The sequence below is a fragment of the Ciconia boyciana genome, chromosome 7, assembly GCF_034638445.1.
Source record: "Ciconia boyciana chromosome 7, ASM3463844v1, whole genome shotgun sequence".
In the NCBI taxonomy this organism is placed as follows: Eukaryota; Metazoa; Chordata; class Aves; order Ciconiiformes; family Ciconiidae; genus Ciconia; species Ciconia boyciana.
Genome location: NC_132940.1, coordinates 34,527,362 through 34,671,540, shown reverse-complemented (window position 1 = coordinate 34,671,540; position 144,179 = coordinate 34,527,362). Strand labels below are relative to the sequence as shown.

General features: G+C 39.7%; 1 protein-coding gene across 3 annotated transcripts; it reads right to left on the bottom strand.

Annotated features, from left to right (window-relative positions):
- Window positions 1-52,584: 52,584 nt before the first annotated feature.
- PLA2G4A (phospholipase A2 group IVA) lies at window positions 52,585-137,508 on the bottom strand. 3 transcript variants are annotated; one of them, XM_072867514.1, is made up of 19 exons: window positions 137,318-137,508; window positions 120,644-120,742; window positions 120,338-120,474; window positions 113,249-113,330; window positions 97,191-97,339; window positions 93,460-93,573; window positions 90,173-90,210; window positions 87,834-87,975; window positions 77,328-77,464; window positions 73,219-73,441; window positions 71,662-71,776; window positions 67,276-67,413; window positions 66,875-66,967; window positions 63,877-63,948; window positions 61,622-61,864; window positions 56,489-56,673; window positions 54,289-54,484; window positions 53,921-54,078; window positions 52,585-52,907 (listed from the first exon to the last, which is right to left on the bottom strand). In XM_072867514.1, exons 3-19 carry the CDS (start codon window positions 120,368-120,370, stop codon window positions 52,776-52,778), a joined length of 2,250 nt encoding a protein of 749 aa, XP_072723615.1. In that variant the 5' UTR covers window positions 120,371-120,474; window positions 120,644-120,742; window positions 137,318-137,508; the 3' UTR covers window positions 52,585-52,775. The 3 variants fall into 3 exon arrangements, with proteins under 3 accessions (XP_072723615.1, XP_072723614.1, XP_072723616.1); XM_072867513.1 differs by having other exon boundaries at window positions 120,681-120,742; XM_072867515.1 differs by lacking the exons at window positions 93,460-93,573; window positions 97,191-97,339; window positions 113,249-113,330; ... (1 more) ...; window positions 120,644-120,742; window positions 137,318-137,508 and adding an exon at window positions 93,064-93,173.
- Between the last annotated feature and the right edge of the window lie 6,671 nt (window positions 137,509-144,179).

Below are 144,179 nucleotides of genomic sequence, written 5' to 3'. Positions count from 1 at the left end.
TTATCAAAATATTGTACTCAGGAAGCTTAACTTCAGTTTTGAAGCTGATCTCTCAGAGATTTGTCATGTCACTCAGCCCCTCCCTACTACCTCCTTCCTCCTCTGCAACGCAGGGAATAAAGAAGCTCAATTTTTCCACTCCTTGTACATCTCATCCATTTTGATTTAAACAGTCCCTTACAAGCTGTACAGCTCATTCTTTGTATACCAAAACTTGCAAATGAAGTAAAATATCCAATACCCAAATACAGATGGGTCCCCCGTCTCTCTCAACAAGATTCAGGGTAGCAGACAGTTTTCCAAGGGTGTTATGTGATGGAGCTGCAGAGCTCCTGCTTCTATCTCCAAACACATTGCTCCTGTGCACCCACAGTACTCTCAAGCTGGATATTCAGAAGCCCCAAACTGAAACAGCAGTCCAGTATAATTTCAGTATAGCACTGAAATTAGAGATAACAGACAGTAGGAGTCTTCCTCAGGCATCTTTGAAACTCCCTTTAAGGAACGACAATGGGATATTGTGAATTTATTTTCTCTTAGTAAAGATAAAAGCTGGAGTCATGCTATGGTCATCATAAAAACTTTCTCTCTTTTGGTTTCTGATGTTATTCTGCATTTTTCAAAAAGGAAGTTTCTAACAGTTTCTCATTTCTCAATGAATCTCTTCTTCAGTTTCCTCTCCAAGTTTTATTTATCTAAATTTTATCAGAGAGGGGCATGAATTACATTTCTACCTAACTAGCAATCTTTCTGGATATGTGCTGCCAGATAAATGAACACATAAACGTGCTTTCTGAAGCTGCTGAAAATCAGAGTGAGTTCCTCATGGATCATTTGCACATGTATCATACAGTGACACACTGGAGGTACAGCTACAACAGTATTTAGGAACGAGAAAGGAGTTGGTAGTCCATCTGCACAAACAAACAGTGGCATCTTCTCCAAAGACAAGCAAAGCTTGTTCCTAAATATCCATGTCAACAGCTTGTTGAGGAAAAGTTTGATTAAAACCGAAATAATAAAATGGACATTCTTTATTTCAAGAATAAACAAAACATAGTACCTAGATTTCCAAAGTCCGCTGAGGGACGTAGACCCATGTTTTCTGTTTCTTTCAATAGAAAAGATGTGTCTGTATTTGCCAGCATAATCTCAAAATCTATAGTGGTGTGACAACAGCTCACTATAGGAATATAGATCTAGAAACACTCATAGTTCAGAAGTTCATCCATGAAATGGATAGAAATTTGCATAAAACAACATATAAATTTAAAAACTCTCATATAGAAAATAGTTGAGATACCATGTTTGAAGGCCACCACATGTCTTGCACCAAAACTCTGAAATCCTACCTGCTTTGCAAGTATATTTATTTTGGCTGCAGTGCCTCATTCTCCAATTCTCTCTGCATGGTCTGGAGGGAATCATCCTTCCTGTGCAAGCCAGAGAAAGCTCAAATCAACTCCTATATATAAAGTTATGCTTATAATCACATTTTTTTAAGGAGCTGGAAGTTTGGGGAGCAGAATCTAGTCAAAGACGAACCCGCTTGACAAGATCAAGTGATTTGTGAAGAGAAAATTGTTGCCTGTGTAAATGTAATTAGGTTGCACTAAAGAAAAGTCACAGCACCCTGGGGTAAACCAGAGTAATTAAGCAGTCTTAATGCCTATTTACACCAGCAAAGAATCTGGCTCTAACACTGGCTGTCAAAAACAGAAAGGTCTTGGTGGTGAAATTACGTGATTTCATTAGAAGCTGTTACTAAATAGTGAGGTCCTGGTGCTGAAATATCTAATTATCCATCGGTATATTAACCTCTTTGCTCACAGGTGTCAAAGTGTGAAGTGGAAACAGTGCATTCAGTGCCATCACACGTTCCCTGAGCCCCCACCAACGCATAAAATCATGAGCCACTGCCAGCAGATGCGGTCATGTTTTAATTTGCTGTGAAGGTTCAGATCATGTGTTCTGCTTTGCAAAACCCCCAAAAAGGGTTAGCTAAAGCTTTCTGCAGCAAAAATGTATTGACAAAAAGCCTTTGGAGCAAAGGAAAAGAAGAGCTGCTTTTGGATACAAGTTAGATAACCCAAAACACAAGTTACCCAAGCTGTTGAGTTGAGGAAGCCCTACCTCAGCTCAGCTCTCCCATGTCCAGACTATGATATTCTTGATCTTAAGGACTGTTTCCCTTCTTATATTTCCTAGGAAAAAAATTGCAGTAACGATCTAAATACCATCCACAGGAACCGAAGATAACCTTAACTGGTGAAGAGAGAAGACTTAATAATTTCTTAAGTATTATCAATGTTTCTATAATTTCCATATGTTACTGAGAATTGAGGGGCAGGGGTTGTTTTGCCTTTTTTTTTTTTTTTTAATTAGACTAAGAAGACAATTTGTACTTACTCTGTAATTTTCCCTTCGCCAACAGAAGACCTTTGAACAACAATTTCTTCTTCTGGTTCTTTCCATTCTTTCCATTCCACGTACGAACTCAAAGCTGACTTTCCTCTACTGCTGACAAAGTGAACTTGAGCAGTGGAAAGCCAGTAAATCTCAAACAGCAGTGATGCTTTATGTACCTTAAGCACTGTAAGATTAAAAATGTGGTTTTATCACAGTGTGATACCAACATTAATAACTAGTCCAGAGCAAGAATTCAAAGCTTTCAGTATTCTGTAATTGAAAGTAGCCCAATCGCACATGGACTCATCTAGCAACAGAGGAGCTCAGATCATCTTAGTCAGTATTTCACTCAGATAGGAAAGCCTGAGAAGGGTAGTGAAGCATCACTCAGTCATGTATTATCAACAGTGCCGCACCAAACATGGGGCTTGCATTAGCAAATGAAGCTACATGCAAGTAACAATCTGACACCACCTGATTACAAAGAAGGTCAGGAATGCAGAAAAATTCATTTGTGGCACTTGGTGAAAGGAGAGCGAACATTAAAGTTTTAGATTTTCAGCCCACCAACAATAATTTTACCTGCAGCTACATCTTCAGTTGTCACAGCACCAAGCAATTATTTTTCTTTCAGCTTTTTTATTATTGCTTCTCCTTTTCAATAGCCTTTTGTAAGACAATTATTTCATGAAACTTAATTGTTTCATTGTATATTTTGACTGAACTCAATGTCTAATAACTACATCATGTTACAAACCAGCTGCCCCTCACAAGCATAGAAACAGATACTGCATATCACACTACAGAACTGGCGTTCAGCTGAAGTCATCACATCTCAAAAGGATACAGAGCAACAGGAGCAAGAGATACTTGAGGAATTACAGAGCAGGGTGAAGGGCTGCCTGCCTCGAGTATGTCTACACAGATGCACACAGCATGGGAAGCCAGCAGGAGGAACCACAGCTCCATGTGTGGTCACCAAGCTACAGCATTGTTGGAGTAACAGAGACAAGGTGGGACACTGCACGACTGGAGTGAGGGATGGACACAAGCTCATCAGGAAAGAGGCAGGGAAGATTAGGAGGGCAGTTGGCCTCCACATGAGGGAGCAGATTGGATGTCACAGCTCTGCTGAAGGATGGAGGACAGCTGGGTGAGAGCTGTGGATCAGAGGCAGAGGAGAGGCCAGGGAGGGTGACACCACCTGATCAGGGTCAGGAAATGAAAGAAACTTTCCTTAAATAACTTGAAGAAGTTTTGACCCTGGGTCTTGTAGGGGACTAACTTCCCTGATATCTGCTGGAAAGGCAACATGGTGGGACACAAGGTGTCAAGATTTCTAGAGGGTGTCAGATATAACTTCTTGTTACTGGTCCTGGAGTGGCCAATGGGGCTGGTGTACAACTGGGTTTGCTATTCACCAGCAAGGCAGCTCTGTTTGGGAATGTGATAATCCAAGGCAGCCTTGGCTGTAGCGACCATGAAACAGTGGGGATCACGATCCAGAGGGGAGAGAGAAGAAGGAGAGTACCAGAGCACAGACCTGGGCTTCAGGAGAGCAGACTCTGGGTTATTCAAGGAACTGGTATCTGGGATCCCATGGGAGGCAGCTCTGAAGGGAGAGAGAGAGCTGAAGAAATCTGGCAGAGCTTTAAGGTCAGCTTCCTCCAAGTGTGAGAATGGTGTATCCCAAAACTCAGGAAAATATGTGGATCCGTCAGGAGACTGGTTTGGCTAAACTGGGAATTCACGGTGGGGCTCCTACACTAAAAGACAGCATGCAGGAGCAGGGACAGGCTACAAAGGAGGACATCATGAACATTGCCCAGGCATGCAGGGATGGTGTTAGCAACATCAAAGTTCACCTTGAGCTGGGGCTGCCTGGCTCCCTTGCCATGCTCCCTGGCTGTGATGGTGGACAGGCCGTGGTGAGGCAGCCACATTCTCCCCCTCAGCTCCCTGGGGAGGTGTTGGCCCTCCCTGTGCCCTGAGAGGCACTTGAGGGGAAGACAAGAGGTAAAGGGCTTCAGCAGAAACAAGAGAGGTTCAGGCTGGAAGTAAGGAACAGCTTTTCCTCCATGAGGACAGCCCAGCCATGACACAGGCTACCCAGAGAAGTTGCACCATCTCCCTTCTTGGAGGTTTTCAAATCCCATCTGGATCAAGCCCTGAGCAGCCTGATCTGACCCCAGAGGTGGCCTGCTTTGAGAAGCAGGTCGCACAGGGACCTCCTGAGGTCCCCTCCAGCCTCAGTTATCCTGTGATCTACATTCAAGTTTATCATATCATAGAATATATTCCAGAATACAAGCCTAAACTGAACATATCCTATAAAGCAGAAACTATACAGGTGCTTTTTAAAGTTGATCATAAAGTTTGCTCTGGGCTTTCACACACCAGTAGAAAGTAAATTACATAACACATGAGAAAAGTCTGTGTCATCATCCTAAGACACACACACAGAGCAGCAGAAGTGTCATAACTTTCTCTCTTGTTTTCCCAGGAAAATCACCTCTTGCATAGAAAACCCAAGATGTGGAAATTAACTTTACACATTAAAAAGGTCTTTTTCAAACTTTATCCTGGATTAACCTGTTTTATCTTCCCAGATAGAAGTCTCCCACCAGATCTGTGATAATGCCATGCATACACACCTGGTAAATCTCCTCGCGTGACATGCATATGACTTTGCTTGGCCTGCCTTGACTGTATGCTTGTTTTCATGAACCTTTGGGCTTTGTCACTGTGTTGTTATGCCAGGTCTGATACAGCACTTTGAATTGAGTAGCTCCACTCAAAGTTTGGTCACAATAGTCCACATCACCCCTTCTGCAAATAAGGGCACATCAGTTTGAGATATACATGCTTAATTTTAAACTTTAAGTGAAGATATTTCTTCAACCTTGTAAATAGATATTATATCATCAACGAAAATACCTTCCCTCATGTATGTTCTTTCCAGTGAGATCTACTAGTAGGGTGGGGAGGACAAACCTACCCAGTTTGCTAAGCAGAACAAACATTTGAATTCCAATAATTCCTTTAAAATCCCTACACTGCATATAATTCACTTAAGAACATAGAGATGCTCGACAGGAAAAGAGCAGGAGAAGCCAAACAACCACCAGCAAGAGCAATTCAAAAAATACACAACATTCATCTGGATGGCAACGTTATTTTCACATCTCCTTTTTAGCTGTTGCTACTAGTAGACTTAGCACAAAAGACAGAATCTGAAATGATTTCCAATAAAAGGAATACTTTCATATCTGCTCTAGAGTTCCATTAAATTGGAGCCACTTTCAGTGATGGGACTGCAAGTTAATTTTTTTTATTTTCCTTAATTCCTTAATGGATTGCAGCTAGAAGACAAGCTCTTTTCAGCACACTTCGTGCATCGTGCTCCAGCAGCAGGCAATGCGTCCCACTGTTCACACTGCTGCTCCAAAAATGCTATCTCACTCTGACACATGGTTCTTCCCCAGACTTTTCTGGGACTCGCACTGCTGCTGCATACTTTGCTGCTCCCTTATTCTCTAATTCTTGTACTATATCAGGAGAAGTGCATCTCCTTTTACTTTAAGTATTAACTAAAACATAAAACAATCATCAGAAATGTAAAAGCTGCTCTTTTGCAGCTGCAACCAGCTGGGAGTTGTTGATTCTGTTCATAAAGACCATGTGTTCATGGTTGCCTGGTACAGATAGCAGCTGATTTTCTCTATTAGAAGACAACAGAAAGCAGAAGAGCAATGAACTGTGAATAATACATTATTATATACAGCACACTAATTCTCAGGAGAAATGGATGTATTTGGATCTAATAAAAATGTCAGAATGTCACTTTAACAGATTTTGGTTACTATTTCATCCACCTTTCTCTCAGTACACACATCTGCACCTGACCTTAAAAAAGTCATAAAAATGTCAAGGACACAAAAATGCTCTCTCTGTGTGTTCACAGGTATGGGTCTAAAACAACTCTACAGTTACAATTACCTCTGAACAACAACAACAAAAGTCTCTTGACATGAACTGTCACCATTTTTATTTTCTAAATCAACTTAAATACAATCTAATATATAGGACTCAATGCTACCCATAAGCCTGTGCAAATGGCTCTCTGTGTGCATACATTGCTCATTTCCCGGATGGATTTTCTGCTACTTCATTTCATTCGTGCAAAGCAGACCAAGCATGTGTTTCTGTTCCAGATCAGTCTGCAGAGGAGCAGGATGAAGCAAGGAGAGCTTCAGCACACAGGAAAAAAGAGCAATTCACTCCTCCCTCATAAATCATAATGAAGCTAGGTAGGTATAATGCAACATAAACTTGGGCAAATTCCAAAATTTCTAATGAAAGAAACCTAAGGATATAAGCCAGAAACTTGCCAGAGACCCACAGTAATTAAAAAAAAAAAATCAACTTATGCAGACAATTATACTTTTTTTAAAAGTAAGAATATTTAAATGAAGTGGGTAAATGTCCTGAGGTGGAATTGCAGGAGTATTATTCAGCCATAATTTCACTTGAAAAGTCTAATAACACCTCTTGATTTAAATTCTATACTTCATTCTGCTTTTGTTTTGCAGTTGCTGGAAATCGTAGACTCATAGAATAGTTTGGGTTGGAAGGGACCTTTAAAGATCATCTAGTCCAACCCCCCATGCAATGAGCAGGGACATCTTCAGCTACATCAGGTTGCTCAGAGCCCCATCCAACCTGATCTGGAACGTTTCCAGGGATGGGACATCTACCACCTCTCTGGGAAATCTGTTCCAGTGTTTCACCACCCTCATCGTAAAAAATGTCTTCCTTATATCTAGTCTAAATCTACCCTCTTTTAGTTTAGAACCATTACCCCTTGTCCTATGGCAACAGGCCCTGCTAAAAAGTCTGTCCCCATCTTTCTTCTAAGCCCCCTTTAAGTACTGGAAGGCTGCTATAAGGTCTCCCTGCAGCCTTCTCTTCTCCAGGCTGAATAACCCCAACTCTCTCAGCATTTCTTCATAGGAGAGGTGTTCCATTCCTCTGATCATTTTTGTGGCCTTCCTCTGGACCTGCTCCAACAAGCCCATGTCTTTCCTGTGCTGAGGGCTCCAGAGCTGGACGCAGTACTCCAGGTGAGGTCTCACCAGAGCAGAGCAGAGTGGCAGAATCACCTCCCTCGACCTGCTGGCCATGCTTCTTTTGATGTAGCCCAGGATATGGTTGGCCTTCTGGGCTGCAAGTGCACTTTGCTGGCTCATGTCCAGTTTTTCATCCACCAGTACCCCCAAGTCCTTCTCTGCAGGGCTGCTCTCAACCCCTTCATCCCCCAGCCTGTATTGATACCAGGGGTTGCCCCGACCCAGGTACGGGACCCTGCACTTGGCCTTGTTGGACCTCATGACTTTCACATAGGCCCACTTCTTGAGCTTCTCCAGGTCCCTCTGGATGGCATCCCATCCCTCAGGTGTGTCAACAGCACCACGCAGCTTGGTGTCATCTGCAAACTTGCTGAGGGTGAACTTGATCCCAGTCTATGTCATTGATGAAGATATTAAACAGTACTGGTCCCAATATGGACCCCTGAGGGACACCACTTGTCACCAATCTCCATCTGGACATTGAGCCATTGACCGCTACCCTCTGGATGAGAACATCCAACCAATTTCTCATCCACCGAATAGTCCATCCATCAAGTCCATATCTCTCCAATTTAGAGAGAAGGATGTTGTGGGGGGACTATGTCAAAGGCCTTACAGAAGTCCAGATAGATGACATCCGTAGCTCTTCCCTTATCCACTGGTGTAGTCACTCCATCATAAGAAAACAGTACATACTATTTGTAGTAATGCATGTTTATGGTTTATGGTTTCTTTATCCCAACGAATTGCCCTGTATGTAAAGAACATCAGTCTTTTCGATTTCCAAACCGTTTAAGAATTTACGTTCATTTTCTATTATAAGCATTTGACTTGGTCTATAAAAAGTCAGAAGGAAAAGTTTCTACCTTTTACAGTCAGGAAAAATATGTTCTTGAGTATTTTTAGATTCTGCAATATACAAGTTTTAAAGCCCAAGATATCTCTTCACATTTTCTTTTATGATGCTTAATATCTTTTCTGTTGCCCATTTGTGATAACAATTCCTGTGGGGGATAATGAGGAAAAGCAAACATTTGTTCTGCATAAATTCTTTCTTCCATTAATAACACTGACGGGGATATAGATGTTGAAGGCAGTTTCTGTGCTTTTGACAAAAACCTGATATGAAACTGTAGAAACATTTTTAGTTATATTTATCACCAGATGTTACATTTAAAGGTTGACATGTTTGCAAAGTAAACAAAACATAAATAACAATCGTGGCCACATCTACAGAAAGAAAGTAAAAAGCAAGGTGTAAAACTATGACCTCCAGAACCTTGTCAGCTTGGCTCAACACAGACATTTGAAGGAAAATATAGGCACATGACATACATTTGAATTTAGGTCAAATTTAGCAATTAGCTCTTTTGCTAAATACATGGAACTTCTGCTCCTAGTGTAGGCCAGGAATCTGGAAATGTGAGCCACTACCTCAAAATGGCTCAGTCTATGCTATTTGACCACTTTGCATCCTTAAAAGTTAAGAAAATTCAAGACTGTTTGCCTGCCTCTCATCTTCCCTTTCAAAAATACAACAATTAATTAAAACTTTGAGTCAAAGTAATAACCAAGTAAAAGACAGAGTCATGCTGCCAAAATTTTCAAAAATGGCTCATAATTTTTTATTCCATTTAGTTTGTGACCAGCTCTGGGGATTACATACCTGCTGAGAGTAAGGGATCAGGAGATCCTGAAACTGTTATTATGTTTTCCCTCTTTTCAAATAAAAGAAGTACAGCATCCATGTCCAAGAAGCTGCTGACACCATTTAACAATGAAAGCGATGTTATGAAAAAACACATGAAAAATCCAGCTGGATTTTTTCATTTGCCTGTTAGAATAACTAGGCACGCTATCAAAATTAAAGATCAGCCTCACAAACAAAAGATGCTTAAAACTCCATCCCAGCTGCAAGGAGCATTCTCATGTCACAGCCCAACATTGCAGAAAAAGACTGAATTAACACAAGCCTAACTCAATACCTCCTTAAATACGCAGCCTCTGCTAGCCCCCACGGACCTGGCTTGGCTCGTGAGGTTACCACCTTTTGCTCTTCTCCCCTCAGCCCCTCACAGGTGGTGAACAAACGTCTTTTACCCACAGACTTCCCACTACAGAGGATTGCAACGGACATGATCCCACCTTGAGAACAAGGTTGGAAAGTCACCTCCTATGGTTTAAATCATTAACTTGAAAACCAACAGTAAAATCAAACGATGCATGGCACAATTTCTGAATAATCTACTGGTATGGAGGGTACTGCCCTCACAGTCAGGAAGGAGGACTGCCCCCAAAATGCAAGTGGATAAAAGAATATGGAAGAATTGTTTTTCCATAAAATATTTCCCTGTTTTTTCTGTCAGCACTGAGACACTATACCAGTTCCTGGTCATCATAAGTAAGAATTGGGCAGAGAAATAAGGAACTTCAGTGCAGTGCATGAGAGGGGAGGAGTATTTCCCCAAGATTATGTTTTAAACTGCTTTAAATTTAGTGCATTCTGGTAAAATTAAAAAGTAAAATGTACACTTGAAGAAGCATTTTATGAGCTTGAAGGATCTGCTTTTGACAGGAATAACTTAGCAATGTAGGGAGGGGAGATGAAGAAGTGGCAGAGGGAATAACTTATACCAACACTTTCTTCTCTAGTTTTTGACAGCATAATTCTTAGAAGACATAGGAAAAACTAAAATCCATAGTAATTTTGAAAGTCTGCAAGTCTCTGCCAACAAACGACAGTTATATTATCTAATATTATGGGGAAACTTTTGTCTTTTGGAAATCTGTAACTTAGTAGGATTTCAAAAAGTGTGTTGCTTCTAAACTCACATATGAAGTGAGATACTCATGGGTTATAGCATTGTCACTGAAAATCCTCCTTTGCTGGAAAATAATATGATTTGTAGTACCTCCTCCCCCTTTCCCTCAGGCACCATGCTCAACACACAATACCCACCTCACAATTTTTGCACATTCAAAGATTATGGCATAAATATGCTGGGGAAGGAGACAAGGAAATAACTCCACCACTGAACTACCTTGTGAGTTTTTGCTTACACACAGGCTGGAAGAATTCTTGTGAATTTCTTTATTAACAAAACTGGGAAATCGTCATATTGCTATTAGTGACTTTCTGTCTCTATCACCACTGCCCAACCATACTTTCAGCACTGTCACCAGCAAAATACATCTCCCAACATTTAACCAGCATCATTTGATGATGATTCTGGAAAATGTCAAGATTTTAGAGGCTAAATCTAACAATATAAGTTGAAGTAAGCATGCAAATATGGTTAGGCAAAAAGTATAGTTTGTCTCTTTATCCTACTTATATGTTTCTGGTATTTTCTGTGCTGTTTCAATAATTTTTTTTTTTTTAAATGGGAAGAGAGGCCAGTCACAGGAATTGTAATATAATTGCAAAATTTAAAGGTTACTATGCAAGTATATTTTCATTTATCCTATTTAACTCTGAAATATACCACTAAGCTGCTAATATCTAATAATCCATTTAGATAGCTGAATGTTATCTGTAAAAAATTAATTATTTACATTCCCAATGTCATACAGTAAATATAAATGCTCATTCATTATTTAAAATGTATATCTCTTTGCAGCACATTTGCATCATAGCAAATTTTATGTTTTCCCTGCTCAGTTCTGGCTAACCAGCTCCACAGATATGTTAGCACCACCTTTTGGCTAAACTGTATCCTGACCTATATTTATATCTTTTTCTCACAAAATCTTTTACAAATAAGGTTGTTGTAAGGGGGCAGTGGGAAGGGTGGAAGATGCATTCAAATTCATCTTGTTGCCATAAACATTCAGTAAGAGTTGTGGAAAGCTTTGGAAGCAAAGGGTCATGCACTTGGTTACCTGCTTTATCTCTGAATGGAAGATTTAAATTGGGCCAAGAAATTGGGTCTGAGGTGGGGGGACAGCCATCCACCATACCTCCAAAAATCACCTCTGATATTGAATTTAGACTAAAGATGATTTGTAAAAAGTATTTTTCCCTCCTTATGTTTTGTGTTGCAATTTTTTAAATGTTTATTGAAAATAGTTAAAAGGGGTATGAAAATGCTGTTTATTATTTAGGCAGAAATCTCCACTTGCTTCTGTAGGAAAATTATCCCTTTGTCAACTGACATCACATCATGAACAAAAATCTTTTATGTGTTACATCTACTAATGGACCCTCAACAGGATCATGTAAGAGCAAGGATGGTTACTTGTGCAGTGACCAGGATGGAGGGAATATATGCCAAATAAGGCATAAATCCAGGACTTCAGGAGATTGTACAAGATGGACTGCTGGAATTTGCTGGAATTTTGAGAATACTCAAAAAAAGAGAAAAGAAATACCTATCTTAAAAACAATTTTTTGCTTTTCTGGATCTGGAGTGACTCTGCATAAGCATCTATTTTCCTAACTTCAAAAATTAGGACTCGTGGAGCACAAAGGACCCCAGAAAAGGTAGAATTGCCTTGCTGTCACAGAGGCAGAGGGCCCTCTTGGTCCAGTCTTAGTTTCACCCAAATGAGGTGTCACATTCTGCTTCCCCTGCAGTCTCTGGAGTTTAGTCAATGACCTCAGTGAAAACACATGTAGGCTAATCTGAACTTGCAAGGTGCACTAGGATGACAGAGGTCCTTAACTACTTAATTTGCCTTTAAGAATTATGTTTTCTCTACGTAGATCAAAGGATATCCATCTCAGCGTGTCACCACATATACGCAACTGCGTGCACCACCCTTTGTGTGAAAGGAAGTACCATTTTAGAGCAAGGTGAAAACAGTAAGCTGCAAACACAGGTGATTTCTCATTGGGCAAGGACAAAATTTGGTGTACCTTGCTGTTCAGTTCATGTCATGTGTAGACCTATTAATCCCATCAGAATCCCCTCTACCTCACTTGTAAAAAAAATACTCTCCCAGGGCAAAACCACATAAAGTATTGTGTCTTTTTAGTATGATGCTTTATATTCCAACTACTGCGATATGTAATCAATTTGACATTCTGCTTTGCAGAGCAGTCATCATTCATTGCCACCCTGATCTATGAGCATAGATACGTCATGATCTGCCCATGGCATTGAGTATTGCAGCTTTGTTAATCTATAGCAGAAAGATAATTTACTGCACGACAGCAGCAAATACCAGTGCAAAACTTAATGTAAAAGAGAAGCAATAACACTTAAGAGAAATACGTGCTATGTGTCTATTTAATATGGGCATATTAGAAATACGTATTTGCTAGTAACAATTACTGGAGTGGGGCCAGATTCTAGCAGCAGTACTGCTTTGGATTGGTACGTTAGCCCATAAAACTAGGTTTTTTAAACTAGACTTCTTATGCCAAATTTTTGTGATGACACTGTTCTTTGTATATTACTAATTGCAAGTCAGACTGTAGTCTGGCAGTTTTGTCGTGGTTTGCAGTAGGACTATATTTGCAATGAAGTGCCATCTTGCATAAAACAGGCTGAACCTATCCAATCTAAAGGCACTTTTACTGTCTTTAAGTTTTTCCTCTAGAGTTATTTAGAGACAATAAGCAAAACTGGTAATAATTAGCTAAATTATGACTTGTGTGTAAAGCCATGCAGTTCAAAAATCTCCTTTACCCCTTTGGTAGGTTTATACGTACTCTTGGAGATAGACGTGCAAGACAACTGCTATAACTGAGCACAGCAGGATAGGCAGGAAGCCTATGAAAGGGTTTTGTAGTCTGAAGAAAGTCAAATGAATTTAAATAGAGGTATCTAATAAGTACTGCCAACATTGCCATAACCAGATGCCTGTTAAGATGTGAACAGCAAGTACTTAGTAAGGTATTACATGTGTAATACAATATGTGTCTATATAATTTGTATCTATATAATATAACATACATACACCAAAAGATATTATTTTATTTTTGCTTATGTAATTTGAATCTTCAGGGTTGAGAAATCTGGAAATCCTGAAGTAAGAATGTATGCATGAACATGAATGTTTTAAGGCCATGTGGAACCACATCTGGAAATAGGAGTAAGACAATCATGTCTTAAAAGAATACTGACCTCTATCAGAAGAAAATTATACTAAAATTGATAGTCAGAAGAGAAACAGGTTATTTAAGAAAAGAGACACTGATGGATAGCAACTTGAATGGGCATGCTATCAAAGAAAAAAGGAACCTTCTGTTGCAAACCAATTAACCTTGTGTAGGGAATCACATAATTCATCCATGCATAAAAGTTGACTATACAAACCTCAAAGGTGGAGATACCTCTAGATTGGGTATCTAAAACTATAACAAACTGCACTTAGTTGTTTCTTCAGAACTGGAGAGTCAGAACAGATCACACTGCTATCCCACGTATGTACTACTACATATGTAAGTACTGTCTTGTTACCATTAAAGGGGAGCGTACCTTAGTATTTGGTCTGCATATGTGTAGACTGTTCAATTGTTCTGGTCACCTACCTCTTTTGGGTGTGGCGATCAAATCTGGATGCAACTAGGAAATGTCCAGTCTTCCCAAGCCTGTCTCTGGTGTTGGTCTTCTGATACTCAAGAAGCTATGGGTATTATTGCGTTGGTGGATGTGATACCAGGAGTGAAACAGAAAGCAGACAAAAAAGCAGGAAAGTACAATAGCTTGTCTCATTCTAGCTGGCAACAATTACACTAGCCAGGAATTGTACAACACCATAACTAGAGATTTGTATGATAGAAAACCCCATAGCTTGAAATTTCAAAAAGGTGGGGGAGCTTTCTGTTCCCATTATTCAGTAAACGAAGGGGAAAAGTGGTTGCAGAGCTACATTGCTTATATGCTTATACTGCTAATATTTTCCAGCAAGGGAAAATCTTCAAGGAACTAGTAGGTTTCGGCTTGCCATCTAAAGAGCCAGCGTATTATAAGTTTGCATCATTGGCTGAAAGTACAGTGTTCATAAAATGGCTATCAAGGGACCCAGCCTGGCTGAATCTCATTCTAGTTGCTTCCAATCACATCTAGTGGAAAAGCTACCCTGACAACAGACACAAATAATAAAATCTGCTGCAGCAAAATTTAATATAGGAAAAGAGAAGAGGAAAGAACAAAAAGGAAGGAAAATACTTATCATTATGTGGACAGTGCAGAGGCAAAAACTGAAACCACCTAAAGCAAGTTAAAACTGCTAGAACTGAAAAATTAGAAAAATAAGGGTTTTTTTAATTTTGAAAGTCTAAAAAGTCTCCTGACATACCTATTTGCATGAGAAAGTTTAAGTTAAAGGAGATATTTTGGACACATAAAAAGAGATACTAAAACAGGCACGTTCCTTTAAAGGTAGTACCCCAAGTAGTTGCAATTAGTTTAAATTGATTCAGAAATAATTTAAACTACACCAAAAAATGTCCCTAAATGGAAATACACTGAAATAAGGGGGAGGGAGGGATTGTGAACTTGCAGGAGGGATTTTTCTCCCTGTTGCACTGACTTTACTGGTTATTTTTTAAAACATCTATAAGGCTTCTAAATATATAGTTCATCCTTGTTAAATTTTTTAAGTGTGGAAGCTTTGAAATTTAAGACAGAAGGATACAAAACATACCAGTTTTTTTCACCTTCCCAGTTATTTTTTCATAATTGGCTATGAAACCACTTATTTGAACAGAATCCAGGCAATCTCAAGTACTTTGGGTACCTACCATTAAAAGCAGTATTGTTATGCAACTTACAAATGGCAATTTTCCCATGCCAACCACAAATTATTTTTAACAGTCATTTGGCACAGTGTGTGTCTGCTGTATCATTATCATGGTAAATGTTTTGTTTATTGAAAATTCACTCTCTGTGAACAACTAAGCCAACTAAAATTAGGTATTAAATAGCACTCTTCATGTTGGTCCCAGAGCAAATGCTGTTGCACTAATGTATTTAATTACATTATTGCAAGCAGCAGAATGTTAGCTTTTGCCAAACACTTAAATATTCTTTTTTAAACCAACTATGAACATCTTAAGGAAACTGGCTCATTTGAAAGATTCAACGTTACTGTTAGAGGAGCTGCAATGACAGCATTGCCATTGCCTCCTTGTGCACAGTGAGGTACGGTGTAGGAAAGCATGAAGCAAAGAGCATGTCTTGGGGTGTCCCAGTTCCCAAAGGGTCCAGAGCTGGTTCAGCTGAGAGGGGCATGTGGACAGAGGATGGACTTTGCCATCCTTCTGATCCCACCATCCTTCCAAGAAGCATCAGCAGGGCAGAAGGATGGGGTGGGAGAGGGAGCTGTCAGGGATATGATCTTTCAGAAGAAGAGCAAGAGGATAACTAAATTTTTCTTGTGCATTGAGGGAGAGCTGGGAAAAACAGGTTTTGTCTCTCTTCTATACTGTCCTCTATAAAAAGAAAAGAACAGGAACCGTACTGGAAAACCTTAAAAAAATGAAAAAAATCCAAACAACAAACCACACAGGAGTTGTCATCTTGGGTGATCCATCCTCTTCTATAAACCTGAACATTGCCTCCCTTTTGGCAGGAAAGGATCATTTTAAACATCTCTAACAGACATGCTTCACTGCCCAACACTCAGGTTTTCTCACCATATAAAATAATCTATCATAAGTCTGTGAAGACCCAGGAAGAGTTGAAATACTAAGCAGGCTGAGCTCTCCCTTGCTTTTAAAAATCAACCTAAACATGAAAAAAGATGTCAAACTTCTCACAAGGACTACATTTCACAGGCTAAACCATAAATGTATTCAACCAAGTCAGCCTTTGAAAGTTTTCATTTAGCTCTATGAAGATAAACTGTAGATCAGCATTTTCATTAAAAAGAAATGTCATGGCTCATTCCTCTCGGTGATTGAAGAGGATGTAGCAACATCTTTCAAAACTCAGGAGAGAAACATGCTTGCAATAAAAAATAAATAAAAATGTGATTGTTGTTCCATTAAATGTTTCAGTCTGTGAGTATAATTACTTCCTGATTGGGAAGAATTCCCATGTTAAAAACCCTATGTAATAATAGCTAAAGTAGATCAAAACAGAAATGGTAAAGCTCACTGGATCAGCCAGGGGTTGCTTCCCTAGACAAGGTGCCAGGAAGGAAACTTAACTGCTCTTCATATGTTCTTTTTTTATTAGAATCGTGCAGCTGAAGAGACTTTCATCCCCCAATACTTCTCTGTTCTCCCTCTCCAACCCATAGAATTTAGCAAAGACCTGGAACAAAACTACTTAAATAGCTTAAGTTACAGCAGATTTTGATTGAGGCAGGTCAGAAAGCCTTTACACAGGCAGTTGTAGAGGAGGAATAATATTTAACAGCTAGGACTGGCTGAGACGGTGGACACCAGCCAGCAAAACGGCACCAAAAATAGGTCTTTCCCTTTGATGTCAGCCAGACTGGGATGGCTCAAAGACTGGGTATGAACAAGTCATTGTCCACAAAGGAAACCACTGTCATGAAATAGGAGGCTGTGTCCCTGTGTCAGGCAGACACAGACCCTGCAGACTATTTTGTAGGGCAACGGCCTGTGATTAAAGGCTACTAAGCCAGACCAAGGAGCAAATACAGAGCAATGCAAATTGGGTGGTTTTTGACCAAATGTCTTCCTTGACTGCAGATCTTTTGAGATCAGAACTTTTCACTGGAGGGTACAAGTTTCAAGGAAGGATTTGTCAAAAAATATTTATTCAGGATGAAAAGACTGGTTCAAACGAAGGACTGATGGAGAAAATGAGGGAGGAGTAAGGAGAGAGCCTCAAGAAGCAGTAGCTGACCTTCTGAACATTATGAGCAGCGTATCTAGTTCTTATCATGATCCAAAACCATAGTAAATATGCAACAAAAAAAGGAGATACAGCAGCTCTGTCTTACAGGAAACACACAACAACTCCTCTAGGGTCCACAGCAGGATGACATTAATGGGGATGTAGCCAAGTCCCAAGCAAACTTAGCCAGACTGGCCTCAGCCTCCCCTCATATACTCTTGCAACCCTCAGTAGTGCAACCTCCATGCCATTTCCATTACCTTCCTACCAGCAAACCCCTCTGCTAGTAGTTTGACACAATCCAGGATGAGAGTTGCACTTGAGCTGCTCAGTATTAAGGTGGCAGCTAATGCTTCACTTATTTGGAGTGTAGCATGGAGTCAAACACCTAGGGCCACCAGGGAAGCTGCACAGGAGCTTCTGCTTGTGTGGCATGTTACACCAGGAGAACTAGTCAGAAGAGACTGAAAGGAAACAGAAATGGCAGGTTTGGCTTTAGATCCCTGGGAGAGGTAGGAGCAATAGAGATAGGACAGGGATTAGACCAATGACTGGAAATAAACTGCCCACATGTTAAATCCATCTTTCAGAAACTAGGACTCCTGGGAATTTGTAAAAACATTCAAAACACAATGAAAATCTCACAACTGCGCATCAGTGACTGGATGCTCCATATGGTAAGCTGGAAGGCAAAGGCCTCCAAAATCCTCTTCTTGAGAAGCAGTCAAATAGTCAATGATTACTGGACAAGCATTGCTGAGCAATCTCAAACCAAAAGTAAGCTTCTAAAGTCCATACTTTCTCCCTTTTACTGAAAACTTCTTGCCTGATTGGTGTATAAACTCCAGTCAAGAGCAGAAAACACTAGTAATCTTCAAACAGCATCTTTCTGCAAGAATCCAAGCCCAAATTTGCAAACCAAAGTGAAGACCTGAAAGAGTTTTGGATTTTTATACAGGATTGTCCTCCAGCTCTTTAGTACCATAATGTATTATACTAGCAATTTAACATAAATATATAACTGTACATAAAAAGTATACGCAGAGCCACTCAAAAAAAGCATCCAGAATACCCACAGACAAGGAACTGGAAACCTTTGGTGTGGATCATGACTACTTTCTTTGTGTTAACTTTAAAATAATATTGATTTTCTTTTATCTGAAATATGCGAACAATGAAGTAAAACAATGTCAAGTCAGATGAGAAATCCTAAGTCACTTCAAACAATTGAGATCTGATGCTTACTGTAAGTACAGTTCTGCTTTCAATACATTAAAGTACTCTCAGATCTATTTTTTGTTCCAGTCAAAGGAAGACACATTGCATAAAACGTCAGGGGGGTTTCTTTGATCAGATGCATATCTTTACATTTCTTGTTAAACAGTTATAAAACTAAAAAAGCTTTATAAGAGGTAAACTCAGAGGATATTTATACTTTCCAAATGACAGCTCAATCGGGGTCTTGAATTTAGTACCACTTTCAAGGTGTAAAAATAATTATTTGTACAGTAAATTTTCGAGTTATATCTCTAGAGAAGATAAAGGAATAATTCACAGCTCTGTGCAAAACAAGTCCCACTTGGAGAGGGTTGTTACCTTCATTGAAATAAACCTCTGCTTAATATCACTGGTTTAGAATAGTGAGATTTTCTGAGCATTAATAGGGCCTTTTTGTGCCACTCTGGAAGTCCACAGGAATGATAAAACTGTCTTAATTAAGTCTAAAGATTTTCTCAGCATAAGAGATTATCCCTCTGAGAGGCAGCCAGAGCAGTTCTTTGTCTTCAACAATTAGATCAGATCTGAGGTACAAATGGCAAAGCCCAGAACAGGAGTTTCTAAAAATAAAATATGGCAAGGATGGAGTGGTGTTCAGCCTCAACCTATAGCCTCATTTATTGTTTTTTTAAGGCTTTTCCAAAAATAAACCTGAATTTGAGCTATCAAGTTTTTTTACTGATTTTCCTCTGTGTCATGAAAAAAGAAGGTTAATCAGCTGCTAAGAAATTTGAAGGAGATTAACTATAGAAAAGAACTTGTAATACAAAGGAAAATGGGGCTGTTAAGACCTTCATACTTAGGGTGAGATAAAAGCCATGCTGGAGTGATGAAGGTTGATTTCTCCATCCTTTTTTTATCTTGCACCTCTGCAGACTTTAACACCCAGCAAAATAAATCTAACCACACAATGAAAGGCTGCTTTTCCTTGGACCACATTTGTTTGTCAGATCACCAAGTCACACTGACTACCACAGATGCATGGTAACAGTTTTCCTTTTCTGTGTTACCTAGGCAACTTAGTTTTAACAGGAGCAAAAGAGAAGGAATTCTTCTTAAAACATCAAGAAATCAAGTAACATTCTGGCAGATTAAAGGAGTTTTATCCTCGGTTATCTAAACTACTTGTCAACATACTCAAACTCAAAGAGATGTAGGTCAGCTGTTCTGTCCTTTCTTGAGCCATATCTGAAACCATGACAGGGCAACCACTTTGAACAGCGTCTTCTCAGTGTCTGCTTGCCAATCCCATCCCTCATCTCAGAAATTATGACTTTCATCATCCCAGACATTTAGGGATTTTTCAGGAGGGTCCTACTTTGTGTTTTAAAAGTGCATTTTTTTTCTTATGACAGCAATATGTTGAGTACCAGGTAGCATTTCTAAAGTCTTGGTCTTTCAAGAAAAATGCTTACTGGTTATGCAAATAAAGGTTAGCTCAACAATTTATGTTTTGAGTTAATCAGAGCAATGGATTTATACAAACATTTTTTTCAGACTGTGGAAAGCAATTTCATCCTGATTTCCAAGACCACAGCTAAGAGCTATGTAGCTCCATTCTTTTAGTGTCCAGTCTGCACAATTCCTGCATCTGTTTTACAATATGTTTAAAGTCATGATATAAGACCTATACAGTAGTTAAATTACAACTCTACATGTGTTAAAACTGCATACATATATACCTACGCTGTATACCTGCCGATGTATTATTTTTTCTCCTTCCAAAAACTAGAAGAGATTGTGAAAGTTGTTTTTTTTTTTAAACCACCACCTCTACATGCACACTGCAGTATCTATGTAGTACGGTTAAAAGAAGGCTGACATTTTTGTGTTTTCTCAAACCAAGTGCAACTTCTGTATCTAAGGTAGGCTTTCCATTAAACTGATGTAAGAGGTGAGGAATTATTCTCAATTGGTTGTACTAGACCATTATTCTCCATTTCTCTATAGGATTGGAATTTGTATGGACTACCAAATTTTATATAAATAATTTATAGTGGTAGGAAGATATTTTTGTCTGCAGATGAAGCTTTGATATTTTCAGACAAGACTATTGGCAAGATGGCAAATCCATAGGACTTTGGGACATGGCCATCCGTCCTTGTAGGACTTTTTTCATGTCTGTGAGGTGAGGATCTGTCCACTAGGGAATCCACTGAGACTTTTGATTCATCTTTCAACTGCATATCAAGCATTTAAGGACAAACATCCTCCTGGTAATCAAATACCTTTGGTAGTACAGCTTGGGAAAAATAGCTCCATCGTAACAACTTCCAATATTAGACATTCTCTCCTGTCCATGTTTGTGCAAAATAATTTGCAAATACCAGGTACAATGGGATAGTGGTGAAAGATGAGAAAAACTCTTTTTTGCATTCATAGGCTTCAGTGTATTCTTTTCAAGTAGTTCAACATGGCTATGTGTTAAAATGCTAATGCCAACATTTGCATAGTCTCCTCTGAATAATAAATAGCAGAGACTCACTGAACAAGAATCACAGAGTGAATTCCATGTCTACACAGACACACCACTGACATTTACCAGTTTCAGGACATTTTCTTGTTTCACTTTCTTAGGAAACCTCAAGCAATATTTTGCTTTTATTTTAATGTTTATATTAACTATGATTTATCCTTCATTGCACTGTTCCCCACTGTGTGTGCTTCTCCACCCCTTGGAAAACTTCTCTCCACCCTCCATGGTTTGGTTTTCACATTGGTTTTGACAGTTTCCAAGTAGCGATAACTATCCAAAGAAGATATTCTGTCCACAGTAGCAAGTGATCACAGGAAGTCACTGGAAAGAAATGCCCTCCATCTCACAGGAATGCATCCATGATTAGGTGACAAATGGGAGCATGTTGGCAAATCAACCCATATTGGGACACAATAGCTACTTAACCAACCCTAATCTTTGTCATCTGGCTTTTTGGGCCTTTTTCTATGAAAGAATGGCTACTATATCATGTAAATAATGTATTTAATTCTTCATTTCAATTATGCAAAACCAAATCTACACAGAAAACTAAGTTTCCCTCAGGCTCTAATATTGGTATCAGAGAAATTTTCTAAGCTGAAAATGCACTATGAGGCTATGGTGGAGACAGTAAACCTAACTTCATTTTTGGGGGGTTTAAAGGTAAAAGAATCATCTCTAGAATGATTAAAAAGCTATAGTTCTCTATCAAATTAACTGCATATGAGGCAGTACAAAACAAGCACACAAACAAAGCAGTTTGCAAAGCCTTTGATTTTACCTGAATTTTCTGCCAGGACCCAGATGCCAGACCTGCACCATATATGTATATTTAACCTTGCACGTGTGAGTAGCCCAGCTACTACATGGGCATGGTGGAGGTGGTTCCTCATAGGACATGGCTGGAGGACACCTTGTTTTGCAAGATGGAGCTTCTGTTGTGGAGAACCAGGTTTCATGAACATATTTCAGGTAAATTTTAGAGTATTATAGCTCAACGAGATGCAGATTTGGGTCTGAACAGGAAGGACCTCACAGCTGCAACCACACAGCATAACCCAGAACCAATTTAATTGTACTAATTTCAGCTAATGAACCAGTGCAGATGAAAACCTCTTAGACAACTGTCACACACATACACACACCCGCTCCAGTAAATCTTTGCGAAAAGGCTGAAACCTGGTCTTAAAGTCAACAGCACACACTTTGTAGATGTGAGCAAGCCACGACTTTGTCCTGTATCTTTGAGTCTTCACATCAAAAAAATCATTGCAAACTAAAACCTGTGTTGTGCCTCAATACTGTAGGAAGTGTTGCTGCACTGTAGGTTTGGGGGGGCTGTTTATTTTCTAAAGACAGCTCATGTGTATGTCAGCCAGGTCAGAGGAACATGTGGCCTCTAACCCAGGGTCATAAGGTTTCATTCCTGTAATTACTTGTCAGAGAGTATGAGAGAGAACAAATAAGAGCTGAACATACTTAAACAGAAAAAGTAGGAAATTAAAGAATGGATACACAAAACTTCAGGGGTATTCACAGAATCACAGAATCACCAAATGGTTGAGGTTGGCAGGTTGGCAGGTTGAGGTTGCCCCCTGGTGTGCACCTCGGCTGTGCTCGAGTCACTGGTTGTAACTCTCCCCATGGTTTTCCTTTGCTTAAAACGTGCATCGGTCTCTTTTTACACTTATTTATTACTGAACAAGAATCACAGAGTTAATTCCGTGTCTTGTTCAGAGCAGGAGGGTCTAACCCTCCTGCTCAAGCAGGGCCACCTAGAGCCAGTTGCCCAGGACCATGTCCAGGTGGCCTTTGAATACATCCAAGGATGGAGACTCCACAACCTCTCTGGGTAACCTGTGTCAGTGCTTGGTCAACCTCACAGTAAAAAAATGTTTCCTGATGTTCAGAGGGAGCCTCCTGTGTTTCAGTTTGTGCCCTTTGCTACCAAACAGACCCTGGCTCCATCTTCTTCGCACCCTCCCTTCAGGTATTTATATACACTGATGAGTTCCCCTCTGAGCCTTCTCTTCTCCAGGCTGAACAGTACCAGCTCTCCCAGCCCTTCCTCACAGGAGAGATGCTCCAGTCCCTTCATCATCTTTGTATCCTTGTCTGGACTCTCTGCAGTATGTCCATGCTTCTTTTGTACTGGACACAGGTTCAGTTATTAAGTAAGAGGATCTTGGTTTTGACTGGGAAATGAGACTGAAAACAAGAGGAGGGAGTTTCTGTTCTCTCCCAGGCACAGACTTCCCATGCACTTCAGACAGCTTAACCTCAGCTTCCTCTGCTCTGTGACTGACCTAGCAATATCCATGCACTCCATAGGAGTGCTGGAAAATGTAAGTATCTGTAACTGAAGTATCCATGTGTTTCCCTTATCAGAAAGTTTTGCTTAAGTATCATGGGTGGTTTGATAAAGTAACTGGTACTACAAAAAAATCATGATAGCAGCTGCTACACAGCTACCTGGCAGCTCTTGAAATACCACTGTAAAGCAGAAAGGACACAGAATTGAACAGGAATATTTTCAGTAGGATCCCACAAAGATTAATTGCTGTTTTTCATGTTTTTATTAGTGATAAGAGGAAGGAAAACTTTCCATCATACCCTCACTAAAACTTGCAGGGGAAACAAAGAATGGGGCAGGGAAAAACATGAAAGAGGAGCGGTCACTGATAAGGACTTACATTAATCTTTAGGAGGTGAGGTAAAACAAGCAGCACTCCTCTAACTACAGAGAAACATAAAATTGTACATCTGTAAGTACATGGCAAAGCTAAAAAACAACAAACCCCATCTTGACTTGATGCATATGATTCAAAAAAACCTACTGATAAATCAGAGATTTTGGAAGTTTACTTCACATGGAAAGAGTTCAAGACTTCAGCCTTCTTAGTTTAACCAAGAGAGAATTCAAAAGAAGATTTAATCATGATCTATAAACACCAATGTGAGGAATTTATCTGTGACATTGGACTCTTCAATTTTAGCCAATAAATCTATGAGAAGGCCCAAAGATACAAGAACAGCCATCAAACAAATTAAGGCAGAAGATTAGATTCATGTATTTTGACAATTCTGGTTGTAGCACTTTCAAATGATCCCAGAAATTTTTATACCTAAATATTTTCAAAAACGCCTTTTTTTTTTTTTAAACAGACATGTCCTATCCCGTCTTTTTATTAAAAGTTAAACTAAATGGTCAGAATATTTCCTCATAGACTTGTCTCTTCATTTATTAAATGAAACTTGTTATTTTATATCAGAGTTAGGACGAATTGTCGTCATAGGGGGACTTCAAAAAAAACACGGTTCAGAAACTTTCCATCATTATTAGTGAGGTCAACTATGAGTAAATATAATCTGCCATGGGGTAAACCTCGTTGTAAGAAATTCTGTTTTTCCATACCAAAAATGTGGCCAAGCTAACCTGAAGTTTGCAAATCTACTACCATCACCATCTAAAATAAACTCCAGTGAGGCACCAAGACTGATGTCGCCCTTGCTTTGGAAAGCACTATACATTTTACCATGGTACAATGCTAGAAAAACATAAAACCAATCACAGCTCCTTTATCTAGAAAATTTTTAAAAAGTGTTATATAATTACTTGAACTGGTTTAGTCATAAGTCAATAACATGATGATTTCCTGGAAGCTTTGAGTTGCTCTTCCTTACCTTTACAATACGCAGATATGCTTCCTGTGCAAATTCAAGGAAATATAACTATTCTCAAACTTTACCTTTAATTCATGAGGAGGGAACAGCAAGCTAGCCAAGACCATCAAGATACTTCATGGCTTCTAAATAACAGAGCCAAGAGTTGCTGAAGTTTGCAGTCAAGGCTTTTAAATTAGGATTATTCTAAGTAGAGGCGCCAGTAAAGCCCAATACGTTCATTTCAGGTGGAAAGCAAATTGTTATAAAAGGATAGACAAAGAAAAGTTAATAAAGCCTTGACTGACATTCAGGTTGAACCCTAGTTAAATTATATGCAGAGATATTACCTTTTAGAGAAAATAAAAGGTATTGCTGACATTGATACATCAGAGCCAAAGCTGCACAAGTCCCAGAACTGATAGGATGCTTGATATCGCCTGAATGAGGGAACAGGAATTACAAATGGCCAACAACTGCTGCAGTACTGATTTGGGTTCTCTTCTTTTAAGCCTGTGGGCATGGGCATAATTTGTAATTTCAGTTCCATTTGTAGTAGACCAAAGTTCTCTGTCAAGGCACCATCTGTAGCAATGACATTCACATCCAATTCCAATTCCTGACACAAACCAAACCAAACCAAATGAAAATTATACCTGCAAAACAGCTACATGAAAGTACACAACTTCAAAATATCTAACTCCTTACTGATCATATCATATTTACACTCTGAGATGATCTGGAACAGCCACATGCAGTAAGAGCCTCAGTAAAAGCAAAAGAACAGCAGTGTGAAAAAGGCTCACAGGTCTGCATCCTCAAGGTGCTGTCTCCAAAATCACTCAGTTTGTTCTTATGGGGGTAGTTGGAACTGTATGGGTCAGTTCAGCAACCACAGGTGTGCTGGTCTCAGTGCATACAGATGACCACGTGCACTGTGCAATCAGACACAGGTGAGACAAGCAGTTAGGATGAGAAAAGGGAAGTGTTTCTGATATAAAAGAGCATATCTGATTTGCCCTATTTTATTTTCTTTGTTATATTTCAGGATCTTCTGAAGGAAGTAAATCACTGATTATGAGAAGAGATCTAGCAGTTTTGCATAGATTTTTCCCAGGAACATTCAGAAGAGAATTGGATTCTCAGCCAGGTAACAAAAATAGGAATGAATATCTCATAAGGGAAGAAACTGAAGGGTTTTCAACACTTTTCATATTTTAAGCTGGGAGAAACACACCCCAAATTGTTGCCTAAACAGAACATGTAAGCAGAGAAACTTGTTCACATTCTTGGTTCACGCTTGCCGAGTTGTGGTAGAGAGAAAGGGAAGGTGTTGTAACATGCTCTTGAGCTTATGCCAGAGCCATTTTGCAACTCGTTACTACAGGGTAGAACCAGGAAGAGCTCTAACCAGTTGGGTCATGCTCAACACTTCTCTCCCTTCAGTAAATATTAATTATTTTGGGCTGGTAACCCAGTAGAACTGTTAGGCTTGTGCATTTTTTTCTGCCCTTTTGAAAAGAATTTAAGAAATTAAATGCCTTTGATACCACTGTGGTGCTGACCATCAACTAATATTCATATTAAGGTTACCCCCAAGGGAAATTAAGCTTCCAGGCAGTAAAAGAGAGAACCAACCTACTGGTGAAGGCACTCTTCTTGGAGGCATGAGTTCAAAACCTTTCAGATAGAAGAGAAAGCTGTACCAAGGTCTCCTGCACCATCGATGACCATGAGCCCTACCCCTTTTTCCCTGGATGAGTTTCATGAGAAAGAGATCCCACAGGCATCTAATTTCAAAGGACAGTTCAGCATCATGATCCTGCTCTGACCCTTCTCTGCCAGCCACAGAAAGTCATGGGCAGAGCCAGCACAGTCTGGGCTGGGGCAGGACAAGTGCTCCCAGGCTGCTCTGCTTGTCCACCTCTGTCACAGCCTCCGCAGCCAGGGATCAATCAGCCAAATCACATCTGCCCGTGACTTCTCTCCTAAAGCTACCAGACATTAAATAGTTTCTGCAAGAGATACGGTTGGCTTGATCAAGACAATTTATTGAGCTGTTACTACAGACAGTTAAAATTTATGAACAACTTCAGATTAACTAGATTGTATATAAACATTTTAAAATAGTGCATGCAGAAATAACTAGGAACAGGAACTAAAGCCACCAGGATTTGCTTTGAGAAATTGCATTTTTCCTCTGAAAGCATGTATGTGTGACCACAGGCTTTACAACACACATATGTAGTCATAGTTCACAAGGGAGACATTTTGTGGCTTTTGTCCAAAGTTGCTTAACATCTTTGAAACAACCACCATCCTCTGAGGAGCTGGATGAAGGGTTTGGTGTACATGCCTTTTCTGGTATTTGAAAAGAACATTCAAAACTGAGCACAACCAGCTCTTCCACAGCATGAGTTGTCTATTATTAATTAACATTTGTGCCACACTCAGCTGTGCCTACAAGCCCTTTTCCCTGATCACTTCACAGACTGATAATGAAGGATAGACTGGTGCAATGATTAAAAAGTAAGACTGGAGAGGCAAGGCAAGGCTGAGGCCACCCAGCAAGTCCCTAACACAGGAATGCGATCTGGGTTTTAAACAGTTTAACCCTGCTAAGGCCAGTATCTCTCTGCACGTTGAGTCCCTGAACAACCTGAGAAGCTGCTGCTATTCTCTAATGCTTTGGTTGCAGAGATAGCCATTTATTTGTGATTTAAGAATAACTAGTGTATCATCACCCTTCCTGAGCCTGCAGACAGCCTCAAACAATTTTGGGGCCATTCAGCAGGTTATGTGGATTGTTTACCCTCCCTAAACTCCCCAGTGTGATAGTAGATTGAAAGCCTACTCATGACTTTCTCCACTAGCATGTTTTACTGAAGGTCTCCTAAGCAGATGGAATGAAAGAGGGTAGAAGTCAAGCTTGAGAGATAAAACTCAGGAGCTTTACAATGAATTAGGGCTGAGCCTATCTAGAAAGTCAATGGTGCCAAAAGCAATAGGTTCACTCCTTCCCACGTCACTCCAGGAGCTGCCTCCCGGTGTCCTCAGCCAACCACTGGAGCTCCTTAAATGCCATTGGAGAACTAAACCCCCAAGGAGATGGAGGATGGGATCCTGTCCCCCCGCCTCCTAGTGTTTGTCCACCACAAAGCTCACTTCTTCAGTAGAAAGATTTGCAGCTTTTTGCTAGATTTGCAGGGTTTTTTTCTGGGTTTGTTTTCTGACAGATTAATGACAGCATGAGTAAAGTGCTGAAGCTGGTGCAGTGGAAGCATTACCATGTGTGACGGGACTGAAGTAAATAGGTAGGCTTGCACTAGTCCTACTTATTTGGCTGTATCCTTAAATGAGGGAAAAGAAGGAGGGCAAACACAACAGAAGAGCTGCAAAGACACAATTCTCTTTAAAAATAAATTTTCTAAAGTGCTAATGTAACAAAACAACAACAACAAAAAGATGGAAACATGACAACCCAAAGTTAAAATTATTGACAAACTTCACGGTATGTTCCTTTAATCCCCGTACTAATAATAGAGAATATAAAGCTCATTAGTAATTCTTTGCAGGATTGAAGTCATAAACTCACAGAAGAGTTAAAAAGGACAGCATTACTTCTTGCTGTTTTGCTCTTTAAAGTGTTGCCATGTACTGGATGCACTTAATGTGCTTAGAAAAAGGGCAAGAGAGGTCTCTGCAATGAGGAGATTTAGAAGGAAATTGTCACTTTCTACTCTTAAGTGACAATTTTGTAAATTCGAGATGTGACAGTAACAATTGAAAAAGTAAATTGGGGGGGGGGGGAGGTTGCTGGTGATGGAGAAAGGTTTGACACAGAAAGAGCTCCTCACTCTCAGTTACAGAGGTTTGGTCAGGAATTTAGTATAGCTGCTATATGCACTTCTACAGAGCAATAGTAACATCTAGTGGATGTGGGTGAAACTTCCACAGCAGGACATTGTGGCTCCACATTCACCATTAGGAATGGAAACAGATTTGAGGAGAAAATATGGGTATGCCCTTACCTCCCCCCACCCCCCTTTTTAAAAAATATATACATACACTTACTTAAACAGCCCTAGTCAAGTCTCACTGGTACTTTGTGAAATTTAAATGGGATGCTTTTCCATTTCTGCTGGCAAGAGAGGTAAATTAACTACCACATGCCAAAAAAACCCCACAAACCCCACAGCAGGTAGGGAGATGATGACAAGCTGCAAGAAGGGAGAGCTTGGAGGAGATGCTAAAATCTGTCCGCACGCACCCAGCTTCTTCAATGAAGTACCAAAATGAGTATTTCCCTTAATTTACAGAGTCCCACTACATTATTTTACATAGGCAATATGCTAGTGCAGACAAACCCATCTGGAAATGTTCTCAAAGCAAGGGAAACAGTATTTTGTATAGAGGTGGTCTCATTCTTCGGCAAAATGCTTTACCCAGGGAGCAGCAACTGAACTGCAAACTCACTGTCTTCCTAAGAGGAAGCCAACTTTACTAATTGCTGTCTTATAGTATAGTCTGAAACCTTGGAAACTCAGGGAAGGGAAACAAGATGAATTTTATTTCTCCATTCTCTCAGAGTCAACAGTTAGCAATGGGAGAGGCATCATTCACCTGTCTCAGCTACCTGTTGAAGTTTCATCTCTGATGAGAAGAGATGGAAAAACATCAACCCTTGTAAAGAAAAATATCTGAAAATTATCATTTTAAAAAGGAGACTAAATTAAGAAATGGATATTGGAATATTTAACATTTTAGAAAGCCAAGTGTGAAACACTTCAGTTTAGATATTTTGGTTAAGCTTTTTTAATATATTATCTGAAAGTTTTTTATTTTCTTGAAAGGACACTTTGGGTTTTTTTACTTTGGAGGTAGCTTTTATATCAGAGTCAGTTTTCACTAAGACTCAACAATGACCTTGGCTGTACAATACAACCTCTGTCTTTCTGAATAGGAAGAACAACTTCCTATTGCCTCAAAACAAAGAGATTTGGCTGGATGTGCAACCTCATTTGACTGCCACTGTGCTAGAAGACATCCAATACAAGCTTTGGGAGGTCACCTTCTCCTCCTTCATAACTTTCTTCTTTTCTTATGCATTTACTAAAACTAGAAGCTCACTTCTTTCCCCATGGCTCCCTTTTGAGAACCAGCATCCAGATGTTTCAAATTCATAAAGGCTTCAGCAGCAAAAATCCTCCCAGAAACCTTTTCTCAGGCAGAATTCAACCAATCCTTACCTCTTCCTTTACTGAAAGCCTACCTAAACATGCAGCTATTATCACAACTTCTGCCCAGAGAGGTACATATCTTCACTAAAAGGCAGTTGCCTCCAGGTCTTTTGCTTCACCTTGGCTACAATTTAAAGGAAATTTCTACAGCTGGACTTGCAGTTTCTTTGGTGAAAGTAGTGCAATAGCAATCAGCTGGAACGAAATTCAGTCCAACTAAAAGAATTTCATTCAGCCTGGTGGATTTTCCACTATCCATACTCCATTTTCCCCACTTGCTGAAAAGTATATAGTCCTCAACATTATCATGAATATTAATGTGTAGCTGGATTTTAAATCCCCTACTATCAAATAGTTTTAGCAGATAGGATCAATCAAGATGTGAAGGCATTGGATCTGTTCCCTCTAAGCCTCTCAGTACTCTTATTACATACTCAAGAGACAACTATGCATTACAGCTGACTACTCAAACTTTCATAAAGCTTGTTTTTTTCTTTTGTCTTCCAATTTTGTTCATTTCAGTCAAGTAGTTTGCTGTTAGCTCACCTGGATGACAGTCTTCACTAGGTTCTTCTAGGTGTTTCATCCTGGCTAGCCTTATAATCGCCCTGTTTTAGAGGAATGGGTTACAAATGCTAACATTTTCAAGAATAACTTCTTTTAACTATTACATTAGTAATGACATATCTAGTTTTAACAAACCATTGTACCACTTTTTCTGTTTGTTTTGGAAGATCACAAAAAGGCCCTTTATCCATCATACATATTGTTGCATCCAGATTTTACAACAGCATTCAAGGGCAGATTACCCTATCAACACCTCACTCAACCTGTGTGAGCCAAAGGAACACACCTGATATGCAGGGCCAAGAATTTATTGATAGTCTAATTAAAGTCTTGACAGTCTAATCCAAGAATTATTATTAGCCTAATTACAATTTTATGAACATTTATAGTCCAAAGCATCCACTTACAACAGCTCTTTTGCAATCATGATATAATTAAAATCCATACATGCAAAACTTTCTCACAGCTATCCCTTTCTCTGGTGTTATGCCCACCCTTCATCGTCATTAAATCCATACATAATTAAAATCCATGCATGCAAAACTTTCTCACAGCTACCCCTTTCTCTGGTGTTATGCCCACCCATTACATCGTCATCAGCATCCCACACTCCTCACCAGCAGGGTTATAATGCTGATAATGGGATTTCTTCCTCTTCACTCTTGAGTCTGCATGGGTTATGTTTATGACTTTCCTAACAGTTTGCTTACTTGCTCTCTCCTCGGTGCATAAATTCCATGTTATATCAAGTTTTACTGTATATGGTAGAGTTACTGTATGTTGGATACTTGTTCTTTGTTCTCTTTGTTATACCTAAAATCAGCTTTATCCAGTGTCCATGGTTACATCCTTTAAGGACCAGTAATGACCACTCATGGTACATGATCACAAGTAGTTACCATTCTGTGCCCCATACTCTCAAGGCCTCTGTAGCATCTCGTGCTTGTATTTTTTAAGCCCTCTGCTATTATCTTCTATTTTTTGTGTGCTAATAAGTTATCAGCAGAAGCTACTTGCACATGCATCCTTGTTCCACTGTCACTGAATGGTGCACTCTGTAAAGATAGTGATCCATTAGAAGGTACACATACACATAGACACATGCAGACACACTGCTCTAGTAACCATTTACTAACAATACAGTAATACCTACAGCAGTTTCACTGGTATACTGTCAGGACTGCTCTACAACATATTGGACTCTCACATTACTTAGAGAGCTCATAGCAGAAAGCTTCCTTCCTGCTCATACCTCCTGGTGAAGAACTAGAAGGAAAGCCACAAGCTCTAGAGGAAATACTACATTTCTCTCATTTATACATGAAACCAAGCATCTCTAAATTACTCTACTACCAGCAGATCTTGATATTTAGTTTCCTTCAATCTTTTGTCAATTTAAGACTTTCTTTCTACTCATTCCAGACCCTTCTCTGAACCTCCCAACCAACTGTAATTAACGGTTACTTGAAATTTTATTTAAACATCTAAAGAACTAAATCTGAATAACTCAGTTCACCCTCTCTGGGGCAAATTTTGCAGGACCATTAGGCTTAGGTTCATTTATTCATCTTCTTAAATGTTCGCTATTGCTCACTTCATGTTTTGCTCTAGCTCCTTCTGCAAAGTTTCCAGCTGTGGTAAAGGAAGCATCCAGAAGGACTAGTATCTGCTCCATATGTGTTTTAACATGATTACCAGCTTCTAGCAGCTTCTCCTGGAAACTGGATCCCACCTATTGTGGTCTTATGCTAACTTTTAAATACATCAAGAATTGTGAGCCAATTTTCTCAGGAGTCAAATCGATGGTAGGATTTGTTGTTTCTGGGTAGTTTCTCATTGTTGGAGAAGTTGGACAACTGCAGCCTGGTTTCCCCCACCAGCTCATAACACATTAGGTGCCTTCCCCTTCCCTCTACTCTCTTCCTGTCATCCCTGAAAATATATTAGACTAGCTCTGAATAAGTGATTACTATTTTTTAAAAATTTCCCAAAGGTAAGAAAAACCTCATTAAGTTTGCCACAAAAAATTTACCACTGGGAATAAACTGGGAGTGGCATTCCAAAATAGAAATCAGCTACGCCAGCCAGCAGGGCCCTGTGAGACAGACCGTCTCTCACCTTGATATAATATACCTGTTCAAGCAGGGGTGACCAGGGACCTACTGTACAAACATGCTGGGCCTGTGGAGCTCCTGAGGACTGAGCTACCAAAAGAAAGAGGTCAATAACAGCACTGAAGTTAAAGACTACCTGGAGTGAGAGACACCAGGAAGAGCCTGCACACTCTTTTTGTTTCCATTTAAAAAAAAAAAATAAATTGCATGCTACAATACGCTAACCAAGCAAATTGCAAGTAAATATATTCCTGCAGAGAGTGTCTCTACTGCTCCATCCACTGGGAAAGCAATAAAGCTTTATATCACCTTGGAGGCAGCCTCGGGTACTTCATGCAAACCGGGGCCTGACTAATAATACAGCCTTGAAAGCAAAATTCTGAAACACTCCATTTTAGGACTATCTAACTTAATACTCAGGGTTCTTCAGCTGAAATGCTTTGCAGCCCCAAGGGACAAAAGTGTGTCACATTTTACTCCTCTAGCTTTAAAGACAGATATGATATCTAGAAGAAGCTAAATTCTCTTTTACTATAAGACCAGTTTAGCAACATAAATGTGCAAATGAGAATTTATCCAACGGCATCTATATCCCAGTATTCAGTGCAGGCTTGCTAGACCCCAAAGTGACACATTAGTATCATTCCTGTCTCAATCTCTCTGATTCCCTCCCCTCAAAGAGACAAAAATGTAATTTTGAACAAGACATTATGACCTGATGTTATCAATAAAAGAAAAGTTTCTTAAGAGTAATTCAGATTGTTACTTACTGCTTACTTGGTCTGCAAATTGCCTCTTTCAATGCTAATCTTTCTTTTCTCATGTATTGTTTGTATTAAAATAATGACCCATGGTCAAAACTGAGGTTAAAATTAGAAAGGGAAATTCATAGCATTTTCAGAGCATTTTGTACATACAAATACATCCATATTGACTTCTTGGGATACTTACAATAGTATTCCTTCAAAATTCAAATTTGCAAGATCAGATCAAAGCACTAATCCGTTAAACCATCCTTTGAGCCACTTTCAGTTTTTCCCTGACTTACTCCTTATAGGAATAAATGAGTGGAATAAAATTTCAGTCTGTATTAGGCCCAGGATATACACCCAGACTTTCAAAATCCCATATTAGATAACTAATTTCTGCAGCCTGTGCCTTGACTCTCATTTGCTCAACATGGACATTACATATTTGCTAAATTTACCTGGAATTTGTATTTCAAACGAAATTTTTGCATTCACATAGCTTTTTAATCTCCAGATTAAACAATTAAAATTAGTTATTTCATTTCAGCTTGTTTCTAGGCTCCTACCAAATAGGAGAGAAAATAGAAAACACATTTTTTTTATTTTTAGCAAACTCAGTTTCTACCTGGTTTTCTTTTCTTTCCCTTGTCTTTTTCTTCACCCCCCACCCTGCCCCCACCCCCACCCCGAGGAAAACCTTTGGTTTTCTAGGTAAGGAAAAAAACAAGGAGATTTGATGGAATAATTCCAATTTAACTGCTTACCACACAGGAGCTAGAGGAGGATAAAATCAAATACTCAGAAACAAGATACTGCAATGTTAGAAGCCTTATGAGTATCTGGGTGCACAGACAGAAAGATCCCTCTGAGCCTCCCAACTTTTGCATGTACCAGCCAGACAAGGAGAATTCAGGTCCCTGAGATACCATATGGAAAATGGGCAATACCACAAGTATAGGCCATCCTAAGGGGTGCCCCATAGGATAACGTGGCTGAACAGGCTGATTCATCATGAATGTTTTACAGTTATCTAAACCCTCTTCTGGTTTTGGTACCTAGCTCAGATTACAAGAGTAAAGCAATTACATTACCCAAGGTGAGTAATGATACCTGCAAGCTCCTTTCTGTTGATGAAAACCAGTCTGCAATTCATGCCTCAAAATTCAACTCCAAGCATAATCCATTCACAACAATTTTACTTTTATGGAACAAAGCTGGTCCTTTGAATTATGATTGGAGGAGTGGTAAATAGTGAGTAAGAGAATATTTTGTAGAGCTGACAGTCATTACGCACTTGAAATAAAGCCCTTTATTTGGTTGGGGGGGCACACAGATCATCCCATTTTCATTTTAGGAAAAAAATAATTAAAAAAATAATCAAACCCTGGCACTTTATTCCTCAGTGTTTTGCTGCTGCCACACTGGTATTGCTGTCCTGGTTAATTCAAGCTGTAATGAGAGTAAATGATCAACCAGTCAGAGATGTACCAATTTCCAGTTCCTTCTTAATGATCGTACTGACTCTGGGCATAACTGAGCAGATTTCTCCTATATGTCTTCTGAAAGGGGAAGAAAACCACAAAAAGCATTGCTGTCACTGCAAGCTATCTGAAGAAGAAAGCATCAGCTTACCGAGTCTTCTTCAGAGCATGCAAAGAGTGGTCTGCTGCTCCTGAATAATTCTACCACGATGAACACAGCTCATCTGAGCCCCTCAGCAAACAAAACCCTGCAGTTTGCTGACCACCGTGAGTGTGCAGGGAGCAGTGCCTGACCTCTGCGATTGCAGGGTGTAGGTACCCTGCGATGAAAGACAGCCGTAGGGTTTGTAGGGCTGAAAGCAATTCCACTTCTGGTTGTAAAATCCTAGGCTGTTCTCAGATGTGATGGATGCTCAAGTCATACCTGTGAGAGGAATGAAGATTGCATGGGTTGGGGGGGGCAAACAGGGTGACCATTTATACTAGATTTTCACTGGTGTGGCTTAATCCCATTACTTTTTGCTTTGCCTTCGCTACCTGTACTTTCCAGCCTACCCTTTAAATATTTGTAGGCCTTCCTCTGGTTCTTTAAAGCTTTCTATTGCTTCTTTTAATGATTCCTTAATACCTGATTAAGATAGATAGACTAATATGAAGGAATATCCTCGTGCTTTTCCAAACCATCCCACAGTCCTATAAACTCATGTTATTAGTTGCACTGTTCTCTCTCTACCCCCTGGCAATTAATGTTGTCTCCACCCGCTAGAGCCAAACTGCAAATAAAGAGGAACATAAAAATGTCAAAGTCCCATCCATTACAAAATGCAGATGTTGGCACCCCTTGTTGCTGGAATTTGCAGACTGCTTTTTAGTTTTATCATTTTATCTTCCTTTAATGGCAAAATCAGTTAATCCTGGGCAGCACCATAAAACTTGCAAACAGAGGCAAACCGTAAGTCAGCAAGTCATTTCTAGAGCTTTGCAGCACAAATCGCTGTTGTAAAAAGCAGCAGCAAACTCCTTCTATTTTGGCTCCTCTTTCAAGGACTTAAGGCAGGCTACAAAACTGTTATTTATCTAATTAGCACCACTAATAGTGCTGCAATTCCTGCCCTTTAAAGGTAGAAAGTGGCCCAAAGGCACAAGTCCCTTAATTAGTCAGTAAAGTACATTTAGTTTTAGAGCAGGGAGGTGAACCTGTTTGATGAGAAGGCTCAAAGGATGATGACGTTGGAAGGCTCAGATATTGTGATGGCTTAGATACTGCAGGCACAGGGCAGAAAGGTTCATTTTAAGTTAAGATGATTTCACAGCGCACCTTCCATCCCACCCATGGCTATACAGATTTGCAATTCCTCAGATAACACCCCAAGAGTCACTCAAGCACTCATCATTAAGGAACTAACAAATGAGATTTTCATCCAAATGTTAACGTGGGATCCCAAGGGAAAGCCATCACCATCTGCTCAGTCTTCTCTCCGCATGCCACCAGGGGCTCGCAGACCGTCATGTAAAACCCTCCAACACATACTATGCTGGGGAAGTCTGCTTTCCCAAGAACAATAACAAAGGAATTGAAATGCATTGTCTTAATCAATTATTGAAACTTTAACCAGTTTTGTAAGAGTTTGGATGAATGATGAATGAAAGGAAAGGCAACAGAGAACTGTACCTGTGCTTCTTGTGATTTAATAAAAATTATGCTGAATCTCATCCTTTGATGTTTTTACATCTGACTACTTTCTCCCTATAGAGTATAATGGGTTTCTTTGAAAGATCTGGCACGGACTAGTCTTAGGGACTAAAAATCCCCACAAAAATAACAAAAATAAAACAAACAAACAAACAAAACCCCCCACAACTAGACAAACCTGATCTGATCCAAAACATTAGATTCTGTTTCTGCTCACAAATGTGGAGTTTACAGAGGCGGTTTTGGAATTGGTTTCAGAGATACAGATTTTTCTCATTTCCTTGGCATGATGTTACTAAACTTCCAGCTGATGCTGGAGGGATGCTTCAAATGAGCTGCTGTCACTCATGTTCATGGCTCTCCTCACCAACGAGCAGAACTTCAGGGCAGAGCCCATCCATCATCCCACATTCAATACCAAATGGAGGAGACCTGACCACACGCCCCAGACCTTAGCATCGTATAGAAAAGCTCAAGAACAGGATATGGAAAAAGCATTGAAATCATACAACCATGATCCAGCTCTCACTAACACCGGCAAGTTAATCTTCACAAGAGATTACTTCCTTGAGGACAACGTTGTAGAGCACTGTTGTAACATTGCTCTGCTTTTAACCAAATCGTGAATAATGTCAAGTTCTCGTTTGCATTACATTTGTTTTAATATTATTTTATTGAAAGCCCAGTGTGAAATGAATAGAGTGTGTCGAGAACAAGAACTTCAAAAACTCAGCAGAAGCAATGATCCATCCCCAGCGACCAAGAGGTGGCGCCCAGAAACCAGTAGATGTTGCCTGTGAGACTGGTTTGAGGTAGGGAACTGCCCAGTAGAATGCTGCTCGGATCAGGGTTATCAAGGCAGGTGAAAAACAAATATCAGAACCCAGCAGATTTTTGGTAAACCGTATAAAAAGATGAACAGCCCTTTCCCGCCTCGATTCGGCAGCTTTCCCCACTCCTCAGCCTCCAAGCACCTACATCTCAGGTTACTATAGTCTTGCATACCCCAAATAAGCAATCTGTTCCTTTCCCACATCTTTGCTGATGGATTATTCAAGATAGGCTCTTGGCTGCTTCTGCTGGCCCCAGCTTCAGTTGTATACACCCCCTAGAAGAACATTTGAACACAGTATATGCAAAGTTCCATAATAAAAACTCCTATAGGCTTTTCCAGTCCCTTTTCCAGTTTCATTAAGCTGAAATTTCTCCGGTTTAAAGTTAGAAGTGAATATCCAATATTCATATTTTAAGCACAAACTACTGGAGACTCAAAGATTTTGACTATACTGTCTTGAAGTTTTGGATTACTCTTGATGTCTTGATCACAAGTCTTGCATTTCTATACCATGGCATTGCGATATGGATGTGGTTGGGTAAAATTTATTTACATATAGTTAAGTTTGGAGATAAACAGCCAACAGGAGCATTCAAGGATAAAATAAGAGTAGATGCATAAAATACATTGGCAAAAATAAAGACTTTTCAAGGTAATGTCAGAAAATAGAGTTCAACATTTAGAATTCATTAGTAACAGGGTGGAAAACACTAAACATAGTATAATGGAACTTTGTGGGCTCTGCTACCAGCCAACTATGGGGAAATCTCCATCACCACATGCCTTGGTTTTCCTGAATAGGGGAGGTGAAGGGACAGGCAACTGGCCTGACTTGCAGCTTCTGTATATTCCCAGGTGGTGAAAAATAAACCTTTTAGTGTAGAAATTAATAAAGCTAAACGAATTAAAGTGCAAGTCTATCCCTTCTTGCTCTTTCATGCTATGAACACAAGCTGATGATCAGCAATACATTGAAAGAGAAAAAAGAAGAGAATAGGGGGAGGGTCTGATTAAAATTTGTCTATGAAATTCACTATTAAGAGATTTCACTGAGACCAAAATATTATAAGCACTTAAAAAAAATATTTTTATACAAATAAACAAAATATTTGCAGGATTTTGAGAGACTGATAAACCAGTACTTCAGAGTACCCAGTCACTGACTAAGAGCTATAACTATTATGGGCTGATTTTTCTACAGCCGTTTGTATTAAAGCTTTTCTGGACACGAATTAAGGACATACCAAGCTTAACCCCAATTAGCAGCAAGGAAAACATCCCGCAAATCCACCCCATGATTTTATCAAGGGACAGGAGCTGAAGCTGAAGCAATCTTTTAACAACTTTATTAAATGGTATTTGTCTAGATTCATAGCAGTCTTCCTCATAGCTTTGCTTGCCAAAAAAAGAAAAAAACATTGGGGGGTTGCCAATATTTAAATGTGCTTTTGAGAAAACTACGAGATTTAATTCTGAACCAATGGACCTTCTTCTGTCTCTTCAAGAGGGAAAAAGAGCTCCGGAGGTTTCACACTGTAGGCTTCATGCTGTATACACCTGCTTTAAAGCCATGTTCCATGTGGAGTGCTGTAAGTGTTTTAATTAAATTATTTTCATGGCATAATAGCAAGACAGCAGAGCAGTGAAGTCAAATACAGCCACACAGTCTTCTTTCCTTTACACATAATTCCTGCAAAGTCTATGGGTTGCTTTTCATCCCACGGCTTAGGCTTTTTCTCTGCCTGTGTGGTGTACAATTTTTTTTCTTTTTTTTCCCCTTTGATTGCTCTCCACCTAACAGCAGGATGACAACAGACTCAAAAGCAATTAGGACAACAGGCAATCTTCATGCGAGGATGGTAAAAACCAACACAGATATAAGTTGCTAGTTTGCCAGCAAGGTACTGATTTAACTGGAAATTCTGCAAACAGGAAAATATATTTATTCTCCCCATGAAGCTTAACAGTACAGTTGAATTATTTCACTTGAAAAGGGAGTCTTTCATGCATATATTAATGTGGCAAAAACCTATTATATTCTTCCATTCCTTATAGCACACTTTTTTTGACTTACGTCTAAAGTCACCTCCAGCTGCCTTTGTAATTTGCTTGATCTTCTTACTAGCAAGCAATCAGTGGAAAACTCTACTGCTATTTGTGCCTTCTACGTTTTTCTCCTAAGCATAAATTACTTTAGAAGAGCACTCTCCATCTTCACTATGAGATTTTTCGAGCACGGGAAAATTAACCTCTTATCCAACATAGTGCGTGCTCTGTATTTATTTACACTATTTATCGTGAGTGCCAAGCAGCGTAACAGATAAACAAATTTCTTCAAAGTACTCACAAAAATGACATTTGAATTTAAACACTTCACCTACCTACCAGAATGAAAAGTCTTTACCATGATGTATTTTTTCCCAGCCTGTATTGCTGGGTCTTGCCTTATCTTTCCTATAATTCTGATTTAGATTACAATGTACAGAGGACAGTTGAACACTTTTGGAAGGGTCATCTGGATGGACCTTCAAGCAACTAACGTAGTATGGTTGAATCGTTTTGTTTAAGAGGAAAAGGAGCAAAATTTGAGCATTACTGCAAACACAGGGTCTGGCAGAACTTATAAAGAAGAAACAGTGAAAAAATGTTGGCGTTCTGGGCCACTAGATAGATTTTGTGTCCACACTGATGGACTAGCCCAAGTAGGGTTTTATATATGTGTCATGGTTTAACCCCAGCCAGCAACTAAGCACCACACAGCCACTCGCTCACTCCCTCCTGGTGGGATGAGGGAGAGAATCGGAAGAGTAAAAGTGAGAAAATTTGTGGGTTGAGATAAAGACAGTTTAATAGGGAAAGCAAAAGCTGCACATGCAAGCAAAGCAAAACAACGAATTCATTCACTGCTTCCCAACAGCAGGCAGGTGTTCAGCCATCTCCAGGAAAGCAGGGCTCCATCACATGTAATTGTTACTTGGGAAGACAAAACACCATCACTCCAATAACATCCTCCCCTTCCTTCCTCTTCCCCAGCTTTATATGTTGAGCCTGACATCATATGGTATGGAATAGCCCTTTGGTCAATTGGGGTCAGCTGTCGCAGCTGTATCCCCTCCCAGCTTCTTCTGCACTCCCAGCCTACTTGCTTGTGGGGTGGTGTGAGAAGCAGAAAAGGCCTTGACTCTGTGTAAGCACTGCTCAGCAATAACGAAAACATCCCTGTATTATCAAACACTGTTTTCAGCACAAATCCAAAACATAGCCCCATACTAGCTACTATGAAGAAAATTAACTATCCCAGCCAAAACCAGCACCATATGGCACAGGTAGCACTTGCATTAGCACCAGTCACCCCATGTAGCCTGAAACAGGGAAAGTTTTTGGGCTCTGCTTGGCACTAAAGCAGCAGCTCTCAGCTCATGAGACATAGGGCACAGCCCCAACCTCAAGGTCTTGCCCTACTGCTCTCTTGCTCCATCCTCAACAGCGATGACAAACGACACACCACCGCACAGAGCAGTGCAGTGACTTCTTTGCCAACCAGAATAATTTCCAGCTCACCCTGAAACGACCCCCTCTCTGCAGCCAGATGCCAAACAGCCAACAACGAATGTTGTCTCAGTGATGGGAGGTCCTGTTCTCAGCTGGGAAGTGGTCTCTCCAGAGAGCCACATACCCAGACAGGCCCCTGCAAGCAACCAACACCTGCAGAAATGCTACTTGGTTTCCCCTCTATAGGGTGGGGGCAGGACCAGACTTAACTTGCAAATTCACATTCACATCCATTTTAGAGCTAAAACTGACTTTAATTAACACCTTCACTGCAATAACAACAGTAGTCCATGTGGGTGAACTAGCATCATCTTCGAGTTAAGGGTCTGTAAAAGTAACTCAGGAAAAAGTTTAATATGTTGTTATTCCTTCCATGGTCATCACTGTGGTTAAGTGTTTGCAGAACCTTAACCATGTGGGATTTCAGCACCAAGCCTTACCCTCAACTGCCTAATCACTTCAAATCTTAGCAAGTAATGTTATATGGAATTAAGACTTTCCAGAAATAGAATTTAAAATTAATCTATTTGCACTGACAAAACTTCTCTTGACTCTTTTTTCTTTTTACCTCAAATAAAAATAACCTGTATTAGTTCTAAAACAAGGAACTGTTAAAGTCATTGTTAAAATTTCTCACCCTTACAAAATTCATGACCTTTGGAGATATTTCTAGTAGTTTTTTATAGAATTCTGAAAGGTTCCTTAAATTCTGAAGCAACTCTCATTATGGACTTATTTGGTGAATTCCAAAACAAATTTAGCTATTAACTGGAGAGAGATTGTTCTGGATAAAAATACAGATCCTGGTGCAACTGTCCTTAAGCAGAAATCCAGATTAATATGAGCTACAGTTGATACAATATTTTAGTTGTCTTCCAGCCTCGGGATTTTGTAATTCGTTGTCAGGAAGAGAAAATAAAACAGGTAACTATTACAAAACAACATGTGAAATAATCACAGCCTTATTTGCACTAGTAAATATTAACTAAGAAGGAACTAAAAGTTTGTTTAGTTCTGGGTTGGAGACTTAAAACAATGCTGTACACATCTGGGAAAACCATGATGGCTAATTAGTATTCCTGTTTGGCTGAAGAATCAGGAAGTTTGAAAGTGTTACTAGCTACCAACTAGAAAAAAAGAGCAGGATGACTTTCATTAGTCTTTTGATGGATGTCCAGCTGTTAGAGATACCTATGGCTATGTGTGGGGAAGGCATGCTGAAAGCTTGGTCCACCTCTGTCCCTCTTGCTCTTCCCCCATCCCTGCATCTGTGACTCTGCTCACTATGGAATTCTGATAAAGTACATATTTAATGAGAGATTTTCACCTACTGCTTACAAAATGCAAAAAGTCCCAGAGGCCAGTAGGTGGCATATTCAACACTCATAGCCTTCATAGGACCAGAAGCAGAGGAAAATAAAGATGGAAGAAAAGAGCAAGCAAGTTTAGGAAATACTGGCAGGAATTTTTGCTACTGGTAAAAAAAGGGTTTGAGATCAAACCTCCTATCATACTATCAGCACGTGCAAATGATCTACACTACATCTGAATCAACCTCTTATTTTTTTAAGCAGCTAACCAACAGGTTTTATGTATGAAAGTATGGTATGTCAATGACAGCAGGTGAAGTTGTGGCAACCTGCAGTAGAGCACACCCGGGAGGCATTGCCCACGACACAACCCAAAGCCCACAAACAGCCGGGGGTTCCTCCACCATCTGATATTAAATCCAACACATTTCAAATGTTATGTTGGATCTGTCACTTCTAAAGAACATCTGCTATAAATATATGTATATATGTATGTACATATAAAATTCTTATGTGTAAAAATTAAGTCCAACTACAGAGTCTGATTTTCTTTCTTGCCTACTCAGGCCAGAGTGATATATAATAATATATTAGTAATCTATCTGTTAGGTCTGTTACAGCTGAAAATACCTAAAGGCAAGAAAAACAATGAGGCACAGAGCAAAATATTAGTGAGCCTGTGAAGGAAAGTCTGTTCCCCATGGATTTACTTTTCATTCCTAAGACCAAAACCTCAGCAAGGAGTGATCACAGGAGTAGACTCACTTGGTGCATAGATGTCCTAGGTTTTATTTTTTTATTTTTTTGCCTATGACTGAAATTCACCCTAAACTACTATCAACGCATTTGTAACACAACAGTGGCATAGGAGTTTATTAGATATAAAACACAAGCAGAAGCCCCAGAGAACACAACTGCCCTTCAGTGGCCCACATGCAGATATGGCAGGAACCTAAAACACATGTACACTGATGGCCCCAGCAGAGGAGATGCGCAAGGAACATGCACTGCAGTTATCAACAACACAGCCAAGGCCGCTCTCCTCTGTGGACACTGACTCACTGCAATTCCTACTAGATAAGAGAAAGGGCCAGCAGCTCTTCCTTGATTTGTCACCACCACAAAACCATTGGAAATCTGAATCTTCCTACTTTTAGAAGGAGAGGTTTATTTTCTTTTTATTTTTACACGTGGTTGTCCTTGTTCATAATATGAGTTGCAGGCTGGCAAGGGCTTTTTATAGCCACAGACTGCTATGAAGTGGGTGGACTGATACATAAGTTACTTGGCAAATAACCATACTTAAACTAACTAACTAAACTAACAGTCTTGAACAGCATCTACAGGTGGAGCGAACCAGGGTAAGCTCAGAGGCTCAGCGCATGGAGGCACTGACAGTGTCTTCTCCATGTTTTCCTTAAACATAACTACAGACTCCACAAAACACAAAGCTGTTCAACACTTCATTCATGAATATCTCATATCTATATACATAATTCTATTGCACAAATAAGTAGACTTACAGTTATTTTTATTGCAATATCACTGAGAAGTAGAAAACGTTTGGGATAAGATTGCTGAAAAAAATCTTACGACAAATTGTCAGACACGCCCTACCATAAAGAAGAACTGAAACCTAGTCAGTTTTACACTGAAATAATTTCTATTCCAAGGTTAATTAGCTTTTTTGCAGCTGGATGGACTGATTCTGTGGTGGCCTGTCCTAGAGTCACAGGAAGGACTCATTCAGGTACAGCAGGTTACATCCTCCTCACCTGACGAGTGACCAGACTGCTCAGAGGCACTTAGTGTTAATGTCCTGCAAAAAGTGTGTTTGTGCATCCAGGAGAAATCTCATGAATCATTAAATCCCCATTTATTGAGCTCATAAATCACAGTATTTAGCACCTTGTTCTGTCTGTGTGTCCCCATTTGGGGAAGGGCTTTATCACCTCTGTGGGATGAGCGATGGTTGGACTTGTCCAGGCTTTCTGGGGAGCAGCACATCGCTCCCCGGGACTGTCCTTACGGCACAGGATTACATCACTCTGCTAAAAAAAACATCAGCCTACAGCAGTGAGGAGGGGGGTTGGTGGTGATGCAAACACCAAAGGAGCCAAAGCTGGAGTTAGGAAGGCACTCGAGCACTGTTTCCTCTTTCTGCTGGGAAATGAAGGCAGAATTTTTTTTAATTATTTTTATTTTTCCTAAATAACCTGTGTTTACTTAGAAGGCAAAAGACCATCACTTGGGTATTACCTGTACTTTCATAAGACAGTTTTGTGTTTTTCAAGAGCTTTCCTCAGTGTTCTGCCACACAGGGAACTAGGAAAATATTAGCAAAGGCTGTTTTCCACTGTGATGGTTTGCCATCAGAAAACTGTGATTCAATTGCACCATTAAGTCAACGTATTTTTGCAAAGTGCATCTTACACATCATGGGCAATTATAAAAAGACATTTCAATGAACTTGAATTTTTCAATCTGACATTTTTTACATTATACAACATAACAGAAAAGTTGGCTTTCATCACACTGTAGAACATAAATGTTGAAATTTTACATTTGAGTGAAATGTTAAAACTTTGGTAAAGAGTGAGCTGTTTCAAAGTGGTTCAGCTACAGGACTGACTGCTCTTTCTGATTTGAAAGGAAAACAAGTTTAAAATAGCAAATTCTCTTCAGGTCTATATGCAAGGTTCAAGTTAGCAACTTTTCTGTGCATAGTTCTCTGTGCATGTTTTTCCAGCTTAGCCACCACTATATATTTTTGCAAGAAGAGCTTTGGCCTCACCCACCCAGCCACATGCATGGAAGGAGACACTGGGTTTACAGCTTACCTTTTTTTACGTTCCCTCCTTCCTGTTAACTTCTGTTTAAGAAATAAAACTATGTCTGGTGGATGTTGTTTAGATGACACGTGTGTTCCCTGTTGCCCAGATTACAGTGGTTAGCCAATGAAGGGAACCAACCACCTGTCACTTAAGCTCTCTGGCAGCTGTCACGTACCCCCATCCACATGTTACAATTCAAGCTGCAGAACGACGCACTGTGCTCCTGGGCTTATTTTATTTCAATCAATCAGCTCCACCAACATTAGCTGACCTGTTTTCTCCTCTGTATATCAGCCATGTCATTGATCTGGTCTAAATCTCTCCCAGGAAATCCTTTGAAGTCAGTGCACCAAAACATGCTTTAAATACAAAGCATTAAATAAAAAGAAAAAAAAGACACTGATTAAAGAGTGCTTGCCACCTGGGTTACCTGTGTCAGGGATGGGTCAGAACTGCCTTGATTTGACAGAAGGGGGACTCATGGCAGAAGAAAGAATGGCTGGTTTTAGTGTAAAACACAATTATAGACTAAAGTCTGTGCCTTTGAATTTTCATTCAAATTGATTTAAATTTGGCTGATATTGTGGGCAGATAGTTATCATCGCTTGTAAGAAAAACAGCTATGTTAAAGTGTGTGCTGTATGAAACACCTGAGGCTACAGCCTTCAAGATGGAGAGAGGCTTTCTATGTATAAAGCACATACCAGCCCTCAGTGTTTACCTATTTTTCATGTCCTCACAGTTTTTAGCCATTTTATTAAACCTAGAAGGTAATTTTCATCACGTTCTGCTGCACGCACAACTCACCCTTCTTGCTGCTGGTACCAAATCATTTACAAGCAAAAAGACAAACCCCGACCCTGCCACTCTGCTGCCTTTACTGACACATGAACTAAACATCAGGGCAATGATCCTTTTTACTTGTAATATTTCCTTTAGCTGGAAATGTGCACTGGCCCACAGGGATGAGAATAAAAGTGGTATGGGTTTTCTCCTGAGCACTGACAGTTCATAAGTTGAACATAAATTTAAAATACATATGTTTAACTGTATAAATAGCTGTGTTCTTTGTCTAGAAGATTGTATTTCTTGTATTTCTTGTAAAGTCTACGGTCTGGTGGGTTATTGACACCTGCTCTAAACCTGCTCGGAAGAGGCTTCTCCACCGAAGGATGGGGCGGGGGGAACAACTGGGTTAAAACAGGCTGTTAAAAGAGACTTGAAACTGAGGAAAGAATGGCAAACAAGAGTTAATCAGCATTAGTAATTTTTGGACCTCCCCAAGGTCAAACAAGCACCAGCTCAAAATGGGAAGAGATTACTGGAGGCAAAATTTCTTAACTGGTGTTTTCCATCAGCTTTATTAGGCAAATGGAAAAATGCTAAACACTGCACAGGCCGTCGGGCCATTGGTTCCTCCCAGCCTTCATCGTCAGCTGCAAGTCCTGCAATGGGACAGCAAAAACAAACTTTGGAGACAGCCCACGGCATGCATCCCACTTCAGCATAGATGGGTTTCTTTGCCCACTGATTCCGACCTCATCTCAGTCTCTGCTCCCACCATGTTCACTCATCCCGACCCAAGATCTGCAGGCAAACGAGGTTGTGGCTCCTCCACAGCCATTGCTTGCAGTGTCCTGCCCAAAAGTGAGAGCCCTGGGGCTACGGACAGACAGATGGACTTTCACATCCACATCTGCTGGCATGTAGATACTATCTATCTATCTATCTCAGCCATTCAGGCTGTGTCTATTTCTGCTGACAGCTAGCATGAATTAGTTAGTGTCATAAACAGTGTTTGACCATAATACAAAAACGTCCTGTAGCAAATCCCCGGGGTTTAGCAAAACTGGACCAGAAAGAAGGATTTGTATTAGATCTACAGCTGCAAAGTATCAGTGTTTCTAGTTTCCAAACATGCTGGCAAAGTAGTTACCTCAATTTCTATTAATGTCATCACGTTAATTCCATTTCATATTTTCCAGAACACACCCTAAACAACGTGTTGGCAACAAAATGTCTATAACATGTGTCTAGCACAAGCTGGATGTGGAACATGCCTCCTACATTAACGTCCTCATCTTAAGCACTTAATGACCTGCCTTACAGAAGAGGCAAGTTTCCATCTCCAGTGCAGAGCAAGCGCTGGCCCCAGCCATCCATCCCTGCGACCCCGTCCAGAAGGTTGGGCGAGGAGCAGATATGAAGCTAAATTAGAAAATGGTAACAAAGAAATTGTATAACTTTACCTATGTAGCTTGTTCTGCAATGGCAGAAGTCAGAGTTTCAGACCCAAATAAGAACGAAGCTGCCTATTTTTCCCTGCTCACTTTTGACTTGCCTAAAAAACCACATCTGGCTGAGAATTAGAGGGAAACACAAGAGCCAAAACCATCCCAAAGCACTCAGGTTTCTGTTTCTAGCTTGGCCACAGGCTTCAAGGAGGAAGCTCTGGAAGAGCATTGCTCTGATTAAAGGCAAAATATTTTTTGAGCATAAAGTTGGGTCAACGTTCAGTTCCCCGAGGTTTTTCTGGCAGGTCTTGGGAAGACCTCATGAACAGGGCTGATGACTCCTGGCACAGACAGAGTCACGGGGAAGGCCAAAGCACCGGCAGGATGGTTCCTCTCTGCAGACATCAGACAACCCTCTGCCCCAGCCTTTGCACAACTGCCCAGTGGCCCTGTCACAGCTGGGGTTTCCCTTTCAGCGCCCCATTTGCCCCCATCTATTTCTTGGATCTGGCTGTATCTGTGGCACCCCTGGGGTCAAGGTCTCTCCTCCCATGCTGGGGTCTCCCCTAGCTCATGGCTGCCTGCTTTGGAACTTCTCTTCTATTCCCATACATCTCCTGACAAAACCTAAAAGAGAACAGAAGTCTTTTGGCTTGGCCTTTGGTCCCTAATTTCTGCTTGAGCCAAGTTTGTGTGGCTCGGCACTCATGGGTTAAACGGTCACATAAGGAATTCCTGTTCCCATTTTACCAAATATTGTATTTTTTGGTTAGACTACAGGTTAACAAGTCTCTCTGTCAACTTCATTGCCGCACTCTGCCTGTTCTTCGCACGCAAAGTCCCATTTTTTTTGTTGTCATGGGGAATTCCTTGCCTGTGAACTCTGAAGATCTTTACTTTTTACCTAGCGTGAGAAGGGCCAGTGTATATAACTTAATTGGATGAGTCACATCAATACACAAATCAAGCCTGTATGTGAAGTGCAAAAGCAGTAAGAGTGATGGGTGAATTTACAGCTTCAGGAAACGTCTACATGCTTTTGCTTTGAGTGAGCATCAGAGCAAACGTGTTATGTAAATGCATGTGGTTGCACAACTCGCTCCTCACTGTTACTGATCTCACATCCATTTGTGCGTACGGAGCAGCTGAACAGCTCTCCTCAAAAACGAGCCTATTGGTGGTCTAAAGGCAAAGATCTGTGGGTGATGAGAACACTGCAGCCCGTTTACACTGACTTCTCAAATTTCATCCCACAGACAAAATACGCTGGGTCAAACCAGAAAGCGCGTTTGTTGCAGCACCGTTTCCCTGCCAAAATGAATTTTCTTACTGATGCAAACACTCTTGAGGTCGATGCTCTCGCGCTCTCATGCTTTCTGGGTCAATAGGATTTTATTCTGAGTGTTCACTTCCACTGCTAAAGAAAAAAATGCAAGCGGAGATTTCAGATACCTATGCCGGCAGCTGGAGACTGCCTGAAGGTCCTACAGAAAAGAAACAACCTCAGGGCCAGGTTTGGAGCCAGGCTTCCCTGGAGTGGGATAGACACATAGTCCACCTGTGCTTTTCAGGAGCCATGCCTACCTGCAAGACTGAGCTCTTTGCAGTCACTCTGGGCTAGCATGATGGCACTTCCATATCCTACATGCATCCCCTAAAATAATTTCTGACATCTGAAATAATTCATTCTCTAAACCCACCTTTTACTGCCTTCTAGGTATAACACGTTCAGTTGGAAAAAAATATTGCAGGCATAAAACAGATGAACCAGGGACTGAAGGAAGGGAAAATGAGAAACAAAGGACTAACTTTTTAGGCTAAGGAAAAAATGTGTATGTTCCTGGTTTCACATCAGTTGTCAGAAGTAGAAGAGGTTTTTTCAGCATTATTATTCTCCTTTGAACTAATTTTTAATATAACGTATGACTAAGACTATAAGTCCTAGTATTCTGCTCTGCAGCTGAACTGAACTAAGGTTTCAATTTCTAAGTTTCTGACCACACCAAGATGGATTTTTCCATTAGAAGCTTATGGACACATAATTAAGAGAGGTTTTTTGTTTGAGACTATAGTGGAATTACACTTATGAACTTACCAATGAGCTTCTGGGGAGCCCAAGACACTTCAAATGTTTGAAAAAGTAGAACTAGGGTTTTTTATGACAGATTTGATTTTAGCAGAGGAAGAGGGACTCCCGCCCTAGTAGACAGTCTGCTCCAGACTGAGAAAACACGTACTGGTACCTACAGCGGTGTAAGGTCTCAGCAGTGTTGGCTCAAGAGAATTTGGGCATACTGAGACACTTGTTACTCCCCTCATATACATATCAGACCCCAAGCTTTTGATGCCTCTAACATTTTACTCTTAGACCCTATCAGTCATAGCTGACCTTTAGCCTTATTCACCATACAGTAAAATGGGAGAAAAATATTTACACATTTTCTATCAGAATGATGCCCTTGCATTTTGAAGTACCTGCAAATGACAGACTGCTCCTGTTTTTCAGCAAACAGAAGCAACAGGCCAGCAGCTGTTTGATCTGAACAGGTTTGGAGGAACTTCCCTCCTTGACCTGCTTTTTAAGAAATCTGAGATTAAAGGCAGCAAAGAGTCAACACCCAAACCCGTACTGTAATTCACTCTAGTAGCTCTTAACAGAACATCACAAAATATCTGGCAGAGTGCTGATACCAAAATATATCAGTAGCAATAAAAATGGATTGATGTGCTGTCCCCACACACTGAACTGCTCAAAAAAGTTGTAGTTTTAACATCTAAACTAAAAAGAAAGACTAACAAGCAAAAACCTTGAATTTCCTGCTTGTGAGCTGTCCCACATCTCTTCAGAATAAAAGCTAAAATGTCATGTAAATTATCAAAATAAACTGACTGAAAACAGTAGGTGCCAAATACAGTTTTTATTTTTTTATTGTCTGATAACACTGTGATAATATAAACTGTAAAAAGCATGATAAAACACTTCCATAAAACAGTAGGTACATATTATAAAATAAAAAATACAAATGTTAACAAAAGAAAAAAAACATTAAAAAGAAAATATTACAGTAAAATAATGGTACCAGTTTCTTCCTGTATTCCAAAATTTATTGAAAATGTTTAAATTATGCAGAACTAAGATAAATTACTTTTATTTTCTCTCCTGATTTTAAACATCCACTAACTCAAACAGAAATAAAAACTATTAATCAATACAGAAAATGTTATTAATCATGTAACATTGCATGTAGATTTAAGGAGGGATGATGCAGTGGCTGTTAAAAGAAATGCATTATAATTACTTCCCTTCCCATGGCCTTACAGATTTTAGCAATTAAAAATAGCTTAATAATTCACAATAAAAGGAACAGACAATGAATTAGCAATAAACTCTGATAAACAAGCAGTTAGTGTAAAAACTGTTTGTCAGAAAACTATCAAACAAAAGATCAGCTATGCTTCAAATAGTCTGTGCACAGAGTGATGGCATTCATTGCAACCACGATCTTTGCATTTGCTAGGATCCTGACAGCCCTATCAGAAAGATAGAGGGTGAAATCGGAACCGTACTAACATCAACAGAAATCTTGAGACCAAAATTCCACTTCCAGCTCTTGAAGAGAAACATGCATGCCTTCTAACCACGATACTGCAAGTAATCCTACTGAAAACGTGCTTTGTTTTCACCATGGTGATATTCCTAGTGAAAGGAGTGCTTTTCTTCTCCATCTGCTGTAGAGTGCTGGACAAGCAACCTGCAAGGCAGCTGGGGATATGTTTTTCCCTTCTCACCTCTGCAAACACCTTTGTATGCTCTTTGGCATTAACTCTCAGAGACAGCAATCTCGCCTTGAACTAAACTATTCAGCCCCTGCCATCTTCTTCAAACTCCACAAGAAAGCAGCTAAAGAACAACTGCCGGGAATGCCAGGTGCATTTGCTGAGAGTTAATCCCACAAACTTTAAAAAAATGAAACAAGCCAGCCAAGCACCCCGAAAACGTGTGACTCCTAGATCTTGCACACAGTGCAAGGCCATCAGTGACCTCATCAGTTCCTTTTGCTCTTTCCCACGTTACACACTTGCTGATTACATGATTTCAAAGGAGGCTGGAAGTTTTCGGAGGTGCGACTGCATTTTTCTATGCATTTGCAGAGTTATCTCAACACTTGTTGAGATGGTACTAAAATAATCTATGTCTATGCATGGTCTTTCATTATTCAACGTACTAAAAATATATTTTTAAAACACGTTTAAAACACTTTAAAATATATTTTTAAAGCCCTTAAAACACGAACTACTTCACATTCTTACCTAGGAACATTTTATCCATCCCCATTAAACATTGCCACTGTCCCTCTGCAGAAATGTAATGCTTTAATCATGATCAAATGCAAAATCACTTTTAATTTATCTAGAAACATTTTGGTCAGAAATACATAAACAATAATTTAACACACAGGTGCTACTAGCTCAAGAATTCAAGCAATGTAATTTTGTGGAACAAAAGACAAAAAGAAAATATAAGAGGCTGGATTTTCTGCTGAGTGGATACATACATTCTTAAACAGTAGTAAAGTGGACTTCAATTTTTGTGAAAATATTTGTGATTAAAAGATTCAAGAGCATCTTAGCATCAGTTACAAAAGCTCTGCTAGCATTAATAACCATCTGAGGATCCTACTTATAATATCAAAGATGTATAAACTCCATTTCTTTGATACCCATTTGTTATCAAAAGTTCATTTGGTTTTTTTTTTGAGACACCACTCATGCAAGAAAAGTGAAATTTGAAACAGAGCTTGATGATGGAGTTTTGGTAAGGCCAAGATAGCCAATGGTTATTAGTGAGCAAAAGCCCTTCCAGTATAAGAAATCAACCTTAACAGTGCTAGTAAGCAGCCAAGTGACTTAATATACTAGGGAGCTGCTCTTGCCTAGCAGTAGTTAGCAATTATTGACTTTTCAAACCAAAGTCGGAGGAAATCTTCTCATTGATACAAAGCACTGTGGAATCTGGGCCCAAGCCCAGGTATACATATTGTCTCTGTCATTAAAGTTTTATTCTGTTGTGTTTCTAATTCCATCTTATGTTTCAAGATATGCCCAGTTTACATCAATTAAAAATCAGACAATTGCCCCGCTATGAGAAACCAGTGTTTACAATTTTGTAAGCAAAAAAAAAAGACACTGAACCCAATGACCATAGTGAAAATAAACTAATTCCATAGTTTTTAAAATAAGGATATCAGCATACTGAAATGTTTTCAATGTTTTTAGTTTAAAAAAAAGAAGTACAAAACTATATTGAAACTTGAAAATTCACAAGAAAATGTTTTCATGAGTTTTGCACAGCCCTGTTCAGGAGCCGTGATGCTCTGATAATGTCTTTTTGACTCCAGTTATAAAGACAGAACCAGCTTCTTGAAGGAGTGGGACCTACGACACATCCTCTATGTATGGTTGTTGTTAAGACTGTTCTTATTAAAGAATCTCCTTGCTTCAACACTGCTAAGAGACACGGAGCAGCGAGATGGATTCTCTTTTCTGTATTCAATGCTTTCTATCATAGCTTGTTTGATCACCTGGAAAACAGTGAACAATGTGTCATTCAGGGAAATAACTATCATTTTAATGATTTATTAACTGATAGAAAAGTTCCCTTCAGATGTTAACAACTGTTGCTCCTGCTTTTATCACTGCTCCATCATTGAACAAAGCGATTGCTGAGTATTATTATGAATACTATTTTCTTGATTGTATAAACCAATGATTTTAATGTAGTTAATATATAAAGATATGACAGAATACCACCAACAAAGAAGTCACACAAGAATATACACCATTTAAAACCAAGTCCCAATGCAATTCTGAAAGGTAAATCAAACATTGAGAAAATCCATACTTAAAGGATATAGATAATAATTATCTTGAGAAAGATTAAATCTTCACTTTCGCTTCCTTTGTCCTGAAGTAACAAGATTTGTTCACTATATTGAAAAAAAAAAGATAATTATTGGGGATGATCATTTACACTTGTGGATATGGCAAGTCACTCTATGGATGCTGGGATCATGGTCTTGTGTTATAGCTAATATCAATTAAAAATAATTATTACTGAGTTAGTTGATAAAGACATTTCTAGAGATCTTTACAAAAATTTTCCATTTTCCTTTTCTTCCAGTTAGAATGTCAGCATACATAAAGAGCTGAGTATAAGATCCTGAACATAATGTCTACATCCTGTTCAGACACCTTTGCTCAGTTACCCTGCAGGACTTTTGACGGTAAAATGACAAAAAACCCACAGGAATAGAATTTAAAAAATATGAACTTACCTAGGGTATACTGCAGCCCTCATTGAAATAAAGCAGATCTGTTCCACTACCTATAATGGGCTTTGATCCAGCCACAACTTTGAGAATAGCAAGGGGCACAACTAAATGCAGGAAGCACTTTGTATGTCATAACAATCAGGCAAACACTGAAGTAAACCCCTGTACCTTCTGTATGGGAGATTTAGGGCTTTACTCACATCATCTACTTTCTCCTTTAAAAATCTAGACCCTTTAAGTCCCTTCCACACTGGCATACATACATCTATGTTATTGAGGGTGTTGAACTCCATTAGATCATGAAGCCTCTTGAACGCCTCATTAGGATACTGGAAGTTGAACGTAGAGAACGGTGTATTCGGATCATCAAAAATGTCAAAGTCTGCAAAATCCTTCTCTTCCTGTGTTTCTCTTAGAACACCTGCATACAGAACAAATACAAAAATACAATCTAAATGTTGGGTCTGAGGACTTACCATCTTATTTTTTAATGGCTCTTTTGAAATCCCTAACTACTACAGATAGACTTAAGAGTTATTTCAGAGACAAAACATTTCTAGTATATAATCACGATGTCATTATAAAGCTTCAAAGAAACAGCTAGATGTAGCATCAGAAACTGTGTGCTCACCTGGAGCTTTGTACTTCCGGAAGTTGATGTTGGCCAAAACAAAATGGATTATAGTTGGACAGTCTTTCTCCGAAGAGGTATCCTTTGGTTTGAAAACATAGCACTCCTTCATGCCCTCTCGATCAAATACATTTGGGTCTATTTTCGGGAAAGGAAGCTTGTTCATTTTGGCCCATTTTTCAGCAAGCAAAATTTCCTGAAAAGATAACAAAGACTCAGGTGCATATAAGCATCCACTGCAAAGTGAGATTTTATGTAGAGAGACACAGGTCAAACTGGCTACTAGAAGCAGTTTTATTAACTCACATTTCTTTACGGCAGAAGGACTGATCAAGTCAATCTTCATATAGACAACCCAGTATGGCAAACTGAGCACCTAATTCAGCCTGCTCAATCTTCACCACCTGTGATGATTCACAGGAAGGAAAGAGCTGGTCTGCCACATAAATCTTTGAGTGAATTTACAGAGCTGACAGCTAGAAAAAACCATACATAATTTCACTTGCAAATTGAGTATCCGTGCTATGGAAACCAATGAGAGTTAATAAACACCAATCCACGCATTTTTATGTTCAGAGTCACATCATAACACAGACTAGCATTTGAAAGCATGCTAAGTGAAGAAGTAAGTCTGGAAAACAGGCTTTTTTTCCCCTCGTGACAACTCAGTCAACAAAATAATCTGTAAATAATGACTCAAAAGCATGTAATGAGGGTGTGTGAGAGGCAGAAGAGGGAAGGTCAACATCTTTAATCTTGGTTTTGAATGAAATAGGACCCTTCTTCAGGCAACTGTTTTGGATACGCAAGAGATTAAAAGATAGTGGGTGTAAAATGATAAAACAAGAGTAGAGTCATTGACTTCAGCTGGCTGATTTCCCTATGTGTTGGAGTAATAAAAGTATATTAAAGTGCTACCATAGATACAGGCCAATTCTTCAACTGCCATTTACTCTTTGTAATGCAAGCAGAACCAATGGGACTGTACAGCCAGTAAACAAAACTGGTTTCTGTCCTTTAGGCCATTAGCATACAGCCTCTGCTTGTGGACTATACCTGTGCATCAGCTGGAGGTACGTCACTCTTTTTATTACACAAATATTTGCGCTTCAGAAATAATGAACCATTCCCTTCAATGGTGGCTTCATGAAAACCTAAGGCATCATTTAATTTTCCCACCATTTTCCCTCTAGAGACCTAGAGATTACAGAAGTTACTCCTTTTTATTCTCCTGAAGCTTGTTCTTTTTTTGCATTTGACAACACTGATCTAGAGTTCATTTTGATACTGCTGTTATTTTCTAATGTTGTTTGGGGGTTTTGTCCCTTGATAGCAAGAGGAAGGAAAAAACCACTCTGTTTGTTCTAATTGAAATTTCTCTGTAAAGCAACAAAGAATGCCAAATGTTTCTGAAACAGGCAAGTTTTTTTGGTTTCCTAAAAATTATTTTTTTTAATCCACATGGGTTTCAAATAAATATTGCCTCTTTTTTGAGTACCTCACAATAGTCTTGTAAGTGCTGCTACCCAAATGAACCAATATTAAACTTTTCTGATCAGTTGGAGCTGTCTGGATGTGTAGGTTGTACAGATTGTACAGAATTACAGCTGTGCTTTCCAGACCTGCTGGATTTTTCTGTTGTTGCTTTGCTCTTGCCTGAATGGATTTAGGAATCCTACTTAAACCAGTACTGAGATTATCCTAGTGAGATGTAAATGAACAGTTAGCTCCACTTCCAAAATGTTATATATTTAGTAATACCAGAGTGACTGAGACACATTTCTGCAAGATGATGACAGAAAACCATTCATTTACATCACAGCATCACAGAGGAGACAGCTGTACAGAGCTGGAGCACCAGCACAATGGTAAATTACTTACTTAATTGTTTAATACTGACATAAAATAAAATTCTGCAATTCTGTGTGAAGGCAAGACTTCCATAAAAACAACAGAGCTACTACTTCAAATGAATTGTATTAGCCTTCTTTGTGTCAGTTGTCTCATGTGAGTCATGTAAACAGGAACTGAGGCAGACTGCAATATTCTGCCTTGACGTGGAAACAAATTGCTCCAATGCTGTCAATACAATAGCACTAAGGCCTTCTGGAACCATGAAATGTGCAAACAACCCGACTGGAAGAATACAACTGAGTCAACATAAATTTATGAACACAAAGAAAGAAACGGCCTATCTTACTTTGAAAGGAGGACTGGAATCACTTGGCCTCGCTGAAAAATCAAAAGAGATGATGAGATCAACGCCTCTTTGAGGTCTTAAGATAAGTGGGTATGGCAGGTTAAAGGTAAGCCCACTGTCCACTATATGAATCTTTTTGCTCTTCACATCTAGTGGCTCGTATATCCTCTCAAACTCATCAGGATCTGCACAGAACAAATGAAAACAAAACAAAACAGGAACACACCAGTTAAGAACTGAAATTGTGATGGGCTTTCAAGTGTTTCTCTGAGTACTAAGGATTCCACAGAATTCAAAATGTACAGTATCCCAGCTAAGCATATCGCGAACTCATGTGTAACTTTACCTCTCATTTTAACAACTGGAGAATGAGGGGAAATAAACAGAGTGGAAGGCACCTCAGTAGGTGAAGTACACAAATGCCCTGTCCCAAGGCAGAAGCAGGGGTGGCTCAAGGCAAAACCGAAGGGGACAAATGCCCAGGTTTGACCCTAGCCTTCCGAGCTTTACCCCTTCATCCCTAACAACCCATACACAAAGGAAAGTGTTTATGGGAAGTTAAAAGACAGATTCCTAACATACATCCTCTCAGTGTCCTACAACCCCTGCTCAAACCGCTTCCCCCAGGTTCTCTTCCAAACCCCCTGTCCTTCCCAGCTCCTTTTCCACAAATAACTGAAATTTGCCTAACAGCCTTGATGTGGCTCTGCTCTTGAATGATGCTTTTCTGTGTCTATTTCTGTCCATTAAAATTAGGACTACCAAGTCAAATGACTTGGTTTTCAACCTACACCAAATTTCACGACCTCATACTCACTACTGTACTAGGAACAAAAGGAACCCATATCCATATCTGAAATTTAAGCATTGAGCAGAATTACATGTAAGCCACTTACTGCTATTACTATCATGGTATAGCACAAAATAGTCTCCTATCTCTAATGCCCAAACTGAGGGCTGAAAAAGATTATGTTTCCCCCTTAACCTCAATATTCCCTGGGTGCAGCTCAGGAAAGAACAAGCAATTTTTCCTAAGTGTCTTTGCACTTATCCAAGTCTCTGGATACCACTATGTGATACCTGCAGTACTTAAAACTTTTATCCTGACAGTCTTTTCTTGCTCTCGATCTTAAAAATATTTCCGGTGCATGTTTTTGCCTTTTGACTAAAAACTAATGCTCATATCTGTAGAGGGCAGTGTAATCTAAGGAATGCTGAATAAAATAATATAACTATTACTTGTATAATTAAATTTCCTAGCACCCACTTATTGGCGATGGAAGTAATCTGAAAGAAGATATTTTAATGTGAAGAAAATCCATAAAAAATAATTCAAACTCTAGTTCCTATCATTTCAGGATCCTATCATTTCAGGATGAAAAAAATCTATTGTTATGAGCAGCAAAAAAATCCCAGAACAGATATTTTGACTTTTTATTTCTGTTATTATTATTATTTATTAGAGGGCACTTTGCTAAGAAATGAGGCACCAGTTTCCTAATATTTGCCTTGATTTCTAAGGGGGAAAACACTTTCAAATCATTGCCTATTGCTAAAGGGCTAAGTGTGTTTATAGACCTATTTTAGAATGAGATATATTTCATAACCATGAATTAGCATAAATCAATGAAAATATATTACTGTTTATCAAATTCATCATAATTTTAAAAACACTGGTAAAAAAAATACACTTACTACAGATCCTTTTAGCACAAATTTCCACCCCCCCCTTTTTTAAAGACAAAATTCAGCTGATGTTATAAGCCTCATAAAATCTCTGTGATTACAGGAGAAATTGAAGTTAAAGGTTTTTCTTTTTATTATAATTCATTTTAGAAGTACATTTCTCATCTTTGAACTGAGAAGAAAAGTTTCAAAATGCAACTTGTGTCCATGTTATGGGGTCAGAATTCAAAAAGCAATTAAGATAATCCAGTGTTATTTTAATGACATGACTTTAAAGGCAGATTCAGCATGTAATTTGATTTGATTTACACAGGATTTGGAGCGAGAGGCCAGAAACAGCGCGCAATACCCCGGCAAGACAAGGCAAGCAGGCAGACTGAACTGTGGGTCAGGACACTCCAGGTGAGCCTGCAATTGCTCCTGGGAGAGGTGTAATGTACAATAAGTATCCCTGATGCTAAAAGAAGTGTCACTTACTCTATAACCTGTGCTGTAGTTATTCTGAAGGGCTGGATAAGAAACCTTTGTTCTTTTTATACTTTACAACACATGAATCCAGGACAATCATTCTATATACGTAACCCTGGTAAGTCAATCCATCGTTACTCATCAAATAGTATGAAGAATGAATGGAGTATTTATGCTCTGAGAGCCTGGGACATTAATTTTCAGCCCATGCGGACTGCTTTTATGAAAGATGCATCTGTATTACGAGAAGCTTTCAGTCCATCAAACAGCAAACTGGGAGAAGCACAAGATGTTTATGAGTACAGCTCTGTGTTGATCCAGCACAGCATGCCTACCTGCTTTGCAGTAATCGGATACACAAACGGATATTAAGAAGTGTTTGGAAATAAAAAAGAGAGCATATTCTAGAGACCAAACTTTGTCACAGATGGCAGCTTCAACTGAAGTATGGGAGATGAAAAGGGCATTTGCTACTGACGTGTGTCTACTATAACAGAGTTTCCATAACTACTGAAATAAGGAAGCAGAGATTATGAGTTATTTTTTCCCTATTGTTATTCACTTGGCATTTTCTCAAGTGATTTTGGTGTGTTGTAATATCAAGGCACAGAAACAGAACAACTCTGAGTTCAGAATGAAATAATTCAAGGGGTGTAAAGCATATTTGAGATCAATTACGAAAATGCTCAGCATAAATAGAATCCATAGCAAAGCAAAGCCAAGCATTTTACTTTCAGATCAATCAGCTGGGATCTCTGCTGTATGCACTGCAGACTCTAAATTCAATCCTCAGTAATGATTGTAACATTGGCTTAGGTCTGCCACAGTTCATCCTCTGCAGTGCAACTCAGTGCATCTACAGAAGGTCTGAGACAACTGGAGATGTAAAGTATTATTTATATCCTTTTTGATTCATTTATTTCTCTTTTTGGAGTGTCTGGTAATAAAGAGAAAGTAAGTCCTAAAACAATTCAGACTTCTCTCTGGACTCAAGCTGATAAGTAAACTGCTAGTGGTAGGAATAAATATGCAAAGCTTAAATGCATCCAGTGCCTTGGTAATATACAATATTTAAAATTTACACTAAAATTTCCCTTCTATCTACTCCTCTGGGCTCCTAGGCTCATATATTAGCAAAATTCACAGCATTAAAATCTGGACACACTTAATCGCACTACCAAGTGATTAAATTTTATATTAACTACTGAAATTTCAAAGTTTTTTTAACTATCCTTGACCATAATATTGCAACTACTCATAGCTGTTAGATTTGACTTGTTAGTTCACGTTTATGAGCGTGGGCTTCAGCTAACACTAAAAAAAAAAAATCACAGTTATGTCAAACTTTTGCCAGACATTTTACCCAAAGAAATTTCAGGCACTCAAAAGTAATTGTCTCAGAGGTGCAGAGGCTCATTCTGTCAAACCAGCATTTTATTTCAATTGAAATTAAACCCCAGGAAGCTGATAGTTGATTTTGAAGATTATCCACATATCTTAATTATGCAAAATTCTCATCAACTGTCATTTTTTCCAACCATAAATTTACTACCCGCTTTCCTGCCTCTTTTACAACTACTATAAATATTAAGATTACCCAGTTGTAAACACCTCTGAGATGATAAAAATATTTAGAAAGTGGAGTACAGATGGAAATTACTATACAACCACTCGAAGGGATTTGTTACATTAACAAATACGCATTAGAGCGCATCTGCTACTTAAGCTTTTAAACGACATCTGGTATTTACTATTGCATAATGACCAGCTAGGACAATCTCTTTCCTCTCAAGAGAAAACAAGGGCTGAGGTGACTACTATTATTACAAGGGATGGTTGGCAATGCTGTGCCGCTACACGAGAACGTAGGAGGAACACCACGTTCAGAGATTTGTAGTTCCTTGGCTTGATGGATGTCAGTAATAATCCACAATAATCTAGAAGCATTACAGTTTGTGTCACAGAAACTGTATGCAGAGGCTCCACCAAGTATGCATCTTCACTCTGACGTAACTTTTCTATAGGGAAACTCACATCCTTAGCTCAGTGCTCTGTTGCCTACTGAGGAAGAAAAAAAAAAAAAAGCACCAGTGCCGGAAGAATACCAAGAAATTCATTGGCTCTCATTGAGAAGATTGTAATGAACACTGTCCATAGAAAATCTTCAAAATACTAATCGAATATGATTCCTAATTCTCCGCAGCTACTGTCCCTGACAACATATACTTCATGGAGTGGGGGAAGACACTGAACGTCTTTTGCAAATTAACATTTTTCTGAAATTCTTATTTTCCATCCGCATTCTTGCTTCCTGCTTACGCCAACATGAAATGTGGATGCATCTACACCAGTCACACATGAAATGTGAATGCACCTGACAGATCAGTCACACTGGGAAGAACATGGTGTCAGCAAAGCAAGGATCTACATGTAAAGAAGTGTGTTGCCTCCACAGGTTTTTCAGAGGAAGAGAAAGACAGCAGAAGAGCTACAAAATTTTTGCAAAAGGGAAGCCCTGTAGGAGGACAAGGAAAGGTTTTAATTCCACCAGAAGGCTCAGCACCAATAAGAGAAAAGGAACAACACAGGATACCCTTTGGAGAAGTCCAAGAGAGTGAGAAAGTGGCCTTAATGAAGGGCACCATACACAAAAGCAGCTTGGTCACCTCTGCCAGCAATTCCTTCAAAACAAAGAGCCACTTCCCCTCCAAAAGGTACTGACTGTTCTGCACACTCTGCCAGGGGACACAAGAGGTAGGCAGCAGACAGTAGTCACTGTGCGGTGCCCTCTGTGACACCCAGTCACCTCATAACCTCTGCTGCTGATCAATACTCATGACTGCCACTACAGAAACGTTCTCCTACCTTCAGGTACCTGCTGTTATAAGCCTCATCTTCACAGATGTCACCACACTGAGAACTCGCTGTTTCTGGCTTTACTAATGAATATGCAGCAACATAGGCCTTCTGTGAACTAACCTGCAACAGCTGCATCTAGTTCATCTTCCTCCACGGACTCCTGAGTAAGAAGGTCTGCCAGAGGAGAGAGCGGGTAACAGCTGTTGAGGTTCAATCCCAGCATGAAGTTGTGCACTTTCCCAGCACGCCCTTCCCTGGTGTTGAAAAGGGCACTATCACCCACCAAAGCCATCAGCATTCGCTGCACCCAGCTTTCTTGGCTGCTATTCTGATATTCGCGACTTGCCTCAGCATTTTCAGTGCCTGTAGAGGAAAATGAAAATAAACAATGGTGAGACAGTTAATACATAAAGTAGAAAACCAAGATTTCTGGGTCTACTAAAATAAAGGACCTATGAAAATAAAAGGAACTGGGCCATAGCCTTCTTTCAAGGAGCCGTGGACTGCATGAATGTTCAGCGGAATGGAGAGAAACCATCCTCTTACCTTCACAGGCCAATGAAACTTTTCATCTGCAGTATAGTAGTGAGGATGTGTCCATCAGGAAAACAGATTGGGAATGTGTTAGATGACCTGAGCTGGACTTAACTAGTCTGGATGGCAAGGGCAATGAGGATATGGCTTTATCTGTGCTAGCACCCAAAATGCAAACTCTCCTGGGCTCAGGGGACAGACTTGAGTTGCCAAGATCCATGCTCTATGTAGACCTAATTCATCTGGATGTGTATTGATACCCTTCTCCATCCTTTGCTGACTGCCAGAAACCCAGCTTTCCTTAGGAAGGCAAAGTCAGTCTGCATAAAAGAGAATCCTTAGCATGGAAATTCTAAAATACCTGAAAATATCCTTTCCATAAATTGTAGACTACATTCTGGTTTTAATTAACTAAATTAACTAAATTAACTAAAACAGTCAATATCTGGTTTTAATTAACTAAAGAGTACAACAAAATGTCCAGACTTAGATGTCTACAGCTAGACATCGCAGTAAAAATAACTTGGATTGGTGTAACCTTGCATTTGTACTGTCAAAACTTGACTTTTTGAGGTGTTTTGTATAAGGAGATAATTCAGGCTCAGGCTTGATCTCTCTAATCCAGGCTGTAAAGGAGCCGATTTTTATATAAGTAGAGAGAAAACAAGCATCAAACACCACAAAGTTTAGATGTCCAACACCTGTATCGTAATATTCTATAGAAGTGAGAGGGTTTACCAAGCATTTACAAATCACAGATTTGTAGGTTGTCCACTATGGCTACAAACTATGAAATAAATGTATTGTTTCATGCTGGCTATAGTGCTTAAACTGGAAATCCACAAATAAACACAAAATGTGGTATCACCCTCTCCCTATTATTTTACACATAAGGGGAATTGAAGAAGTAATCATTTAACAGAGCTAATGACATAATTCACTGTCTCATTGCACAAGATTTTCTTTTCTTCCTGTAGATCTTAAAATTACACAGAGCTGCATTCCCATCTTTGCTTTAGTTGTTGAAAACATAATTGATTTCTTCAGGTGAAAATCACTGTTGTCCCCAAAAGTATTATCAAATAAAGAAAGCATTATTAGGACGAGACAGAGACCCTGACTACAATCACAGAAATCCACAGGTAGTTTAGGTGCCTAAAAATAATTTTCAATAGGATCTTTTCTTCCCACTTTCCGGTTGTGGTTGTGCCTCTTCTGGGAAACTGAATTTGGGCATTGTTTAAACTACTGTGCCAAGCACTAGGAATTTCCTGTATCAGATGCCATTTGTAAAGGTGCTAGAAGACATCTATGAATGCTGGAAACACAAACTAATATTTGATCAAGGAACCCTTGAAAACAATGGATAGCGTTAGTTTGCTGGGCTGATAACAATTCGAACATGCCTCTGAGCTCAGTAGCTTGAGGGCAACAGACTTCTGGAGATTACTGGCTCAGCAAGCCTAATTTTTGAGTGTATGTGAAATTGCAGACCTCTGTGAAGCCCTGTTGGGCTGACACCAAGACTGAAGATATGTGAGAGAATCATTTGATCATCAGCTTGAGCAGGAGGCATGAAGTCAAGCCAAATGCCCTTCTGAGGTCTCTTGTTCAACATTTCTGTATTTTGCTGAGCCACTGGCTCCTTTAAGATCCTTGGGCTAGGCAATTAAGTTTTATCATCGGTAGAAATGAGAGCAGAGCTCTCAGTTATAAGAGACTACTGGTAAGACTAAGTAAAACCGGCTATGGCTAATTACCAACATCCATGAACTTGATCATGCTACACGAAAGCTGATGAAAACAGTAAACTATGAAATAAAATGTGAGGATTTTCTTACCTTTTGGATGTTGTGATTCATCTTCACTGTCTGAACTGTCATTGCTTACAAGGTGCTTTAGCCTAATATTTTCTGTTGAAAGAAATATAAAATTACTTTAAACTGCTAGGGTTTAATTATCAGAACAGCTAAGAATTTCAAAACAATTTGAGTCATAAAACTATCATAGTCTTCATAATAGAAAATACAGCTGAAGAGATTCGATCTGCTGTGGACATCTCTATGTTCAGAATCTAATCAGAATATATTAGCTTTAGCCTGCAATTTTTGCAAAGCTCCTGCACTAAGGAGATTAGCCAGAAGACTGAGAAAACAAAACGTAATCCTAAAGCAGTACCTGCAACTCACCTCTGCACCACATATCTGACACATTTCGTTCACCTTGATTAAAATTTAGATGTATAGCTTCTGTCCTCTCAATAACTCCTAGTGAACTAGGAAGACAATGTTAATTTCTGTTAACTACCTGCTAATTTAAAAAAAAAAAAAGAGGAACACTTAACCTCATTGATACCTATATGAATGGGTACTCTTAAAAATAGTGGGGGAAAAACAAAAGCCAAGATGGTTATGAAAGTTCTGTTGGAGTATGTGTGAAAAATAAAGGCCAATGCAGTTACACAGGTAGAAAAGACAATGGTTTCCATCTCATAACATTAAGTGAGAGAAATAAAAACAGAAATGACTGAACTTCTCTGGCAAAAATCTGCATTTTGTTAGGGTTAACAGCTTTGTTTCCAAAATAACCACAAAGTCATTGTTAACTGTTCATTACTATCTCAAGGAATTATTTCAAAGTCAAAATGAGTACTGAAAAAGCAGCACATTCCAATCCTCAGGCAAGGTTTGTAGTGGAGGTGAGTTCATGTCAAAATGGATTATAGGCTGACAACACTATTTTCCTAATTATGGAGGGAAGCCTTTCTTGAAATACAGTAGATTTGCAATGTTCTATGAGCAGCCTCATCTTGGAAGCTTATGTCCTACAAAGACTGCAGAGAGATTGAAGTCCGGTGATGCAACTGTATCCAAGAGAAGACTTTTGAAAACTAAAACCCTTTACTCCCTAGTATAATGTATGCTAGGATTCATCTCTAATTGAAATTTGAAGCCAGTTAAAATAAACTGAATGAGGGTTGTTTCCTAATGAACGTGAACATATTATCAACGAATTGTTTTTTCCATTAAAAAATGAAAATAAAATAACATCTACTTTTTCTCACAAAAGGATAATGTAGATGCTGGTGGCATACCCCTGCTTTGGGCTGTAATTTCCAACAAATGCTGTAATTTCTACCAAATGCAGTATCAAAACAATGGCAATTACACTTTGCATGTGTTGCTTAGGTCTAAATCTAATTGCTATAAGCACACCTGGCTGAAAGAGAAGAATGAAGAGAGTCACCGAAATATCAAGTGTAAAAAACCACAGCTTTATTACCCTTGGTAATGAATACTGGATACAGATGACCACCACTCTTGGTCTTTTCTAAAGAGGATTATGCCCTCTTAGACTTACATACAACACTGTAAAAATCCCCACAGAAACAGAAGAGCTTAGTCATCATGTATTTTTCCTTAAATACTTTTAATACTCAGTGCATCCTCAATATACCAAATACCGTCAATGGACAAACACGCACCAAAGACAAACATACAAATTCTTGAGCAATGACATAGGAGACACGTCAAAATAAAAATTAGTGACCAAAAAAGGAAGCTAACAAAAACAAGTGCAATTTCTGGACATCAAACCATCTCTTTAAAGCAACCCCTATGCAAAATTTATTATTTACTGCTTCTAGGTGTGATTTATACATGCTGTGTGTAACACTGGCTCTTTTGATGTCCACTGGCATTTTGCCATTCACTTTGGTGGTACCAGGGTTTCATTGGGACATATACAGCTCTGGTAATAGATTGTGATTCGAGTCACGTTAGTATTTTCACATCTAATCCCACTTCAAAGCATATTTTTTAAATTATATGTGAAATGAGCCACGGATGAGAGATAACATTCTGTCTCTCAACATCTTAAAAAGCAATAACACAGACTTTTCCACTATGAAATTTATTGACAGAGATCCTCCATTAGTAGGTGTTAACACTCATGAGGTGTTAACCAGAAATATGAACCTGGAGGCACAGGTCTCATTTTCATCCATAAATAAGTATATTATCAAACAGCTGAATACCATCTATTAGGAGACAGAGACAGCTAAGAGGCTTGGGGTTTTTTTGGTTTTGTTTTTTGTTTTGTTTTCTTAAATCAATTCAATCTGCATTTTCTCTCCGCACCCTCAGAAAAATCTGGCTGTCTAGGACAATTCATTTATTGGTTATGTATTTCCCTGTATGACGTCTTCTGAATAGGAAAAAAAGTGTAAAAACCCCTTTCATTATCAACTGCATTCTCAAATAAAACAAAATAAAGTCTATTCAAACCAAGCTACAACTCTTTCCTTACAGTCATTACGCCATTTGTGCATTAGGAATGAAATCGAAATCATTAAATTAGTAAGCAAAGGATCAGATATGAACAGATGATTTGTGGTTAGAATGGAACAATCTAACAATCCAGAGATGATAAAATTTGGGTTTACTTTACTAAGCCCTTGAATAATACAGTCCAGTGTCAATAGACTACACAAGTAACTATCAAGTATTTCTCAGCTTCTGATCTCCAAAAACTAGCGTAACAACATAAAAAAGGGAGTTGGATTCTTTTAACTTCATGAAAATAGTTGGATATATGCAGGTGACTTTCAGTACCTCTGATACTGATCAGAAACAAAAGTGAAAGAAACAAAAGAAAATTACTAACTCTCTTTCCCTGACCTCAGCAGCATCTAGCAATTTCAGCAATTAAAGTTACTTGAATCCCACATTCTTAAAATGACTATCAGCAGAGTGAGTGCCATCCTTCCACAGAGTAAGAGTGCACTGAATCTTGCTAGCAATTGTTTTGCATAGTAGAAGAATGTTTTACTAATATTACCTAATTCTTCTTCCATGGTGGGACCTTTATTTTGAGAATTGGAGACGCCAAGCACTCTGTTAAATAATATAGAAAATGCACTGCCCCAGACGCCTGAAAGGGAAAAAGTATACAATAAATGGAGGCTGGTAGAAGAAAAAAAACATATACCGCACTATTTAAGCATTGCTTACTCTCTGAACACACCTCTGATTTTGGAACATGCTAAGTCATAAGCTCAGATGTACATACCAGAAACAAAAAAACAAGGAATGCCAATCCGTGTCTGCGAAATCTTTCAAATGGATGTCTTCCAACAAATTGAGAACTCTACTTCTTGTCTTACACTTTGTGTAAGAACCCTTGTCCATGAACTGCTGACATTACTTTTATTTTAAAGTCTCTTTCTGTCACATACTCACCCATCAAGAAATGCAAAGGATTTTCACTATACTTCTTTACCACTGTCCCCATAAAAAATTTGCTTCCAAACAAATCAGGAGACATAAAAGTGCCGTACTTTGCCATACCAATCTCATATGGACTGAATTCCACCCAGTCTGCAAAATAAGAAACAAAATTGTGCTTAGTTAGCAATCTCAACCTGAATAGAAACAGAGGATGAAAATATATAAACGAATGAAAACTCTGTCCAAGCAAAGAAATTTTAGTTAAATGGGAAGCTAAATAACCAACAGGAATATCTCTCAGGTTGTGCAGATGTCAAAATTTTTATTTCAAATGAAGGACAGTCTAATGTCTCAGCAGAGAAAGAATTCTCATTCTCTCTTATCACAACAAACTTTGGTGAAAAAATATGAGGCTGCAAAAACAGAAGTATAAAAGCAGTAATCACGAATGAGAGAAACAAAATGACATCTGGTTTTCATCTCATGCTTCAATATGATTCCCTGTCACATGAAATGCAATGTGGGTCTAACTTCCAAGTTTCTTTTCTTTCACTGTGATCCCACCAAAAATGTGGAGGGCAGTGACAAAGGCGGCAGAAAAATTATTTAATATCACAAAAGTTGTGAAAGATTCTAGGACAGGCATTTGGATTCCACCAAAACCTAAAGTTTCCAGTGAAATCCAATATGAAAAGGCAAAGCTGAGTGGCAGCTGAGAAACTTATTAATATCAAATGATGCAAAACATATATTTAAAAGTACATGCCATTTTATTGAATAGAGAGCTCAATAAAAATATGGAATAAAATGTTCAAATGCACTTTCTGATCTTAGCAGAAAATTTCAGAAGTGATTTATATTCTATGACGTATGCCTTTTTTGAAAATGGATTTTAGGTGATTTTGAAATATTTTATTTGATACCAGTGGAGTTGCTTACATCAGAGAATTAATTTCAAAAATGGAGCAATATGAACAAAAAATACCCTATATTTTTATTATTTTACCCATTCATCTATTTTCTGTTCCATATTTTTACTAGTGATTGATTTGACTGCTTCTGTAAACAAATTAGAAATAACTCTGAAATAGAAAGGCAAAAGAAACAGCTTTGAAAAAGCCCCACAAGTCATAGGATGTCATCCACTCCTCAAGATATTTGGTGTTTCTGTTGAAATGTTAAGCATAAGGTTAACCACTCATCCTGAAAAGGAAAGATTTAATCACGACTGCTGAGAGTTAGGTTTCATGGGGCAATGCTTATCTATGCTAAGTCAAATACAACACCCTATTTTCCAAATAAACCACCCACAAGTCTTCACATTTATTGGAACAGAAGGAAATTCCTTTGAAGATCCAATCCAGGGATTTAATGGTATTTTCCTTTAGATATATAAACAGGAATTGGCAGATACGTATTCAGAATCATGTTGATAGCAAAACTAAATTTAGAATTGCAATTAATTTAATCTGTGATAATCCACTTTCATTTTTGTATTTGCACTGAAGAAGATGATTTCTCAAATTACATATCCTGCTTAGGGAAATGAGATTTCTGCCTTAAAATTAAAGGGCTTCAGCATTAGCTTCTGCCATTCCAGAAGCTCCTTGAGATACTGGCTACTTAAATGAGCAGGACTTGAATGTCCCAAGAGACAAAAACTCTATACCAAGAGAAATACTTAGCATTTATATCCCAGTAAACTGGGTTAGTTCCTTGGCTGTGGCTTAATCCAAAATGAACTAAAGTAAAACCTCTCAGCTGTGTTCACTGCATTTTGGATGTGGCCTTGATGTAAGTTAGATCATAACTTTACACTGCTTCATACCAGCTGAAGATGCAATGGACTTTTCCTGTTCTCAGGAGGGAAGACAGAGAGGTAATATTTTGCCAACATTAAGCATTTGGCAGATTCAGGATTGGGCACATAAATGCATGGACTGTACTCACACACTGAGACCAGATTAACTTTACAGTCCAGCCTTGCTGCATGCAGGCAGATCAAAACCACGTACCCAATCCAGTATGTGTGATGAACATGGGCTAACCAAGCACTGACTGAAGGATCCCTCTGAAACCTGGAGCCTGGGATCCGAGTGCTATGAATCCATACCTCAAGGCAGCCCTGCTTCCCAAATGAATTCTGTAGCACTTACTAGTAGGGAGCAACACACACACTCACCCTCTCACAGACATAAGTTGACTATAATGACTTTCAAGAGCAAAACCCCAAAATCCAAATTTTGACTGGTCTGGCACTGCAGCAGCAGCAAAGCTAGTGAACAAGGCTGTTATAAGGAATGGAAGCATGCAATACAAAAGCCAAACATTAAATTCCACTCCCCTCTTTAACACTAGATATCAGTATCTTCAGGTAATTTCTTATCATTAAAGAAGCTATCGTAATGGAAAAAAAAAAAAAGCTGTCTTCAAATCACTGTAATTATGTTCAGTTAAAATGATTACTGCAGTTTTGGGTATGGTCGGCGCCACCTGGGTCAGAAATGCTATTGGCAGGGAAAACATGCAGAGCCTGGGGCATGAAAGCTATTAGCAGCTGCATGAAATCTTGCACCATCGCTCCTGGAAGGAATGTTATCTGATATAATTAATGCATTTCAACTTGAAACAACATGAACGATCTCACCTACATCTATAATCTAGTAAATAAGAAAGTGTAAATATTTCTGTTCAACTATACATTTCACATCAAGAATAGCTGTTCAGTTCTAAAAGGAGAAAAAAAGCTTACAATAGAAATGATCAAGATCTAGCATCCTATATAATAATATAGATGATAGCCTCAAAAAAGCAAAATAAGATCCATTGGCAGAGGCAATACCTTTTTTAGACCAATTGGTAAGGCTAGAGAAATTAGACCAGCCTTCAGGTGCTTCTGGTCTTGCTTAGAGAAGTCCATTATTAACTAAAGATAATTTTGTTGTTAAAATGGTAAATAAGTAACACAAATAAGATGTCTCAGAAAACAGAAGCTCATCAAAAAAACAAAATATTTTTATTTTCAAACAAAAAGGTTTCAGTTTCCTAAGGAGGAAAGCAGACATTCTCCCATGAAAAATTTAACCTAATTTACAACCTCGTTTTCCATTACAAACAAAGTTTTGACAGCAACTTTTCCAAATAATCTTTTTAGGAAATGTGGATACAATGTCTTACTTATAAACCCTGGGCAAGCCACTTGGTGTTTCCCTTCTCAGTTTTATATATAACTATATAGATATACATACCCTTTTCTTTGTACAGCATCTAGCACAATTGGACCCACTCTCAATTGAGGCTACTAGATGGGATTAAAACCTATGGAATAAATAAAAGCAAAAGCCCCTTTTGTGTTACCAACAGTACTTTACACTGTGCAAGAAGTAAAAAAGAGGGAGTATATCTAATTTGTTTGTTCAATTCTAATTTCACTCTTCTTAGAAAGAGGAATAATCCTGTATGACTGAAGACATTTCCCTTTACCTGTTTGATATACTAATGTTAAGCAGCTTTCTGCTGTTGGAGAAACACCAGCTTTCTTTCTGTCTTGACTCCTGCAATGTACTTAGCTACTTCATGGATAAGCAATATTCTCTTCAATTGGTAGGAAATAATTTTTTTGTAACATATAGAGAACAAAGCTTGGCCACCACTTAACATTTCACAGAAACCTAAAGAGGCTGTTATTGCTGTTTTAAACCTAAAGAGGCTGTTAGACTTATTTTCACATAAAAAAATAAAAATTAATGTTTACAAAATGGTCTAAGAATAAGTCTCCAAACCCAAGAATGATAGAGAAATAAAAGGCCGTTGACCTAAAATACAGTCTGTCTTTCCATGGGCAGGAAAAGATACATTTTAAAAGCTAAGAAAAGGCTCAGTTCCATGGCATGCCATGAGGAATGTGTCCATTTGATGCCTGTTCTCCACAACCCTGTGACCTTAGTGCAAATACTGCACCAATTGAATAAGTATCCACCTACCTAAGTACGTGATCACTTACCCCTGAGTAACTTCTTGTTATCAGACTCTACTGTCAGATTCCCAGAAGCTGCTGAACAAATGTGCCCACTTCCCCATCAGCTTTTAAAACCCATCAGAACTGTCCTTATGATGTGCCTGTTTGGTATATCCTTCAACATCACAACTTCCTATTCTTTTTATAAATTAAAATTTCCCTGTACTCAGTTCATAACAACGTGAATTTTGTTAAGCCCCGAAGAATGTTTCGTATCATGGCAAATTCTTTCCTAATCCTTGCCATAAGACTAATAATTTCAACGTGTACCAACTTGCAGGATGCAATTATTCTCAGAAGTATTTAAAAAATAGGCTTTTTTTCAGCCACGCACTTCTCTCCTTTTCACAAGTGACTCAGTATACAGATTGAAAACATACCTGCAAACATCAGCTCTGAGACATCTGGTTTGACATGGAGACATGTAAAGAGTGGGAGAGCACACTGTGCATTATTGATTTTCTCTTTCATGTTGCTCAAAGTAGTGTCCATTCTCTGCATGAAAAGAAAGACATTATGTCCAAACGGATCCTATAAAGGCCTGCTGATATTTGGGAGACTACTCATTTCTCTGAAATCCTCAAAGAGAAGGCAAGTGGACAAACTCAGTTACTTCCAAGAAAAACAGAACAGAAGAACTTGTAAAAGGAAGTAATCTGCTTGAATACCTTTTAAATGCACAATTCAGGAAGGCAGGCATGGGAAAAGACATGATAGGAAGACGAAATAAGCATGTGTTATAGAATACAAAATAACATGGACAAAAAGAAAACAGTATTGCTGGACAAAGCAAGTTCTTTCCCTCTGCTACTGTAAAAGATGAAAACAAGGAAAAACCTCTTAGGCAGAACCGCCATTAATGATGATGTAATGTTTTTCAATCTGTGCTGTTTCTGAAGAGTCAGCAAAGATAACTAAGAAAAGCAAATGGACTATTAAGAGGCTTACATTTGCTACCCAAGGATCTGCATCTCCCCCAGAAAATATTCTGGAGTCTGCAATCAAGAAAGACTGAAAGTCATTATGACATAATAGTACTAAGATGTGTTATCTGTGAATAACCAAGAGCCTTATTTCCATTTTTTGCTGATTGTGTCAGGTTCAGATTTAAGCTAAACATCTGTGCATTTGTTTAACTCCTTAGTAAACAGGGACTTCTAACCAACCTCACACGATCATTAACATCCCTTCATCGTCAGAAACTCACCCTATATATCACAGTTACTAAAAGCTGTGTTGCCTGTTTTTCAGTATTTTAGAGTGTTTAAAACCTAATGGCAATGTATACTCATGAAAGATACAAATGTATAAAACAAGTCTGTGAATCTATTAACACATTTCAATCTTACGATAAGATCAAATCCAAATTCTGCTCACCTGACTCATTTGAACTTGAAGTCTGTGTGCCCGATTCAGTCAATTAGGATTTGTCAATAATAAAATACAACAGTATGAAGCCTTCCTATTGTCTCTTTTTCCAGAAAAACAAGTAATAATAAATAGAGATATGGATCTTTCACCTTGAAATTAGTATTTTGTTAAGGAAACGCTGCTTTTCTTATAGCAAAATGTGCGTAAAGAGGTTACACCATTTTGTAATTTTTTTGTTGAAATTGCTTGAGCAGTAATTTTAACAGATGATACACAACGTGAAGAGCTTCCTGCAAGTACCCAGCAGTTGAGTTCATTTCTGTTGCACATGAATGCATGACGTTTTCCTAGCTCTTAAAGAAATGAGTACCATTCAGAAGCACGTCCCAGAGCAAAGAAAGCGTTTTGTAAGTTTCTTATCCAGTATCTGTTCAGCTATAACTTTAAATATTCCTGTTGCTAAACATGCTTTGTTAAATGTTACCAAGGTCATTTCAAAAAAACAGTAACAGTGGTTATTATGAAATAGTTTCACAATTCTAAGAATCATAAAAAAAAGAACTCACATTATGGATAAGTGTTTCACCTATTAGCATTCCAAAGATATCTGTGAAGGTGACAGGCTGGCCTGAGCTTTTCTTATTCCACAGTGCTTCAATGTAGCGTTTGACTTTCTGAGGAGTGAGCAGCAGAAGTGGGTTGTGACTCACAGAGTTCATCAATTCTTGATTAATCTCCTTTGGTCCTCTTTCTGGAAAATCCGGGTGTGAATACAAAGTTGACATGTACCTGCAGTGGAGAATAGGTTCTGTAAGTATCAAAGCCTGTTTCAATGTCAGCTGCCTGAAACATACAATAAGCTCATAAATAATTTGATACAATTACTGATAAAAACAGATTAATTTACTCACCATTTATAAAGTAAATTGTCATTTGTTTTTTCTCAAGGCATAGAAAGCTAAACAATTTGTTCTAAATGTAAGCATACAATCAAAAACTCAACATACATTTCCATAATGTGTCTGATGTAAAAGATTGAAGTGTTCCTCGCTTATCTGTTTAAGGGACGATGAACAGAATCATCATAAGCTGAAAAAACAGCTTCTCAAGTTGTCACAGCATATCTAAATTTGGCGGACTGGAGGTCCTATAAGTATACACATGCAGCTCTTTCACTCTAAGATGTACCTCTCTCTGTCACTCTCCAGTTCATTATTACTATTAAAAAATTCCTAACATATATTAGTATATGGCATGCTTTCCAGGATCTAGATGTTTTCATAATAAGATGAAGCACAATAACTACATCCCATGCAGAGATTTAATTGAGTCTGAGAATTCAGAAGAGGCCTATCAGACAAATCTTGATTTTGTCACTGAGTAACTCCGGAAACTGAAGTTTTGTTTACTCAAAACAAAGTTTAGACACACATGCAAACAACTGTGGTTTGCACTTGGTTGGCTTAAGTAACACTATGGGTGAAGACTCAAGATAGACCATCCTAATCTACTAGACGTTCATTTCACTACTATTTATTCAACTAGCTGGCTCAGGTATACATGCCATACTGCAGGCATAATTCTGCACAGCAGTGAGATATACACTGTGTAAGCTTGGCCCTGAGATCACTGCCCGGCAATTTACTTGACAGCATGATGAACCCTGTCACATGCATGATGTAAAAACTTGATTCATTAGTCCTTGTGCAGTCTCTAAAGCTTAGTATGCATGTCAGCTCGTGGGTGGAACAAACATAGCAGCAAGCTTCAATGTGAGCAGAGAAAGGAAAATGCAGGATAAAGAATTCACTACAAGGTCGAAGCAAGATGACAGAAACAATCAGGGAGGTAAATGCATTGCTCCAAGGTTAGGCATGCATCTGAGTGAACAAGCAAAAACCTGCCTCTACCTGCAGGAAAGGAATTCTCCACCATTCGGGGGGGGGGGGGGGGGGGGGAAGAGCATTATTCCCAAGTAATAGACTGCACAGAAAAAAAGAAAAGAAAGGGAGTGCCAACGTGTAAATTTACTTATTCATCAAGCAAGGACAGTCTGAATAGGTGACATCACCAAGACAGTAAAAGAAAATTTGTTTCAATACAACTGTTTCCAACATATGTTCCTGACTGAATTAGTTCAGATAATCTTGCTATTTTAACACAGATTTTATAGGTTTACATTAGATCAACTATGCATTCGCACCTGGGTTTTCCCAAAAAAGGACCTCATGGTCAGCTGACTGACGTATTTTCAGAACATGAACTACATACCATTCCCTAGAAACACAGTGAAAATTTTTCACACTGCGTTGCACTATTCAATCGCTCTTCATCCAGCCAAATGATACCTTCCACTTTTTGCAATTTGACAAAAGTACATCCAGGTGTCTCAATAGACAGTGATAAATCTGCCTCCCACAACCACTACTGATAGAAAACCCAGGTTCCAGGGATGCCAATCTTTTATAGTTCAATCTGAATGAGAAACTTACTCTAGTTCATAGACACTTTCGGCATTTCAAAAACTTATGGCATTCTGCAAGCTTTCTATCTAGTCTGAGAGGGGGGAAGGAAGCTTCACACAAGTGAAAAATAATTGAAAAAAAACCACACAAGGAATAGAACATATCATTATCTATTTCAAAAGAGTTAACAACTTTGGAGTTAGAGTATTTCCTTAGAACATGGGGAACCAAAATTCATGTGCTTCTTTAGAGTTAAACCAGGGGATAAAACTCATCCCAGGCAGATTCCCTGCTCATTTATATTTAACTATTCCAACAAAAGTCTTTTTCCCTTACTCTCAAAGAAATGAGATATTCACATAATCTTGTAATTTAGACTGGAAGGAACCTCGAGGTCTCTATTCCCACCTCCTGCTCAATGCAGAGCCAACTTAAAAGTCACATCAGGTTGCTCAGGGCTTTGTTCAGTGAAGTTCTACTTTCACATGAAGTATTCACTGAGTCAGAGAGAAAGAGGATGACACCTAACAAAGCCCAGTCAAGTAAGGATACGGCAATACATCCCAGTGCTTGACCACTCTCACTGCAAAATAATTTTCCTAATAGCTAATCAAATTTATCTTGCTGTAACTTATGGCCATTACCCCTTGCCCTTTCTCTGTGCATCTCCAAAAAGAGTCTGTTTTCTTGACAGCTACCCATTAGGTAGCTGAAGATAACGGTAAGATCTCCCCTTACCACTACCTTTGCCTATTCTTCAAGGCTAAACAAATCCAGCTGCTTCACTTTCTTCTGTGCTCCAGTCCCCTAATTGCCTAGGTGGTACTCTGATGGAATTAATTCAGTTTGTCAACACCTTTCTTGTACTAGGTGGCCCTAAACTGGATTCAGATGCAGCGCCACTATTCAAACTGGTACATAAAAAAACCTGGTTATGGTAAAATCTTATTTTGTGACATTTGGGATACTCCCTTGAAAAGTTCAAAATTTTCTTAAGGTGTAACATCCTCTACTGCAACCTGATCCATTTACATTAAAACCAAGTTTTAAAGTTAGACAAAAAGAAGCCTGCAATTTGTCACTTAATGAAAAAATGTAGTGTTAAGGAGTCCAAACAGTTAAGAAATTTGGATTGAATTTGTCAGATGGCTTTGGCTGACGAAAATCACAGTTTTTAAATATGTTACAACATTTCATTTAAGAAACGTCAAAACAAATAGTTTCAACATTTGTAATAAGTGTAATTTGGGACAATTTTCATAAAAGCCAAGATGACAAAAGGCTGCAGGTTAATAGCATTGGGCAGGGAGAAGAGAAACCCTGTCATTCAGAAGAGTGGTTGAGGCAGACATAATACTGGGGCTCAAAGCATTCTGCTGCCTCCAAAGCCCTGAGCTCATAATGTCCAGAGAGTGCCTTTCACACAGTGAAGTCACTCTGATTTTCTCCTGGTGATGTTGTTCCTGTTAATGGGGTGAAGAATTCATTGAGTCAGACAGGAGGACATCATAAATACCTGATTAGGGCATTCTAATTGAAACATCTTGGAAGATCTTTTCTCCCATCTGACTAACAAACTATTTTAAAAAACAATGTAACTTCTAAATTAAACAGTGACAATAGGAGTGATACAAGACAATCCATAGCAGCATGCTCTACAGCATGGCAGTCAGTTGGTATTCTTTCCTACAAGCTGAAATACATCTGCTCAAATCTCCTTATGCTAAGAAAGAATCAGTGAAAAGGTCCTAGACATCCCCAGTAAATCCACTAGGAAGGGGACTACTCAGTCTAAAATGGAGCGAAAGATCTTTCAGTGATTTTGAGAATCCCTGAAAAGTGCCCCAAAAGGATATAATCCATTTTGGGCTGAATGAGTCATCATCTTCAAATCGCAATTAATTTTTTTTATCCATTTCATCAGGAAAATAAAGCAACACAAAAAATATGTTGGATTTATACCAACAGCTTGAATTCTTAATTTTTTTGTTATCAATTTTTTGGTTGTCTGAAACACCTACACCAGCATACTTTCTCCGCTGACCTGCTATGCTGCAAGACAGTTGATCCTGTATGTCTTTTCCATACTGATAATGTATGCATAAAATTTGCTGTAAATTATAACCTTAGAAGTAAGTCAACTCTTATGAAAATCCATTCTTGAACTTCCTGAAGAAAAACTGAAGAAAAACAAAAGAAAAATCCCTTACCACGTGGATCCTGAGAGACCAGCAATGTAAGTCGCACAGTCTAAAATTCCTGATTCATAAAGTGCTTTCATGACTCCAGCAAACCCTACCATGGCACGAAATCCACCACCTGAACCCAGTATCGCTATCACTGGTACCTGCATAGATGAGAAGAGCAGCATATCACCACATCAATTCTGAGAGAGTAGTAAATAAACGTTATTCATCAATCACTAGCCAAACATACCAGCCTTGTGCAATTAATAGGTCACCATCCAGAGATCCTCACAGCAGAGAAGAAACCTGTGCTTTTCCAAATCTGTGCACAAAAGTTCTAACAAGCCAAAAAGAAGGTATTCTGCAGTCTTAGTGGTACATGTGTAAGAGAACGGCAAAATACTTTAATAAAGCACTTTGAGATATGACTTTTAAACACTGTACATAGAATGAAACAGTACCGTAATCCCATCCATGAAGTTACCTGTCCCTTTTAGGTTCTCTGGGCCCAAGAGTGATGTACAATATCTGTATGCCATTTACTCAGTGCCTTCTGCTTCACAAAGAGCTGGATGGCAGAACTACTTTTGGACTGCAGCATGGGAGGAGAGCGCTGCCAATCATGAGCACGGGAAGCCAGGAACCAGCCAGCAGCATGAGAGGTTTCCGTCTGTCAAGGTGGAAATCTCGCAGAGGGGCAGAGCAGACTTCCTTCCAGCTTCCTATTTATCTTGTACCTAGGGACCATTAGCAACCAGTAGGTGCAAACAGATGGCATGTAACAAAGCACCTGGCACACAGGGATATAAAGGGAAGCTAAACATGCCTAGCTCCTGTGCAGGCAAGAAGGAAGGTATGACTGAAGCAACACAAAGGCAGGAAGAAAGCATGAATTCCCAGGAGAGGGGGAACTGCAAGCTTGCTACTTCTGGCAGCAAGAAGTCTCCCCTTCCACCTGCAGCTCTTCGCCTCGGTTCAGAGCCCTGGTGACAGAGAAGGAACAAATGCTGTCAGGGAGGATTTTGGACCAGACATCACAGGATAAGAAATTACTTTAGAAGAAAATAAGAAATTAATACTTAAAAAGAATAAATACTTAATAAGAAATAAATACTTAATAAGAAATTATCCATTACTGGATAAGAAAGTGACAAGTGACAGTAGCTGACGACTCCCTCTTCTGTGGGACACAGGCCAACTTGCCAGCCAGACTGATTGTTTAGGGAGGTTTGCTGCTTTCCCAGACTCCAGATCCATTATGGCATGGAGAAATGGCTGAGTCTCACCTGGCCTTCCAGATGCTAGTCCTCACTGCTCATCCATGTGGGCAACAGTGATACAAGCAGGTGAGACCCTGAGCAGATGACAGGTGCTTTGTCCCCTCTTGAAGCAAGAATGAGGGGCACAGGCACCCAAGGCTGTGGCCTGTGGACTTCATTTTTCCAGCCTGGAGGAAGAATGGCTCAAGCAGATGCTATTAAGCTCAGGTGGTGTCACTAGTGAGACTCTTGGCTTCTTGACCATGAAGCCTTGCTTGCTGATGAAGATGGTCCATGGGAAAATAAAGAATCCACTTGACCAACAGAATGAGGAACACCTTCATGAACAGACTTGCTAATTTAATGAGGAAGATTTTAGGCTAACTTCAATGATGGGGACCTAAGTGAGCAAAGGGTGCAAATGTTGCAAATGCAGTAAGAATGCATGGGAGAAAGCTAGTAGTGAGACCTGCATGTTCCTGCTCAGAAGGAAGTGTTCAGAGGCTTACCTCAAATGTCTCTATATTGATGCACAGAGACATCAAACAAGAAAAAATGGAAGCTCAAGTGCAGTCACCGGTCTATAACACAACCAGAATGTCATAGACTCGGTGGGACAGCACACATGCCTGGGTGGAGGCTGGGAAGATAGGCGAGAAAAAAAGGGTGCAAGGGGGCTGTGCTCTACAAGAAAGCAGCTCCTTGATTACACAGAACATCAGGATGCAACCAGACACATCTCTTTTGGGAGGTTCTGGGTCATGATCAGAAAGAAAGTAACACTAGGGATGTTGTGGTAGTCAGATTCAGACTGTTAACCAACGGGATGAAGTGGGTAAGGCTTTCTCTGGAAACCAGAAGTCTCCTGATCTGGCTGTGGTCCTCACAGGGGATTTTAATCCCCTGCTGAAAGGTCAGCATTATGCAAGCCATCCAGGAATTTTGTAGACTGCCTTGGTGACAATTTCCTAATGCAAATGCTGGAGGGGCTGACTAATGCTGTACCTCACCTGCTGCTCACAAATAGTAAAGAACCAGAGGCAAATGCGGCCACCAGGAGCTGCCTGGGTTGCAGTCCTCACAAAGTACTGAGTTCAGAATCAGACCAAGGTTGGGAAGTGAGCATCAAAGTCAGGACTCTGGAATTCACTAAACTCTGGATTGTTCTGGGACTTGCTAGCCAGAATCCCCCCAATTTTCTCTGTTGGCAGTAAACTGAGTGTTGGCAACAGTGCTCCTTTCAGAGACGACTGCAACTAGCTGACCTCCAGAGGTCCCTTCCAAATAGTATTTCTACGACTCTGTTATATCGTACTTTTTATTCAGTACTAATTCAATACTAATACGACTCTGTTATATCATACTATTTATTCAATACTAATATTTATACAATACTAATTGCTAATACGGCACAATATTATCACTGCGCAGAATCCTCCATTTTAGGTTCCTTACAGGCACAGAAAGGTAATGCCTGATTTTTCTGATTCTTCAGGTCAAATAGTAAAATATATATATACATATAGTGAAAGTCAAATACTATCATTATGACCCTCCTTAGCTTCCTGTCTACTGACATAATGTATAGAATTTCAAGTTCAGTTCACTCGCACAGATTTACGGCACTGTTTCAGATCTTAAAACTCAACCAATAAGTCTACAAATTGAGTGAATAAACCACGTCAGGTCTCCGCATTAGCAAGTTCTTGCCCCCACAATGCCCTGTTACTTAGGAGTCTAATTGCCTGCTTTATGAAGAATTAGAATCTATTTGAAGAATTCACCACTTGTAGCAAGATTTCTAAATAAAAATATACTCTGAATTTCTTTAGAATGTCTGCCCTTCTTATCCATAATCCAAAATAGAGAAGATACTAAATTTAGTTATTAAATAAACTATTTCATTACAAAACCACAGAAATTTTTAAAGCTATCCAAACACCAGCTTTAATCCAAATGATATCTTTCTGACGGAGCCAAAAGCAGTAAAAGTTACTAATCAGAAACAGAAGAGAGACAAATAATATTTTAGCTAGGAGTTTAAAAACACATTTTATAATAAAAACATCTGATATTACTACATAGCATGAAGACAGTCTCAAATTTACAACTACCTTGCAAAAACTACAGGAGAGGTAAGGAGAATTTATGTGTATCTGTACACCTACTCAGCTACCAAGAGATAGCAAAGTGAGCAAAAAGCAGAGCCAGTTACAAGTGACACCATATTGAAAATGCATCTACAGGGGTTTTATTTTATACTTCTTTCCTTCTTATTTCCCAGCCTTCTCAGCCCTGACTTCAAAGCTGTTCCCTTCCATTGCACAGTTTCTCCAAGTATCTAGAAAGATGACAAAATAAAATAAAATAGTGATAGGAGAAAAACTGCCAGCAAAACCTCGACCCTGGATTTCGGGAAAGCAGACTTCGGACTGCTGACGGAGCTAGTTAGTAAGGTCCCCTGGGAATCTGCTTTTGAAGGTATTGAGGTCCATGAATGCTGGTCACTTTTTAAGAGCTATCTCTTCAGAGCACAGGCAATTCCAAAGTGTGGGAACTCAAGCAAGCAGGGCAGAAGGCTGGCTTGGCTGAGTGGGGATCTTCTAGAACTTAGGCAGAAAAGGAAAGCTTACAGACATTGGAAGCAAGGACAGGCAACATGGGAGGACTACAGAGATGCTGTTCACCACTCTACGGAGAAAATTTGTGCGGCCAAAGCTCGATTAGAGTTCAAGCTGGCCACCATTCTGAAGGACAACAAAAAGGTTTTTTCTAACAACAAAAGGAGGATTGGAGGTAACATTGGTCTGTTACTTGATGAGGTCGGTCACCTCACAAATAGGGACGTAGACAAAGCAGAGATGTTTAATGCCTTCTCCGCCTCTGTCTTTAACACTGATGATGGGCCCTGGAACTGCCAGAGCCCTGTGCTGGAAGACCATGACTGGGGGGCTGATAAATTCCCAATTCTGAACTCATTCGAGACTTGCTGCTCCAGCTGGATGCACATACATCTATAGGGCCCAATGGGATTCATCCCAGGGTACTGAAAGAGCTGGCTGATGTTATTGCTGGACCTCTCTCCATTACTTTTCAATGGTCCTGGCAGTCTGGTGAGGTCCCAGTCGACTGGAAGCTGACAAATGTTATCCCAGTTTTCAAGAAGGGTAAGAAGGAAGACCCTGGTAATTACAGGCCTGTCAGTCCCACTTCAGTGCGTGGTGAAATTATGGAGAAGCTTATTCTGGGAGCTGCTGAAAAACACTTGAGATACAATGTAGCCATTGGTCAGAGCCAACAGCCATTCACAAGTGTAAAGTCCTGCTTAACTAACTTAATTTCCTTTTATGACAAGGTCACCCATCTAGTTGACTAAGGGGAGCCAGTAGATGTGGGTTTTTTGGATTTTAGCAAAGCTTTTGATACTGTCTCTCACAGTATCTTTCTGGACAAAACGTCCAGCACACAGCTAGACAAGTCCATAATATGTTGGGTGAGCAACTGGCTGACAGGTTGGGCTCAAAGAGTTATATAGTAAAGGGTTCCATCAGACTGGTGGCCAGTCACCAGTGGGGTTCCCCAGGGCTCAAGTTTAGGGCCAGTGCTCTTTAATGTTTATATAAATGATCTGGATGCAGGAATTGAATGTACATTAAGTAAGTTTGCTGATGATACTAAACTAGGAGGACCTGTGGACTCCCTCGAGGGTAGAGAGGCCTTACAGAGAGATCTGGATAGACTAGAGAGCTGGGCAGTCACCAGTGGTATGAAATTTAACAAAAGCAAGTGCCGATTCTGAACCTGGGATGGGGTAATCCTGGTTATACATACAAACTGGGGGATGAGAGGCTGGAGAGCAGTCCCACAGAAAGAGATCTGAGGGTTTCGGTTGATGGCAAGTTGAATATGAGTCAACAGTGTGCCCTGGCAGCCAAAAGGGCTGACCGTGTCCTGGGGTGCAACAAGCACAGCATAGCTAGCCGGTCGAGGGAGGTGACTGTCCCACTCTACACTGCACTGGTGCGGTCCCACCTCAAGTACTGTGTGCAGTTTTGGGCACCTCAATATAAAGACATCAAACTATTAGAGTGCCCAGAGGAGGGCAACCAAGTTGGTGAAAGGACAAGACTTACAAGGAGTGGCTGAGGTCACTTGGCTTGTTCAGCTTGGAGAATAGAAGGCTGAGGGGTGACCTCATCGCAGTCTATAACTTCCTCAAGGGGGGCAGCAGAGGGGGAGGTGCTGATGTCCTCGCTCTAGTGACCAGCGATAGGACACGTGGAAATGGAATGAAGCTGCATCAGGGGAAGTTCAGACTGGACATTAGGAAAAGGTTCTTCACTGAGAGGGTGGTTGGTCACTGGAACAGGCTCCCCAGGGAAGCGGTCATGGCACCAAACTTGTCAGAGTTCAAGGAGCATCTGGACGATGCTCTTAGTCATACGGTTTAGTTTTAGGTGGTCCGGCGAAGGAGCAAGGAGTTAGACTTGGTGAGCCTTATGGGTCCTTTCCAACTTGAGATATTGTATGATTCTGTGATTCTGTGATCCTAAAAATTAACTTGCTACCATCATCAACTGTTTCAGCAAAGGTCCCACCTGGTTCCCAGTTTCCAAAACCTAGAATTTTCCACTGTTCAATGGTGATAAAGTAACAACCTCTTGGTTGTTGCTAAGCATAAAAAGAATTACACAGTTGTGCAGAAAGCCCCTATCTGATCAAACTGGTAATCAGTTAAAAATTCCACTGAAACACAATTTAAGGTGCCAATAGAGGGGATTAGTTATAAGAAAAGGAACCATGTGACTACTGAGTTCAGTTTCTTTCTGCAGACTCCACACTCCAAGCCGTGTAACTCCCCTGCAGACTGAAAACAGAGTCACACGGAAATGACCATGCACAATGACCAAGTATGTTGAGACATTTGTCAAGGCTTCCGTTCCACAAAAACTGCTTATTCTTGATGCAGTAAGATTATTTGATTATCTTCATAAGTGTTAAGCTTTAGTAATAGAAACCACAGGTATTTACTGGCATCAGCATTCATCATGCACGTCCACAGATAGCTATCTATCAAAAAATGACAAAACAAAGGTAAAGATTTAGGACATGCCTGTTTTGTTAAGCCAACACCCCAATAACGGAGCAGTTGCTTTGAACAGAAGAGCCGTATTACTAATCACAAATGTAATAATGTACCTTAGGCTTTGAAAGCTCTTTACAAACACTACCTAATTAACCTACACAGACAAATCCCAACAGGATGAAGACAGTGGTTTGCAGGTGCAAGCCTGGAAAAAGTATGTGAGAACACTTCCAAAGCACCATTATTCAACAAATCTATTAATCAGTGCAGTGGCATGAGCACAAGGGAAAATCTGAGTTTTCTTCAGGATGCAGAGAAATCTGTAAGGAGGATGAACAAAATGTCAAGAAGAGTCACTAGCATCCTGACAACAAATGCTTCTTGGATACTTAATCCACACGCATTCTGGGAATCATAGATTCCTGTACTGGGGGAGGGTGGGTATACCGAGAAGTAGGTGTATGTATAGTATCTCTTCATTTCCACTTGATACCAAAGCAAAGTACGAAGAGTTGCAACCCCTACTTTATTTCCAGAAATGAAATTCAACTAAGGAGCTCTAGAGTAGAGGGCAGCAGCTTAAGTAAGCTTCCCACAGTAAATAAAGCTTTTAAATGATGAAAAAATAACTGAAGAGAAGCATCTACTGCACATTTACATTCATTCATTTCAGCCAACTGAATACAAGTTGACTTGTAGGCATAAGTCAGGTGATGAAGGTTAAGAGCCCTTTCCTGCTTTGCAGAGGAAGGTAGATTACATTTCCAAGCAGGTAGGTTTGTTAAAGCAGCTTTTTAGCTGCAATTTAGTTTCCAACACGTTTAAAGACAAGAAATGGTAGAATTTGAAACTACATACACCCATCTTACAAGTCACCCTCTAGGATAAACAGGGCAGAGGCAGGGGGGAAGTAGCTGCAGACAGAGTACAAAGGGAAAATAACCAAGAAGCCATCTCACGATAGAGAAAGAATGGAGAAAAGACAGGATGCCAAGGCATGTACGCTTCACCATGTACACAGGCTGGGGCTAACGCACTCTACTCTTCGAGGCACTCTGAACCTGAGGTCCTTTGTACATAATCAGTAAAACCAGTGCAGAGGTACCAAACCCATTCAAGCAGATTAGTAAACTTAGAGCAAAAGGGTAAGTGACTCACAAGAAAGTGATGCGGTGAGTCAATGGCAAAAATGTGAACTGAATTCAAAAGTCTTGGAGACAAAAGCCCATTGCTTTAATCCCTGGCCACACTGCCACACTCAATTCTATATGGTTGTGCCCACTTCTGAACAAGGAAAAGGCCATGCCAGCATGGCTTTCTTTTTCCTATTGTTTCTATGCACGGCATAATGCTGAGGGACCCAAGCTAGTTTTGAGCAAACCAGCTTAGATATCATCCAAACAAACTCCACTGAACAGGATTTAACAATACAGATGAAGTGTTTTGTGAATACGTCTGTACTGTTCCTAGGATCCATGGGGCACTGTACTGTGTGGACAAGCTCAGCACCATACAGTTCCACTTCAGTCAATGGGCACCTCATCTCAGCAAGTGCTGATTGCATAATCACCAAATTGGGCATGAAAATGAAAAGGATTTGGGAAACAAGATATGTTTTAAGAAAAGTGAGCTCTGAAAAAGATGATCTTAATCATATTTTCCAGTAATCTGGCAAAAAAAGCTAAAACATTTTAAATCTTATTTTGGGAATGGTGGTGTAGATGGTTTTATCCAGATGCCCTGGAAACACAGTGCATAAAAACTGGACAAGAATACCTGGGGTGGAAAAAAATTGCCATGGGGTACACAAATGATTATTAAAAAATTGTTCTGCAAATCCAGTGTTAGAGAACTATATGCTTTCTTTAATTGATTATGGTATTTTTAGAAAATTGTTTAAAGCAACAAAAATTATAAAAATAAACTGAACAATAACATAGATACGAGAAATCTCATCTTCTGTGTTTTCAGAATGTGCCCCAAGATTAAGTAAGGAAATTTGGAAGTACTCACTTCCCCATCCAGGGATGTATAATTAATTCACAGGTATTAAAGTCTCATAGTATTCCTGCAAGGCACACGTGTTGCTATTCACAGATGAAGAAACTTAGGTGAACTTTGAGTAAGTGACTTGTTTAAGATTAAACAATGACTCATAGGCTGCTAAGAATACTCATTATGTCTCCCAAATTCTGATGCTATGTTAAGACTACAAACACCCTATAAATCCCCCTGCTATCTCCCATCTGTAGCAATAAAAGTAAAAATGACAGGCTATAAGGACAAAACTATATTTTAATTTGAACAAAAAAGGGTTTTTCATCACTAGAAGCAGCTAAAAATTCTGACAAGTCAGCTCAGAAATACACACTTGGCATATGAAAAATGGGAGGATCACATTACCTCAGTCCTTCCTAGGGTTGATAAGCCTACAATTAGGGATTACTGTCTAGTCTTGGAAGACGCAACTTAACTGATAAAATTTCAGTATTTGAGACTGTGAGGGATACCAAGGGAAGATGATGACAAAAAGAATATGAAATCTTACCTAGTGTTTACAATAATTCATGCACACATACCACCTTCACAGAACTGATACTACAGGCACTGAGTATCACTCCAGTTCTAACTGGATCTTCGCAGAATATCTGCATCCTTTCTGAGAAAGCTATTATTCTGCTGTAGAAGATCAGACCAATGTCACATTCACAAATATCTACTCTGATAAGATTTGCATGTGTTAAGATTAAAATAACTGAACTGAAAATTATAAAACCTTGAAAATGTTCCTTCACAATATGCATAATTTATATCACTACAAATAAAATATGTATGATACTTGTCAAATTCTTTCATCTTCCTCAGAATGTTCATACAAGTACATCTGATTATACAAGACAGAGTTCAAAGGTATACAACAACACATTTACCACCTGCTCAAAACTTCACAGAAATTTAAAAGGAATTCTTCAGTGTTGGTTCCAGTTTCTGCAAAAGACTGTCACATTCTGCTTATACTAAAAACACACAAAAGGAAGCAATATAAATGAATTAATCCACCCAGATTAATTCACTGACTCTGTTCATTGCTTGACACCCCCAACATACACATGGTCTTCCTGTCACAATTCTGGGAGCAGAACAGGACAGGGAACAAGCAAGGAAGAAACAGGAGGATGGAAAAGCTACTACAAAACAAGTGGATCTGTACCAAGTGTACCCTTAATTAACTCAAAATAATGCAGTGTTTTACAGAATCGCTGAAAAGATCTGTAGGGTTCGGCACCCTTCTTCACTTTGATGTGACTCAAACCACCATCAGTCCATCTAGATCTGTTGGCTTGACTTTCTGTTGTCTTGGTACAGAGCATTAGCCAGTCAATGAAAGCTGCAGTTTCTCACATTCTCTAAGAAATAAACTTCATAATCCTAATCCTATAAAATGGGCTAAAGGAAAAGAAGAAAGGAAAGAAAGAAAATAATTCCTAAGCTGACTCTAACATTAAAGCAGCTCATTTCCTGCCTAATCCTTTAGACACAAAGGCCATATAGCCAAGGCCATTTTAAGAGCACAGGATATCAAGCATGCAAGGGCAGATTCTGCAGTTGGGCACATGCCCAGAGCCACCGCACACTTCTTGTGCAGCAGATATTTCACATGCCCTTTAGGCATTTTTCAGATGACAATCTCAGCTCAGAACCAACACCTTAACAAAGCATGGAATTCAGAATCAGAGCAAAATGAAAAGCATGGATTTATCTCCTTTACCCAATTTTAACCCAGGCACAGCCTGCTAAGGATTAAAACAATAAAGAACCAGATAAAAGTTACAGCAGTTTGTTTAAGGTGCCAGCGCAAATGTAAAGCTTTGATTTCTACTCTACAATGGCATTTACGCAGTCTTGTCCTTTTGCACATGATGGACATATCTTATTTAAGTGAAGCTTCATTTTGGCACATGATTTTGTCTCCTTAAACTTTAATCTATAAACTTACAGCTCAAGAAAAATTATTCTCCATTATTCCAATATTGTATGCGCATAGAGGAAAAAGAAATTTTTTTGCTTCTGCCATCTGTCTTTACATTGAACCCTTCTACCTCACATGTCTCATTCATTCCTTTGAGAGACAAATGCAGGACTCCAAAGGTGATACTAATCTTGATGTGAACTCTCCAAACTTACATCACGGGAAGTGGTCAAGTTCTTGCTGTTTTCCTCTCCTAGAAATGATTTCATACTGTGCATGATATTGTCTTTTCTCTGTTGCCGAAATTTCTTCTCCTCATCACACAGAGCCATGCTGAACCGGAGATCAGTTGAAGAGCTATTTTGCAAAACAGACAGGCTTTAACAAAAGGCATAATACAAAACAATTAAAAATATCACTTAGGGAAATGAATGGAAGTAAGAGTAAATTCCTCATTAACTTGCATAAGATGAAATAAAATAAAATAAAACTATAATTAGTCATGTGACACAATTGCATCAGTTGATTTCATGGAGTGATGGACCCAAAGAACAATGGCACGCTGTGTCTTTAAGATGTGCATTTGATATAGAAACCTCATTGTTCACACACTAGTGAACACCAAACACAAAATATGCAGCTCCTAGTGGTGTGTTATGTGGTCTTAAAAAAAACTAAATTAAAATATAGCAAGTGAGTTCACCACTCACATACAATTATAAATTTACAGTCTAGAAATTTGAATTCTCTGCTTATCCACTGAACAAAGAACTGCAATGAAAAATTTTCATACATTCCTACTAATATATACTTTTCTTAAGTTAGAGGTTCATGTTAAGGGAGGAGAGGGTAATTTTGACTGTGTATGCATTCAGTCTTACAATCAAAAACTGTATGGATCTCAGCACAAATTGTACTGGCTGGCCACAGGAAAAAGCCTTTTTCTCTAGCTTTTTCCCCACATTGTGTGATCAAAAATGTACGTAGGGCTGCATAAGGACCTCAATACTGTACTTAAATAAAAGCTACAACTTCAGCTCCCACTTCTCATTTCAGATATCAAGGCAGGATAAACAATTTGAACTGTCACCTCATTTGGACTAGTTAACTCACTGAGCCTGTATGTCATTCCAAGGGTTAGAACTACAATACCTCCCAACAGCAGTGCCTATAGCAGACAGCAGTGAGGAGGAGTGTACAAATTTGTCCTGGTATCTGCCTCATTGAATTCCCGTATTTACAAAGATGAGCTAAAAATGTCTGTGGATACTTTGACATGTTAGTTACATGTTATATGAATAGTTATATAGTTATAAATATAGTTATATGAAAAACATATAATTCTGAAATGGATCTATTCAGGCACAGATAATAATTCTTCAGATTTATTGTCTTCTTAGATTTCTTCTTAAGAAAAAGGGGGAAAAAGGCTGCCTAGAAGCAATGTTCCATGAGGGTATGTATGATACCATGAACAACAGGTTCACGCAGAATCCAAAATCTGCACAGCCATCCGAGAATAACAGAGCAGAACTCGATCAGATCCTTTTGTTTAACATAATTCAAAGCCTACTGCCTAAGAGCAGCACGACATAGGCAAGCATCTTCTGTTCATTTAATGTCAGAGATATGAAATACTTGTAATGCACAAGCCCTGGAAGGTTTAGGGGTGGTCTCAAGGACCACCCATGTATGCATCTTTACTAGTACAAAATGATGAGCAGAAATTATCCCCGGGGGACGTTTATCAGTCTCCAGAGTCATTATGAAAGAGTTCTACATTTACAGTTACAGTGCTCAGCACTGCTATTTATAGTTACAGACAAAAAAGGACTCTTTAAATGCCTTGTTCTCAGTAATTCATTTTTAGACTTAAAAATATTTTTCTGATTATACCTCAAGGTGATTTTTGGTGATTTCAATCTAGGTGATTTTCACCTAGATAGGCTAAGAAAGAGGGAGAAAGACTGCTAGAGAGGAAAAAAAAAAAAGGGGGGGAAAAAAAAGGGTAGGCATCTGCTTAGCTTTACACATGGTGAAATCCTGGTCCTACTGAGATCTCCACCTTTTACTTCAGTACTGCATGGTATTAACATTCAAATACATTTCAGGGGCAGCTTTGTAATCAGTATCCATATATGCTGAAAGTTAATGTGAGACGCAAAGTTATCACAGAAGGTAAAATAAAGAGGATAACCAGCTGAACCTGATGTCTATGAGTTTATTAGAGAAAAAGCCCTTGAAAAGGAAAGCACTTAACATAAACCAGGATGAGAAATCCATATATGATGGCCTCATTCCTGCAAATATTTGGAAAGGGCACACCTATTAGTAAAAGTGTTTAAGTCAATGATAGAATTACAATGTGAAAACAACCCTCAATTTTAAAAACTCCTGACTTTACAGTACTTGGTATTTCTATGTTAAAACAAGGAATTTTTGCACTCTACCTTACATGTTTTTAAGAAAATTCTAACAAACAGAGTAAAATAAAAAATATCTTCGCTATTAATACATTTTCCACCTTTTTTTTTTTTACATATGAGATACTTACCATACTTCAAGAGACAATTCCAAAGTCATTTCTGTGACCTAAACAAGAAATATTTATATATGGTTACACCACTTACAGAGGGCAAAAAACACAAACATACCTGGAACATAAACTAACTATTACTGTCAGAATTTTTCTTTAAATCACTTTTTTTAAAAAGGAGGACATTTCTGAAATACATGAATGATTTTCTTTTCTACGGAACTTTTTTTTTTAAAGCACACAATGTGATTCCAAAATACACCACTAGCACTGAATGCAGCTGAAAATGCTGCTAGGTGCTGCTAGGTCCTGGCTTTCATTCATCAGATCCCATTGTCTTGGCTTTCTTCCACTGACAATCACTTTTTGACAGTGTTATTCATCTTTGGCCTGAACGGATCTAATTGTCTTCACACACTTATGATCCTTTGTTTCTACTGCCAGCCACAGTCTATCTGCCACTTGCTTCCCAGTTCACTGGGTAAACTTCATACTCAACTTGTATCTGAAACAAAGACTTGTAAGGGAATGACTGCTCTGTGTTCCACATGAGCCACCAAATGTCTTTCCACAGTTAAACATGTTTGAATTATCACTCAGGAAGAGTGATTGCTTACAAGTTTCTGAAACATGCAAGTAAACTAATAAATGTCACTACATAATGATTTCACCTGCAGACCACATAGAAGTACCTGACCAATTGCACCAATGGCAAAATTCAAGACTAAGAGGTTGCTAGAACTAAGACAGAACGGACAGAACTAAGACAGAACTAAGACAGAACGGACATCTCCCCGAGTTCTCTCATACACAATGGCCACCGACACACTGGTACAGCCTTGTAGGTGTGTAACAAATTCACACACAGTGTCTTGTTTCACTCTGCCTCTAGCTGTAAACAGATTATCCTCCTTGCTTGTGGTATGTGATCGCTAGGAATGGGGCTAGAACACCTCAGACTGAACATTTGCTTGACACTTATACAGAGTAGTTAAGGACATGGAAGTATAAAGCTGCCTCTGGCCTCCCACATCCCGTGTACCTGCCAATGGGCCAGGCAAAACCTGGCACTCCACTCCTGCCCTCTGAAATGGGAATTGTAAATGAGGTGGCATATTAACAGGGTGGTGGGAGAAAAAAAAAGGCGAAGAAATAACAAAGGAAGGACATGAAGAAACAGAGTAAAGAGTCGTTTAAGGAAATACTTCAAAGACAGGGTAGTAATTACATTATTCCAGCACCTGATATTACTAATTTAGAAAGCACTTCAGAAACCATGTAGTGATCCAATGGTTGAAAAAAATGTATGCACACAGTATTAAATAAACCCTTGAAGTGAAATGTTCCAATAGAGAAATAGCATGCCATGCTCTATACCTTATACAGACTGCCACAGAAATCTCAGGAATACACGTTTTATATACAAATTGTCTACATTGGGCTCAACCTGACTTGATGTTCCCTTACCACTTGCTTATAAATTTCAGAGCTTATTTGGCTTTTTTCACTGATTTTTTTCCCCTATGTACTCTACCAAGCTTTGCTGAGTGCTAATGAGAAGTTTAAAATATCTGTAATGTGGCAAGGCCTTATATGGTTGGCACGAGCTTTGTAAACTGTGTCTTCAAAATTTATTCATCAGCTCTTTCTTACCTCGTGCCTAGCAGAACTACACATCTGCAGTCAGCCCACACTCTGGAAGCCCAAGTTACTGAAGCACTCAGTAAAATAAATATGCAGAAACGTCAAAAAAAATGCAGTAACTTTAAAAAAAAAAAAAATGAAAAAAAAATGAGGGTATCAAAATTCCAACTGCCCTAAGGCTATGCCTAACTAAATGCTAAATCTTACATATGAAACTCTCCAATTTCCAATAAATAGGCCGTAACTAGTTATTTGCTGTAACCACACTTTTAAAGTTATATCACATGGAAAACAGCAGAGCAGTCACAAATCAAGACCTCTGATCATATAATAAACCATAGCCCAGAACAGAAATGCAGACAGTATTTATACATATAGTACATACATACTATATATATATATATATATGTATAAAAAAAGATAACCAGATGTGATGGATATAACTACAAGTACTGAATTATGTTCAGAATGGCCTGTGATATGTTACTCTAATAAATGACAATATTTTAATACGTGCAGAACAAGCTCAATTACACACAGATTTAACAACAGTTTCCAGGAGTTACCGTGCAGGCAGACAATCCCTGTTAAACTGACTCCATCTGTTTTGTATACGTGTTTAAAGAGAATAATCCAATTGGGACTTGTCTTTTTTTTTTTAGAGCGTTCACATTAATGCATTATTGCGTGTTAACTAGGGCTGTGTTACAACAAGCCATTTATTGAAAGTGAAACATATAATAATAAAAGAATTTCTGTTAGCTTTCCGGAAACCACAGGCATTTCTGTTAGTTTTCCGGAAGCCACAGGCATCAGTAGGAGAGGTAATACATTGACCAGCAAAATCTGCGTAACCTCTCATGCTAACAAAGATCATTAAACTAAATTGAAGCAAGTCGTGCAGAAACTGCTTTAGCAAGCGAAAGTTTGAAACTAGACTTTTAAAGAGGATTCTCTCAGAAGGGACACTAAGGCATTCAAGTGGCACTGCTTAATTCTCCTCTCAGCAGGACTGTACAAAGATAAATACAGTGCCTTTAGGCCAGTACTCTGTGTTTAACCGTGGATAACAGTGAATGCTTAGTAAACGAGCTTCAGAACAGGGTATGAAGAGAACAATCCTCACCTGAGATACCCTCTCTGGTGCCCCCACATATTCAGCTATTTCCTGACTGAAAGGCTGCCACCCTTACCCCCTCCATGATATATTCTAATCCCTTCCTGAATTCAAAACTTAGCTCTATATTAAGAAAACACATACATACCTAGTACTGAGGCAGACTGATGGGATCAGAAATAGTCTTGGATTTCCTTTCATCTAGGAACATGTACTTCTGATGAGTATCAAGAGCAGGCCAAATGTTTTTCTTATGCTTCAACAAAGTGACTGAGGGAATACTCTGAGTAACATCAGACTCAGTGAGAGTCCTTAGGGCACACCACTTAGCCTTTATAAGCACTGTCCTTGATTGATTTGTGAAGAAGCTTTATCTAACCAGAATGTGGCACAGATAAAATTCAGACACTTGATAAAGGACTGAAACGTGGTACGTCCTGGTCTACACAATAGTTTAGGTCTCAGTTCAGGTGCTCTTTTAAGAACTTTCCATCATGTTCAAAGCTGCACCAACACAGGCAAAGCTACGGATGTTGCAACTTACATCATTGAAAGTTAACTGGACCTCCTTCTTCTCTCCCAGTTTCAGAGAAGATATAGGAAATGTGGATGTACCAAGAGTCTCATCCATAACGTAGTTGGCATCCATCAAAGTAACCTAGAAAAGATACATGGGTATTCAATTCTACTTCAATAAATCCCTTTTTAATTCCATACAGCCTATTCCTAAAGTAAAAAAAAAAAATTATATGGAAAAAGAATAGAACCCAACCCAGTCTACATCCAATGCCAACAGACATGTTCTTTTAAAACAGGCTAAGCTCATGTATAGTGTAGGTGGCACCTTCAAGGCATTCAGCTGCATGAGTACGACAGTATCATTTACAAAGCGTATTTCATCTGAGCACCTTTGCCAGTAAATCTCACCATCTTTCTAAGGTACATAATAACTTCAAATTATACATATAAAATATACAATTACTTCAAATTTCCAGCTAGTAAAAATTCTCTATGGAGAAACTAATCTAGTTTTAAATACACCAAAAAACATTTCAGTGAAGATAGAATCCATACATCCTAGCCTTGTATCTACGGACCAAGATTTTTATAGCAATGACTTGGCAAAATGAGCAGCATTCCAAATTAAACAAAGCTTTTCTCTGTATCCAGTCAGATCTTCCAGTCTCTTCTCATATTCTCCATGTCAGAGCATATACCTTTTCAAAATGCGATACTATGCAAAGATGTACGTGGATACCACAGAACACTGTTCAATGCTTTTGCTCTAATCCATGTGGGTCTACATCTAGCAGTCTTTTTTCTCAGTGGCAGCCTTCCAAGTTCTAAAGTAAGATGTTCAGAAAGAACTTCTAATTACCATTTACATGGTTTCTATTAAATGAGTTCTCCAAACTCATTTGGCTTACGATTTTTTTCCACTTTGTGGAACTGTATCTTCTAGAATATCAGATGTTTGCGGCTTGGACCATATCTTTTGCATAAAACAAATGGAATCAAGATACAATCACTTGAATAACTAGTTGCTACATCTGGGTTCAGCCTCTTCTCAGCTATAAAGAACCTTCTTCCTGTGCCTCAAGCAACCCTTTGAAATGATGAACTGTATTTTAGGACAGAACTAATTATTTTAATGGCATCTACATTCTTCTGTTTCCTTGCAGAACTTTATGCCCATTGCTGTAATCTCTGAGGGCTGCCTTTTAAAACTAATAGCAATAGCAAAAACTTCTTAATGGGATTTTGGAGAGCTTCTAACACTTCAGAGTAAAAACTGCACTTGGGATAGAGTTAAAGATTTTTATTAAAATAATCTGAGGAGTCGAGAGGATTGTGGAGTCTGTGTGAGCTCGGGAATTCACAATGAGGTTTTGGGTGGGGAGGTGGTTTCACAAATTTTAATTTTGACACTGCAATCCATGCAGAATCCAAAAGCTCTGCCAGGCACTGCGTGTGTGTAGAACAATGGCAGAACGCAAACATCAGTTTTAACCCAAAGACTATACCTTTCATGGTGAAGAGAATGTTTACCGTAAACAACACATATATGTGTATGCAAATATACATATCAACCAAGTCCACAATTAACCATTATTACATGGTATCACTGGCTCTTTGCAGGCAACTTTAATGGAATTTTATAGCATGTGTCTCAGAAACCAGCAACAGCCTTTAGTTATTGTAAACATACATTTCCAAGTTCTACTTCTAATCAATCAATCTTGTTGTGCTCTGTTACAGGAGACAGAGACTTGCAGAACCTGGCAGTATGCTATGGCCGTACTGTGCTGGAAATCAACAGTGTGCCAGCTCACAAAATCCTGTACTTTATAACAACTGCATAAAAGCATGCTAAAAACTGAGAAGCACCTTACAAAATGTTAGCCAAATTACAAAAGATGTTTTAGTAACTAGGGGTCCTCCCCCTGGTGGAAAATGAGCTAGTCACATTATTACCACAGAAGGAAGCGAATGACCCAGGCCTTCACATGGTCAACGATATCTGAGATCATGTAACAGTAAGAAATTAATGGCTTGCCAGCATCTCAACTTCTTCACATCAAAATGCATAAAGATACAGAGTATAAGATGTGGTACTGTTCCCAAGAAGGTAGCAGGTAAGCCATTGGGTGCTGCTGTTTGTGACTTTAATAATTTATCCTTTAAAAATCCTTGAACGAAATTTTGTACTCAACAAATTCATATATTACTAGGGAAGCTGCCTAAGTGTAACTACAAGCAGAATCTGACCCAGTCTTTATACAATGCCAGTAAAACCAAGGGACTATATTTTAACCATTATTTGCTATTCCTCAGTTTAGCATTCCACTCATCTTTTGAAGATCATGAGAGCTACTATAGATCACATCAATTATTTAGCCAGCTGTAGCTCCTGCAGATCTTCCAAAAAAGCACAGGATCTGCAAAGAGAGAGGTAAAACTCTCTTCCCCAGGACTTCTTGTTAGAATCCACAAAGGCTTTATCAGACAAAATTGAAATAATTTTTATTTCCCATACTGCAACAAAGGCAGGCTGATGAACCCAAGTTCTTCTTTTCTTCTTCCTATTTCCATAAATGCTTTCTCATGAAGAAATCACTCCATTCCTCTTTCTAATTCCTGATATCTATTTGCCTGACTTGTTATTAGAAAGCAAGAACTCAGTTAGAGATTTCAAACTTTTCTCAAGTTTCGCATGGCCAGGTTGCCCATCTACGACCAAAACATTTAGTAAGAATCCACTCAGGTGACTGTTGCACCTGACCAGCTTGTGGAAGCTATTTTGGGTAATCTGCTTTCTGCAAAGCTGTAGTGAAGTTATTTTGAATTCCCTAGTATTGTTGTCTCTTGTGCAGGATGCATATGATAGTTCTTCATGCTCCATTGAGCCTATCATGGGATTCTTCCTCCCCAGTCTGTAGAACCTGCCCCTCTCCCCAGGAACACAGGAAGCCTTGTAGGAAGCAGAATTCAATTTTCAGATCTTGAACAGTTTAGCCCCAAGAGATTATGGTTACTAGCTCAATGAAAAGCTTCACAGGCTTTAGCCTCTGTCCCAGTTGGCCAATTTAGACTGAAACTCTGTAAGCTTGGGTCAGAAGACTTCACATATTAGGCCCATCCTCTAGGAAGAACCAAGCTAACAAAGGACTATAGATAACCTTAAATGCTTGCCATGCCCACTTATAAAATAGTTACACGCACCTTTTGTACACAACCCGGAAAGCCTTAACATACTGAAACTTAATAGTGGCTTAGTCAACAAGCCTGCACATGGAATAAGAGTACCCAAAACATCACTGGGTGGGCTATTCAGCCCTTGGCTCCAGGCATAGAGGACAAAGCAGAACCATGCTTCTGCTTTCTCTCTCCTCAGGGAGAAGCACGAATGGGCAGACACTTGACTTTACCACCAGCTATTCACTGTCCATAATAGTTGAATCAGTGTAGGAAGCAGGGAGAAAATAATTTATGGCTGATGTGAATAGTAAGCTACTAGCCCTCAGGAGCAGAGTGAGAGATGACTCAGAGGCATATCTCACAATGACTCTGAAGGCTACTCCTTGAAAAATACAACTTATACAACACCTCTTGCTTAGCACCATGCCTAAGGGCAAAAACCAGCCTTTAGTGTTTAAAAAAAAGTTGAAATCTTGAGACAACAGATGCTATACACATACAACCTACTGTTATTTTACTCTTCCAGACATTATACAACTTCCATTTTCACAGATGCAGCTCAGCCATGCGATTTACCTCAAGAACATTCTCTTGGTTGGGGTCCAAAATGAACTCAAAGGTCTCATTCCACACGGGATTCACATCATTATTGAAATGTTTTGTTCTCTTCCTGCAATCAGGGGCGGATGGGATGAACAACTCCACATAGGGATCTGGAGTGTCAACTACAGAGCAAAACCAATGTTCAAGTTAGATAAAACTAAAATTTGGGTTGTAAAAATCAATACGATTATGTTAAACCATATATGACCTCATGGTCTATGACACAAAAATATTCAACTACATAAATTACATGAATATAATGACATGAATGACACAATGATATTAACAATCTCCCAAAAAGAAACAGACACTATGCTTTTAAGAGGGGAGGAGAAAAGCCTTGACAAACAGAATGGCACTGGAACTAATTCAAGTTTATTGGAAATATGTATACTTCTACCAGGCAGTGGTAATTATTTTTAAAAGCTCTTACCCCTTCTTCTCTTTCTAGCCTTTAATTACTTTGGCTTGTGTCACAGAAGTAAATATTCCACAAAAACAGTCTTCAGTTAATAACAATAACAAGCAGCTTGGTATACAGTTTTGGATCCTCTTTCACCTTTGCTGGTTTGGCAATCACAAAGGAAATCAGTCAAGCCACTTACGTACTGCTAAACATGGCATAAGGAGAGCTGTTCAAATCTGAAGCCACTGCAATCACCAGAGCTTTGTGGAGGTCACCACAGAATCAAGATCTTATTTACATAGTATATTTGAATAACAACTGCGCAGAATACTAACTGAAAATATAGAAATATATGCCAACTATAGCTAATCAGAATTATCAGTGAGAGAAAAATGAACATTGACAAAACTCATCTAATATGTCTAACAGCCATTCCTGAGAGCAAAGAATGCATTGTTGGCAGCCCTAAAAATCCTACCTTTCCAATCGGTTAAAGCATGTAATTTTTTTCTGTCCAATGAGACTTTTTTTCTGTCAAATTGGGCCAAGGCAGATTTCTCTAAAACATTGCTCACATGCTTCACAGGAAAGCATGAGAAGTTATTTCTATGGTTTTGGTGATCACGAAAAGCCACCTGCTCTGCTGTGGTAAAACGTGCACAACTTTCCAGCATCCTCTCTTCAAAGTTTGTCCTCTGCTTTAGTGAAACATTTTCAAGCAAATAGAATACCCACCATAAACAAGAATCCTTGCCTTAAAGGTCTCTTTTTGAAAGAGATTAAAACCCATTACTAAGTAAAACAGGCCTGAACATTCCTCCTTGTACACATTTTAAGTCTAAAGATACTTCTTTCAACAAAGCCAAATGTTTTTAGAGACTCTGGGATTTCAATAAAACTTTATTAGTGGCATTACTGAGGCCCAGACTAACATGGTCACTTCAGGTGGGAGAAGGAAGAAAAGACCAAAACAAAAAAGCTTGATACTTTCAAATGGGAATCAATCATCTTTTGGAAAAAAACAACCAAACAACCAAAAAAAGGCTTTTTGAAACCACTCAGGAGGTTCTGTATGTGTACCAGGGCAGAACGGAACCAAAACTCAAAATGTTTGGCCTCCCAGCAATTCTAGTGGCGAACATCAGCCAGACCTAACGCGCCTTCTGATGCCATTGCCAAACATAAAAGATACTGAACTTACCCACAAATTACTTCAAGTATCTCTAGAGATGCAGAATAATACACAAGGGTCATGCTTTGAATTAAGTATTCATCTAGCTAGGGAAACTTTAGGGACTGTAAACAAACCTTCTCCTACACTCAGGCTCCCTCAATTAAAATTTTGTATGTAAATAGACTTTGTGATTCCAAGATTTCACTGTGTGAGAATTTCCTTGGACTGCTACAACACTCCCCAGAACTTCTTAGGGAGTTTTACACTGTGCTCCATATCTGTAGGGCTTAGCTAATTGCTATGATTTGGCAGGTCACACTACTACCTGTATAGTTAACAAGTAGCTATTTAAAGTTGGGGATCAGTGTGGAAAGCCTTTAAATAGCAATCTTTATTAGCTCCTAAGAATTTATGTCTGATCTTGTCTCTTATTTAAAGTCGGGAGAACAGGGGGATCCACCCCAAGTGTTTTTTAAATCTGTTTTCTCACTGGCAGATGCAACTAATTCCCAACTCTTATTGAATACATTACCTCCCTTGAATTACTACACAAAATTGTGCCAGAAAGAAAGGAATCAAGGCCCCTTGAAACTAAACAGCAAAATATCTACCGAAACCATAAGTGACAAGATCTCATCTTGTAAGTCGGGACATCAAGCACTACTTTGGCAATAAACTCTACAGACTTGCTCTGCCAAGAGACTGAACTTGCCTACAAAAGCTTGGTTTTTAACCAAAATACTAGTGCTTGAACAGCGTTCTGGGCAAAACATCAGTGCTTCCCTTTCCGTTCAATTTTTTTATGTGATTATGTGATCAGCTCTAAGTTACAAAACCCTAATTTTTTCTTTTAAACACAAACAGCAAATGGTTTATTATCTGTATTCAAAATCCCAAAGCATGTGGAAACCCCATACCACTGCACAGCTGGCATACAGATGCCATTACTAACTTCCTATCAGACAGACTCTAAATAAATGTTGAAACAGAAACTAAAGCCAAAGCACAGAACAACTAAACTTAGAAAAATCAGTCTTCATAACTCAGTATTGCCAAGCCGCCCCCTCACTCCCTGCCTTTATTATCTTTTTTAACCTGAGGCAAAGAGTTAATCATCTGCCCTTTCATGTTTGAAAGTTTATTTTGTGCTAATTCAGTTAAGAAAATGAAAATCTATTCTTTTATAACTTCCTTCTTCAGATGAAGAGGAAAAATACTGGAAGACTGTGTGCTCTGATTAAGATACTGCTATAAGCTATACTATAGTAATCAAAATCTTACTCCTTATTATTGGTTGGGGACCAAAATCTACCTACCAGCAATCTGGCAAGTAACACAAAAGTATTTACTTAATGTATTTCAAAACATTAAAGTTATCAAACGCAGATAAAACAGACAGAGTGTGTATCATTTTGCATGGATGTATTTATTCCTGTTTGTGTTTTTGTTAGTTGAGTTGCCAGGTATGTTTTTCAAAAAAACTAATCTGAAAATGTAAGTGAAAAGTAGCTTGATCACTGCTGTTATTTATATTTTTATTTTAAAAGGAAGCATCTTTATGAAATGGTTTATGGGTCAAAAGCTGACATTTTGTGAGTGTAATCAGTACAAGAGAATTATCTATGTAGGGACAACACTGTCATGGAATTGCTCTTTTATTTTAGCAGCCTACTTGAAATACTGACCACAGACTTTTCAAAAGAAGCAACATGTAAGAATTTGTACTTCTTCCTCAGGACACTTCTGAAGAAAATGAAGTTTCTATTTAGCTCAGCTAGGCTCTGGGCTATTCTTTGCACAAGCATTCTCGCATGACTTTTCCATAATTTGTGGGCTAGCTATCTGCAGTGCATCTCAACTTTTTAATGCAGGTAAAGTTTGAAAGGTTTGCAAATGGAAAACTTGGAAGGTTTGCAAATGGACACATGCACTACCATAAGACAGTGACTGTATGGTATGATTCCATATTCCTCTCTTCCTGGCACTCTGACTCTTTACAGTAAGTGCCTCAACATATGCATGCAACTAAAACATCATACTTCTCCCAGTGTCAAAAAGCTTCATACATAAAGGCATAGATAACGCTCTGGAATAGAGGGACCAGACTCCATTAGTATTTCTCAGGAAAAAATTAATATGAACTGACAATTAAGTACAAGTGTATCTAAAACCCCACCTTTACACTAAAAATAAGAGTTTCAGTATTGATGTCAACGGAACTAACAGAGGGTCCTGCAATTAGCAGCTTATAGCTAGATGAATTATAAAAGTAATTAACAAAATGTTCATAATAATCCTTTTGTAAGATTTACAGCATCCACCAAATCTCCAGGGGTTGAAGACAGATATCCAATAACAAAAGCAAGAGTCGGCATCTAAAGTGTTACTTTTAAACACACTGGCTTAAGAAATGGCTGAGAGGTAGGAAGTAAGGGTTCAATGACTTTTCCTTGTTTGATTTATCTCCTGGTTAAGTAATTGCTATAGAATTCTATCTCTGAATTACATTATGAATCATGAAGTGAAACACACAACGGACAGTAATTAGGATCAATTATTTTCACATTAAAAATGAGTAATGCTTTAAGCAATCTGTCTATTAAAGTAACCTGTAAAATTTTCTACAATGACTGGAAACCATTTGATCTTATGTTACTAATTTGGTGAGATGACTGTCATCAGGCCCCCATATTAATATAATTAATATTTCAGATGTATAATTCATATTTCAGTCACTCCAATTTCAATTATTTCAATAGCATAATAGACATAAAGAAACTATAGAAAGCCTGATCAAATATAAAATACCACGGATGAAGCCACTACCATCATACCTTGAAATTTATCACATTTGTCCATCAAAAGTTAAAAGAAATGCAAAGTTCCTGAAGTATTCCAAAATCTGGTTCGCTACAAAAAAATTCTGCACCATAAGAATTTGTCTTTTTTTTCCACATCAGCATGTCATAAACACTTGTGATCACAATGGATATCAAATAAAACTATATTAACTTTCATTTCAGGTAATATATGCATCACCATTATAGAAAGTAAATCTGGATCCAGGTTTTTTGGACCCATGATCTCCAGGTACCATGTTTATGCAATTACAGGAATATTCCAGCAATGGCAGAACTTTCTTAAAGAACTATGTTAGTTTGGTTCATTGGAGTTTTTTGCCTTCTGGTTAACCAACATCCTCCATCATTAAGTGCGACCCCATCCATAAAATCTTACTAGGTCCCGAATGACCATCTTTGTCTACTTTCCACCATTGTTTTGGCTTATTGCACTACAGTACAACTTGGTTAGCATGAAATTACATGCAGCTGAGTGGGTTGACTGAGGCCAAGCAAATAACAGGAACTGCTGGACTACCTCCCTCTCCTCCGAGGGGAAGGAAGCTAAAAAATGCCAGCTGTGCCTTATGCACAAGCAGCTCTGGCTGGGCAAGGGAGCTCGAGCAGGCTGTGTAGCACATACTCACTGCTGTCTGGCTGCAGGGCTCCTCTGAATTGCATGGAAGTTATCAAACCTAACATTTCCCTAGAGAAACCCGAAGCAGAGGGCATGAAGGCATTTTCAATGGGTTGAATGTTAGCTGTATTGATCACAGTAAACCAGCATGGCGTGAGCTACATGAATTTCTTCCTAGGCCAGAAACATAGTTTTGATGTGTGTTTAAAAATAATGACTGCATTTTCATTCAAATAGTTAATTTTATGGGGCTCACTGGACAATATGCTTCACAGTGGCATGGAAATACAATTTGATCCCTCTGCCACAGTCAGGTGAAAATGTAATGAATTTTAAAATCATGTTTTTTCCCAGTTTAATGTGATTTTCCAGTTTTTAAAAAGGGAATTCTTAAAAACAGTACTTATCAATAATTGTCAAATATCAATACTTTCCAAATAATTAATGTTTCCCAAACAACATTATAGCAAATATATTAATTATTAGATTTGGCTTACCCTTGCTGTGCTGCACATTAGTGAAAGGACAGGCTAACACAAGGGCCTAAAAAAAGATGTCTCCTGTGTTCAGGAGAACATAGGCACCAGTAATTGATTAATTAACTCAGTATCAGACAGGGAAAGAGGAATGGAAAAAAGGCAGAGCCGCAAGGTCCCCCATATAGCAGCCAGCAATGCTACCTGGCTGTGTGATGGGATGGTAAACAGTCCAATTACGCTGCTGGGTGCTCAGGGTAAGACATCAGCTTGGTGCACCTTCCCTGCCAATTCACAGGCAACAAATAAGTATGTAGCATCTTTGCTGCGGAGGCTGGCAGTGTGATTTTGGAAACCAAGAAGCTCTTCTCCCACCTGAAGAGGTGGAGCCCAGGAATGCCAGGAGCAGAACTGGCTGTGTCAGGCTGCCACATGCAAACACATCTCGTCACTCTCTTAGGTAATCTCCGCGTTAAAAGCTACCGCAGGCGTACAATCACAAGCCCTCCATTCAAAACCATAAAACACTGCAGCAGCTAACAGCAACCAGGCTGAACTTTTGATCTGTCTTTTTAGATATGTTCCAAATTTCCATTTTCAAAGAGGACTGTAGCTGAGTCCACTATAAATTCAGGCCTCCCATTCGTTTGGAGCAGATACTTCTGCAAGTCTTCAAACAGAAAAATTCATAGTCTAGCAGTAATACAGATGCTAGACTAGGAGTCTAGAGACATGCCAGAAAGCCACAGGGAACCTAAAATATCCAGGAATACACAGAGAGATTACCAGTAAGGAGTCCCAAAGAGGAGGTGACAGGTTATTTGCTGCCTGTGTTTAAGGTACTATTGGGAATGCCAGGGCTTTTAGCCTTCATCTTCAAGAGGGATTTTGCAAAGGGGATGATACAGTGCGAGATTTCATGAGCGGAAGGTGACTACAAGTGAAGTAAGGCAGCTCCCAAAGCAGCAGCTATGCTATGAGAAATCCTGTGATTGGGTAATATGTTTATTAGAGATTATTAGTGCCTTGTATTACAGTGCTTTTCATCTCCAGCGTTACTTAAGTGACGGAAAAAAAATCAACTCCCAGCACAGGCTGTGCGCTGCCACTCAGTTTACTGGGGTGGGACACCACTAGCGGTTTCACTGATCCAGCCTTGAAAGGAAAAAAAACCCAAACAAGTCAGCTGAACCCTTCAGTAGGTTCAAACCGAATTTGTGTATGGGCCAAGACCAAAAAAATACTTCTCTAGGTTATCTGTACAGTTTCCTTTGCAGACAGACAGCAGCGAAAAGTGACTAAAACATTAGCTTGCAATAGCAGAGAGAAAAATCTGGTTTTCTAGTTGTGTGACAGAATCTAAGGGGGTGGGTTTTGTTTTTTTTTTTTAAATTAATTGAAATGCCTAGTTCTTAAGAGCTTTTTCAGTGTTCAACTTGTGAAACATTTCACTCTGCCAACAAAGACACAAGTAGGAGAGAAGTAACAGGCGGCATGGCTGCCTAGTTCAGCTATGACTGTGGGTCCAAGGTAATGCCAGATAGGGGCAGTGATAATTTGGTCTAGAGTAGGTTTAGGCATATCATCACATTCCTGGTAAATTACTCAAAACCCACAATATGACTTTTATTCCAGATTTATGTTAGCTGATGGAGTATAGATTATTCCTAGTCTGGCAAAAAGTCTGCTAATACAAATTTAAACTGGCAACATTTTCTGAATCCGCAGAACAAGTTTACACTGGAGCTGTATGTGGTATCATGAGGCTTTAGAGGTTTTGGTCCTCTACCAGCAGCCCTAGAGCTTGATTTACTATATTGCTGAAGTGCAGCCTCCAGACCTTTGAGTGGGAAGAGCCTCTTCCCTTCACTTTTTAATTCAGACAACTGTCAGGAACATTTTAAAAACCTGGAGCTGTCCTAACTGGGCAGAACCGTAGCTAAGTATAGGCTCAGGTTGGCTACATAAACACTGTATCTTAGTAAAACCATCATCATTGCTACTTGAAGCAATTACAGGAAACTCAAAAATAAAGTGACACTTGTGAATTGCATCTGCCCCAACCACACTACTCGGTCTGGTTATTACAGGCATTTCATTTACAGGACTGAAGAATGGATTGTGAAGCACTTAGTCAGAACAGCATACGCACACCAATGTTAAGAGGACCTCCCTCTCTACGACAGCCATTACCAGGGAATAATCATGCAACGATCTATAGAATAATCACACTTCCTGTACTAAAACCATCCTCTGCAACGCAATGTACATAGCAATGTTCCCTGAGTACGGCAGTGCTTAGCTACACGCTCTGAATGGTTACAGGCCATAACAACTCCACTGTCTCTCGTAGGACTGGTAGCTGACGGACCAGGTTATCTATTAATTGTAGTTCTCACATGAAATCAGCAACCCGCCGCATATAAGATCCTATATGACTAGCTTCAGGACCTTTCATTCCCCCTAAACCCCTAGCACAACCTGCTCTTTTGCACTTCTGGTTCCTATATCAGGGCCATACCTCAGTTAGTTCTCACACCTTTCTCTTCACTGAGACATCTGGTTGGCTATATATCAACATCTCACCCGTGATCGCGACATCTGGATAGCCTTGGCACTTTTGATTCCCTTTTTTTGGGGAGCTTCTTCAGGCTCCATCAAGGGAAAGGGATGATTGTGCATCTGAGTTAATCTGTCCAACTAAGCATGGCACAACCTAGCATTAAGCAGACATTCCCTGTATTTCAACTGTCCTATAGCACTGTTGGCCAGATGCTTTGATAGAACACAGTATTTAGTGACAGGCTTTACAAAAACATTCCTTTCCGTAGTGATGAAGGTTAAAAGATTTTTTTTTTTCTTCCCTTTCAGAACACATTCAGTCACAAATATATAAATTAGCACATTTATTTATGAGTAAAAACTTTTCTTTGGTACAGATTGACACATGGAACAGTTAGCATCCTGCAAAATGCAAGTAACCCGAGGATGCTTCAAATCACACTTTTAAAAACCAATTTTCAAAACAAATTAAAAGTCGTCTTCATGCAGTAGATAGCAACCTGCAGAACTCGTTATCAAAGGAGCTGTAGATGAGAAGACTTATGTGGATTCAAGGAAAACCAGTGAAGTTTGTGCAAGAGAAAGTCAGTGAGGGCTAGTAAGTACATCAGAAGCACAACCAGCTCAGGGACTCCCTTACTGAAGCCAGCTGAGTGCTTGGAGAGGATCAGAGGAAACTATCACATGCTTACCCCATTCGTATTTTTCCTTTGTATCTGACTATGACTGATGTTCTTCCTGACTCTCCCTTAGGATCAGGCATTAGCTTAACCCTAACAAAACTTCAAAGCCCTCCCTAGGAAGGGCGATGAGAGGGGGGAAAAAAAAGAAAGCAGGAAGAAATCAAATTATTACAGAGGACAAATGGAATAAAAGGAGGGAGACCCCTCCTAAATGGAGGGAGTGAAAGGCTCAAACTGGAGAAACAGTGGTGTCCACAGCTCCCTGAAGGAGAGCCCCACCATGAAGTTCTGCCTGGGGACATGAGAGCACATGAAACAGAAACAGTTCCCAGTCATCAACAAGCTCCCTTCTCCTTGGGCTGCAGCTGATCACAGCTTGGCAAGGGCAGGGAGACAAGGAGGTTCTTCAAACAGAATATCAAGGCAAGATGAGTCCTTGGTCTAAGCTACCATGACTGCTATATGTTATCATTACAGTATAACGGAGTAAGAGGAGAGCCTTCCTCTAGGATGAAAACAAGTTTTCATTAACATTTTACAGAAACAGTCCCTGCCTCAATAACTACATGACAAGTGTACAAAACCAGAATTTGGTTCTCATCAAAAATATATTTTTGCAACTGGAAAGAGCAGCATTTTCTGGATCAGTTTCACTGTGGAACACACAAGCCTGTTTCCAACATGACTTTCACCTCCCAGCACTGCTTCTGGCTAACCCTACAACAGGGCAAAAACATTGTATGTGTCAAGGAAACTGAAATCTAGTCTACAGTTGCCTCAATGTTAGACTGAGATCTGCAACAGACATTTCATGAGCAGTTGTTACTAGTATTGTTCATTTTTGAAGATACACATCTTTTAAGGATACATATTTCAGCACCAGCCTATGGCTCTAGAGCCAGTCAACTGCTATGGTTGGCGATGGAGCACAGATGACTACAGGACATGACCAACAGCAGGGCTGGTACAAGGGCTGTCAGGAAGAGTCAGATCAAAAGGAGTTGCTGAAGCCCACAGAGCTTGGTCATCCTGGGACTCAGTTGCCCATCCAGGCCACCCTAGCACAGACTGGAGCAGCATGGGTCCAAACAGGAACACTTCTATCTCCTTCCTGCAAGATACTTCCAGCATTCCTCCTCTGCTTTGCTCTGTTAAGCATATAATACATCTTATGGCTCCTGGCCACGTGAAGATCTGCATGTGCAGCTTGTAGGACTTGGAAGATTGGCCAACTCTGACCTACTTTGTCCAGGCTGTTAGGCTGGCAAAGGGGAGGAGTTTGGCTTGTTTTCCTCTTGAAGATCCCTTGCAAAAATCAGGTCCTGCTTCACAGCCTTGCAGGCAGAGCATTATCTGATGACACTTCAACAGTTAAATCAGGTATATTGTAGCTAAGTCAGGGTGCAAGACCAGCCAGCTGTGATCCAGAGAACAGCTGGATTAGTCCTGAATGAGCTGCTGTAACACAAACGGTTCTGTCCCTGCTGTGACACAAGCAGAGAAATCTCCAATTCCTTCCCCTTCAGCTAGCTCAGGTTTAAAATACTGCATACATATGCCTGAACTGCACTAAGCTACTGTGATGCTGGCTTTAAATGAGCCAGCTTCAACACCAAGAGCTATGGCTGAAAGTGAACACAATCCCAAGGTAACAGTGTATGAAGAGAGAAATGGTGACTGAAACTGCACTGTACATCACCTCCTCTTTCCCTCCACATTGCCAAAGCAGATCCTACAGCCAGGGCCAGGCTAGCACTGCAGGCAGAGAAAGGTGCACGCTCATCCCACGCAATGCCACAGCTCCTCATTTCCTTTGGAGAAGCAGGAGGCAACCAGGAAGCATGTCAGTGACACTGCCCCAGTGGAAGAACTTCTTGACTTGCAGGGGACATCTATTGCTGGTTGCACCAGCATGGGCTAACCGTGCCAAGAGCCACTTAGAGAAGCTGCTTTCCACCTCCGTGTTAGCAAGTTTTGCAACCAGGGTTGAGCTCTGTTGACAGGAGTGCTCCCAATACTTTAAGTTGTTTATCTGAACAGCCTAACTACAGTGGAAATGCATCCTTAATTCCAACTGGGTGGACAGAAACTGGGACAGAAGCTGAGTACTAGTGCCATAAGCTATCCAAACTTTAAACGTTTTTATTTTTAAGAAAAGACTTTCCTTAAAATGCTTGGAATTACACTGTGTATTATCATAACATCAAAAGTAGATGAAGCAAATAGAAGCTGATAATTCAAAACAGGATTAAGCAAGATTAGTGGTCATTAAGAGTAAAGTCATACAACTGGCTTCCTTTGTAGGTGCTACCAACTGTTTTGAAAGCCAGCGTACTTAAAGAAAAATAGATCTTTAAAGAAAAATAGATCTTTAAAGATGTAAGACAAATTTTACGATGCTTCCATTGGCTCAGTTTTCCACCAAGTGCCCCTCAAAAAATCCAGAAGGGGACAGATCCTATGGAAAGAAGAACCACAGTTTGCACGCATTTCTCTTCCAGAATGCTGCAGTTTGGGATTCTGGTCTTTTTCTACAAGTTCTTGTACTGTCATAGAAGTATGGAAAGGCTCTACAGTATGGTGTGGTATCTGGAGTAGATTCAAAACTAAACATCCACTATGTAAGAACTCACTGGACTAGAGGCAATGCCTTTTCCAAAAGATCCAGTCAAAGAAGTGATTTTACAAGGTCTATTGACCCCTGTGACCAGCACAAAGCAAAGCAATTAAGATAATTAAATCCTCACCAAAACCATGCAGATTTTGAGATATGCCATCTTGTACTGGGTTTATGTGGCAGGTTTTGGGTAGCAGGGGGGTAGGAGGCTGCAGGAGTGGCTTCTGTGAGAAGATACCAGAAGCTGTCTCCATGTCGGACAGAGCCAGTTTTAGCTGGCTCCAAGATGGACTAGCTGCTAGCCAAATCTGAGCCCATCAGCAGTACTGGTGGTACCTCTGTGATAACATATTTAAGAAAGGATAAAAAACACGGTGCAGCAGCTGTTAGACAGGAAGGAGAAAAATGTGAGAGAAGCAACTATGTAGATACCAAGTCAGTGAAGAAGGAGGGGGAGGAGGTGCTCCAGGCACCAGAGCAGAGATTCCCCCCATAGTGACACAGGTTGTCCTCCTGCAGCCCATGGAGGACCATGGAGGACTAGAGATCTACACTGAAGCCCACGGAGGACCCCACACCAGAGCAGGCAGATGTGCCCTGAAGGAAGCTGCATGCCATGTAGAGCCTATGCAGGAGCAGACTCCTGGCAGGAGCTGCGGTCTGTGGAGAGGATCCCACGCAGGAGCAGATTTTCTGGCAGGAACCATGGTCCGTGGAGAGGAGCCCACGGTGGAGCAGTGCATTCCTGAAGGACTATACCCCATGGAAAAGACCCATGCTGGAGCAGTTTTTGAAGGACTGCAGCCAATGGGAAGGACCCATGTTGGAGAAGATCATGAAGGACTTTATGCTGTGGGAGGGACCCCACACTGGAGCAGGGGAAAAGCATGAGGACAAAGGAGTGGCAGAGACAACGTGTTATGAACTGACCACAACCCCCATTCCCCATCCCTCCACATCGCCTGGGAGGAGGACACAGAAGAGTCAGGAGTGAAGTTGAGCTTGGGAAGAAGGGAGGTGTAGAGGGGGGAAGGTGTTTTTAGTTTTATTTCTAACTGTCCTACTCTGTTACAATTAATTGGCAATAAATTAGTTTCCTCAAATTGAGTCTGCTTTGCTTGTGATGCTAGTAAGTGATCTCCCTGTCCTTATCTTGAGCTTTTCATCATATTTTCTCCCCCCATCCTGTGATGGAGGAGGAGTGATAGGGCAGCTTAGTGGGCACCTGGAAGCCAGCCAAGGTCAACCCACCACACATCTGCTGCAGTTGCTCATCTCATAAGTCTTCCAGCCTGTAAAAAGACTTAGCAGGAAGAGTTGAGCACAGCTATTAGAGCAGCAGTCACTAAAACAGAATTTAAATCTTTTGTAAAGATAGAGCTGCATCAATTGGATGTTGACAGGACAGTATCTAGAATGTGAGAGTCCCTTTGAAAGGGACACCATAAAATTAAAACACATGAAATCAGTAAAGGAAGTACTCCTATACAAAGGCAACAGTAAATACCTGAACTAAGAAGGAAATTGAATGAACTCCTGGGAAAGAGGGAGTCTGCTCTCAAAACTTTCCCCCCCCCTCCCAAACATCCTGGGTCACGCATTCTTACCGTAATTTTCATCTATCATACACACACACACATTCACAGAATGACAAACTGGCATAAGTAGACTAACTTCCTTCATATATGAAAAGCATTTGCATGGAAAATTTCTGTGATGCAATTATTGCCATTTTCATTTATTTTGATGTACTTTATCAGTGAGAAACAAAAGCAGCTACCATAGCTTAGCTACTCAGATGCTGGTATGATCCAGATTCAGATTTGATTGCTTGTCTTTGTCAGATCACTCTACAAAAATTTTAAAGCTTACAGAGACAATGGGAAATCTCAGCCAAATAAAATAAAAAGAGAGGGCTGGAAGCTATCCTAGCACCAGTTTCCTCTGTTGTTCCAGCCACCCAGATCAGTCAGGACATTTAAAATATGTCTTGAATCAGCAGTGCTGCGTGTGAACTGTTCACTCAAGGAAACACACTGCCCGAGGAAGTTACAGTGTAGTGGGCATCTGTTACTTAGTTTTAAGGATGACACAACGATTCATGCTCTCCATTAATGAAGAGCTCAAGAAATCTTGAAAAACTTGCTTAAAATACTGCGTATCTCCCCAGCCTAGGCTTGAGGAGACAGAGGTGTGGATAACTATGCCAGAGAAGTCAGGCCCTCCATGCCTACCCACAGAGTTGGGGCACCTAGACCTCTCATCTAAGACTCCTTGAGCAGAGGTAGACCTCAAATCCTTAAGATGAAAAATATCACACAAACAGCAAAATCATAAGCACTTCCACATATTTAATAAACTTAGATTTACTCAGATCTTTCACAGCTATTCCAGAAAGTCTTGGAAAGACTGCTACAGAAAAAAGAAGAAAAGCAAAATATTATACAAGATCTCTCATGTTCCCCAGGACCTCCATCACCACCACAATGTAAAAATTACCTCTCTTGCTCACAGAGCAGTCACTGTCTACACAAACTGGAGCAACAACAACAGAATAAATTAAGAGAAACCCACCAGAACAGTCAACAGCTTGGTACGGTTCGTTATGGGAGAGCACCACTCAGGTACCCACCCCAACCAAGGCATCTCATATTATGTATCACAGCCACTCTCCCTGGTAGTGAATCCTATCCTTGGATCAGAAACCCAATGTAAAAGTTCAGAAATTCCTTCAACAACTTACAGTTTTGGCAAATCAAATTTAAATATAAAATATTTATATTTATATTGGCTGCCACAATCAATTGTAAAGACCCTCCACCGCTCACAGCTTCATGCATCTTTCTCAAGTAATTAACATGATTACTGATTTGATCAAATAGCCTCCAGGCTCCAACACACCAAGCTTTGTATATACATGGGAAATAAAAACATTTTTCATTTTCCCAAAATAAAAACAGAAGCAATGATCTGTTTTTTTTTCACTTCGGGGGATTTGCCAGGACTCCAAGAACAAGCCCCAGAAACTTGGAAGCTCACCCAGAGATGCCCCAGACTGCAGGTGCCTCAGGCAGCACTCATAGCTGCCTCAGAGAGGAAACCAAGCAGGTTTCAGTGGCCCTTGAGCATAGTTCTATCAGGTTTTGTCAAAATAAAGAGTTCTTCCTGAGTAGCTTTTTAGTTTTGATGATTTGGTAAGATAAGAGTTCTGTCTGGAAAAAAATCCAATTATATTGATGGATAATAATTGGAATTTACACTACAGGACCATACTTGTCCTAGGGGAATAATGCCATGGTCTTCTAGCTTTCTTCACCCTTTCCATACTCCCTTTAATATCATATCATGGGGTCCCCATTTCAACCCCCTTTCTTCCTTTCTCATGTTCCCCACACTGTCTCGCGCCAGAGACCTCTGTGTCTGAGAACCTGTGTCTTTCCATTTAACCCATCTTCTTACACATGCAAACCTGTGGGCCCTTTGTTCTACTCTTTACAGCACTTTTCCCCTGGTCTTCTTACATAAAGACACTCTCAGAGACCACCAGGATAACACCCCACTGCATCTTTTCTGTGTGCTCCTTTCCTTCACCCCAGTAGATGCTACATAGATTCCCAGTTCCTTCTTCTCCCCTCCTGCCAGGGCTCCCCTCATACTTGGGAGTCTTGAACGTTCCCCTTCCAACTGTCCCTTCCACTTAACCCCCAAGTTTAATATCAACAGTAGACACTAATTACAAAAAAAAAAGTTAACCCAATGAACCAAAGCTGTGCATCAGAGCAGCTGCTGTACTTTAACCTGAAAGCAGTTTCCAGGAATGTGCTGGGAGAGAAACAATTGCATGTCAAATGAGCCTGATGAGAGAGCAGGAATGAGGCACCACACTCATCCTCCCAGTCCCAGACTGCAAGACTTGGGCTGTGCAATGCTCTGCATGAAGCACCACAGAAAGGGAGAGACAACCTGACAGCAAAATAGTCATAGTCATAATCAAGGAAGCGGGAATATTTTTTACAGATTCAGCCAATATATTATTCTCTCCCTCTTCTCCCCTTAAGAGCAGACAAGAGTTTTCATGGGTCATTCTTCCTAGTGGTTTCCTGTTCAGCTACTAAGTCCGGAGGCTCAGAAGCCTAACAGAAAGGGGAAGAAATGCTGGTGTCTTATATAGCTCTCCCACCATGAGATCCACTTATCAGTTTTGGAAATTTTTTTTGTCTTTTTTTCTTCTTACTGCATTGACTCAGCAGAGCTCTGGGCTTCTTTCTTTTTAAGTGTTCCCACCACCAAACCACAGCCTTTTGAAGATACAGTAATTGCCAGTTTCACTATACTCAGAACAGCACTTCCGACTAAGCCAAAAAACTAAGTGTAGGTGTTGCTTGCTTGTAGGCAAATTGTTTACAACTCACTCAGCTTTTTTGGATCAATGGAAAGAAGGAGCGGCAAATCTGCTCTCTGAGTTAGAGTGAGTGAGCAATTAAATGGGTATGTTGCCCTAGCTTTAACAAGCAAGACAAAAAAACCCCCACCAATCCACTAAATCATTTAATGCATTACAAGGTTGACAAGACATCTGCCCCTGCCTATGGCAACAGCCTCCTAGAAGAAAGAGACAAAATAGAGAAATACTCACGCATGTCACCAATTGCTCCTTTTGTGACATTTGTGGCTTTCCTTACTGTCACAGTGAATGTGTGTGAATACTGGTGTTCCACCTGGAAGTCAGAAAGTTAGAGGTGATTAAGATCCAGAACCAAACCTATCAAAACGAGTTTCATTTTGTCCAAAAACTGAGAGAGAGAAATCACCCAGTCAAAATGTAAGTGAAACTCATACTGGATAGAGCATTTTAAAGCTGAACTGCACCCTGTAGCTTTACTGAAAGGTCAGACCTTCTACTAGGGTTGCTTGACTTTCCTGCAGCCACACCTACTAATCTCAATGAATAACACTCCTCCTCTCTACAAAACCTGCTTTAAGGCATTTAGTCAGTGAGGGACAACTTGGTACAGTAAGAAAAAAAAAATAAAAAAGGGGGCTATTTTACAATGTGCTTGTCTTTGTAATTACCTTCCCCCAATAAAAAGAGTGGGTACAATTATTTCAAAGTATACATTCTGGAACAGATATATGCATACTGCACACGCAAGGGATATAGTTAGTAATGCATGGAATATACCTTTTTACTACACATCAATATTCAAAGTGCAAGTGTCCTTAGGACAATGGAGGGAAGGAGAAAAGCAAACTGTTAAAACATTCACAAGCAAAATTTCATGCAGTTTCTGGAGCTTCCCATTTCCTGAAAAGCCCAAGCACACAGCAGGAGCTGCCTTTCTAAGAGCAGGTCTGTCCTGAACGAACTAGGGAAGTAGAAAAAGGCATGAAATTAAGAAACACAAGTAAAAACCTTAATGAAAAGAGGTCAGTAACTCGCATCTATTGTTACTTTATCTACATAGGTGTAAGTTTGACCAACCTACTGAATACCATTATGAGAATCATCACTGCATACTGCAAGGCAGACAACATTGGCCTTCACAGGGACACAGTACAGAGTTTGTGGGTAAGTTTTAAGTTTTATGTATTAGATCCAGGATCAGGTCTCACACAATTGCCTCTCAGCACTTACATCTACAGTGCTATCTTAAAGCCAGTCTTAAGACACTCAAGCTGTCTGACTGTCCACAGTGCCTAGACATTGACTTATGTACTGGTACAACCCAGAGGGTACCAGCTCGCTCTCCTGCAACAGAAACTCAGGCACTGGGAGTGGATCACCTCACACCTGAGCTCTGCCTCTACAAAGACCATCATGTCCAAGCTGCCCGGCTCTTACAGCTTAAGTCACTCTATCAGAAGCGTACCTCCTTTGGGCCCTCAGGTAGTCACCTATCATATACAGTGATACACCCCTACCTCAGGTTTCCATTTCTAAAACTGAAACAGTGATATTTTCCATCTTTTCCTAACCACTCACTACTTTGTGAAATACATTAAAATAAAAACTGCATATCAGTCATTAGGACCAAAACAACTAACCAAATATTAAAGGTGTTACAACATATTCTAATCAGAAGGAAAAGGGGAAAGTACCAGAATCAGGAAATTCATTGACGTTTATTTAAAATTATAGACAATACTGTTGATATGGGACATGGGACATGCTTATTCAGACTGTGCTTGGTGCTTTCTTGCTATGTTTTCGTCTGGATACTCCCCTCCTCCCCCTCTTAAAACCCATTTTTAAAGGAACAAACAGATAAGCCAACAAAACCCTTCAATCCATACGTGGCTTAGTTTTAAACAGTGGCACATGCATCCCTTTAAGCTACTGCTGCTTCAACTGCTAGACTTTATAAGGGCCTTCAGGTGGTTCTCATAGCTATTTCAGAACTGGTTGTTTCAGCCAAGCCTCATTATTTCACATCTACAAACATACTTACACCCAGAGACTAGAACCAAATTGGATCCCTCTAATACAAATAAACAAAAAAAATGACAGTTTCTTACAGGTTATGTATCATTTTCTCAAAAAAAGAAAAAAAAAGCCAAAACCAAACTTCTAAAGACAGCAAAAGTGGCTTGTGAATGCTTAAGTAACAGCCGAGTCAGGATGCATTAAAAAACAATGCAAATGATACCAACAAACTCCTCCACAAGTCTATAATCTAGAGGTCTGCAAAGGCATAGTCACGTCACCATCACAAAACATCTAGGAGAAAATGCCCACAGTGATACTGAGGGTATGACTTCACTGCAGACACTGGCTGACCCAGACACTGAATAGTTGCATCTTTATTAAGGCTGTAATAACCCACATGTTGTGATGACTGCTGGAGGCTCATTTCATGATAGTCTGCCCAGTGGTAAATTTCAACTCTGTAATTTTTCCCCTGTAAACTGTAGGAGTTCTCTGTCTCAAAGAACAAGTAAGCAGGCAAGGGGAAAACTGTGGCAATGTAAACTGTTACCTTACAAGTGGTATACTGAAATAGTCATTGCACAGCAAGTGGTTCACCAACCACAGTAAAAATGGAATCCAGACTCTAATTGATCCTCCCAGCTGGAACTGTTAACTCACCTCAAAAGTATCAAACCCAACAGAAAGGGTTTAGATGTGGGAATTCAAAGTTGTTAAGAAGCAACACCTATTTAACAGCCTGCCTTGTGCTGACGTGAAGACATACCAATGATTTCATGACATCCATCACCTTTTGCATTGCAGCTTCCAAGAGTGGATGGATGAATGGGAAGGAGGATGGGAATTCTCTCTGAACAAACTTCTGCCTCTACCACATGGCAAAAAAAGTCCAGAGTTTTCCATCACAGCAGGGTAAACAGGGATTTTAGCGGGTATCTGGGAACAGCTGGTACTACTACAAACACAGCTATGTAAAGTTACCCCAGCTCTGTCATCTACCCTGCTTCAAGAATTTTTACAAGTCGTGAATCTGCACAAAGCAATTCTCATTGTCCTTTTTTTCCAGTTTGCTTCTTGAAAGTGCTTGGAACTGTTTTATCAGTGTGTGCCACCTTCACACGCACATCAGATCACTGAAGCATCAGTTTCACAATGCAGCACTGGCCCCAGAGTTTGTTCACACAGACTGATGTAGTTCCTTTGTCATATACAACCTTATAATTAAGAGAAACAGCCCAAAGTACAAACACACCACCCTTCTCCTTGTTCTTAGCTATTAAGAAAGAGCCTGTCCTCACTAGAGACCACAAATCAGAGATCACTGAGCATTTAGCAACAAAGAGGAAGATGGAGTTATAATTAAGTTACAAGTATGGGACATGGGCGTGCTGGATTTAGTTCTAAGCTGCTACGTAGAACTTGTGTGCAATTCTGGTGCCCCAGAATCCTGGCTGTAAAATAGGGATACTACCGGATGCTCACTGACAAAAAGTACTTCTGTAAAGTAATTATCTGGCATCTCCTAGTCCTACTCATGAAACTCATATGCCTAAACAAAATGCCTACCATCAAAACAAGGCCAAACTACCACTTACTAGTGTATTCTCATTACAGCAGTATAGAGATCATCATTACTTTCTATTACAAGTCAGTAACTGTTTTGCTAATACTATCATGAGAACTGCTTTTTATTGACTTCAGCAGCAAACCCCATCATTCCAGCTGTTGTTCTGCCAAGAAAGTTAAGTCTGGTTTAAGATCTGGTATACTCTGAAATGAATGTGAGTACACAGAGGTCTGGCAAAACAGAAAAACATTATCTTTTTTCCCCACGCCTCACCCAAAATAACACACTGAGGCTTATAATTATAGAGTTACCAATATTTGGCCATAATCACACACTTGGAAGAAATTTGCAACTACTCAAATAAACAATCTCCCTCTTAGTAAAAAAAAATATACAGAGATACACAAGAAGCTCAAAAGTCTAGATCTTTTCTTACCCCAAAATAAACGGTTTTCATGCAACTTAAGTGCAATCGGAAATTAAGGCAATTTTCCACTTAGGATCCAGTTTCTAAGGATATTAAGAAGCCTAAATATCCATATTAACAGCTAGCACAACTTTCAAAAGCATTTTTGGTTAGTTTTAGGAAAGACTGAGTTCTAAAGAAGTTAGGTGCCCCTAAAAATGCCACAAGAAATATATTGACTCTGAATACCTTTATAAATCCAGCCCTTGCTAGTTTAGATGACTAAGCTGCATTTTCTAAAGTGACTTATGTTCACCTTAAGACTTGATAAAAATCTGTACATTGCCAACTCCTCAATTACTTCTGAAAAATAGATGATGGTATATAAATCACTTAAATGTTGCAACACTGAGTGAAGCAACATCTGCATACCTTTGAAAATCTAAGCCAGGTTAAAATTTCAGAAGCTCACAATTAATTAAAAAACCTAAATCCTATCATCCAAAGTGACCTAGCTTTACATATGTGTTTCATTTCACTTCCTCTTTCTCCATGAATTTAGAGAAGAAAGGAGAAAAAAAAAGTTTTCAATATACCCTCTCTGAACATGGGATTTCTGAATTACAGAAACTCCAGTGGACAGTATTCACTCTCTACTGGTTCAATCCACAAGGTTTTCCAAGTATCCTGCACAGCCATGGTTCAATATCTCCTGTTCTCACACCACAGCTCTCCATCTCTTCTAACTCCTCCTCCTGCCTCCTTTGTTCCTCCCCCACCTTTGACTGCTTTTTTCCTCCCAGTAAAATTTCCCTAATTATCTGATTTCCTCTGTTTTACATATCACTGCATTTGTATGTACATAAACACCATTACCTTCCTACTACGGGACTGGGAAACAGAACAACATGCTAAGATCTCGTGTAACACAATGGGGTTTTACCTACTAACTTTCTGCACTTACTGAGAAAGCAAGGGATTTGCATGCATTGAATATAATATTTTTCACATCCCAGAATCCTGAGTCACAAAGTGTAACTCAATCAGGAGATATACTTGCACAGAAAATACCAGTCAGGAAGCTCTGGTACAGAGAGATTGTGTAATAAGTATTTATTACTTTTACTTCCTTAACATTAAGGACACTTGAGCTGACGACTGGACTGGGCAAATAAAAATGTTTGCCTGTTTTCTTAAGTAACAGATTTTCATAAAGTCCATGCTCTTCTTTCACAGGGTATTACAATTAAGACAAACATTTGTGCATACAAAGACACACAAATTTTATCTTGAAGTGATTCTTCCCATTGTTATAATATTTATCCCCCATATCAATGTAACTGAAGATGTATTACGCATCTTAATTCTTCATTCTCTGAATCTAAAAGCACTTTTAGTACAGTCAGTTCTGTCTGTACCTGCAGTAACTTTGTGAATGCTGTATTCTATTCCTCCAAATCTTTCATAAAATGAGAAAAAAAAAGAAAAATAAAGAGATCAGAAAACACATAATAGTTAACAGAAGGACTTTCGGAAAATGCAGAATTCTTTTGAGTCTTTTAATGCCAAATGTCATTAAAAGTTCAAGATTTTTGCACTGATATGAGCCTGCTGCCCTTCACTGTTCTAAATTTTAGTAAAACTTTCCATGCAATTTCAATTTTCAAATTAAGAAACCTCAAAGATTTCCATTCACTTTTCAAGCAATTATAGGATCAGCTCTTGCATTAACAGTGTTCCTTCCTGCATTAGCAACATTCCCACAGCAGTAGTTCAGCATTGCTAGAGGACTGTAACTATGTATACTTCTAAGGCTTCATTTTGTTCATTATGGTATATACACTGGTATCAAAAAAGATATTTTATATGAATGATACAATGAAATATAACTGAGTGCCTCAGAGACCTCTCCCATAAAGGTACAGATCAGATCAAGCATTCCATCCAGGAGAAGGCACCAATGCAGAAAAGAGTAAGTTAGTGTATTGTTTTAATGCTGTTAAATACAGACATTACCCTGAAACTTGTCTTTACAGCAGCGTTTACAGAACTACAGAGCAAGTAAAACACAAGTTTGACATCTGCTGGCCACAAACTCATGTAAAGGATGTGACTGCGTGGGGTAGAAACCACATAATTGATAAGAGATCATTTCAAGGAAGCATACGGTGTATTTTTAGCCACGTAAAAGTTCAACATTATGACAAGTGTACGGTAACTATCTTTGAGTACATATCACTTTTCCTGCAGTGAGATTCTGGGACTGTTACTAAAAGTGCTTGATATGAACACACCCAGCTTGTTTCAAGATTTCAGTTTGAGTAGGAATTGCAATTTCAGTTTACTTCAGAAAGTCTCTCAATCAGAGATAGGTGTGAATATTACAGCCGAAAGCCAGCATTCAACAGGCTGCTGAACCACTCCACTGGTTTGCCATACAAAGGGCAGTTCTGCTCCCACTTCCCTTCTCTTCCTTCCCTTGCCCCTACTTCTCTACTTACACAGGTTGTGCTCACATGGTTGTACCCTTCCCTTGGGCCAGCTCTGACAGCAGAGAACTAATCTTTTGCATTGAACCATTTTTCTGCCAATTCAGCAAGGTCAATTGGCTCACTCCAGTCACATGCGTTTGATAGCTGGTACAAGGGATGCAGCAGGAACACTGGAATAAAGCAGGAAGGAGGGAGCAGGAGCTTTTGGCAGCAGTGTGCTGTTGAGTGGCACAGATCATTTCACTGATAGCTAGAGTTTGCAGGCTATATTTTGAAGATTCTCTTTGAATCAACATCACTGATACACACTAGTTTAAGATCTAAATATCCAAAATTGCCAACTTATCCCCTCTATCCATACTGATGAAAATGGAAAAGAATTATTTGGTAACTAGAATTGTACAAAAAAATTGTACTGTAAGGGAGAAAATTAGACACATGATGTTACTTTTGTAGGCTATAGTTCAGTTTGACAACCAGTGTGTGGAAAAACTTGTATGAAATAGTCAGCTACAGGCACTTTGATGAAACACTTTGAACAGGCAAGTCCTTTAGAACGACACCCTATGACATCGTACCGATGAGGTTGTAAGTTTTAACTTACACATGAGCAACTACACTCAAAGCCATGACATCCTTTCAAAAAGCTAACTTGAATCTTTCAAATTTCATTCAAATAAATTTCTGAAAAAATTTGCTGTAACCATGCTTACCATTTCTTTAAGGAATTACTGATAACTCTAATGCTGTGTGCTTATTTAGAGTAACTTCTAATAGGAGAGACAGTATATATTATACAAGACAGTATACACAGAAGATTCAAAGCTACTTACCACAATGTGTTGATAAGGATCTATGACGGACATTTTTGTCTTAATTGTTATTCAAGACAACTGTCAAATGTCTATTTCAATCCTACACAGAAGAAGCTTCCCAGTTTTTCAAAGCAGAGTTCAGTATGACAGATCCTCTAAGTATTAAATAAAGAAAAAAATATAATTAAAATTCTTATGTTCCTTTTAAACTATATTTTGTAATGGAGCAAATTAGTTCCTCCACTTTAGGCAGGTTCCCACAATTCATTTGTTTTCCAAGAACTTAATTTCATATAAGCTATGGAGGTATAAATATTTACTTGCCTGAACCAGAAAAATTTCTTGTACTTATTTCCCCTACCTCAGGGTAAGAGCACGAACCAAATATCTTGAATTCCAGTCATCGAAGTGTTTCTAGCAGCTCTACAGATAAACAAAAGAATAGAGCAATTATATTTATCCATTATATACATTCAAATGTATATGCTTCCATACATTACAATCCTAGTTAAAAAAAGCGTCTGGCTAATAGCCTTGTTACTCTAGTGACAAATTCTTGGTTCCCATGCTTTGCTTCTATATTAAGATGCTCACATAGTCAGGACAGGACAAAGATGAAGTTCCCTTTTGTATCCTCCTTCCTGTACAAGGTGAGATACAAGGATATGTCCTGCACTCACACCAAGGGACGTGAATTTTAGAACTGAAAAGCCAGTTGGAGAGCACAAGCACAATAGTCAAAACCTACACCAGACAACTGCAAACCTCCATAGTAATGGTCCATTTAGCCATTTTAATGCAGCTTTTCATACCACCTTCACTTTGAAAGCTTTTTCCACAAACAGCAAAGTCCCCAAGTCACATCTAACTGCATCTAAGACAATAACGGAAAACAAATTCCAGCATCTAATCTGCAGCAACAGCACAGGAGAGTTCATTTGGCAACTGCTCATTTAAATATAAAGTAGCAGCAATAGTGCCCTCTGTAAACCTAGGAAAGGAATTCCAACTGAAGCAGTGTATAACCTCCCTGGCCATCCCAGATGTCTACAGAGATCCACAAGAGGCTTTGATGGGCAAACTGCAAACCCGCTGGCAGGATTTAAACAGGTTCTTCTTAGGCCACTGTTTTCTGAATACTTTGTGAAGATTTCTACTGAAATCAGGGGCCATCAGAGGCCTTAAACTTCAGAACTGTTTCTAAACATCAAAGTAAAACATATTAAGAGACATTATTCCTTTCTGCATCTCTAAAAACCACAGAAACTGCTGGACAGGATCAGTTCTCAGATTCAGCTGGACCACAGTCAGACCTGAACCACCAGCAGAAGCTTCAGAGTGAAAAGAAAAAAAGCACCATGTGGGGGCTTGGTGTCAAGGAAATGGTTCCTAAATCCCAATTTTGAAAGGGCAGAATAAGCGCTAAAGAATGATGACTTACGTCACTCCCAAAACCCTTGCTCTTAGGCAATTATATGCAGGCATTTCCATAAAAAATTGGTTTAATTATGACCACTAGAACATTACGATATCCCTTCTTTGGTCCTGCCAGCCCTAACAATAGCTTGAGGCTAGAAATTAGCCTGGTTTTATTTATTTGTTTTTATCTGAGGAAGTCTGAATAAGAAAGACTTGAACATACATTCAGATCATAGTATTCATTCAAGGCAGCTAAATGCCAGGGCAACGAAAACAAGCCATCTTTATCACAGAAAGCAAGCAGCTTTCCAGACTTAAAGGAAGATATCTAAAACAAATTCACCATTATTTCTCCTACTGTAATAATAATTGCTAAGATCTATTTTTATTAAAATTCTATCAGCCAAATTCAACAGTGGCGTAAACACGCAGATGGGAGGGAAGTAGCATTGTGTTTATAGGCATATTGTATCACTGATTTCTTATACTCAAGTTTACTTTACCTTCTGTCCTACTTAAAGTAGGACATTGGAGAACCTTGGTAAACAAGCCCTGCCATATCAGTTTTTGAGGAAATGCTGCAAACTTCAAAGGCAATCACGAAAAGGAAACAGTGAGGGCTATCCAATCACTGTAATGAAGAGGAAATTTGTAAATCCTAAAACAGAAAATACACCATTTCCCCTAATGCACAGTCAACTATCAACAAGTTACCACACTCATTTTGAGAAGATACACAAAACTTAAGCTGAAGATTCTGCTCTATCTGTGGAAATAAGAAAATGGGTTAGGCCTAGGATGAGAAGCCTGGTTCAAGTTATTTGTCCAGCATCCTAGAGGCACAGTTCCAGTTCTCCAGATCACCACTCAGCTGGTCGACTGGCTTAGACATGAGATCATCTCCTCTTTTCCTATAACCCCCCTGCCTCCTTTATTTCAACATCAGCAGGAAACACATTTGTGATCCTGCAAACAACAGTCTCTGACTACAGAGCCCCAATGAATCCCCAAGCACCATCTGTCCTTCATGTTGAATAAGCCAAGGATCATGCAGATAGACAAATATGCAAGCACGTAATTAATGACTGTATCACAAACATGCATGCACAAACTGCAAGCTAAAGATATGCAGGCAGAGTGTCTGAATAGGGTGAAAAGGGCCAGGGAGCAAGTAGACCCTGATGTGATACACAAAGCGCAATATCCTTGTTTTCCATACAGCTCCAACCAACAGCATGACTGATCCCAGCCCTAGTCATGCTGGGATTACTCCAAATTGGAGCTCTTGGTTTGCTGTCTTAATCAGTCTTTCAGGATGTGATAAACAGAGGCATGTACCCAAAGACAGGCATCCAGTGCCATTTCAGACATGTGAGTGTACCTGAGGCACCCTGGGGCTGGCAGGTGGACAGGTATCCATGCCCTGCCAGAAGCCAGCAGGACATCTGAAGGGGTAGCAGACATCTATGTTTAAGTGACTTGAATACTTATGTCCTTTACAGTGGATTTAATTCAAATCAGAGTTACTTGACCCTAATAAAATTACACCACACCCTTTGCAAGCTTGTGCTACGTTATCAATGGAGTTTGGGTTAAGCACGCTAATATATTTCTATACCTAAAGTCTAAGTGCGGCAGAGGATCCAAAATACAGCACTAACAGAAGCTACCTATTACGCTCATCAAGAGCCGCAAAGAAAGTCTTGAAGAATGTTTACTTCAAACATCTGCAGTAAATAGAGCTGTGACCCCAAAATTATCTCACTTAACACTGCCACTATACACTGTCCATCCCACAAAGCCTAAAGGAAAAAGTCATCAACGAATTAAGGACTGTATCACAAGCACATACAAAGAACTGAATTTGAGTTGAAGCAGGTGGCAGGCCAATCCTTGACAGATTGCAGGTGAAGTAGTGCCTCTAAGCAGATCTTCAAGAACACTTTAATATTATTAACATGTATAATTTTATTTCCCTGATAGCTGGTGCCATCGCATTGTCTGTGAACTGGGCTGTTCCCAGGGCTGATAGCATTCCTTCCTGAAGGACTAGCAAAGCACCTCGCAGGTGGTGCCTCTGCAACAACATGAGCATGAATTCTGTCAATTCATACAGTATCACCAAAGTTAACTAAGTTGGCCAGACTGATTAATGATGTATTTCTTGGTGTTTTGTTGACAAATGTCCAAGTTTACCAATTGTCTAAGTTTACAAAACACCATAGCAAACATAGCCTCTTGAACAGGCCACAGTTTAGCTTGGTCATGTAACACAGAGACAGCTTTCTGCTAATTTCCCAAATCTCACTTTCACCCAAAAGCGAACTCTACCTTTGTCAGCCCAAGAGCATTCAATCATTAGGCACAGTTTCAGACATCAAAAGTGACATCAAAAGTAACAAGCTATTAGTGGATAGGTGGATCGCTATTTAAATCAAGACTCTTCTGTGATCTTAGCTCATTTTCACTTGAGGTGACAGCCTGAAATGGGTAAGGGATTATTGTCTCTAAAGACTGACAATAACAGAGCAATTCCATGAAAAGAAGTTACACACACGGACAGAGATTATTACTGGAACATTTTCATTCTTAGTGTTGATCCAGTAAATTCCTACAGATAATTCAGTTTTACAGGATATGTTGAGGACAAAGGACAAGAAGAATAATGAGATTTTCCCATTTCATGCTGAGTATGAGCTTACTCCACAGTTAGTCTCACCAAGTGGAAAAGCTCTGAAAATGAGTAAAGCACCACACAATATAAATATCACCACCAGAATACCTCGTCAAGATTGTAAGAAAAATCATAAAAGGGAGATTTTTTTCTATCAAGCTGGCCAATTCTTCTTAAAAATCAAAGACACGGACAATTAAAAAAATAAGTGAATAAGTGCGACTCACCGGTACAGTCATTAATGCTCAGTCTAATATGATAACAGTAAGGGGTACAGAATAAGCTAAGTCTTGACTCAGGCTTTTGGTATGAATGTCACCATCCATTTTTATCAAATCAGATTACAGAATTTTATTTGGTTACAGATTGATCCTGCGGTTGTATAACAGAAATAACAAATAATCTGTTTCTACATGATTTTGCCTAGCAGCCTGGAAAATCACTGTAATGTTATTTCTTAATTTAGGTCTTCCCACACAAGAAACAAGGTTTACCTCCTACTCTGTGTAGAGCACCTATCGCTCCGTTTTCACCACAAATCAAAAAGTATATGCTTTGCTGATGTGCAATGACTGTTCTTCCCATGCCTGGCTAAGAAAGTATGGGTGGAAGGAAGGATTCTGAGCAGAAAAGCAAAAAGCTCGATCTTTGTGCCACATTTTTGGAGGATGCTCTGGGGTGAAGTTTGGCAAGCAAGTTGACACAGCATAAACAGCTAGACAGGAGATTTTAAGATTGAGAAACCACATTTGACTTCCTGCTAAAGAGGACGCAACAGATGAAAAGATCGTGAATCTCTTTTTGAAAGATGACCTGTCAGCCTGTAAAGCAATTACGGAAACTACAGGTGACACACAGTAACTAAGATTTCCTTTCAATGGAAGGAGCGCACTATAAAACACCCTAGCATGGCTGAAAACTCTGGAAACGTTGCAGAAATCTTGAGCAAGGTAAGTTTACACCTTATCTAGTGCTGGAGGCTACTTTAGAGGCCAAAAGCGAGGAAGACAGAAGTGGTAAAATACTCAGGCCAGTCCTCCAGCTGCCCAGCACCACTTGGAGAACTCCATGTTACAGTAACCTCCTGTAACAGGAGGCAAGACTTGGTGAGTCAGGGGAAATCAGACATACTCCCATATTAATTAAACTGGATTTAGTCCAAGAGGGAAAAAAAAAAAAATCCCTATCTTACATTCTGCAATGAATGACCTTACCAACAGGAATATTCAAGAGGCTGGAAACATTTCTGCCTGAATACCTGCACCTATTTCACATGGGTCATGGAAGTTCCCAGTACATTTCCTATCCAGCCAAGTACTGTATTTTCACCATAAACGCTAACTACAGGCCTGAAGGAAGAGGCAACTGATTCAGGGCATGATGGTTTATCTTACAATTATACTGCTTATGCAAAGGAGAGTTAAGAAGAAACACTCACTGCAACAGTTTGCGAGAGGTTACAAGAAAGAGTCATGTCATCATACATTATTTTACTGTATGGGGAACTTACAGAAATATTAGAAAGTGGAACTGAGTAAATTCAAAGCAAGGAGTTAATTTATTCTGTGAATGAAAGAGTTCCTTGAGTTAGTACCTTTACATAACTTTTCTCCAATGTCTTATATTTTACTTTAATTGAAATTGCACTACTAATAAAAAACAGCCTTGAATGTAAACAAAAGCTCAGCTGAGGGACTCCAAGAATATTCTTTAAAAATGGCAAAGATCACTGTCTTTTGGTACAGAAATGCAAGCCACAAGACAGATAGTTTAGATGGCAGAGTCTCAAAATTTGTCAAAAATCCTCAAGCAGATGATCAGTAATCACTACTGTGTAGGTCAGACTCCCTGCAGCTTATGTGGGAACCAGTTAGCTTGTTTTTCCAGCAAGAAGGCCAAAAACCAAAGAAGAATGTGAAAAATCTGATGGAAGTTCCGTGAAAAAGAAGAATTATTAGGATATATTCCACATAAAAACAATTACAGTTCACTAATCAAGTCCAAATATTATTTAAATCATTTCAAGAAGATCATCTATGCAGGCTATTTGTTATATGCACACTGCAATTAAGAAAAGGCAAGATTAAAAAATGCCCAGCATTTCTGTACATTAGGATTTCAGAATTTAGTTACTCCACAAATAAACTTTTTATGTGTGACAGTTATTTGTTTAAGCATATTCTTATTTTTGGAAGCCCAACTTCAGGCAGCAGAGAACAAAAACACTTCAAGATAACGGGTGCCCCAAGTACCTAGCATGTTTGAGACATCACGCCAGGCTCTCCGAAATGGAAAAACTCAATACCAGTGGCAGATATAAAAGTGTTGCCAAAAATGCAAACACTTAAACAATAACTTCTAAAATTAAATGATATACATCTCAAGTGCAACACCTGACTGGACAGAATTGTTTGTTGAATACACTCCTTTAAAACTTAAGTTAAGGAAAGAAAATAAAAAAAAACCTCCCCTGCATTTCATTCTTACCTGGATCTTTGACAAAACTTTCCATTTCCTCTACTGTGCTGCAGTGTGCTGGCTGAGAGCTGTTGCCTGCCAAAACCTCCAGGAACCCCCTTTAAGAAGTGTCATTGGTACTGGAAAGAACTGTTGCTGAATGTTTTAAGGCACTAGATTGAGACTTTGAAGATCTCAATCCAAATCCCTCACTCTCCCTTGGGACAACAGGGATGTCATCCAACTTCTAAGTATTTCTGGGCCAATGCCTTTTAAAGATTTTATTAAAATAATGAGAGTTTGGTTCTTACATATCTTTAACTTATCTATGCCTTCATTCCTTCTTTTGCTTCCCTGATGTAAAATAGGGGTGGTTTAAAATAAAAAACTTCAGGGAAAATATTAGATTAAATTTTTATTTAAGTATTTATCTTTGACTTTTTGGGGAAGAGACAGGCACACGAAGCTGCCTGATGCTCTCAGGCTTCAATTGCAGATGATAATGCTTCTGCATTAGAGTTATGCAGTGGTTACACACAAAAGAGCAACCACAATAACAGGTAAAAATGCAAGGAGCTGGTGAAATTAACAGCTGGACTCTGTTCAGGTAACGCATGTCAACAATAAAACAAATTTAGCTGAGAGCTAGGCAAACATTTCCTTTAAATATCTTTTTTAATTCTTTTTCAATTCAATTAGCAGTTCAGTTCAATTCAGTTAGCAGTTCAGTTCAATTAGCAGCAATCCAGAGCAAGTTATCCAAACTGCTCTTTTTTTCTGAATTTCCTGGCATTTCAGTGCCAACTGTAATGCCAGCCAGCACACACAGGCTACCATCATGCTGGCACTGCAGGGATGGAGAAAGCACTGCACACAAAAGGTGTGTTTTGTCATCTTACACTCATAGTGTCTGTACAATGTGACTCAATGTTACAACTTTCATGTTCTGGTTTTGGACTATTTACTCAAAATGTGAGCTCTGGACACTTCAATAAAGGGGACAATTGTGCTGCACTTCCTTTGGTCTATATGATCATAACATGAAAAGCATGACAAAGTAGAGTGACTCAAGGAATTTGTCAGGACTTTCTAGTAAAAGTAGTCATTAACAAACTTCTGACGCTGAGTTTTTTCAGCCTCTTAAACGATATGAGTAAAATTTATATGGAAATATTTTATGGCTATTGCCAAGCTGGAGTTTGAGTAAGTAATATAAACCTATGTTTTACACACAAAAACATAGACAAAGGCAAATGTAGACATCCCTACTGCATATATTATATTCTTGAGGAGAGAGACTACCTGGTAAACTTATACTATGAAAGATTTATTTGCCTTTTTCATGTATAAATAATTTTATAATCAACTGATTTAATAATAAATACTAGACCTAGCAGGATAGCCCAACTGCCCTATCCATTTTCTTGAGAAGTCTGCAGTGGGACACTTTTGCAATAGAAAGTGCATCAGTACCAGTGTTCTTCATCTTGAACCTAACACCCGGCTTCCACACAAAGCCAAACAGCCTGGGCCAAAGCCTGCCCTGACCCCACACAGCCAAGCCTCTAGCTGGAGAGACCTTCAGTCCAGGATTTGAGCAGTTACAAAAAAAGCTCCCGAGTTACCAGCTTGTGTTTGAAGCCAAACTTACCTTGGCAAATCATTTACTCAGGTGTTTTTATTTTCTCTGCAAATTCAAGTAAGACTTTGTGGCACCTCCTCTGTAGCCCTTCTCTCCTGGCTGCAGAGGGTAAGCAGCAAGCTATCTTCCTGCTTGGCTACTGCACAAGGGAGTGGCACATATTCTGCCCCTTCTAGAGCTTCCTCTTTCTGTACCATGCCTCTCAACTTTTTTGAGGTGCTCTCTGTTCCCTGGTCATCTCTGCCATCCATGCTCCAGCTGACGAGTGCCTGTGCCTGCTCTTTTCCCAGGGCTATAGTAGCAGTGCCAAAATGGCTTCTGCTCCACCATTTCCACTGAGTTCAGAGTAGCAACAGCAAAAACGCCAAGCTGCTGCAAGAGCTCTAGTGCAGTCTCTCTGCTGATTTATGGAGAAAGCTTTGAATCAGGTGATGCTTGCTTCATTTTTAGACAACTATCTTAAGTGCTACTGTTAACAACACAGCCAAGCCCTGAGAGGATGAGGGGAAGGATCTAAGCCACTATTAATGGATGCACAACATTACCAACTAAGGCTTTGAAGATGGATTAAAACTGAAAATAATATTTTGATTTAATACAATTATTGGAAAATTTTATATTTATCATAAGCAAGAAGACATGTCAAACCTTACTGTAATCTGATTCTACCAGTACCAAAAGGTTAGCTACACCAACGGTTACAAAGCAAAAAAACACAAAACTAACAAAAAAGCAGTAACTGCTAGCTACCCAGACCTTAAATGTGGCCTTCAGGAATGCAATACAAACAATCTAATTCACTAAGGAGCCACAAACAATGACTCAAGAAATAAATGGACAGCAATCAAAGTCAGGAAGAAACCCCAAATTTGCATATTCCCTTGTTAAAACAGCTTTGGAAAATTAGGGACATAAGGGGGACTTTCATGCTTTTCTCTGAGGCATAAAGGATTGGTCAGACAGAGAAAGTTCAGCAAAACCTAGATGAACTATGACTACCTTCTTACCAAACCATGTAAGCTTTTAATTTAACTATTTCTTAAGACAGTGAGGGCTTACTACCTCCCTTGCCAACTCAAACTCTCTCTCAGCATATTAAAACACCGGTTGATGTGCCCGCTCTGTGCTGAAAGGGAAATGACTGACACACGTTACAGGACAGAGGAATACCCAGTGGACATGTTTAAGCACTTTTCAACAAGAGTTTATTTTCAGAAAATGAGTTTATCACATCTATACTCAAAACTGAAGTTAATTCAGAATAGCCAGTCTGTATGTGGCCAGGTCACTCTCAGTTGGACGAGACTAATGCTTACCTTCCCGCACTACTCATAGAGCAGGCATATGAATTTTGGTCTCTCTCATCCCCAATGCTTGTTCCTTCTCTGGCCTTCTATGGCTATGCATAGAAGCCTTCTATGGCTATGCATAAATGAAGATTTATGCATAGCGAGCGATACCAGGAAGCAGGACTGCCCCACAACCAAACACATATGCTGCTCTAGCATGCAAAAAAATTCAGGCTAAACTCTTCATCTGAGCTATGCAGAAAACAGGTTGGACACTGGTCTCCTCCTGCACACAGCAGTGTGTTAGCCAGCACTGTCCTGCTCTGTTCTACTTAGCACTCTCATTTTTTCTGAGCTTCTTTCAGAAACATTTATACAGCGTTACAGCTGATCATAGGCAGACCTATGTAAAACAGTAATTTTAAAGAGAAGAAGGAACTGGAGGGAGAAGCCAGGCTCAGTTCATATGATCCTCCTTACTTTGCATTCATGGGTGGAAAAAAAAAGTTTTACAAGCAACAAAACCTGTTTTCCTTCCGCTTTAGCCATATCAAACATCTTTTTCATGCTTGCATTATTTCAGTTCCTAAATTACAAGAGATAATCCTCGGAAGCACACAGAAGATAAGCAAAGAAAAAAAAAAACCACACACCTCACACCTTAGATTTTTTTCCCGACAACAATACCTAATAAAATCCACCATAATTATAGTGGCCATTTTTTCACAACACTGTGGATTTGGGAGGGGAGAATGTCTAATGTGAAACTATAAGACATGGTTTCAGGCTTTTATACATAATTTTGATTCAGATTTGACTTAATGACTAGGAAGAAGCTATTAAATTTCTCTATATTGAAAACACCCTTATAAAAGTTAAACCTATATCCACTAGGCCACAGGACCGTTGAAGAGCTCATTAAATTAATAAATTTGGGATTCTTGGAAAAGGAATTTAAGTATAAAAAGCAAAATAATACTTGGAAGTATGTCACAGTTAAATGTAATCTGTCACTTACCAGGAAGGTCTGTGTGAGAATGTGCTATTCAAAGTGGAAAATACCAGAGAAACGCAAGATGTTGGCAGATTTTGCAATTAGAAAAAAACTGGTTTTCATTACTGTCAGCACAGACATCACGCCAACTTCCTACAGGAACCTTAAACTGATTGGTAAAAAAAGTGAGTCTGTAAGTATCATTACTGAACACACAGAAACCCATAAAAATAAACTGGATATAAGAAAAGCTAGGACTTGCTTCCTAGCATCTTCCTGTCAGATGTTGTACAAGCTACTATTCTAATTTGTCTTGATGTTTTTCACTAGCGCTGTCCTTGATTCATAGTTACAGGGTTTTGGTTATGTGAAGAAAAAGTATTTTTCCATATAAGACGACAGTCCAACAACACCAAGGTTTCACACTAAGGTTGTGAAAACTTACTAGATTCATGCCTTTATCAAAAGGTAAAGGGGTGTTGCACTTAGTGCTATGGTTAGAAACTCATTATCAATTCTCTTTGGATTAGGAGGAAAAAGGATTCAAACAAAACAGCAACATAAGAATGATTAGTTTCATATTTTATAGAAATTGCCTAGGTCAAGATATCATCATTATTCCAGATGTTCATTTAAGCACGCATCCATATTTATGAAACTTTTAAGAACAGAAGTGCCTCAGAAGTGCACTATCTTTTACAATTCTTCATTATAGGTTATCTTTAAAAGATGGTACACAAGAGTAACAACCAGAAAATTTCTAATTAGTTACATTCCAAGGGTCTACACAGTCACCTTCTCCTCAAAATGATTTGTAGTTCTGTGGTTTTTTTCCTAACAGGACTGCACCATTAGGCAGCAGCTACTGATTTTGCATAGAGTTACACTTTTGCATGTGGAGTACAAAGGCACAATTTTTCTGACAGAATGTGCAAAGTAATGGTTCACAGCAAGAGCTTCTCCTCTGTGTTTGGTACAACGGTTGCCCATGAGTGTTGTTTGTTTTCCCACTGACGTTAATGGGTTTTCGAACAGGCCAAAATGAATCCTCTACTTAGGGGCATTTATTTTCAGTGTCCAACTGGCAATGCAGTAAGTTAAATGCATGAGAAATACAGTTCTAGCAGTTAAGCCCCATTTACAGTCTCTATCCTGGAGACACAGACATGGTAACGTGGGGGGGGAACAAAAACGCACTTAACCTACAAGGCTTTCCAAAAGCCAGATCTATTAAATAGTCTGGCAAATGCAATGGACCAGATGGGATGAGACTACCCATACAAATGCATTCACCATGCTTCTTACTCCATCATCTCCATCTACCCCAACATTCCACTTATCAGTCTTGTTCATCATGCATGTCTTCTAAAATGCAATCCCTTGGGGGCTGTGACTGCCACTTTACTACAATAAATACACATTTGTACAGATCTTATTATAACCTCTGTATGTGTGCAAATAAATATATAACTTTACAATAACTGTAAATATAAAAGGATAATTTATTATGAAAGCGCACATTCCTACAGATCTTGGCTAAGGATATAAGTACTGTTATAACTGTCTGATTATACCAGTAGGAAAAGAAATAGAAGTTTTGCTGATTTATGCTGAGATCATTTTAAGGAAAATATTAGATAAATATCAAAGACGAGTCAGTTCAATGGCTCTACTATCAGATAACCACAAAAAACACAAATATGACTGAGTCAAATCATGTATAGTTCTGAACTTGTGTATGTGGAAGCTTTTGACCCCACATTTTCTGTCTCCTTCCTAAATCTGCATATTTAGGGATGGAAGCTGGAACGATGGAGAGACAAGGATTCTTGTTTGCAAACAGCCTACTTTATATTTCGCAAAATATGCTTTCAGCATCCTAAGGTCGTGAAAATTAACAATGAGCAACATTTAATTTAGTACTTAAGCCTCTAAGTGTCTGCCAAAGTAATTCTGTCATCAGACAAGCAGAACCACTATATTCTTTGTGCTCAGCCTTAGGATGCACCATTACCAATGCTAACACTCATTTGAAAGGAGATTGCATCTCAAAACTTAAAAGGAGTGCTTGCAAACAGAGCTGTGCAGTCTGCACAGGAGATTACTGTGCTCAGAGACACAGACCCCAGAGGTAGGATTCACCTCACTTAACTTCAAACACCTACCATATAAAAGTCTTCATCTGTGCTTAGCTAGCAGAGAGAAAGAGGCACTCCTGGCACATAATTTATGTGACCTATGGCATATCTGCTTTGGGATCACGTTAATGTTATCCTTGAAGTGCCTGTTATTCCTCCAGGGATTACTTGAAGAGTCTGGGCTCATATATCAACTTCTACAATGTCTGTATTTGTCAGTCCAGATCCCAAAAGCTTCCATCACTACACGTGCTGGCAGTCTTGGAAGCCCCAGCACACAACAAAAGCATGAGCTGAGATGGAAAGTGTCATCTCAGCGACCATCTTTCCCAGAAAGGAAAACATATTGAGAGAAAAACTGCAGTGTCCGTGCCCCTGCCCACCTCCCAACTGATACAGGATCAACACAGGCTTCAGTTACCACTGGCAACAGCCCATGGATTTTATTATGAACATTAGACAAAATAAGTAAAATCTGTACAGCGATGGCCCCATCATCTATCAATATATGTCTGATACTTTTCCCCTCACCAGCACCGTGGTCTTATTTTTTATGGAAATCATCTCATTCTATACAATACTTTCAAGCTGAAGAACTAACTGATCTTTCCAAGGCAAGTCCACCAATTCTCTCTTGCAGTATTGCCACAATATTTTCCATTTTAAAAAATGAAGCTGGAGTTTAAATGTTCATTAGTTACTTTTACTATCCCCACAATCTGTTTAAAAATAAATTTCTTTGGAGCTTCTTGGTGCTTTGTTTGCTCCTGCTTTGTGGACCACCTTCACATGTCCTAGAGACCACCTTCCATCCCCACACCATTTGCTGAGTAATGCTGCTCCAGACGTTGACACACAGGCTACTGGAAATTGGTACAGTCAGGAAATTCATATCATTTCTCTGAGGTAAACAGTAAATGAAAGCCCTCGGGAAAGTCTGAATACCAGAGTGGTTCTTGTTTTTTAGTGTTTTGGGGTTTTGTTTGTTTTTGTTTTGTTTTGTTTTTTTCAAAGAGAGAGTACTTTTGAAAGTATTCTGTTACTACATCACATTATTATAACCTAGGGCAGTGATGAGATCATTTCCATTACTAAGACAGGTTCTGGGATTTGTTTTTATGACTAGTGAGAAAGACGCAGTTATATCACTGAGGCATGGCAAACACACACGGGAGAGTTCATCACTTCTCAGGAAGATGAAAGCCAATTCTGCTGCCACTGCCCGTGAAGTCAAAGATAAATCCTTCCACAGGTTACATGGAGCTTCTGTTTAGAAAGAGGCAAATGAAACAAAAACAGACCAGTTGTAAACTCAGTTTAAAGATGTGTCTCATGACTGGTCCCCCAGGCTTTAGCTGGGAGCTGAAACACCAGCTGAACCAGAGCTGTAGGAAAGTACTTGATTTTATTGGTTAAACCACCTCCGAACTGTACATCACAGATATTTTTGACACTTACTTGTCTTTAGAGCAACCACTGAAACATGTGCTTCCCCATCAATGTCAAGTAAACAATTAGTCAAAAATTTGGGTTTGCTCCCTCAGGGTCACCCCCCTCGTTAGGATACTGCCCTGAAAGGTAAAGGAGACTTTGATCCACATCAGTATTTTGAATCAGGTAAATAATAAATTTTAACTTAATCTCCCATCTCTCAAGTCCGGCCATACCGTTCTCTGAGCTTCTACCTGTGGTGCTAGAAAGTTTCCATGGGAAACTAAGTATTTTCTCGTATTTTGTAGTCAGTTTTCATACACTTGAACTTCTGGGTACAAGCAGGAGACACCTCCTTCTCTGACTGCTACGCAAGTCTATCCCTGATATTTTCCAGACCAAGCTGGTCAATTAAATTAATTCAATTTGAATTCACAGTTCCCAAGTATCTAGAAGTTTCAGTTCTACTGTCAATGCTGTCCTCTTTAAACCTATGTTCAAGTCACAGAAGTTGCCACATACCTGAATATTGCATGTCAATTAAAATAGACTCAAACAGAGCCATTTTCTATTACTCCTGAAGTGGTGTGTACCTGGAAAGTAATTGCTACATTGCACTGGATTCAGTCCCTTGGTATTGTCAGGAAAACATGCCAAGGAAGAGAGTAGAGGTTACCCAAAACATCAGTGAAGCCTGCTCAATGGCTTTGCAGGGATACCTCTGAAGGAAATAAGTCAGGGCTCCCGCCATACCCATTCTTTTTCCCCCATGTATGGCAAAAATATATGCACTGAAGCACACAAAGGCAAAAACAGGCTGGCTGAAACATTTCTTATTCTGGCTATTTTAGGCCAGCTGACAAAAGTAATCTATTCAAAGTATCATGAAAATTCAGGAAGGGCACCTTATGATAACTATGTTCAACAAAATACATTCAAGTTAAGATGAAATCAAGTATGCAATCTTAGCGAAGCAACAGCATTGGAATTTTTCTTTTTTTTTTTTTTTTTTGCTTTTTGTCTAATTCTTCTAAGAAAAACAAGTCATAAACAGCATTTGGTGCCAAGAGTCAAACTAGTATTTTTCCAGTGCACATTAACCGGCCATGCAGGAGGAGATTAAATTATGTGATTCAAGCATAAATAAGTATTTTCATTTCTCTTTTGTTATGTATCCCTGCCATAGCAGAACAAGAGAGTGGAGAAATGTGATCATAAAGTGACAAGGCAGAGATTTTGAGAGACAAGAATGGCAGAGAAGCACTTAACTCTACACTGTATATTCAGAACCTTCCCTCTAACAAAGAAAATAAAATAAGCACATCAGTTTTAGGTTCACGTTTTCTCTCTGAAAGTCTTAGTATACTGAACAACTCTTGGTAACCACAAACAAGCTGATCCCATGAATCAACTGTTTCATATATTAAGTATCTGAGCCTACTGAGGTGCAGAAGACCATCTTCCTGCCAGCAATATCCACTGCAGTTAGAAGTCCTACCCACACGATTGCTCCTCACTTGAGATTAGATCTTTATCTAGTTTCAGAGTCTGCACGTCTTTATCTGCAAGGAGCCTCCAACTTGAAAGTTTCACACTCCGCAGTTCAGGTGGCCAAAGGGATTTTCCCCAAAGGTATGACACAAGCTGCCAACAGACAAGCTCTGACCAGCTCTGCAGGGATCACACAGCCAACAGATGCTGGAGCCTCAGCAGCTCCAGTTCAGAGCCCAGCACAGTAGTTTAAACCCACTTTCAGTGGCTGCTCAAGGGAAGGTGACTGACTTTGTACCCACTTTGTAAAACATTGAGCTACTGCAGGGGAAGCACAATCACCAGTCCAGGAACTGGTCATACCACTGAGGCAGCAGCTTCTCCAAATGATGCAGCAGGACTGACCAGAGGTCAACCAGGGCGACAAACTAAGCTCTACCAGTAAAAGTGTGCAAGTTTGTTTCCAAAGGGGAACAAGTAACCCCATAAAAACAAGGGATTACAGTCTGTGATCATACTTCTAATATATGCTAACAGATGCCTGCTATAAGTCACAAACAGGAACTCTTACGCACATTTTTTTCATATCAGACCCACAAGAAAAGCTGCTGTCACAGACATTTCGTGAAATTTTTCCTTAACAGATGTATTGTTTTACTTCCCTATAAATTCCAAAATGGATTGCTTCATTGCACATACTATGCAGGTATAAGTAAATGATATGGCAGAGTTTGCAGTAATTGTTGCCAAGATCAGTTCCAGTGATACTGGACGAAGGCAAGAACAAACCTACCACCCCAAGACTGAGGGACTAATAATGAGCAATGCAGTTTAACTTCTGGAGTCCCTCCTTCCATTTGCTGCACGATCACCACAGGCAGCCCCTCGTACCTCTCGCTGCACACGTTTCACTGCTCTGGCACACATGGCGAGCGTTAGAAACGCCTCTTTACGCGTCGCTGCCTTTCTGTTACCTCATGAAAGCTTCGTTTTACGCGTGTATGTGCTTGGGGAGGGCGGACGCCGTACAGCGACTGTGTTTCTGACAGAGGCGAGAGCACAGCCCGCCTTCCACGTCAGCCGCGGCCGCGCTGCCCGGACCGGAGCGCGGGCAGGGCCGGGCGGGCAGCGCGGCGGCGGCAGGTACCTGACACGGCGCCCGCGGAAAGACGCTGCTCCGCGCTCCCCTGACCGCCCTTCTCAGCACCCCTCACAGAAGGGGGCCCGACCAGCCGCCTGCCCTACCGCGGGGCAGGGCGGCCGGCACCTCTCCTCAGCGCCGCGCCGCGCTCTGGCCCGCCCCTACAGATGCCTCAACTGCCTCAGCCCGGGCCGTCCGCGCCCTACCTGCCCGCGGGGCCGGGCACAGCAGCCGCGCACCCCCCGCCCTGTCAGCCCTCCCTCCCCTCCCACTGCGCGGAGTAGCTGCTGTTGAGCGCGTAAGAAAGAGGCACCGCGCTTACAGTTGCCTGGGGTCCCGCGGGCTCGGCCGTCCCTCTCGGCTGGGGCACGGTCCCGTTCCCCATTGCAGACATACGGCACTTTTCACCCGCGCGGCGGGGGAGGTGCCAGCCATCAGCTGACCACTGCCTCTTAAGGAGGCGTGAGGCACGGGCCGGCTGGGGCGGCTGCGGGGGGAAAGCGCCGGGTCCTGGCACGGCTTTCTACCTCGGCCACTCAGGGGGAACACATGGCGATGGCGGGGCGGCGGTCAGACTCCGCGGAGGGGAAGGCAACCTCGAGGAGTGGCGGGCAGCCTTAAGGGCGACCTGCCCGCCCAACGGCCGCGGCCCGCGCTCCCGTGAGGAGAGGGGCGGTGGCAAGCAGGCGGCCGGGCATCGCGGGCGGTGCTTGTCGCTCCTAAGGTGGTTACCGGCTGTCCGCGGGGCCTTTTCACGAGCAGCGTGAAGTTGAAGCCGTGGAAAACAACCAGGTACTGACTGTGACCAAAAAACAAAAAAAAAATTAAAAAAACCCCAGTTCTCTAACAGGCGGCTAAATGGAAGTTTGCATTAAAGTAACATTTTTAAAAAAAAATCAGCATCTTTCATTGCTACGGTGACAATCCGTGGATATTCTTGTGGGAATAAATGTGTGTTATTCAACACTGTTTTTATTTGCTCCCCGAGAGTCTGCAGCAGCACTGCGTTGGGTGCTGTGGGAATAGGGGAGAAGTCGCTCGTGGTGGCCAAGCCCCTGCTCAGCAGCCGGTCCCCAGTGTGTTAGGGCAGCGGTACCGTCCTCAGTAGTGCCTCAGAGGCTGAAGTGCCCGAGTCCTGCTTGTTACCAGTGTGAATCTCCGACCTAACGCAGCTGCCTCAGCTTGTGACCACTTCCGGATGCAGGGGGAAGAGCACCAGCCCTCTGGTCTGTGACCCAGCAGCACACATCAGGCCTCACACCAGTGGTTTATCAGGACTCAAAAAGCATCCAAAATCCTCAGAGCTATGGACAGGAATGGCAATTCTGTCCATTAAACACAACATTTACCACAATGTCCTTTTAAACTCTCAGGTGATGCTTTCCCTCCCTTCCATGGGCCTGAATTATAAAAAAAGGCATCAAAGTGGGAGACTGACAGAATGAAATTATGCCCACTTTGATGCAGAGATACCTAAATTGGTAGCACAGTAAATCAGCAAACAGGCAGTTTGGATCCAGAAGCTCTATACCAGCAGTGTATGCGAACAACCAGGGACATAGGGTATTAGTTTGAGGTCAGTGCCCCATACTCATGGCTATACTGCCACACACGTGGGCATGCTGGCTGCCTGTGAGGTCTCTGTGTCTGGGCCCATATAGAAATCCTTCACCTCAGTGAGAAGAAAGTCTCCGCAGTGCAGAATCAGACTTTCAAGTTAGTATTTTACCCCCCTAAGGCTTATAAATGCAAAGCAGCTGAGCTTAGGTACACATGGAAGTCATTCCTTGTCTCTGTAAGTCTTTTCACTGTCAGGCTACTGCTTCCCCTCACACTTCAGCATTATTAAAGATTTTAGTCTGAACCACACCTCCATCACGCCTTATTCAAATTATGCCACTGGCTTCTCATCTGGCACATACGAAGTTAAAAGTTGCACATTTTGGCTGTGTGCAATGGTCTTTCCTGGAGGAAGGGGAAGTGGAAAGGAGGGGATTAAGGGAAAAACCTTCCAGGGGTCAGCTAGCTGGTTTTGGTCATTTTTAATGGCCACATAGTCATTTTTATTAATTCTATCACTTTTGCCCTTTGTGAAGATTTAAGATGACGTTAAAGTTCCCTTCCACATTTTTTCTGTTTTGCTTTAAAGGATTTAAAATTTAAGTATTTTGAAATATACTGAAGTATATTTATAAATTGAAGTATTGTATTATTTGCTGCATCATTAGCACCCAAATAAATATTTCCCACCTGGGTTTGTGGACTTCGCAGTGAGTCAGTGGGAGGACCTGACAGGCTTGAACCTCAGATGCTGCTCACCCATAACTAGTGCTCTCAACATAACAGATCTCAAAGAAGCCAGTTCTTTTCTAGAGACACCAAAAGACGAGACTGAGTTTCGCTTTGATGTTGGCATCAAGCTCTTTCCAAATACCCAGTTTTAGTTTTATGATGGATTTGCTGGGGCTTTGCACATACTTAGTGTCTAAATATGAACTCACTTCTTTGAAAAAGGTGGCCATAAAAAAGCAGAGATAAAAGAAAAAAATGCCTTAAATGACTCAACTAGGACCTCTTGAAAGCACAGAAAACCAAAGGGTACACTTCCACATGTGAGAGGTAAATAAGTGGCATTCACATTCTGTTAAATAGGTTGCTTAATGTGTAGTAAACTGGTAGCCACAATTAGAGGACAGCAAGCCACTCCTCAATGCAAAGCAATGCAAGCCAGAAACCTCATTTTCTCCATCATCTCACTGATCTCCCGCTATGATGTACTGCAAGAGCTGAGCAACTCTGGCCATTACTTTTAACCTAGTTTTCTGTCTCATCTTGTAAGGAAAAAAGGCATGGTTAGGAAAGTGCTGTCCTGTAAGTGCTGTCACAAAGAAGGGCAAGTTTATGTTTAGAAAGCAAATCTAGGACTGCCAGCTCAGAAAGCACTTACTTCATGTGGACAACCTCTTCACCCACTTCCTCACCGTGCCTATTTGAGGGAACATTAGCCAGAAAAATGCAGCAAAACCATGATGGTGTCATTATTCAGGTCCTTTTGACTTCCATGTCAACTACTGTCTGAAGATCACCATCAACTTGTCTTTTGGCAGGAAAGGACTCTAAAATGTGTCAGGAGAGCTCAGTAATGGTCTTGAGACATGTAGAAATGACAAAAGGCATGAATGATTGCTCTTAGCAAGTTAGCTACTTTCTTCCCTTTGACTGGTGATTGATTGGCAAGGCTGAGGGTATGACAACCCTTCCTGTTATCTAAATCCCCAAATTTTCTTACTCTGAAGTGCCCAAGACATGTGCTACATACTGCTGAGCGCTGGAGAAGCAGAGTTTCCAGAAGCTGCGTATGTCTCAGAGGTGACCATAAGCACCCACCACACAGGTATGAGCTGGGTTCCTAGGGGTCTTGTTGCTCAACTTTCTCCCAGGCATTTCCACCCTGGCACAGTCCTGCTCCAGCCACATACAAACTTCTGTGGAGCCACATGTTGCTGACACGCTTGATTAGCTGTCCCTGAACTGTGCCAAGGAAGGGTTATCTGCAAACGAAGGCTTAATCTCCAGTTCTTTTTCTTGGCATTTTAAATTTATGCAAAACACAATTCCCAGGGTATGGCTCTGGTTATATTCTTTGTGGTTTTACAGATAGCAAATGCAAAAATAAACACAAAACCCAACAAATAGGGGAACTCCAGCATTTCCATCAAAACTCCCTAGCTTAGTTCTGAGTAGCAAAACTCTGATTTCTCCCTGTCCAAGGAAATAATGCAGACTCTTGATAAGGAGATGACTAATTAGTGGAGCAAAAATTCCTCTTCCTTTCTTTTGACGCAAGAAGAAATGAAAAGCTTTCTTTTACATTATGGCTGTTCCTGTTATTTCATATAACATTATTACAGTTATTTTTGTCTTAATCCTATTTCTTAAAAAAAATTACAGGTAGGGTTTCATGAATTCTTTTTCCTGTGACAAAACAAGTTTAGCAGATGCCTTCCCGCATCTCTCATTCTTCCACACACACTGCAGCTGCTTACTCACCTCACCCGTGTAAGATTTTGTGGGGTGCTTCGTCAACTAATCTCTGAATTATATGGGTTAAGAAACCTCCTTCCATTCTCTTTTATGTGAAGGGTTTTTTTATTATTTCAGGCGATTTCAGCCCACTAACAACTGCCACCTGCTGCTGTTCATTCTGCAATACCCCGTAACGTGAAATGTCACTTCTGCCTTCACTGACCAACACATGCTGTGTATGTTTCGATCTGCCAGGGTCCCCAGACCACAAGCTGCCTCCTTAGCTTTTCTCCCCGACAGCAGCTGGTCCACAATGGAAACAAGCCATGAACTGCATTGAGGCAATTAGAGGGTGTGGGAAATGGCATTGTGAAGTACAAAGCAGACAAAGGTCTTTTCTGAAGCAGACTTGTAAGGGAAGCTATGACAAATTACGGAGGCCATTTAGTATGCTGCTCAAGAGCAAAGCTCAGACACAACTTTAGGCAAACCATTGAAAAGCAAGACTGGGCACATCAGGACAAACAAGCAACTAAGTAAACAAAAAGGGATATTTTGTCAGATGCTTAACACAAACCCAGTATTTTCTTCCAGTCATTTTTAAGCACAGACACTTCACAATGTATCAGAAAAAAAACACTCTCTGATCACGCTTACAAACCCCAGCTATTCCATAGAGGATTACCTCCTGCTCCACTTTCCTGAGGCCTCCATGAGGCCAGAGACATTTGCTCTTGTCAAGACAAAACATCTCTCTTCCTGTGGTGAAAATAATTTAATCCATTGTATATAACATCACGGGGGGGGGGGAGAATTGTAAATCTTGCTATTAAGATTGCTTCTAGTGAAAAATAGCCATTTGCTTATCAATTGCATAACCTGAAATAGTGTAGCTGGGTCCCTACCTAAAGCTGGATTTTCACATAGCAGCAGCTATCCAGTGCCTCCTGTCATTGACATTTGGCAGAATAAATGCACTTTTAATTTCCATTTTGCTCCTCTAAGACAATTTATCAGACATATCAGTACAGCAGAAAACTGAAATTTCCTCTAAGTTTGCCTCTGCACTTACTCCCCCACATCCACATGCAAACATTTCCCCTATCACTTAAAAAATAACTAATCATTCTGGAGGACTTTCCACTGCGAATGAGGAAAATTTGCACTCAAAGGGAATTCTACTCAGGTGTCTGATTCCTTGGCAGACCCCTCCTTTCTGTCCCTCCTTCCACCTACATGGTGGTTTTCTGGGGTTGTGGCCAAGTCACCCATGGCAGTTATGGAAACAAACATGAAGGGCTAAAATAACAGCAAGTTTCAGACACAATCCTGCAATCCTGAAATATCTTCTGAGAGCTTGAAGTACAGCACATCAGGTGAACCCTTCATATTAAGGAAGAAGCTAGTCTCTGTAATTGTCTGCTATTATATCTATAATGTCTGACCTCATAAAATGATAGGATCGTAGGATAAGCCAGGCTGGAAGGGACCTCAAGAGGTTTCTGGTCCAACATCCTGCTCAAAGCAGGAGCAGCTCTGGGGTCAGACCAGGTTGCCCAAGGCTTGATCCAGTGGAAGCTTGAAAACCTCTGAGGATAGAGATGGCACAGCCTCTCTGGGCAGCCTGTGCTATGGCTAGACTGTCATTGTGGAGGAAAAGTTTCTCTTTAGATCCATTCTGTACCCCTCTTCTTTCAATTCATGCCCATCATCTAAGGTCTCCCCGTCATGCACCACTGTGAAGGACCTGGCTCCCTCTTCTCGATCCCCTCCCTGAAGGCAGAGCTGTCCTACTTCACATTGGATCCTGAACTGGTGACTAGCCATGTCTATCACAAAGTTACACATCACTTGGATTCCCTCTGAATCAGTGCAACCTGAAGGGCCAGCTGAACGCTCCGCATAGCCAGTTTGTGAGCTACCAGGTCACTTTAAGTAATCTCACAGCAGCTGATGTTTCAAGATAGTTTTACATTATTTAAAACTCGTACATGGTATTACCAGCTTCTTTGCCACAGGCTTGACAGGAAAATCATGTGACTTTTCAACATATTAGACTAATTATACACTAAGCTGATCTTATTTATGCTAGGATCACGTAAAAGCATTCATTTTAAAGGATATGAGTACAGGACCAAATATTTTATTAAATTATACCCTGGAGTACCATTTACATTATATAAGTAAATAAAGTGGCCTCAGTCTAAACAAAAATCAGTCACAAAAAGAAGCAATAGACAAAAAAAATCATTTTAACAACATTAATGGTATGAAGTTCATTATTCTGAAGATCTGCTGTCCTCACTGTAATTTCCCACCTTCCTTCTTGCCCAGTATCTTGTCTTCAACTGTGACCATTAGTGGGATCTAAGGAAAAAATGTAGGAACCAGAAAGAGTGTAACGTGCTCCGTTCCCTGACAGCGATGTGCAGACTAGGGACTTCCTCCCCTTGGGGTTGCACCCAGACCATGATTTTTAAACAGCTGTCTGTGGACATAACTCTTATCATACCTGTCTAATCTTTTTCACGGAATACCTTCAGTCTATGTACCTTCCTATGTCTAGAAATTCCACAATTTGAGTCAATAGAAAGCTTATTTTCATTTGTTTGTCTACAGATTGGTCATTTATTGGCTGAAGCTGAGTTTTTGTGCTCTAAGTAAGAGCGAGTAATTTCTTGTACACCTTTTCCAAACCACCAATCACTTATAGACTTTTGTCTGTCACCACTTTTCGAAGCTAAAGAATCCGTGTTTATTTAGTTTTTTTCTTGCGGTGCGTAAGTCACTGGTCTTTCATTTACATTTTCTGTCTTCTATATTCTTCACAAGACAGCTGAGTAGACTGACATGCATCATTCAAAACATGGGCTAACTGTGAGTTCATACAATAACAATGGTTTTGCTTGTTTTCTGTTTCCTTCCTAACTATTTTTAACTTCCTGCTTGCCTTTTTGCTGACTGCTGAGCTAGCCACAGCAATGACCAGCTGTCCTTCCTGAACAGTAATACTGAATTTGGATCTACATCTGCGTATATGTACTGCAGTTCTAGCTACACAGAATAATTCTGTTAGCTGCAAAGCCAGTTACTTCACTATTAAACCTTTTTTTTTTCCTGAATATATTAAATAGCACAGGCTCCAGCATGAGATTCCA

What these genes read in the sequence shown, in the direction of transcription:
- PLA2G4A (XM_072867514.1), bottom strand. Translation starts at nt 120,370, where the DNA reads ATGTCCGTCATAGATCCTTATCAACACATTGTG. An exon ending in ACCAAGAGAATGTTCTTGAG is followed by an intron (nt 93,574 to 97,190) that starts GTAAATCGCATG and finishes TATCTTTTCTAG; the next exon opens with GTTACTTTGATGGATGCCAA. An exon ending in ATTCCAGTCCTCCTTTCAAA is followed by an intron (nt 54,485 to 56,488) that starts GTAAGATAGGCC and finishes TTATCTTTTCAG; the next exon opens with GAAATTTTGCTTGCTGAAAA.